We start from the raw sequence: 107,018 nt of genomic DNA, 5'->3' as shown, positions 1-107,018 counted from the left end.
TAGCTTTAATTCTTGGTTTCGAATATGTGACCCCACGTGCCCCCAGATCTGGCTGTTCACACTCTTCACTTTGAGGGCCTCACAGTTCTCTGGTGCTGTATAGAGTTCTAGCGCCTCAGTAAGCACCTTCTCCTGCAAGGGTTTGTTTGAGAGGTGATTGATGCTGGCCGCCATCTTTGGTTCCAGCGGTCTTCCAGCACGTGGGGTTGCTACATAGCGGTCCACCACACCCAGCAGCTCTTCCTGCTCCTGCACCCCTTGCATACTCCCGAACTCGTCCGCCAGCCCCTGTTCCAGACCAGCCCAGCCCTGGTCACCAATGCTAGCCTCCAGTAATGAGGGAGCAGAGGGCAGTGCACAAGACACTGTGGAGGAGGTGCCTGACCTTCCTCCGCGAGAACGCTCTTTCTGCGTGTCCCGCTGGAGCATCTGCTCCAGGAGCTGTTGAATACAGCTCAGGCGGCTGTCTCTCCTCCGTTTGGGTGGAGACATTTCCCCATCCGACGAATCGGAAATGACCGGCCGATTAGTTTTCTTGGTGGATTTTTTCCCTGTCCGCTGTTCAGGCATTAGAGACTGGGCTTGGCTCGGTCTCGGGGATAGCGGAGCGCTCTACGAGCGGTCCTGCCGCCTGTTGCTGCCCCCCCAAGATTGAACGCTCCTCTGGTGGAGTAAAGCGGGGGGCAGTTCTCTTCGAGAGTCTTTTTCTGAGTGTACTCATTTCTGCAAGACACTCCACAAACTCTCCTCTTCCGTTAGATTTTCCACTACTTCAGTATACTTACCTAACGGTCCCGTTTTTAACTGCAGCCGGAGAGCCTAACTCCAGCTGCCGCCGCTGTTGCACTGCTGGCGTAATGCCGCGCCTGCGCACTGAGCGGGTTCTTCACGTAGTCACTCACGTGACTCCGAAGTAAAATTAGGGCCAATATACAATTTTACCGAAGCCAATTAACCTACAAACCTGCACTTCTTTGGAGTGTGGGAGGAAACCGGAGAACCCAGAGAAAACCCACACAGTCACTAGGAAAACGGACAAACTCCATACAGACAGCACCCATGGTCAGGATCGAACCCGGGGCTCTGGCGCTGTGAGGCAGCAACTCTACCTCTGCGCCACCGTGCCGAATGGTGCTCGCTTCTTCACACATGTTACTGTTCCTTAGCTTTCATCTTCCTTAGCTTTCACCATTTGGCCCACTGAGTCCACAATGGCTTTTGATCACCCATTCACACTAGCTTAGTTTAGAAATACATCGTGGAAACAGGCCCCATTGGCCCACCAAGTCCGCACCGACCAGCGAACCCCGCACGTTAACACTATCCTACGCACATTATGGACAATTTTACATTTTATACCAAGCCAATTAACCTACAAACCCGTACGTCTTCAGAGTTGTATTTTTCGGACTGTGTGGTACAGGTCCTTTTACGCGGCACTTCAGTTCTGGGTTGACCAGGTGATGGAGGGGAAAGTGTGACCAGCTCAAATTTACTGATCGTGTAATTTTAGATCCTCTTTCGTCAGAGGTATGTCGAACTTATGGCGCGGGTTCAGTACAAACAATCTAGAGAGTAAAGAATGACTTGGAAAAATAGAGCTATTTTCATTGAAATAAGTGATTCCAATAAGGCGGGGAAGATTTGAAAGTCCAGTGTACAAGTGAGAGAGCGTGACTACAGTATGCGAGGGATTGAGAACAAGAATACAGGGGCAGAAACAAGGAACTGCAGATGTTGGTTAATACACAACACGACACACAAAGTGCTGGAGTAACTCAGCAGGTCAGGCAGTATCTCTGGAGAATGTGGATAGGTGACGTTTTGTGGATAGGTGACGTTTTGGTTTGAGATCCAGAGCGGATGGAGCTGTGGTGGACGCTGCTGCGACCCGACCCCCGGAGATTCGGTGGCTGCAACTGCGGGTTTGGCGGGCGGCACCGGGAGCCCGCGGGTCCCTGGATGGAGACCGCTTTTCGGGGCTTCCGCAACGGCGACTTCTCCCGCCCGAGTTGCGGGGTTGAAGAGCTCCTGGAGCGGGGCCTTACAGCACCGCCCCGCGCGGCTTGGAATGTCCGCGGGATTGCGAGCGCGCGCCGGGGGCTCTAACATCTAGAACCCGGTGCGCGACCTTGCATTAACCGGCGTGGCTTTAATGGCCACGGGACAATTCGCCATCGCCCGCCGGGGGCTTTGACTTTGACTCTGACATCGGGGGGGGGAGAGTGCAGTGGAGAGAAAAGTTTTTTTGGCCTTCCATCACAGCAATGTGATGGATGTTTATGTAAATTATGTTGTGTCTTGGGTCTATTTGTTTGTAATGTATGGCTGCAGAAACGGCATTTCGTTTGGACCTCAAGGGGTCCAAATGACAATAAATTGAATTGAATTGAATTGAATTGAATTGTTGGTGCTCAGACTTTCTTCTGGAGAGTCGAGGAGGGGGGGAATTGCTGGTGACGACGGACGTGAGGAGTGGGCCGATGGGCCAAGTGCTGTTAAGGTCGGCTACTGGGGGCTCCCTTGGGACACAAAGGCGGTTGGGGGGGGTGGGGGGGTGGGACGCAGGTGCACAGGCCGCGCCGGCCGAGGACGATGGAGAAGGCCCTGCGGCAATCTAGGCCTACCTTGATCGGGAGCACTCCAGTACTTCCAGTCTTTGGAATTTGGACTTTATCTTTGTGTCTATGACGCCAAAATATGTCGACTTGTGCATGAGTGAGCTGCTCAAAGCGAACTTCACCGTGCACTGCAGACGTGACAATAAAGAATCGTTGAAGAAGTGTCTCGACCCGAAACATCACCTACCCATGTTCTCCAGAGATGCTGCCTGACCTGCTGAGTTACTCCAGCACTTTGTGCCACTTTAAGAGCGCAGGGGTATCAGATTCAATGTCTGAGCTGAAGATGGACATAAAAACGTTACTACAAAGGGTTTGGAAGTTGTGAAAGGCGGCAATATAATTATTGACAGAAACAAAGTCCGTGACGGACATCAAGAATAGATTAAAAGAAAGGAGGATAAAGGGATAAGGCCCAGAGTAGGTCAATGAGATTAGGACTTTCGTCATGTGCTGGTCATAAGGTCATAAGTGATAGGAGCAGAATTAGGCCATTCAGCCCATCAAGTCTACTCCGCCATTCAATCATGGCTGATCTATCTCTCGCTCCTAACCCTATTCTCCTGCCTTCTCCCCATAACCTGTGACATCTGCACTAATCAAGAATCTATCTATCTCTGCCTTAAAAATGACCACTGACAGCCTCTACAGCCTTGCGTGGCAAATAATTCCACAGATTCACCACCCTCTGACTAAATAAATTTCTCCTCATCTCCTTCCTAAAAGAAGGTCCTTTAATTTTGAGGCTTTGACCTCTCGTTCTAGACTCTCCCACTATTGGAAGCATCCCCTCCACATCCACTCTATCCAAGCTTTTCACTATTGTGTATGTTTCAATGAGGTCCCCCCTCATTCTTCTAAACTCCAGCGAGTGAAGTCCCAGTGCTGACAAACGCTCATCATAGGCTAACCTACCCATTCCTGGTCCTGCGACAACTGTTGTCCATGTATTCTGGTGACTGTAGTCGGCCTAGTGAAATTGTGATTGCTTTATGACCTGACTCTGTATGCGTGGCCTTGCCCCATATCCACGAATGCCACACTGGTTAGCAAAACGCTGCTAATCTCAGTTTTAAACGTAGCAAATTCACCTTGCATCTATTGCAAATTGACCTTGCAAATTGCTCTATCCAGCTCTCTCTTGAAAGCATCCAGAGAACCTGCCTCCACCGCCCTCTGAGGCAGAGAATTCCACAGACTACTGACTCCTGGCTACAGTTCAAGGGGTGATCAATGTGGCTGGAGCTGTAAATCTGCAGAATTCTTCCACTTATCTTGCTTCACTTGATCAGGATTTTTTAGGCCAGACCTGCCTTCAATCCTGACCATGGATGCTGTCTGTACGGAGATTGTACATTCTCCACGTGATCTGCGTGGGTTTTCTCCAGGATCTCCAGTTTCCTCCCACACTCCAAAGACGTACAGGTTTGTAGGCTAATTGGCTTGGTATAAATGTAAATAGTCCCTAATGCGTGTAGGGTAGTGTTAGTGTGCGGGGATCGCTGGTCAGCGCAGACTCGGTGGGCCGAAGGGCCTGTTTCCACACTGAATCTCTAAACTAAACTAAACTAAACACCTGGATATGTTCACTTAATTTGCTCATTCGGGGCTCATAACTACTTTTTTCTGTGAGGTAATTGTTTATGAAATGCCAATCAATCCTTGGCCAGGAAAAGAATGGTAAAAAGGCTAGATGCGTAGGAAGGAACTGCAGATGCTGGTTTAAACAGAAGATAGACACAAAATGCTGGAGTAACTCAGCATCCCTTCCCCAGCCAAGTCGCACCACCTTCTCGTTCTCACCTATCAAACAGCTAACAATGGCCTGTGTCTTTATATCATCCTTACATTTTTGCATATCTTTCATTCATTTGTTCTGTGTCTCTCTCTACACCACCATCTATATCTCTCATTTCCCTCTCCCCCTGAGTCTGAAGAAGGGTCTCGACCCGAAACGTCACCCATTCCTTCTCTCCAGAAATGCTACCTGTCCCGCTGAGTTACTCCAGCATTTTGTGTCTATCTTCGGTGTAAACCAACATCTGCAGTCCCTTCCTACACAGGCCATCAGGTCACTGAGATCTTGGACACATTGAGGAACTTTGAGCGCCTTGAGTGGTTAAAAAAAAGTTTGAGCTGATGATTTCTGGGCGAGATCCTGCCAAATACAGTCAACTGCAATGAGTTTTTCTTTTCCTGCAGTATAATTAAAAAAGAAAGCTGACTTTTTAATCATTTATTTTCCTAGTTTGCAAATTGCCCGCCTTTCCAACTGTAAATATTTCTTGAACTGGTCCATTTTCAAACTAATGAAATGAGGCAGATATATATTAATATAACCTTAATAAAAGCCTCATTTGTAAAGTAATTTTCCTTCCCATATTCATATAATTAAGTTCTTATTTGATGTGAATCAAGTGCTTCCATTTTCGTTGTGTGAGTGTGTGTTTTAGATGCTGTTCACAGTGTGTTTTTACCCTCATTTATTTTTCCCCATGTTATCTTTAACTATTAAATTGCTGATCTTGTTTGCAGCATTTGCTCTGCACTATTCCATTCTTGCTGCCCCTATTTCCACCACTGCCTTTTGTTTCCCTGGTTTTGTGTTTGTTGTGCTTTGCTTTCCATCTTTTGGAGTGGGAAAAAAATGCACTGACTTGTCCTCAATAGCCCCCATTGAAATAGTCCCCATAGAGTCATAAAGCCATGTGCCATAGAGCCATGCACCTTTAGCCCAACTTGCCCTTGCCATCCAACATGCCCCATCTCACCATTCTCACAGAGAGTGGCGAGTCTGTGGAATTCTCGGCCTCAGGCAGGTTCTCTGGATGCTTTCAAGAGAGAGCTGGATAGGGCTCTTAAAAATAGCGGAGTCAGGGGATATGGGGAGAAGGCAGGAGAGGGGTACTGATTGGGGATGATCAGCCATGATCCCAGTGAATGGTGGTGCTGGCTCGAAGGGCCAAATGGCCTACTCCACCTATTGTCTATTGTCTATTGTCGATCTACACTGTTCCCACCTGCCTGCCTTTGGCCAATATCCCTCTAAAACCTTCCTATCCATGTACGATCCAATCCGATCCGATACGATAGAACTCTATTTATCCCAGGACAGACATTGATCTGCCAACAGCCATGAAAACACAAATTACATGAAACATGAAATTAAAGTGACGAGTGCAAAGGTTTGGGGATGTGCAAAGATTGCGGAGTGGTGGGGGGGGGGGGGGGGGGGAGACAGTCTGCCCCATGACAGAAGGGGGAGGAATTGTACAGTTTGATAGCCACAGGGAAGAAGGAACTCTTGTTGCATTCTGTGCTGCATCTTGGTGGAACCTGCCTGTTTCTGAAGGGGCTCCTCAGGTTGACCAGTGTGTCATGGAGGGGGTGAGCTGTATTGTCTAGAATGCTCTGCGGTTTGAGGAGCTTCCTCCCCGCCAAATGCCTTTTCGAAATATTGCTATTGTACCTGCCTCAACTACCTCCTCCGGCAGCTCGTTCAATATACCTACCGCCCACAAAGAAATGTAGATAGGACTTCTTGGACGTCATGTGCAAGTTGGGCCAAAGAACCAGTTTCCGTGCTGTGTGACTCTGTGACTCTATAATCCTCTTGTGTGGCTTTTTAATCACCTCACCTTCCTCTCCTGGGTGGTGTGAAAAAGTTGCCCCTTAGAAGAGGAAAAGCTGATGGAAGCAAACATATAAGCTAAGGAATAGGAGTAAGTCTCCTGGGATGGCCGTCCTTCAGGGCTGTTTTGCCATTTATAAGATCAGGGCTGATCTGATTATAATCTCAACTCTACATTACCACCTATCCTTTCCCAAAGATCCCCCACCCCATATCAGTCTGAAGAAGGGTCTTGACCTGAAACGTCACCTATTTCTTCTCTCCATAGATGCTGTCTCACACGCTGAGTTCCTCCAGCATTTTTGTCTACCTTCGATGTTTCCAGCATCTGCAGTTCTTTCCATCATCGCAATGAATGGCGGTGCTGGTTCGAAGGGCCGAATGGCCTCCTCCTGCACCTATTTAGTGTTTCTATGTTTCTTAAACCCTTTCCCAAGTAACCTTTCAACCCCACCCCCTCCCCCACCCTCCCCTTGCTCATCAAGCGACGTTCTACCAACATTGAACACATTTCAGAGGCTCATGTCAGGAAGAGATAAATATTTGACTTAATTTGTGTTAATTGGGTGTCCCCTTGGTTTTAAACAATGCATAGAGTGGATGTGGAGAGGATGTCTCCACTAGTGATAAAGTCTAAGACCAGAGGGCACAGCCTCAGAATAAAAGGACGTACCTTTACAAAAGAGTTGAGGAGGAATTTCTTGAGCAAGAGGGAGGTGAATCTATGGAATTCATTGCCACAGATGGCTGTGGAGGCCAAGTCATTGGGTTTCTTTAAAGCAGAGATTGATAGATTTCTGATTAGAAAAGTACAAAGGTTAAGGGGAGAAAACAGGAGAATGGGCTTGAAAGGGATGCATAGATCAGCCGTGATTGAATGGTGGAGTAGACTCAATGGGGTGAATGGATTACTTCTGCTCTTATGTCATGGTCTTATGGTTTTATCAGTAGAAGTGAGGGAGATCTTATTGGCCTGTTGTTAAAAGCTTAAGTCCACATCAATATGATTGATTTGATCTCTGACATAGCCTGCCAAGCCTCTGTACTTATAGGCACAAGGTACTGCAGGCGCTGGTTTGGAAAAAAGAACACAAAGTGCTGGAGTAACTGACCAGGTGTGGAGAACATGAATAGGTGATGTATTGGGTTGGGATCCTTCTTCCCTTGCTCAAGAAGGGCCCCATTCCCGAAACGTCACCTACTCGTTTTCTCCAGAGATGCTGCCTGACCTGCTGAATTACTCCAGCACTTTGTGGTCTAGCCCCTGTACTTGCCAGGATTAGTCCTGCTACTTATTAGGCTGAAGACGGGTTCTGATCCGAAACATTGGCGATTAATGTCTTCCAGACATTGCCTGACCCATTGAGTTACTCCAGCACTCAGTGTCTTATTTTGTAAACCAGCATCTGCAGATCCTTGAGTCTAGACTCTGCACTGTAGCATCCTGCTAGCACAATTCAACAAGAAGAATTGTTCAACGGTAGACGTGCAATGGATAGGTGACATCTTGTGTTGGGACTCTATTCATTCCCTCTAACTCCTCTAATCCGTGGTGTCTAACCCGACGCGAATAGTGAAAGGCTTGGACAGCGTGGATGTGGAGAGGATGTTTCCACTAGTGGGAAAGTCTAGGACCAGAAGCCATAGCTTCAGAATAAAAGGAATATCTTTGGAAAGGAAATGAGAAGGAATTGATTTAGTCAGAGGGTGGTGAATCTGTGGAATTCATTGCCACAGAAGGCTGCGGAGGCCAAGTCAATGGATATTTTGAAGGCTGAGATTGACTGATTCCTGATTAGTAAGGGGGTCAGGGGTTATGGGGAGAAGGCAGGAGGATGGGGATGAGAGGGGATCAGCCGTGATTGAATAGCAGATTAGATGGGCCAAATGGCCTAATTCTGCTCCTAGCACTTCTGAATTTATGAACTTTTGAGGTTCCTCCAGTACTTTGTAGTTTTCTCACGATTCCAGCATCTGCTGTTCCTTTTGTCGTCACTTTGATAAATCTCAAGAGTCGTCAAGAGTGTTTTATTGTCGTATGTCCCAGATAGAACAATGAAATTCTTGCTTGCTGCAGCACAACAGAATATGTAAACATAGTACACTGTAAACAATATGTTAAACAAGAGAGAAGTTCAGTGTGTATATAACACATACTCACAAGTACACACACACACACACACATATATATATACTGTACGTATGTACATACACACATATGCACACTTACGTACACACAAAAAACAAACAATAGTAGTGCAATAATGATAATAGTCTATTGTAGTTCAGAGCTTATTTGAGATTGTAGTGTTTAATAGCCTGATGGCTGTACCGAAGATGCTGTTCCTGAACCTGGATGTTACTGCTTTCAGGCTACTTCCTGTACCTTCTTCCCAATGGCAGGAGTGAAATGAGTGTGTGGCCAGGGTAGTAGTGTGGGTCTCTGATGATGTTGGCTGCCTTTTGAGGCAGGGACTCCGATAAATCCCTTCGGTGGAGGGGAGGTCAGAGCTGGTGATGGACTGGGCAGTGTTCACAACTTTTGCAGTCTGTTCTCCTCAGCTCCTTTTCCAATGCTTATCCACTGTGGAGTAGATTCCATGGGGTGAATGGCTTAATTCTCCTCCTATTTCTTATGGTCATGGTTTTATCAGTAGAAGCAAGGGAGTTATTATAGGCCTATTGTTAAAAGCCTAAAGGCCCTGTCCCACTTACGTGTCCTTGGCACACAAATTATGCGACCTCGCCGTCGCGTTGAGGCGCACGGGCATCGTGTGGCCGCGTGGGGCCGGTCTCACTGAGAAGCGCGGAGGGGTATGGAGTTGTGCGCGGTATCGTGCGGCGCTCCGAAATTTTGTAGCGAATGAAATCTTCGTGCGCCTCCGGCCTGTCGCGTAACTGACGGCCAAAGTGGAACAGGCCCATGAGCTCTGACATAGCCTGACAAGCCTCTGTACTTGTAGACGCAAGGAACTGCAAATGCTGGTTTGCAAAAAAGAACACAAAGTGCGGAAGTAACTCGGCGGGTCAGGCAGCATCTCTGGGGAACATGGATAAGTGATGTATTTAGAAACATAGAAACATAGAAAATAGGTGTAGGAGTAGGCCATTCGGCCCTTCGAGCCTGCACCGGCATTCAATATGATCATGGCTGATCATCCAACTCAGTATCCTGTACCTGCCTTCTCTCCATACCCCCTGATCCCTTTAGCCACAAGGGCCATATCAAACTCCCTCCCGACCTGAAATGCTTTTCAATTCTTAAAATTCTGGAACAACGAGTTCCACTGCTTTAAGTATGAATTTGCAACTGATGGGGATCAGTCAGGAATGATGTACATGCAAATACACTGATGGAACTGCAACAAGTGTGTGAAATGATGAGGATTATCCAGCCACCTCCACACTGACAATTCTCTGGTATGATGGAATAAGAGGATACGGTTCAACGCTGCGAGTTTATTCTCTGAAACCCATCGTTTCTTACAAGGGATTTTATGGAATCATATACAATTCTTAAGGGATTGGACAGGCCAGATGCAGGAAAAATGTTCCCGATGTTGGGGGAGTCCAGAACCAGGGGTCACAGATTAAGAAAAAGGAGTCGGCCATTTAGGGCAGAGATGAGGAAACACTTTTTCACCCAGAGCGTTGTGAATCTGTGGAATTCTCTGCCACTGAAGGCAGTGGAGGCCAATTCACTGGGTGTTTTCAAGAGAGTTAGATATAGCTCTTAGGGCTAACATAATCAAGGGATATGGGGAGAAAGCAGGAACAGGGTACTGATTTAGGGTGATCAGCCATGATCATATTGAATGGCGGTGCTGGCTCAAAGGGCTGAATGGCCTACTCCTGCACTTATTTTCTGTGTTTCTAAGTTTCCTTCTGTGAGGCTAGACAACTAATGATGGTTGACTGTCTGGTAAGGGGATGTTTAGTTTAAGATAGACACAAAATGCTGGAGTAACTCAGCGGGACAGGCACCTTCTCTGGAGAGAAGGAATGGGTGGCCTTTCAGGTTGAGACCCTTTTTCGGATGTTTATTGTGAGTAAGATAGTGTAAGTGTGCGGGAATCGCTGGTCAGAGCGGACACGGTGGGCCGAAGGACCTGTTTCTACGCTGTATCTCTAAACTAAACTTTTTTTAAAATAGCCACACTCCACTCATCTGGCACTTGACTGGTGAAAGAAATAACTCTGTCAATAGCCCTGCAATTTCTTCCTTAACTTCCCACCTTATTAACTCCCAGCCACAGTCAATGTACAAAACCATGAGAGGATTAGATTGGATAGATGCACCATGACCCTTGCTCAGAGTAGGAGAATCGAGAACCAGAGGACATAGGTTTAAGGTGAGGGGAAAAAGATTTAATAGGAACCTGGTGGGGTATCTTTTTCACACAAAGGGTGGTGGGTGTATTGAACAAGCTGCCGGAGGAGATAGTTGAGGCAAGGACTATCGCAACGTTGAAGAAACATTTAGACAGGTACATGGATAGGACAGGTTTAGATGGATATGGGCAAACGCAGGGACAAGTGTAGATGGGACATGTTGGCCAGTGTGGGCAAGTTGGGTCGAAGGGCCTGTTTCCACACTTTGTTTCTCTGACTCTATAAATCTATGATTCTATGTCACAGAAAATTGGAGAACAAACTAACAAATACTATTGTCTTGAGTTTGAAACTTGTGTGGCAGGGTTGGGGTTTGAGGGAATGTTGTCGGTTACACAGCTTTATCAATATTTAATTTCCCATTTATGTATCTAAGCTCTTCGAGGGAAGTGGTTTTTGATTTGAGGTGGCTCCAAAAGGTAAACGGAGTGCCAAGTGATGGACAAGGCAATTAGATACCAGAGACAGGCATGTACACCAGGGAATTACAATTAAAACACAAAGTACTTGTTCAATAACATTAGGATAAGTATTCAACCAAGAAAACCAAGCCCAAGGCCTAAGTAGTATCAAAACTGATTATACAATAATGCGACACGGTGGTGCAGCGGTAGAGAATGAATGAATAAGTTTATTGGCCAAGTATTCACATACAAGGAATTTGCCTTGGTGCTCTGCCCGCAAGTGACAACATGACATACAGTGACAGTTAGGAATGACACATAAAACATTAAACATTAATAATAAATGTTATCATTAAATGTTAAATAAAGAGTTACATAAATGTTCAATAAAGAGTTGCTGCCTTACAGCGCCAGAGACCCGGGTTCGATCCCAACCATGGGTGCTGTCTGTATGGAGTTTGTAATTTCTCCTCGTGACCGTGTGGGTTTTCTCCGAGATCTTCGGTTTCCTCACACGCTCCAAAGACGTACAGATTTGTAGGTTAATTGAGTTGGTGTATGTGCAAATTGTCCCTAGTGTGTGTAGGATACTGCCTTCACTGGTGTTTCACTGAATTAGGCCACCGACACTTCGGGAAGCCTCAACAGTTTGTTCATGGCACTAAGCCTGCATGGCTCATCAATAGAATCTGGAACAAAGGCCTATCCAGTGGACTGGGGTTGCCTACATTGGACTCCAGGACACCTTATCGTGCCTCACTTGAGCATATATGGTGAGACCGTTTTTGGCACCAATTGCATTTCAGATTTTAAATGCTTTGGGGTGCAGTTGTGTATTATTACTGTCCGATGCTTTCAGCTTTTGAATGACTCATAAGTGCTGGCATATCAGCAGAGCCAACCCTCCAATCCGACTCGATGCTCTGAGCTCCCTTCAGAGAGACTGACTCATCCCCTATGCTTGGCTTCGCAGGGTATAGACCAGGCACGATTTGTTGATGAGCAGAATGGGTTCAAGGGCTGAAAAACGATTCTCTGTTGCTATCAGGGCAGCAGCAGTCAGGGGTCCAAAGGAGAATTGAAGGTGTCCAGAGCAAGAATTTTAATCTTGAGCGTGTTAGCGGTAATCATCTTGCGGCAAGGCTGCCAGCATAATCAAGGACCAGTCTCACCCCATTCACCCCGTCATTCCCTCTTCTCCCCTCTCTCATCGGGCAAGAGGAACAGAAGTGTGAAAACGCACACCTCCAGATTCAGGGACAGTTTTTTCCCAGCTGTTATCAGGCAACTGAACCATCCTCTCATCAGCTAGTGTGTGGTCCTGACCTCCCATCTACCTCATCTACCTCATTGAATTATCTTTCATCGGACTTTGTCAGGCTTCAGTTATATTTTGCACTAAATGTTGTACCCTTTATCCTTTATCTCAACACTGTGGATGGCTTGATGGTATTTATGTTGTTTTTCTTTTGAATGGATAGCACGTAAACAAAAGTTGTTCACTGTACCTCGTTACATGGGTGAATAATAAACTAAACTAAACTAAAGAATGTATAATATAGAGTGCCACTTCATTACCATGCTGAGGAAATGCTGCATTGTTGTGAAGATTTAATATTTCCTCTAACATAACATGACATGCAGGTTAGTTGCCTGATAACAGCTGGGAAGAAACTGTCCCTGAATCTGAATCATTTTATATTTTTCTCACATTCTCTCCCCAGATTCTACCACTCACCTGCACATTAAGAGCAATGTACAGTGGCTAGTTACCTACGAACCTGCTTGTTTTTATTTCTTGGCTGTGCAAAACCAGGCTGTAACATTTCTCTTCTTTACTAATGATACTTCTCCGTGATAGATACAACACAGAAACAGGATCTTCAGTCCATTGAGTCCACATCAACCATCAACCAGCCATTTCACACTGACTCTACATCAGTCTGAAGAAGGGTTTCGGCCCGAAACGTTGCCTATTTGCCTATGGTGAACCTCTGGAACTCCCTGCCACAGAGGGTAGTCGAGGCAAGTTCATTGGCTATATTTAAGAGGGAGTTAGATGTGGCCCTTGTGGCTAAGGGGATCAGAGGGTATGGAGAGAAGGCAGGTACGGGATACTGAGTTGGATGATCAGCCATGATCATATTGAATGGCGGTGCAGGCTCGAAGGGCCGAATGGCCTACTCCTGCACCTAATTTCTATGTTTCTATGTCTATTTCCTTTGCTCTATAGATGCTGCCTCACCCGCTGAGTTTCTCCAGCATTTTTGTCTACCTACATTAATCCCATTTTGCATTAGTTTTCAAACTTTGAAAAATATCCCAAGTTTGTGAAAAGTAAGGTATAAAGAAACATTAATTCTAGTTTTTTCCCCCCAACAAGTGGTCTGGGAATAGGTTGCCTGCGCCCCATCTCTTTAAATAATACAATGTTTGTAAGAGAGGATGAACACGTGTTCTTGAAACTCTCATTAATTAAAAAAACCCTTAAATTTAGAAAGGAAGACACAAAGTGCCGGAGTAACTCAGCAGGTCAGGAAGCATATTTGCAGGACATAGATAAATTACATTTTAGGTCAAGACCCTCCTTTAGAAAGGATTTTTTGCAACCTCAGAGTGTTTTAAACAGACACTTAAGTACTTTTTGACGTGTAATTAATAACGTTGTGACAAATTTGTGCACAGAAGTTGGAATTTCGAAATAGGGAAGTTTTGTTGGTGATGTCACACCTGATGTTCTGTGCAAAGTTTTGGTCCAATTACCCAAGAAAGGATATAGTGTCATTGGAGGTAGTCCTAACAAGATTCATTAAGCTAATTGCTAGCATGAGAGGATTGTCCTATCAAGAGAGGCTAAATAGGTTAGGTCTGTATTCCTTTGCAGTTAGAAGAATGAGGGTGAACAGGGCCGGCCTTAAGCCAATTGGACCAATTGATCCCAATTGGGCCCCCGCACCTCCTAAGGCCGGCCCTGAGGGTGGATCTTACTGAAAGGTATAGCATCGTAAAGGGGCATGCTAGGATAGATGTTAAAATGTTTTTACTTGTGGGAGAGTTTAAATAAGGGGGACAATATTTCAAGGTAAAGGGCTTGAAACACCAACCTACCTAGGTCATCTGTTGCCAGCCATGACTTGTTCTAGCCTTTTCCCAGTTCCACCCCCCCTCTACTTTCAGTCTGAAGAAGGTTTCCGACCCAAAACATCACCCATCCTTTTTCTCTACAGATGCTGCCTGAGCTGCTGAGTTACTCCAGCACTTTGTGTCTTCCTTCAGGCTTTACACATTGATTGAATGATACAGCATAGAAGCAGGCCTTTTGGCCCACCGAGCCCACACTGACCATCGATCTCCCGTTCACATTAGTTCTATGTTCTTCCACTTTCTCATCCGCTCCTTACACACGAAGGCATTTTTACAGGGGCCAATTAACCTACAAACCTGTACATCTTTGGAATGTGCGAGGGGACCAGAGGCGCCAGAGAAAACCCATGTGGTCACAGGGAGAACGTGCAAATTCCACACAGTCAGAACCCACGTCTCTGGTGCTGTGAGGCACGGCTTAACTGCTGAAAACATCTCCGAGAGGGTTGTGAATGTCCGTGATTGTCTACCCCAGAGAGTTGTGCAGGCTAGCTCATCGCACGTTTTTAAGGTAGACAATTTTGATATAAGATCAAAGGATTAAAGGCACTGGATAACTGGCACAGAAAAGGAGTAGAGGCTTGGAGCAGATCAGATTGAATGACAGGATCGGCTTGATTGGACTGGTGGACTACTCTTGCCCCTTGATCTTCTTGTGTTTCTGTGTTCACAAAAGGCTCCCACTCAGTAGTTTAGTTTAGAGATACAGTGCAAAAACAGGCCCTTCGGCCCACCGAGTCCGCACCGACCAGCGATCCCTGCACATTAACACTATTCTACACACACTAGGGGAAATTTATACTTATACCAAGCCAATTAATCTACAAACCTGTACGTCTTTGGAGTGTGGAGAGAATGTATAAACTCTGTACAGACAGCACCCGTAGTCGGGATCGAACCCAGGTCTCTGGTGCAGCAATTGCTGTAAGGCAGCAGATCTACCGTTGTGCCACCGTGCCACCCTTTTACTGTGAGTATGAGATGGTCCACTTTTTCTTGATGCAGTTGGGGCAGAAATATTGTCCAAGACGGAATTTTCCCCTGCTCTTAAAAAATAATGACAGGGTATCTTCAACATTATGATAGAGAACCTCATTTTATCAACTCCTCCAAAAGATGGCCTGTGGAAATTACTGCATTCCCTCACTGGAATACCCCATTCATTTCCGAGCTATAGGGAGAGGCTGAGTAAGCTGGGACTCTATTCCTTGGAGTGCAGGAGGACGAGGGGTGATCTTATAGAGATGTATAAAATTGTGAGAGGAATAGATCGGGTAGGTGCACAGAGTCCCTTGCCCAGAGTAGATGAATTGAGGACATAGGTTTAAGGCGAAGGGGAAAAGATTTAATAGGAGGTAACTTGTTCACACAGAGGGTGGTGGGTGTATGTAACAATCTGCCAGAGGATGTAGTTGAGGCAGGGACAATCCAAAAATTTAAGAAACAGTTAGGCAGGTACAAGGATGGGACAGGTTTGGAGGGATATGGACCAAATGCGGGCAGGTTGGACGAGTGTAGCTGGGACATGTTGGCCGATGTGGGCAAGTTGGGCCGAAGGGCCAGTTTCCATGCTGTATCACTCTATGACTGTGCTAAGACACCAAAGTGGAATTTAAGCTCCCAATCTTCTAATCGGGAAGCAAGAGTTTCCTGAATTAGATAGGCCATCTGCAGAAGGGTTCTGACCCGAAACATCACCTGTCCATGTTCGCCAGAGATGCAGCCAGGCCCGATGAGTTGCTCCTTTTGCACAAATCAACATCTACAGTTCCTGGCTTCTAACGTTTTTTTCTATTCTGTTTCACTTGCACTCATTTCCTCTTTAAGCACTTTTTTATCCATGAGACATCCCAGCACTGAGCAATTTCCGAATGAATGCTAGACATCTAAATATTCTCCAGGCTTCCATGTTATACATTTCCCTTGCTTGGGCATTACCTTTCAAAACATTTCCCTTAAATCACAGGGACTGCATTTAAAGTTTGTGCAATCTCTCTTTCCAATTTAATCCTAGGAGTCCAAGCGGTATTCTGGTAAATTTATGCTCGTCTCTTCCAAAGCCTGTCTGTCCTTCCTGAGGCATAGTTCTCAGAACTACTCTCATTATTTTAAGCATGGTCTAACCATGGCTATGACATAGAATCTACCCATTTTGTACAAAGGCCAACATTCCATTATGGAAGATAGACACAAAAAGCTGGAGTAACTCAGCGAGACAGGCAGCATCTCTGGAGGGATGGAATGGGTGAGGTTTAGGGTTGAGACCCTTCTCCAGACCTTCATAACGTAAGGGGGTTGGCCTCAACCGTGAACTCTTTCTTTTAGCGCGTCAGATAAGATCTGAGTATGTTATCTGATGCGCTAAATAGCTCCTGCATTTTCCATTTTAGTATAGCATTCCATTAGCTATCTTGAGTATTTTGCAGTACTTAAATATTACATGTGTAAGAACGAACTGCAGATGCTAGTTTAAACCAAAGATAGACTCAAAAAGTTGGAGTAACTAAGTGGGACAGGCAGCATCTCTGGAGAGAAGGCATCTCTGAAGAAGAACTTCAACCCAAAACATCACCCATACCTTCTCTCCAGAGATGCTGCCTGTCCCGCTGAGTTACTCCAGCTTTTTGTGTCTATATCCTGAATATTACATGTTTCTGACATGCACATGGACTCTTGAGTATTTTTAGGTTTTCATTATTTAGGGTACTGTATATATACATTTTAATCTTTTTAATTAAATGCAACTATGGTTAGTTGGTGGCACTATATCTCTGGGTCAGAAGATTGAAGATTGAAGATATAATTCCATTCCGGGTACAAACTCAGGAATGTAAAGTCAAAGAGATATGGTGGAGTACTGAGCACTGGAATGTATATTTTGGATAAAATGATAAATACGCACCTGATGAAATCCACGACACGACTCTGGGGGGGGGGGGGGGGGAAGCAGGATAGAGATCCCTGTCATGGTTTAGTGTAATTTGAGTTGAGTTTGTGTTGAGTTTAGTTCATTGGCACATGTGCCAAGGTACAGTGAAAAGCTTTTGTTGCATGCTAACCAGTCAGCGGAAAGACTATACATGATTACAATTGAGCCATCCAGTGATTTCAGGCATGAGGCTAATGTCCGTAATTCATTTATATCCAGAATTCGCCGTTTTTAAATAGTTGGATGATTATTGTTTGCCGGTGAAAGCACCATGTTTTTTTGCCTGTATCATTGATGGTATTTTAATATAAACTATTTGTTTAACGTACATCACCAGAGCTCTCACTTGGCTAAGTATTATACATGGAGTCCAGGGGTTAATGTTACACCTCATACTGGTTGTGTGACATGCATCCCTGATTTCTGGTCTCTATTTATAACATTTATTTTCCCTTCTGTTGCTATTCCAAACAATTTGGCATAACAAATTCCACCAGCCTGGCTGTGTGGTCATTAAAAGAATAAATCAATCAATCAATACTGCCAGCTGCAAATTGCATAGTGCCCTATACCATAGTCAAATATGATATTAAAATCTTAGCCATAATATCAATCAATAGGATTAGGGAAAGAACTATGAAAAACTGCTGCCCCACAGCTCGACAGATCCAAGTTCAGGTCTGACCTGTGGAGCTGACTGTGGAGTTTGCACATTCTCCTCTGGATGCTCCAGTTTCCTTCCACATCCCAATATGTGAGGGGGATAATGGGCCACTTTAATTGCCTCCTAGTGTGTAGATGAGAGTTAGAATTATTGAGAGGGGAAATTTCAGGGCAGTATTAAATGGGATGGATGTAAATGCATACTTGATAGTCGGTGTGGACCTGATGAGCCAAAGGCTTATTTTCAAACACTATCATTTGTGGGTCAGACAGCATCAGTAAAGGAAATGGGCAGAAACTATTTTGACCCTTCTTCAGAACGAGTGACCAAACCCAAAACATTGTCTGTCCATTTCCTCCACAGATGCTGCCTGACCCATTGAGTTACTCCAGCACTTTGTCTTTTGCTCAAGATTCCAGCATTTGCGATCTCTTGTGTCTCTATTTTGTTGCAATTGCAATGAATGTCTGCAACAATAGTTGATCAAAGTTTCACATGAAAAGAAAAAAAATTATGTTCTCAAAATCAGCTGCACTTGTGTAGTTTGTAATCATTTGCTGATAAAGTCTGCCTACGGCATGATTCTCTGATTTTTGTTGCATAGTATTTGCTTTCCTGCATTTTTTTAAATTAGTGCAAGACCAGTATAAATCCACCAGAAGAAAAATTTGTAGGAAGGAACTACAGATGCTGGTTTACCCCGAAGATAGACACAAAATGCTGGAGTAAATCAGCGGGACAGGCAGCATCTCTGGATATGTAGGGGTGACGTTTCGGGTCGAGACCCTTCTTCTCGACCCGAAACGTCACCCATTCTTTCTATCTAGAGATGCTGCCTGTTCTGCTGAGTTACCCCAGCATTTTGTGTCTACAGAAGAAAAATTAGGCCTAATTTGTGCTCTTAACCCGATTGTTCCCGATGTTGGGGAAGTCCAGAACAAGGGGTCGCAGTTTAAGGATAAGGGGGAAATCGTTTAGGACCGAGATGAGGAAAACATTTTTCACACAGAGAGTGGTGAATCTCTGGAATTCTCTGCCACAGAAGGTAGTTGAGGCCAGTTCATTGGCTATATTTAAGAGGGAGTTAGATGTGGCCCTTGTGGCTAACGGGATCGGGGGGGGTATGGAGAGAAGGCAGGTACAGGATACTGAGTTGGATGATCAGCCATGATCATATTGAATGGCGGTGCAGGCTTGAAGGGCCGGATGGCCTACTCCTGCACCTATTTTCTATGTTTCTATGTTAAGGATTATATTGACATGTCTTAAAGAGAGGCATTTGGATGGAAATTTCCCACTGCACACTCTTTAAGATAAAAATACATTTAGCCTCTTTGCAGGAATGAGCCATATTAAAAGTATGGATGTGAAGGTATTGGAAGGAGAAGGTTTAGGAGGTATGCTGTCACCTGTTTCTAAGATACTGCAAGTTGGAGCTTCAAGTAAAATAAAACAAAGGCTGAGTGGGGGAGGGAGGCCGTCCTCTCCCAGCACGCTTTGCGCTCGAGTGTCCCAGTGTAGCGCCATGTTGTAAAGAAGGAAGATCGAGAGGGGCCGCAATCCGCTGCAATCTCTCCGCTCTGCCTGTGAGTATCCCACCCTGACCCCACCAGTCGACAGCTTAGACACCCAGCCACCCGAGGAGCCCGATATTGTGGGGCGGCGTGGCCGCGGAGGGGGAGAATTTGCGCGATTACTTTTCCTCCAGCGCCCCTTTCTGCCCAGTATTTTGGGCTCGGGGGCCATTGTTGTAGTGTGTGTGTGTTTGTCTGTCTGTCTGTGTCTCTGTCTGTATGTGTGTCTCTGTATGTGTTTATGAGGGGCAGGGGCAGCAGCAGTATAAATACCAAAGGGCATATTTATGTGGGGGCAAAAGGGGGGGGGGGGGGTAAATTTTAAGGCCCCGTCCAAACCCCCTGCACAAAGCCAGATGGTTAAAGTTTGTGAAAATTTGCTCCTTTCAATTATTTCAGGAAACGAAGGTTTTTTTACAATGGGGAAGGAAAGCTGGTTTCATTGTATGAAATATTGGACTTGTTTTCATAATTGTAGTATTTGCAATATTTGTTTACTTTTTAAAAAGGCTGTAATACAGATTTGAATAAAATGGTTGTGAAATGTGTACTGTGTGTTTCAATGTGGAGGTATTGCAGTCGTGCAAAAACAACAAAAAAACCTTTACAGAAATTTTTTTTTGCCATTTAGTACATTCTTCGTACAAATAATCTTTCCTTTGTGGGATGTGGCATTTAGTTACTGGATAATTTGTGGAAAGTCTGGTTCAGCAAGGGAAGAAAATTAAAGAACTGTTTCCGATTCGATATATATTTTAAAGTTGGTAGAAATATTATTAAATCATGAAAGCTTGTTTGTGTTCAGATTCAGCTGGGTTCAGTATTTCATCTTGAAAATATCTGACATTGCCTAAAATTGAAATATTGGGATTTCCCAACATTCTTGCAGTGGGCCTGCAATTAGGAAAGTTGTATGTTTTCTACATATGTCCCAACTGTAGCTTTCCATGAACTAAATTTTGTTTAAAGGCAAATTTAATCTTTCCTATCGTGAATGGTTATATAATTTACATTTTTATTTGATCAGTTTGAAAATGTTTGTTTCAAACCATATGTTGAATTGTGGCTTTTGATTCAGCTGAAGGTAATGGATGTTGTTCACAAACACAAAGTTAAAATGTTTTAAATCTATTGAGTAATATCACTTCATTGTAAGTGTACAAAACAAATATTTACTGCAACTGTGGTTTGTTGAAAGATCTAAGAAGTGCATGTATTTGGTAATTTGGTGATATTTCCATAACCTATTTTTATTTTTTATTTTTAATGTTTTATTCGTGTTCCTCTTTTAATGTTGCATGTGAAAACAACACAGTTGATGAGCATATGAATTAACAGGAATTAGGAGTTGAGGGAGCTTGTACTTGAACTGCTGTCCAACATCTAGCCAATTTTAGAATGTATATTAATATATACTGATATAGGGATATTAAGGTGAAGTTACGAGATCATTTGCCATGCAGTCATTATTTAATATATACATTTTCAATTCTGTAAAAAATAAATACAATTGAGAAGGTTTCGAATTTTTAATGGGGACAAAATATCCCCGCCCAGTGCTTTTAATACACAGTGCATGTTTTCAAAGCTAGGCCTATTTCTTTGTTGATTCCATATTCTGCAGTACCAAAGCACACGAGGGGAGGAGGAGGGAGAGAGAGAGGGGGGGGGGGGGGTGTTGTGTGCTCATTGCTTGTCAAATATCATTGCTGTATCTTGAAATTATGTGTTAGTATCTGGAATTAGCGTTTATACATATTTTTAAAAATCGGAGTATAAATATAACGGATGAAATTATATTTAAGTTGTAGCATTTTTCCTGCCATATTCTCAAGATTTTATCCGTCGCTGATTTTTTCTCTCCATTATTTTGCGTTGTGGAAACACATGGTGTTTTGGGGGGATTCACGTGCTGTTCAAAGCCATGCTGAAGTAGATTCTCCCCGTTTCAGTGCAGCCTTACATTTGTTGATTTACACAAGTTGATTTTTAATATCTCGAAGCTAGTGGGCGTGAACGTGCAACATTCACGTATTATTTTCCAGAAAGGGGAGGGGGAGGCGACGATCCTTTGTATTAAAAAAAAATCAGCATCACCATGTATGTAGCATAAAGCCCATTTTCAGTGAAAGCATTTTTGTGCATCTAAAACTTGAGAGCAAAAGTCAATGCTTTAAATTGAAATTGACTTGAACGCAGAAATGTTGCAGCTTTGCAAATGGTGCACTTTGTGTAAAGTTGTGGTTTACTTTTGTGTTTTTTGCAGGACTAGGTGGGATGGTTCCCTGTGTTTTTAAGGTATGAATGAAGTGCTCTGGCAGGACTCCCTCCCCCAGCAGCCGTATCAGCCGCCGCCACCTCAGGACACTCTCGGCAACAGCGTCGTTCACAATCACAACATGCCCGTGGTGCTAACTGGACCCTCCTCCGCCGGCCCCCAGCAACAGCAGCAGCAGCAGCACGCCGCCTCCCAGGCGCTGGCCGCAGCAGCAGCAGCCGCAGCCGCCTCGGTCTCCACGCAAGGCCCGGGCTCGATGGGGCCTCCCCTGCCGGTGGTGGTGCCAGCCCTGGCGCTGGCCGCGGGCCGCTCGCAGGACGATGCCATGGTGGATTACTTCTTCCAGCGGCAGCCCGGAGAGCACCTGGGAGGAGGCGCAGGCAGTGGAGTAGCAGGGGGTGGTGGCAGTAGCGGAGGAGGTGGAGGAGGAGTCGGCGGCGGTTACAATGGGAAGCATCGCTGGCCTACAGGAGACAGCATCCATGTTGAACATCACCAGGTCAGTGGCTTTACTTGGTGGACGTTTTCCCAATTGACCCACCTTAATAATCTCTTTAGAACTTAAACCTAGACTTGTTTACTGTACTCAATCGCATATACAAAGCAGAGGTTGATAGTTGCATGACATTAAAGATTTTGATCTCTTGTATCAAAGTTCAAACTGCACTCCAGATTTGCAATATTTTCAATACAAAAGTAGACAACATTCAAAAGAACTGCAAATGCTGGAATCTTTGTAAATCATCGGGTCGGGCAGCATCTCTGGAGGACATGAATAGCTGATGTTTTGGGTCTGAAGAAAGGTCCTGACCCGAAACGTTATCTATCCATGTCCTTCAAAAATGCTGCCTGACTGGCTTAGTTACTCCATCGCTTTGTTTCAAACCACATTCAAGTTCTCCTTGCCTCTCCTTATGATCACACTTTATATCTTTATTTTGGATACCGTTGCATAAAATACATCTATACTATTTGTTTTGGCTGCTCCTTATGGTAGTGTTTCAAATCCCTTCAGTTGAAGTAATTGTCAATAATTCTACTGGATCTAATGATTATCTTGTATGCTTCTTTTGAGGGACTCCACAAATGAAACGCATTCCTCCATTGTAATTATAAAGATCTTGTTCAAGTCACTCCTCAATTTTAACTTGAGCCTGTTTTTGCCTTTTCTGCTTTATAGATTTCTGGTGCTTTTCTTGATCTTATAACCATTCATTTCCCCATTTTCCATTTTATATGGTGACCGGAACTTTGCCAGGTCCCAGGCCAGGACTTGCTCAACCGCACTTCCAACAACAGAAACCAAAACTTACACTGTATTTCCAAATGTATAAAAGCATTTCAAGTTGGTTTGATGGAGTGCTAAAGAAATACAGCTGCCTTCTGAACACCATTTTTCCAGGAATTGTGTTAATCAAAGATTCATTTTGATGTTAAGCATCAGCTGAGCATTCGGAAAGTTCGGAATGCAGGCCAAAATATATTCTCAACTATTTTTTTAATATCAAAAGAGAACTTAAATGTGGTCTGAAACAAAGCGCTGGAGTAACTATGCCAGTAATTTCTTCATTTGTCACCTTTTAATTTGACTGTGTGCAAATTGCTGCTGTCTAATTAAGAATCTTGATAAGTAATTCATTGTATTTCAAGTGAACCACACTTGATATATTTACAGAGCACAGGAACAATTGATGTGTGGCACTGGATGTTGGTTATTCTTTAACAAGTCAATTCAGAATTCTCTCTGTGCACAGTATGCAGCAGGATTCACTGTATATTGGACAGAAGTAAAATTATTGCATTCCTCCCATCTCTCTATTTGAAATCTTGCTCCTTGAACATAAAGTCTACATAAAGGCTGAAGAGGCTCAAAACATAAGGCAAACAATACCTCTCCATCGATATTACTGATTGGTAATACATACAGTGCCCTCCATAATGTCTGGGACAAAGATCCATCATTTATTTATTTGCCTCTGTACTCCACAATTTAAGATGTGTAATAGAAAAAAAATCACATGTGGTTAAAGTTCACATTGTCAGATTTTAATAAAGGCCATTTTTATACATTTTGGTTTCACCATGTAGAAATTACAGCAGTGTTTATACATAGGTCCCCCCATTTCAGGGCATCATAATGTTGGGACAGAGCAATGTCATGTAAATGAAAGTAGTTATGTTTAGTATTTTGTTGTGTATCCTTTGCATGCAAGAACTGTTTGAAGTCTGCGATTCATGGACATCACCAGTTGCTGGGTGTCTTCTCTGGTGGTGCTCTCTGCCAGCCCTGTATTGCAGCCAACTTTACCGTATGCTTGTTTTGGGGGCTAGTTCCCCTCAGTTTTCTCTTCAGCATATAAAAGGTTCAGATTGGGCGATGGTCTTGACCACTCAAGAATGGACTATTTTTAGCTTTGAAAAACTCCTTTGTTGCTTTAGCAGTACGTTTGGGATCATTGTCTTGCTGTAGAATAAACTGCCGGCCAATCATTTTTGAGGCATTTGTTTGAACTTGAGCAGATGGGATGTGTCTATACACTTTAGAATTCGTTATGTTACTACCATCAGCAGTTGTATCATCAATGAAGATAAGTGAGCCAGTACTTTCAGCAGCCATTCATGCCCAGCCCATAACACCTCCACCACTGACTCACAGATGAGGTGATATGTTTTGGATCTTGGGCAGTTCCTTCTCTCCTCCATACTGTGTTCTTGCCATCACTCTGATATAAGTTAATCTCTGTCATTCTTGTCTGTCCTCAAATCCCTTTTCCTGAACTGTATTTGCTCTTTTAAGTAATTCTTGGCAGACTGTAACCTGGCCATCTTATTTTTGCAGCTAACCAGTGGTTTGTATCTTGCAGTGTAGCCTCTGTATTTCTGTTCCTGAAGTCTTCTGCAGACAATGGTCATTGACAAATCCACACCTGACTCCCGAAGAGTGTTTCTGATCTGTCGGATAGCTGTTTGGGGATTTTTCTTTATTATAGGGAGAATTCTTCTGTCATCAACTGTGGAGGTCTTCCTTGGCCTGCCAGTCCCTTTGCAATTAGTAAGCTCACCAGTGCTCTTTCTTCTTAATGATGTTACAAACAGTTGATTTTGGTACGCCCAAGGTTTGACTGATGTTTCTAACAGTTTTATTCTTGTTTCTCGGTCTCATAATGGCTTCTTTGACTTTCATTGGCACAACTTTGCTCCTCATGTTGGTAAACAGCAATAAAAGTTTCCAAAGGTGATGGAAAGACTGGAGGAAAGCAAGGACTACCTGCAATTGGACTTGCATTAAGGAGGCAATTAAACACACCTGAACAATTACAAACGCCCGTGAAGCCATGTGTCACAAACATTATGATGCCCTGAATTGTGGGGACTATGTATAAACACAGCTGTAATTTCTACATGGTGAAACTAAAATTATATAAATGGCCTTTATTAAAATCTGACAATGTGTACTTTAACCACATGTGATTAAAAATTTTTTTTAATTACAAATCTCAAATTGTGGTGTACAGAGGCAAATAAATAAATGACGGGTCTTTGTCCCAAACATTATGGAGGGGACTATATTTGTCGTTGCCCTCTGGCCAAGAGCAAATTAAAGACTGCGCACATGAGCTCATTGGGGTTAATTTGGGTTGTCCCTCAAGTGCCACTCTGCTTGAAATCAGCTAATTAAATGTACATAATTTGATCACTAGTAGTTGGTGACATTTTGGTTTGGTTGCCTTTAACTAAACTATCTGCAGGGGGCACTAGTTTTTTCCACAAAAATATTATTTCACATTGGAATAGGTATGTGGCTAATAGTGCTGTGGATAATACTGTTGGGAATGTACAAGATTAATGTCTCATAACAGTATCTGAAAGATAAATTTTTTAAATTTATTTTTGTTCCTCCCAATTAGCGAATGTACCGTTTTGTTCAGTGTCTTTACTGCATGTGTTTCTGTTCATCACAGCCAGTGTCCAGAAACAATGAGTCAAGAACAGATCACTTAATAAGAACATGTCTATTTTAATACCTATTTCAGAAAGGGCTATAAATTGGGCAGGAAACTATCAAATGGAGCAGTAAATATGCATTCTTATGGCTGCCCTGTAAACTGCATTAGGACCATTCTCAAGATTTATTTGAGCTGTGGGAGCACGAAAATAGTTTTAACCATGAAGGTAACCTTTTGTTAGCAGCAATGATTGAACTGGAAGCTTAGAGAGGTACAGCATGGAAACAGGCCTTTGGCCAACTGAGTCCATGCTGACCATCACATCCATTCACACTAGTTCAATTTTATCCACTTTCATATTCACCCTCTACACCAGGGGTTGGCAACCTTGTTCTGCATAGGGGCCAGAATGTGAGCGGATGACAGGCCACATCTATCACCATAGTGTGACACTTAGTGTTTTTCGCATTAGTTTTCACTTGTTTTTCGCATTAGTTTCCAGCAGTTCCCAGGTCCCTCGCGTGGCCCGGGACTGTTTGTAGCGCCCAAGTCGCTTGCGTGTCCCGGGTTGGCTGTAGCGCCCAAGTCGCTTGCGTGTCCCGGGACTGGCTGTAGCACCCAAGTCGCCTGCGTGCCCCAGGACGAGCTGCAGTTCCCAGATCAGCTCTCACTTAGCTTTTTTTCCTCTGTTTCCAACCGAGCAACCTAGGCAGCTTTTTAGATTGCCAAATGACAGTTTAGGTAGTAATTTAGGACTGCTTGCATGACGTGTGCGATATTGTGATCCGACGAAGTGCGTAGTTATCAGTCGGAATCATGCTCAATGAAGCATTCACATATTATTTCTGCTTCAAATAAAGTCACAAACTAAACATATTCACCAATCAAGACATGATATATACCACAATGACATGTAGCAATGAATGCAATTTATTATTTCTACTTCCAAACAAAAATGTGGTTGGATTATTCAGTTTATGATCAACCTCGGTGAGACCAAGCGCAGGCTTGGCGATCGCTTTGCACAACACCTCCATTCATTCCGCAATAACCAACCTGATCTTCTGGTGGCTCAACACTTTAACTCCCCCTCCCATTCCGAATCCGACCTTTCTGTCCTGGGCCTTCTCCTTGGCCAGAGTGAGTGAGGCCCACCGCAAATTGGAGGAACACCACCTCATATTTCGCTTCGGTAGTTTACACCCCAGTGGTATGAACGTTGGCTTCTCCAATTGCAGGTAGCTTTCTCCCTCCTTCCCCTCCCATTCCCAGCTCTCCCACAGTCTACTGTCTCCGCCTCTTCCTTTCTTTTTTCCGCCACCACCCCTGGATATCAGTCTGAAGAAGGGTCTCGACCCGAAACGTCGCCTCTTCCTTCGCTGCGTAGATGTTGCCTCACCCGCTGATTTTATCCAGCTTTTTTGTCTACCACCCATTCACACAAGTTCTGTTATCCCACTTACCTCACCTGCTCCCTACACATAAGGGGCAATTTTACAGAAACAAGTTAACCTACAAGCCAATGCATCTTTGGGATGTGGGAGGAAACCAACACGCTTGGAGGGAGAATGTGCAAATTCAAGCGGACAGTGCCCGAGGACAGAATCGAACACAGATCTCTGGCGTGTGAGGCAGCAAGTCTACCAGCTGTGCCACTATATTTTGTTTTCCAACACACAAAAAATTATACGTTGATAACTTTTGGTTACTAAAAAAAAAAAAAACTATCCATTTTCACTCTTAAATTAAGTCACGCTGTGTCCCTCTTTACAGCTACTGAACGTTTTAATTCAGTTCAAGACTATGGGGCAGTACATTGGCCATAAAGTTGCTGCCTAAAAGTGCCAGAGACCCAGCATTGATCCTGAATATGGGTGCTGTCTGTATGGAGTTTGCTCCTTTTCCCTTTATTCGCATGGGTCCAGGTGCTCTTGTTTCCTTCCATATTCCAAAGGTGTGCAGGAACCTTTTTCAGACCCAACCCAAAACGTAATATTTCCCGTTTGTACACAGATTCTGTCTGACCTGTTGAGTTACTCCAGCTTTTTGTGTCTATCTTTAGTTTAAATCAGCATCTGCACACACACACTTGTTTCCTCGTTTATATCATTGTTTACAGAGTACTATGTTTACATATTCGGTTGTGTTGCTGCAAGTAAGGATTTCATTGTTCTAACTGAGACGCGAGAGAATAAAACACTCTTGAATTGCGTCGCTAATGTGTGGGATAGAGCTAGTGTACGGGTGATTGGTGGTCGGCATGGACTCGGTGGGCTGAAGAGCTTGTTTCCAATGCGGTTTCTTTAAATTAAACTAAAAACACTAAAACCAGAAGATGTCTAAAGAAGGGTCTCTACCCGAAACGTCACCCAACTTCTATCCAGAGATGCTGGCTGCTCCATGGAGTTCCCCCGCACAATTAAAGCATGGAATAGTCTTCACCCTACCATAGTAACCCAACCAGACGCAACTAAATTTAAGGTAGCTCTTTTTTCCATAAGAACCCTTTTTTGCTTAAGTCCAAGTCAAGAGAGTTTTATTGTCATGGGTCCCAGATAAGACAATGACATTCTTGCTTGCTGCAGCACAACAGAATATGTAAACATAATACAGACCAGGAGCTAAAAGTTCAGTGTGTCTATATACCATAGACCATATATATACACACAATAAATAAACAGATAACGTGCAATAGGCTATTATTGTTCAGAGTTTGGTGGTGGACCCTCCAACACCTCCAGTTTAAATTCCATTTGGAATATTTTTGGAGGACCAGGAAACCAAGAATCCAGCTCCAGGGAGTGATTCTGCATAGGTTTTCAGCGGTCGCGGCAAGGCAGCGACGGGACAGCAATGGCGGTCAGATCTCCCACAGTGCAAAAGGAGGGAGAAAGTGCCCGGCGCCGACCAGTCGCCGTGGTTGTGCACATGTGCAGGGCGGCTGATGGTGCAGGCAGCATTGAGGATGAGGAGCGGCCGGAGACCAGCGACCCGGACACGGATGGTGGGTGGAGACGGGGCGTGACACAGAGCTAGAGAGGGGTCCCACTTAGAGTTGAATGGCAGGCGTCCCGGGTGCTTGCCAAGTCGGGCAAAATGGCACAGCTTTTAGGTTGACCGGCGGGACTTTAGATGGCCAATGGCACCCAGGCAACCATTAATTTTGAGCCCTGAGCTCGCATCTCCGCGACTGGCTACAGTTGCCTGGTTGCGAAAACAAATTGAAAAAACGCCTGCAGGCCGGATGACTTTGGGTTACGGGCCGGATCCGCATCTTTGGGATCTGCGAGAAAACCAGAGCACCTGGAGGAAACCCATGTGGTCACAGGGAGAACATGCAAACTTCACACAGACAGAGGTCAGGATTGAATCCGGGTCTCTGGTGCTGTGAGGCAGCAGCTCTACCAGATGTGCCACAGTGCAGCCCATATTTGCTGCAGGAAGGAATACAAGGGCTAATTTGAGCTTTTAAGCAGGTTGTAGATATGCTCTTTACAGTATTACTGAAGGATTGTAATTAGAATTGGTATTTTCAAAGCATACTTGTGATCAGCTGTGATCCTGACGAGCACAGACCTGAAACTAAAATGGAATCCTTTGTTCTATGGTTTGGTGCTATGCCGAATGCTGCCTTTACCAGCCAGTTGTTTAGGAAGTTTTAATTTTCAATTCTATGTCCTTGGACAAAATAAATTGCAACATGAGGAGCTTCAGAGTGAAATCCATGAGTGAAGAATTCTAATGGTAGGCTTTGCCGTGAATTAACCACAGTGTGTAATCGGTCGGGAAGATCCTACATTTGCTTTGATTTGCAGTGGTAAAGCAAGAGATACAACAGCCATTCAAGAGGTGGGATTGGACTTCACTGTCTCTATCTGAGTACGCAGTCTAAATTTATGCATGCTCACTTGTCTGCTGGGTAAGGTATCATGAGGCTTCTGGTCCTCTGGGGACTGTAACGAGCAGGTGTTGATGCTTCCAGAGGGAGGCAGCGGCAGAGTGTCCAAATACAAATTAAATTTGCGGATATGTGTTACTTATGGTTGAATCTGTCCAGATCTTTTCTTGTATGAACTTGGTTTAATTGCATTCAACTTTTTGGAAAGTTAGTGACTATGGGTTTTGATTTAGAGGATTAATGTCACTAAACCGTGCATTTATACACAAAGTATTGCAACATATTTCCAGATAATTGGGCCACTGCAAGTCGACCTTATATAATGTAGATGAAACCTATTATCCATGGCAAGCATTCAAAAAGAATATTGCAAAATATTTTGGATGATCAGCATGTTGGAGATTGTATGTTGAAATAGTGTGCATGATGTACCTTCAATTGCTGATGGAACAATTCTTATTTGAAAGCAGTCATTTATAACTTCACTTTTAGGGCTGATGAATTTTTCTTGGCGTGTTCAAAATTTTTTAATTCTGAGTGGGTACAGAGCAGTGTTATTATCTGTAGCTGTTAAACCAGAATGGTTCTTGGGTCTTGCTTCATCTTAACTATTATTGTAAGGGTTTCAATCTTAAGGTAGCAGTGACCTGTGGCAACATCTCTTTGAAAAGGCTGGAACATCCATTCATCAGAGTAATTCCTGTGCCAGTAGTAATTCATGTAACTTGTATATTGTAATAATATTTAAGAATACTATTTAATCTTGGTGTATGATAAAGAAATGGAAAGGGCTTGGGAGCAGGCAGGAAAATGGGACTGGGTGAGTGCTTTACGCAGCATTCGAACTTGACTGTTCCATGGATGCCCTTCTGTCTATGGTAGTTTGTAAGCTAGCAAAGAAACTCCACTTCCTTTGTCTGGCCCCTCATGCTCTCCTCTATACTTCAAGCCTTGCCAATCTCTGTTGCCTTTGGCTCTTCTGTGCTTCTAACGTAAAATTCTCACCAGATCCTTCTGTCTTCCTCTTGTATCCATCTCTGTAAACTCTTCCAACTTTGTAGTCACAAAGCAGTCTGATGAAGGGTCTCGGCCAGAAACGTCACCCATTCCTTCTATCCAGAGATGCTACCTGTCCCGCTGAGTTACTCCAGCTTTTTGTATCGATCTTTATCATTGTAATTGAGTCTGAAGAAGGGTTCTCGCCCAAAACATCACTTTTTTTCCCAGAGATGTTGCCTGATCCGCTGAGTTACGCCAGCATTTTTTTGTCTTATCTTTGGTATAAACCTGCATCTGCAATTGCATCTCATGCATTGCAGTTGATGTACTTGTGATCTGAAGCTCAGACAAATGATCAAGAGACACCAGTTCACAGTTTCCCCTCTTATCTTTTCCCTCCACTAACACCACAAAATTAAGTTGAGGAATTTTACTCAAAGTTGGTAAATAAGTAAAGATTTACAAAAGCCATGAAAGGGAATCAGGGAAACTACTCGATTGTTGGGAAAAACATTACTTAACCTTTCTGGTACAATAATGTCTTTCAAGGTAAGAAATTTACCATCTTGTCTTTGTGGACTCTAGGGACTGCGGATACTGAGTTACAAAAAAAGGCACAAAGTGCATGAGTATCTCAGCAGATCAGGCAGCATCTTTGGAGAGCACGGGTAGGCAACGTTTCGAGTTGGGACCCTTCTTAACACAGATGGGCGACGTCCTAATCCAAAATGTCTCATATCCGTGTTCTCCTGAGTTTGTTCCAATACTTTTGTCTCTTTTATCTTGTCTTTGTGCCTCAGTTTAGGTGCAAATGGAGTTGGACAATATCAGTGACATCTGCATTGCACATATGAACAAAATACCTTCCCTTTGCTATTTCATATCACTCCTTCTGTCATTGGCAGGCATGTCTTTGAAATTTCCCAATGATATTCTGCGGTCCCATTAAGAACTTTCTTGAAATTTTCCTCATTCTTTTTGGTGGTTCTGTGCCAAATTTTGTTCAATTCGCCGAAAATGAAGCTGCTTAGTTAGTTTCTTATGGCTGTCATTCTTATTAAAGCCAGTTTCTTACAGTACTGAAGCATCTAAGACTGCTTCAATGCTTTACACTTGAATGGAATTCAAGACATTATGATTTAAAATTGTTTCCATGCTGAACTATACCAGTCAACTGCTCACAACTGAATTGCTGGTTGTCACAAGTTTTATTGCTTGGTATTCTGAACTTGAAATTCTTTTCCAAGAGTTTAGCCATGCAGTTAATGGAATTGAAACAGTTGATCAGGTGCTAAAATCTACTGGTTCATTCACTTAAGAAACAGCAGTGGGCTAAATAGTCTCACAAAACTGTTCTACTGTACTTTTCATTGATATCATGACTGATCCTTTAATTTGGTGTCTTTGCCCCGTTATACTTAATTCCCTTAGATTTTAAAGAAAACATTGATTTCCATCTTCAATCTATGTTGTGACCATTACCTGTGAGAGTAAAGAACTCCAAAGATACCATCTTCTGGGTAGGAAGATCTCATCCGACCTCTTATTTTGCGACTTATCTATGGTTCGTGACCTTCCAGTCACTGGTACCATTGTGTATCTATCTTGTCCAACTACACAAGCAACCGTACGAAAATCCACCTGTGTCTGGTTCGTCCTTTCAGTCTTTAAATGTCTTTAATTGCTGGCGAGTTGTAAAGCAATTGCTCTACAGGTGCACAACCTTTTATCCGAAAGCCTTGGGACCAGACACTTCTCGGATTTCGGAATTTTTCGGATTTCGGAATGGAAGATTTTTAGCGTAGATTAGGTAGGTAGCGCAGGCGGCTTGAAAAGTCTGGAGTGGCTGCCTCCTCCCCGGAGACCGGGGAATCATTGTAAATCATTGCTTAAATGTTAGTCAGTTAGTTTGGAGGGATTTTATGTGGTGGGGGGGTGAAGGGGGAAACTTTAATTCTTAGTCCCCTACCTGGTCGGAGAGGCGGGGAGCGGGCAATGCCTTACCGGGTCGCCGTGCAGTAAGCTCCGGAGCGCTGTGGCCGCCGACTCCCAACATCGCGGAGCTGGGGCTGCGGGCGTCCGGCCGTGGGCGGCGCCGGTTGGAGCTCCGACCCCGGCGAACTCTACCCCTGGCTGCGCGGCGCTCCAAATCCAGCGCGGCCCGCGGCCGGACGCCCGCAGCCCCAGCTCTGCGACGTTGGGAGTCGGCGGCCACAGCGCTGGAATACCAGCGGGGAGCGGGCAATGCCTTACCGGGTCGCCGTGCGGTAAGCTCCGGAGCGCTGTGGCCGCCGACTCCCAACATCGCGGTGCTGGGGCTGCGGGCGGCGCTGGATTTGGAGCGCCGCGCAGCCAGGGGTAGAGTTCGCCGGGGTCAGAGCTCCAACCGGCGCCGCCCGCGGCCGGACGCCCGCAGCCCCAGCTCCGCAATGTTGGGAGTCGGCGGCCACAGCGCTCCGGAGCTTACTGCACGGCGACCCGGTAAGGCATTGCCCGCTCCCCGCCTCTCCGACCAGGTAGGGGACTAAGAATTAAAGTTTCCCCCTTCACCCCCCCCCCCCCCCCCCCCCAATTCACATAAAAGCCCTCCAAACTAACTGACTAACATTTAAGCAATGATTTACAGATGTTTAAGTGTCTCCCCGGTCTCCGGGGAGGAGGCAGCCGCTACAGTAGTTCAGACCTGGGTTGACCATGGGTCGTTTCGGGTCAAGTTTGGCGCCAAACGCGAACTTTGATGTGCAGACGACATCCTGGAAAAAATGTCCGGTTTTTGGAGCTTTTCGGTTTCAGGAATTTCGGTTAAAATGTTGTGCACCTGTATTACCTTTGTTAACATTGCGGGAAGAACATCATCATGACTAGGTTAGCGGTGATTTGGGAGTGCTTGTTGCCATCGCTTTGAGAAGAGACATGGACTAAATCAGTTTTATGAGAATAGATTTTATTTCAATAAAAGCCCTTGTTGGGGAGATGTTTGAAATCCAATGACCAACATTAGGGAACAAAAATCAACACTTTTGTTGCCTGCTGTGTAAGCATTGGACCTTGGGAGCTTGAGTTTTATTGTGAATCATTTGGTCTCACATAGCTTAAAAACATAGTTGACCTGTTGTATCGGCCCCTTGCTGGAGGAATCCCACTACTTTGCCTATTCTTCACAGGCTTATTTTTTTCCTCTGCTTTTAATATTTGTATGATCCTCCTGGGAAGATACAACTTTTTCCCCATGCGGCCTCATTTTATTTTTAGATGATTGAAAGTAAATCTTTCTGACATGGCAATGTTTGAGTTCAGTTTGTTGTCGTGTGTACCAAGATACAGCGAAGAGCTTTGTGATGTCCCATAAGCACGTTTGGCGGTCTACAGGTGGAATAATAACATTAGTAAAGTTGACACAGTAGTTGTGGGAGGGTGATATTTAATTTGGATTATTTATCAATTTGGTGACCAATTCATCTGCAAACTTTGCAAAACTTGTAAAAGAGAGGAACTGGAATGAAAGAACCATTACCAAATTTGGCTTTGAGCTGTAAATTGGCTTATTTGGATCGGCTCCATGCAAAGTAGTCTCAATGCATTTCACCTAAATAGGAGTACCTCTTGTGTGACAGTGATTCTGAATCGTTCCTGTTTTTTGGCACTAGGCAGTCGTTTTCTTTCTCATAATGCTTATTACATTTAAAACAGAAAAAGTTGGAAACATTTCAGGAAGCCAGGCAGCATCTGTGGAAAGAGTTAATGTTTTGGGCCTGAGACCCCTGAACAGTTCTCCGATGGGACATGTTGTCTTTGTCTTTCTCCACGTGCTGCCTGGTCAGCTGAGGGATTCTTGTGTTTCCTACCTTTGTTCAGATGACCACCAGATGTTTACATAAGCCATTTGCTCAGCTCATGATCGGTAAAGTTTTGCTTCTAATCTTCTTGGAATCCTAAATTTAGGTTGCCTTGTCTCCATGGAAAATCTTTCTAAATTTGTCCTGGCCTTTACGTTGACTGCTGAATTAATGCTCATTTTCCAGTTGGTTATCTGTTGGGTTTGTGCATGGAAGTCTTTTTAGATCTCAGATTAAGCTACTTGTTGCCAATGTCCCTGGGCCAAATAAATGCTGGGATTCTTGACGTTAATCGTTAACTTGTGATAATACAACAGAAAATTAGATTTGCCCATGAAAGCTTATCTTGTCACTGATTCCCACTTCAGGTCATCCTTTGACTTTCTTTAGTCACTAAACAAAAGCTTGTTCTGAGAACCCTGATTTTTTTTAAATTTTGTATCTAGATGGGTCAGCTGATTTGAAAGAATAGCCTTGTTTCATGATGTTGTGTCTTCTCAATGTTTTAAAGCTAACGAAATGCATTTGAAATGCTGCAGAAGTGGTAAACTACCAATTTGCACAACCAAGCTCTCTCAAGCAGGAGTGTGATGATGGTGGTCAGATAATTTGGTACTTGTGGACCAACGTTCTAGTTGCACACCAATTTAGATAAGTTATTGTGCAAGGCTATTTTTATGCATTTAAGTCGTTATTGCTGACTTAAAGTCTGTATCTGCATACATATTATTGGCTGTGTATTATTGGGAGGGGTTTGAACACTAGGGGTCAGGGACATGGATCGAGCTACAGTGTTGGCAGAGATTGGTTTTGATTGCTTGTACATTCAGCTCATTTTGGAGAGCTGAAATGTAAAAGTTATTTTTAATTGCTGTATTTCATTGCATCCTTGGTGTCATTGCCACCCCACAAGTGGTATTTTTTGTATTATTAGCAGGATGTCCGTGCCTTTGCAAATAAGGAGGATGTCGGTCACTTGTAATGTCAATACTGTCAGTGGCCTTGCAGAAAAAGGAGTTCTCTTCCAATTGAGACATGCAATCCCTCTCCTCAACATGTTTCTATTCTGGAGAACTGGAGCCATGATCTTTGGTCTTTCAGACTTGTGACATACAAGAATATCATTGTGTGCTTGGCTCACTTGCAAATCGTCTGATTTAAAATGGCATACAAAAGCATCAGGTTCAGTCCATGACACGTTGAAGTACCAAATCTAAGCCAACACTTTATAAATCTTTGGTCAGCAGAATCTAGGTCGTGGAATAGGAAAACAGCTTGTTTCTGGACTTAATTGCTAAATGCTGATTGGAATTGACTTTTATGAACAGTTCGATGGGTTCAAGTATGAAGTCATACTACAGTTTCATTAAAAGTCTTATGGGCAGTACAGTGGCCTATGAGCAATACAGAGGCACAGCTAGTGGAGCTGCTTCCTCACAGCGCTGGAGACCTGGGTTTGAACCTGACCTTGGGTGCTGTCTGCGTGGAGTTTGCACGTTCTCCTGACCGGGTGAGTTTCTAACAGGTGCTCTGGTTTCCTCCCACATCCAAAAGACATGCAGGTTTGTAGGTTAATTGGCTCTAGTATGTAGGGGTTGGATGGGAAAGTGTGATAACGTAGAACTAGTGAGAATGGGATGAACTAAACTAAAAACAACCACTTCTAATTTATTGAAAGATACAGCGCAATGTTTAATACAACATTGTAAATCGGTGCCTTCAGATAGGGAGGAGAAATTAGACATAAAATGGGTCAAAATAGGGACCTTTAGTTAAGAAAGACTTGAAGGCACAGGATAGTTGAGAAAAAGTCTCTTTTGCAAAAATATGTTTTTTGTAATTGCAGTTTCTAGAGAGAGTTGTTTTTTTAGCCTGTATATTCCACAGGCTTAGGAATTTGTGGAAGAAAGGACCTTTTTAAGCAGATAAGATGTCTGGGCAATCACCCAGTGTGGACAGGTAAGTTTAATTGTTTCTTTCAATGGAGAGGACTGACTGTGTGGAAGAAAGGCAAGTTCACAAATTTAAATTTTAATAATTCAGTGGAATGTATTTGTTTCTGTTTTTACTTGTTGTAGGTTTTATTTTAGAAAGTCTAAAGTAAACTATAAATTTTAAGGTTTTAATTTTCTATATCTGCAAATCTCAGAAACACTTGCAGGCTTTGTCAATTGTTGGTTCAAATGCAGGTGGATCTGGCACATGGGATATAATAGGAGGAATACTATCGGATCTTCCATGTACACACTAGGATATAATTTTGAGGTGAAAACAGGATTTAACTCGAAACGTTATATATTCCTTTTCTCCGGAGATGCTGTCTAACCCACTGAGTTACTCCAGCATTTTGTCTATCTTCGGTGTAAACTAGCATCTGCAGTTCGGTCCTACACATTTAATTGCTTTTGACTGACTAGCTGAGGTAGTGTGTTTAAACTTTGAGTTTCACATTCATTAGAGTAGCATCAATGTGTAGTGAGGGCATGGTAGAGCGCCAGAATCCAAGCCAGATAAAACCGAACAAATGTTGACAGAAGAAGCTCTTCATGTTTTGAAGGTGTTTAATATTTATTTGATGTTTTTAGCTATGCTGCTTTCCAGTGGGGACGGTTAGGTGCACGCTGCTTACTGGGACTTATTTAGTAGTTAGGTAGAGCACAAATCTGAAGCTTCATCTTAATTGATGTTGTAAAGAGATCAGAGTGTGTAAAGGTAGTTGGCTTGGAGACAGGGAGAGGGGAGTTAAAGAGATGGGCTGGCATGGTTGAGGGGAGAGCTGAGAATGTGATGTCTGAATTGCATGTATAGAACTGGAGCTGTAAAGGCTTGGCAAATCTCTCTGCCTCTCCATATAAAGAAAATGGGGCCTTGTGAAGACCACTTGTGTTGACTGCAGCTGAGGTCAGAGTAGGTCACGAGGCCCAGATTGAATTTGCCGAGTCAGTGTATCTTCACTGTTCTTTGTCAATTAGCCAAATGTTGTCATTAGAGAAATTACAAATTCTAATGCTTTACATTAGAAACAGAAAACAGGAGCAGGAGTAGGCCATTCAGCCCTTTTGAGCCAGCACCGCCATTAAATATGATCATGGCTGATCATCCATAATCAGAACCCGTTCCTGCTTTATCCCCATATCCCTGGATTCCGTTAGCCCCAAGAGCTAAGTTAATCACTAACTTGGATTGGGTTTGTCATGATGCAGGGTCAGATCAGAGTACCTTGCAGAAACTACAGCATTTACTATTGTGCTTTTAAATCTTTATTTAATTTTTGCAAAGGAAAGTAATTTTGTTTGGGATTCTTAGTTCATTTGTTCATCAATCTATTGATCTTTGTTCTTGGGGAGAATTTATCCAGGTATTGTTTTGGTAAAGTCTGCATGTTTTCTGGGGAAAGAAGCTTGGTGAAGTTGACTAAATTACCAGGCTATTTTCTATTTGCACTGCATCTGATGGTCTTTGAAGAAAACAAGGCGAGTGACCTTGGTCTGCTGGTGCTGTGAGTTACTGCGGATAAGATGTCAGTAATGCCATTGAAACCAAAAAATTCAGTTGATTACATTATTGGTCAATTCTGGAGCCTTTGGTTGAAAATGCTTGTCATTTGAGTACATTTCCTATAAATCGAACGATGTGATTTACATTGAGGTTGGTCTTTCAATTTTTCTTCTGTGTTAACATTTAATGTGAGCGCTATAATACTGCTAGATATATTCTCACAGAAGCTGGAAGTAAAAAATTGTCAATAGGTTTTCACAACAAATTGAAAGAGCAATCTGCTATTTACTGACAGAAACGGTAGACTGATTATTTTTTTTTGTTTCCCCGAAGGGTCAAGCATTGACCACTAGGTGCACACCAAGAGTCTGATCTGTGCTGAATTTGCAGTGGTCACAATTGGGTTGAGAAGAGTAAGTGGAAAATGCCAGTCTGCACACAGAATGTAGATTTTCCTCCACCAGAGGCCAGGGGATATGAATAAGTTGATTCTCCCCAACCCCCTTATTACTCCTCCCTGCCCCTGATAAAATGTTGTTTTAGGGCAATGTGGAAAGTAAGATTGCAGAGAGAATGCAGTCAATACGACACCAAGGACAAGTGTTTCATGTGGAAAGGGTTTTTATGTGAAAGGGTGCTTGTTGCCCACTCGCATGGCTAAGAGTGAAGACACTGGTTTCAAACCAATACCCAATAGTGATAAATGATATCTGGGATAATGTGTGAAAGGAAGCCATGTGTGATCAATAATTTTTGCCTAATAAAATTCCACAGCTGGCTAAATTTGCTGTTTTTGAATGATGATAAAATTTTGCATTAATTTATTCAATCCCGCAGAGATTTATAGGTGGAATGTTCCTCCCCACCCCACTTAATTGGAATCAGCTAATTTAACATTTAGAGCACGCCTGTTCAGAAATACTATCAGAGCAATCCATTTCATGAAAGTCGCTCTTGAATCAAATAATTACCATGGTTGTAGAACATACTGATATAAGACCTGATATGAAAATTTAGCAAAGCACATGCTTTTTCTTTGCTCGTGTAAGAGAAGGTATTGGCTGGATGCCGAGTGAGAATTTAATATTGCTACCGATATCTTGCAATAGATGTAGTTTGTAATTTTTGTCCAGCAAATTACAGGACTGATTTTCATGAGCTGGTCTACTTTGATCCACATCTACTGTTTGGAATTGTTCGTTGTTGGTCACTGCAGCCAAAGTAATTCATTATTCTCTACTTTTTCACTGTTTTATGCTCACTGGTAAAATGGTGTTGCTGTTTGTTCGTACCTTAACATAGAACATGAAACAGCACAGTGTAGTTCAGAACATCATACAAACGCGCCATTTGGCCCACTATGTTTGTGCCAGTCATGGTGCCAATCAAGATTAATTTTCTGTGCCTGCATGGAAATGTCCCTCTATTCTCTGCCCTATTCCTGTGTTTGCCTCAACTCTTAAAACGCTGCTATTGACATCTGCTTCCTCTACCACCCTAACAGTGTGTTATAGCACCTACCCCTCACTCTGAACACCTCAAACTTGCACATTTCCTCCTTTAAACTTTCCCCCTCTTACCTTAAAGCTATGCCCTCTAATATAGTTCAATAGTTCTTTATTTGTTACATATATAACTGCACAGTGAAATTAATTGCACATGCGGACACAATACTTGGCATTTCCACCCGAGTGCTAAAGACACCACCTTATCTGTGCCCCTCATTACTTTACATTCTTCCATCAGTTTGCCCCTCAGCCTCTGATGCTCCAGTGAAAACAATTCCAGTTTGTATGACCTCTTGTAGCTAACACGCCCAAATCTAGGCAACGTCCTCTTCTGCATTCTCTCCGAAGACTCCACATCCTCTTTACATTGTGGCAGCCAGAGCTGTACACGCCACTCCAAATGAGGTTTACCTAAGGTTTGTAGACACAAATGCTGGAGAAATTCAGCGGGTGAGGCAGCATCTATGGAGTGAAGGAAATGGGCAAAGTTTCGGGTCGAGACCCTTTACGTAAGGTTTATACAGCTGCAACATCAATAACTGCTATCTAAAGCATATGTGCCATTTGCCTATTTTACCACGTGCTCACTTTCAGGGAGCTGTGGACTTGCACCTCAAGATCGCTCTGAACCTCAATCTCCCAAGGGTCCTGCCATGGTATATCTTTGCATTTGACCTCCCAAAGTGCACCATCTTGCACTTGTTCAGATTAAATACCATGTCTGCCTAAATTTCAAACTGATCTATGTCTTGCTGACAACTTCCCCACTATCTCCCAACTCCACAGATTTGTGCCAGGTGCAAACTTGCTAACCAAACCACCTATATTTTCAGGCGAAACATGAATATATTATGCAATGATCTCAGGAGTGGTGATATTTAAAATGCTCCCCATTGGTAACAATGAAAGCTACCGTTTATGGCACATGTATTTTTTGCATCCACTTTTAATAGTCATTCATAATAATTCATAAGCCATTTAATAAGTCATTCCCCATTTGAGAGAATGCCGAGTAACGGTAGACGGTTATTGGTGGCGTTTCTTCTCTGCTCCGCCATTGTCCCTCTGGTTGAGCTGTAGTTTTCACAGAAGCAAATTGCCATTATTTTCCCCAGTCTGATTTATGTGATTCCAGACGCATGGATGCAGTTGTCCTCTGAAATGGCCCAGCAAGCTCCACTGATAATGTGCCATTCAAAATGGACCATAAATCCCATGGGGGGGGGGGTTTAAAGCATCTCTTAAATATTTTGAGATTGGAATCACTGATTTGGTTCTTGGCTATCTCAGGACCCTGTTGCTTAGACTAATTGTAGTGATTTTCCCCAGACTACTATGATTTGACTATGCTCTGTGAAACTCGAATTCTGCTCCTAAACTATCTTTTGAAGGACTTAAACAGCAGAAATATTGCTCAAGGCTGTCTGCCTTACGGGTGTTTTAACTTTTCTCGTCTGTTGAGAAAAATTAAGACTTTGTCGTAAACACTGCCCGACTTGATGCCCAACAAACTGCTCTAAAGAAAATAGACGTCACAATCTTATATAAAGTATTACATGCCCTGTGCTCCCGGTGACACTTGAACTTTAATAACGTGTATCGGTCACAACAGCAAGTCTTTGTCCAGTAGCAACTCTTTATTGCAGATTTTGTTTCATAATTGCTTTGTTTTTGCAAAGATGACTGAGCCAGTTACGGGGTGAAGCTTGTTTGAAAGATGCGTTGGGAGTAATTCTTTGGAGGCATCTTGATTTAAGTATGCCCACAATAAATCTGCATAGAAGCAGCATTGGACAAGAATGAAGAATAGGAGTATGTGAAGGGAAATGAAAATAAATGAAGTTTACAGCGTACAAAATATAGAAAAATATCGCAAGGTTCCACATTATAGATTCCATAAAGTTGCACACTGCATCATTTCATTATGACTTTACAAACTGTTGCTCCTTTATTCAAGTTCATTCGTACATCAGTGAAAAGAGATCTTGTGATGTAATTATTTCCTGCTCGGTAACTGAGTCTTGAGAATATTCCAGATAATTTTCCCTCTACTGGTGACCTAATTTGTTCGAATTACTCTTCAAGCATTGTGAACCAAGCCGTGGAAGGGAGGAAAATGAACCATAATGGTATAATCAATTCTCTTTTCTTTCAACTTCAGTGTTGTTGTTTGCTCTTCATTCCTGGCATTTTGTATGCTGAGAGAGCATGCTGTTGGACCAAAGTGACTATTACAGAGTGATGCCAATGTTCAGAAGAGTAAAAAGGAAAGGAATATAAATGAGTTAATGACCTTTAATGACTTCCATTCAGGAGATTACAAGCAAAGATTTATACATTTAAAATTGAACAAATGCAAGGAAGTTTTGGTGTGTTTTTCTTATGTAACTTGTGAGTATGCAACCAGAAAGGAATTAACGATGAAAGGAAATTGCCACTTGAAATTGTGAGCATCATTAGCTTAGGTCAGGATAAAATACCTGTTCTGTTCAGTGAAACCTGTGGCGTGCCAGGTGCTGTTTAGCGCTCAGCTTTCAGTTCTGTCACAACATTCCCTGCCTCTCAACTTTCTGCTCTGCTACTGGTGAAAACATCTTGTGGTGGACAGATGATGATTCTTGTGTCCTATACATATTATTGTTTCGTATCTGCACAACTTGTCCCCAAATGCTGGCTCTTTCCTCGCTCGGCACTATGAAACAGCTGAAAATGTTGGAAAATGCACTTAACATGGATGCCGGTGTCCTGAACTTCATGTCGTTTTTCAAAATACATAATCTACACTTTATCCATTCCATTGTAATACAGAACGCTGCCTGCTTTAAAAGGAGCCTAACTGAAGGCAGTTCCTGGTCACGTTGCACTCGGACCTGTTGATGCTGAAGGCAGAGAGTGTGCGCTGTAGCTGATTGATCCCTTCCTTGCTCTTTTACTGAATGCGTACTAGGAGAGCGTAAATGAGGGAGTCGCACAACGTAGAGGTGCTTTGTAGGGTGGTTGAATAAACTGCAGCATCCCCTTAGTTGCGTAGTTGGCAAATTGCGTAGACTTGGACGTGTAAACAATTCACAATTCACCCATTTCCTAAATGACGTGTTATTGCAATGGGAGGTTGGTGAGGCTTCCTGTCCATTTCATAGATATAAAAGACATGCGTGGGCTTGTTGCTCTTCCAGTTTCGGCCACTGTTCTCCACGACAATGGGAAGACGAGTGAGAGTGAGGGAAGTTGTGGCAAGCAACTGGAGAACATGGATAGGTGACTTTTCTGGTCGGGACACTTCAGACTGATTGCTCAGTTACTCCAGCACTTTGTGTCCTTTTGTGTATTAACCTGCACCTGCAATTCTTCGTTTGCGAAGTTTTAAGGTGCTTCCAACTTGTATAAAATCTGACACATCGTACAGAATCAGGGATCTGAAAATTAAAATTTACATTGACTTGTAAAGCTTCCCTGATTTTCTTTTCCCCCCCAACTATGGTATAGATTGGTGCAGAATATGGTGGGAATTATGAGATGCTGAATTGTGCATTGGAACTAATTGTCAATGGGGGGGGGGGTAACAATGGGGAACTAACTAGCTTGTGTCTATAGGGATGCCAGTAAAGCACAACTTTGGTTTCACAATAGCAATACCATGATGAAATGATTTGCCTTTTTGAGATTTGAGCTTTGGAACCTTGAAAAATTGGATGCAAACTTGCAATAAAACTATTTTTGTTTGCAAAGGTAGTTCAACATTGTTTGTGTAGGAAGGAACTGCAGATGCTGGGTTAAACTGAAGATAGACACAAAAAACTGGATTAACAGGCAGCATGTCTGGATAGAAGGAAGTGACGTTTCAGGTTGAGATCTGAAATAACACCCATTCCTTCTCTCCAGAGATGCTGCCAGTCCTGCTGAGCTACTCAAGCCTTTTGTGTCTGAATATTGTGACTGGAAACGTAGAAGGGTAAAACCTACACATGCTGGAAATCAGATTAAAATTAAATGCTAGCTGCACTCATTAGTCAGACAGTTTCTATGAAGTGACCACTGAGAGTTAATGTTTTTGCTTAATTAATTTTCATCCCTAAATTGCTGGCCTGAGGGACATCAATTCTGTCTTTCTCCCTGCTTGACCTGAGTATTTCCAGTATCTCCAGCTTTTTAAGGTATCAACTGTTGGATAGGTGTTGCACAATATTGTTTCTCTTTAACATTTCTGATCAGTCTGCTCCATTTTCTTGATTTCACTTCAGAGGTTTTAAACTTCTGTTGCCTAAATGCTGACTGCAAGGTTGCAGCTAGTATAAACAAAAGTAAAATGTCACAAAGACTGGCAATGAACCTTTGAGAGTTTCCAACAATTATATAATGTAAATCAGAATGTGTTGAAACAAGTTATTTTGTTCCAAATATAGTCGCTACCATGCCATTCGGTCTTGGAGAATTTGAATCGTGAACAAGCTTCTCATGGTATTTGGGGGGGGGGGGGAGGTACAGTTTTTGGAATGTGTTTTTGTGAAACAATTGAACTACTTTTTTCCTCATAAAAACTCAAAAGATGTTTGAGTGTTTAAAAGGTACAATTGGAAATACATTTGCTGTGATTATTGGTGATTCTGGTGATTATTTGATGCTTGCCAAACCATGATAAAGCTGATTTATTAAAAGATGCTGAAAATCCAGCAAATAAGCTTAAAATACAATAATTTGGTATTGAAGTGAAGTTTAAAGCTTGGTTTGCAAATCAATCCAATGATTAAAAAAAAAAAAAAAAGTTTTTGAAAATTCAGCACATTCATTTATTTGCACTTTAGCCATGCGCATAGGAATTTGTGGTTTAATGAGAACCACAAATTCTCATAAAAACCAGACTCGTAGCTCTACATCTGAAAGCCTTCATTAACTCTCATATTTCTTCAGATGCCATTTTGTGGATCTTCTGCTCCTGGCCCAAGGGTGATGCCAGATGGTGTCTATGTTCAGTGTTTTTGAGGTGGGAATAAAAGGGTTTCTGATAGTTGTATGTGACTATAAAATGTCTATACATCCTTTTGTTTACACTAAATGTGAATGATCTTTATTGTGCAAATACATTTCTGTTGTCTTGCTGTAGGAGGCTTTATTTGTTATTGTATTGATGTAAATCCTTTATTACTAGTTACTTTTGCACTGTTATGCAAAACAATATGATAGTGTTTTTAGACCATAGATTGGGGCAGTTGTAGTTTTCAGTAAATCTAGCCTATTATGTGACAATGCAGTAGTTTTTAACTCTGTCCTTATTGAGTCTTGTTATCTGTGTACCCAAGCACTCGAGTAAGACAAGGTTTTAGTGGAAACTGTTGGGTAAAATAGCAACTTCCTCCAGGGCTGACTCCTGTGATGTTTGGTTGAATCTTGTTTGCCATGAGATATATTCCATTTGTTGTCTTCTGCTAGAAAATTGTAAAATACCAGTAGTCTGTACACAGTCATAGTTGGGGTTTGAACTATGGGGTGAATATGCAGATGAAATGGGCTGGGTTGTGGGACAGTGTGCGCAAGCCTGAGCTGTGGAAGAGATGGAGGTGGCAAGCATGTGGGTAGCTTTGTGGCTGGAATTGGAATCCTGGAGTTATGCTCTATCTCTACTAGGGTTGGCTGCTACCTGGCCAACGGCCTTGGTGGTATATTCGCTGTTCATTATTGCTCAGATAATTGTGTCCATCTCTCAATAATAACTAGGACGCAGCTTGGCTCAAGCTGGGTCCTGGTTTATCAAATGGTGTAAAAAGAAACTGCTTGGCATCATAAAATGGACAAAAGCTTTTGTTTTGCTCATCCTGCAATGTGCCTACGAGCTTGTTCTGTGTTCAAATTCTTGGGAAGGATAACCCGCCAAGGCTTTAGTGGGGGAATATGTGCTCAATGATAATTTTGGAAAACTATCCAGCATGTTGTTTTGAGTGATATTGTTAGACTAATATCACGCTCCGATTTGCAGTTTCCTTTCTCAAGGAATTGATTGTGTTTTTGAGGTTTCTTTCAGTTTGAGCTTTGTATATTAAAAATGCACTGTTATGTGAGAAGTGGCCGAGATGTCATCTTTGTTGTGTTTGTGAGGTTTCTTTCAGTTTGAGCTTTGTGTATTAAAAATGCACTGTTATGTGAGAAGTGGCCGAGATGTCGTCTTTGTTTTGATTGGTTGCATCGACATGGATTAGTGGTTTGTGGTTTCTGAGGCAGTTGTTGCCATGTGTCTCGACAATTAGTTTTCAACTTGTTGGCCTTTGTGTATGTTAATTGCTGGTTTCTCTGCAACAGTCTCATAAACACGGCACTAGTTGAGAGTACTAAAAGTGTGCAGATTTTGGAAATGCATGGAGATCGAGGAACCTGTGGGCTTTAAGACTCATTAACTCCTAAGATGATAATGAACAAAGTACTCGTACATTTTAAAGACACAGCGGGCCAGGCAGCTTCTCAGACTCTGAAGAAGGGTCCTGAGCTGAAATGTTGCCCGTGCATATTCTCCAGAGATGCTGCCAGGCCTGCCGAGTTACTCCAGCACTTTAAAGCCAGCATCTACTGTCCCTTGTGTTTACCAGTACATTACTTTAAACACCCAACTATCCTGTTTGTGCTGCCTCAGGCTTGTTTCCTGATTTGGGCAGAGTAGAGCTTGAACCCAGCAGAAATCCGTATGTCAAACTCGAGTGTCATTGTTCTGGAATATATTGGGAGCCTTTCTAATTTGTCAACATGTTATTAGTGGTATAATCGGCCAGCATCCAACCAATTCTGTCTCCTTGAGGTGCTGCAAGGTGATTGCTCTGATGTCACGAGGAAGCTGCAGTGACAGTTCAGTGAGCATTGTGATGTCACAAACGACTGGACTTTTCACTCCAGAATAAGAACAGTGTACATTAGGAAATCCACAAGGATGTTCTTGAGTTTCATATTCACACCTGAAAACAAAGACAGGGCCAGGTTAAAACAAAATATCTGCATATATCCAGCCTGGGCACTTGTTTAAGTGAGCTTGCTTAATATGCAAGCAATTGCACAATATTGACGCTTGGTAAATTCGACAGTGCTAAAGTTAAAAGCGAACTAGGTAAGAAGGCAATTGGGTAACATACAGTCCAAAAGTGAGTAACTGGAAATACTAAATTCCAAGTGTAAAGTTGCATAAGCAAGAATTTGCCTCCTGTAATTATTTAAACTTGAGTAACAGCAATGAAAGGTCCGTTTACAGCGTGCTGCTTGTACAGGGGTAACCTGGATTCTGTGTCAGACTTGTACCTTATTATATGCTTCCAATAGCTCTGGAAAATTTGGTTCTAAATTCTTGTCGGTTGAATGCTTCAAATGTCTAAGTCGTGATGCTTGGTAATTGCTGCCTTTTCCATACAACTACAATACATTATCGTAGCCTCTGCATCGTGGGTGAAAACTGACTGTTTTATAAAAGTGTTATCGTGCTTTTATTGCTTGGAGAATTGTAGAGTAGCATTGGCACTTGGTAAGTATTCTGTTTAGTAAGAGAGGGGTCAGGAGAAAATCCAAGTGATTGTCCATGCAGCATCTTTCCGAATTGCCGAATGGGGAAAATTAGTGTACTGCCCTGAAGCTCATCTAGCAGTTGTTCTGGTAACACTTTTGTTGACATCCAGTTAAAAAGATTCATGCTAAACATGACCAATGTACATCTAATGTTGATCAATTATTCTTCGGATAAATGTTACTTGCATCGTGTTCCAAGTTGATTTATTTTCGCGCAATTATGTGGGCTTATGTTGAATCCAAACTAGCATTTGTCTCTCAGCAGTTGGTAAAGGAACCACTTATGGGCTCAGCAGTTTGTGTTTGACATACTAGTTTCACAAGTTTGATATCTTGACTGGTGCAATATGGCAACTGATGGCTGGCAATGAACTGTCAATCAGTGAAATATTGACAAGGCATAAAGAATAGCGAATGCTTAAAATCTGAGATAATAAGACAAAAAATTTGAGGAGGGACATTATTGCTATTGAGGGACTAGGTTCACCAGGTTAATTCCTGGGATGGCGGGACTGACACATGATGAAAGAATGAGTCGACTGGGCTTGTATTCACTGGAATTTAGATGGATGAGAGGGGATCTTATAGATACTTTTTTAAGGGATTGGACAGGGTAGATGCAGGAAAAACGTTTCCGATGTTGGTGGAGTGCACAACCAGGGGTCACAGTTTAAGAATAAGGGGGAGGCCATTTAGGACTGAGATGAGGTAAAACGTTTTCACCCAGAGAGTTGTGAATCTGTGGAATTCTCTGCCACAGAAGGCAGTAGAGGCTGTTTTCAAGAGAGTTAGATTTCTTCAGGCTAAGGGAATTAAGCGATATGGGGGAAAAGCCGGAATGGGTTACTGATTTTGGATGATTAGCCATGATCATATTGAATGATGCTACTGGCTTGAATGGCCGAATGGTCTCCTGCACCTATTTTCTCTGTTTCTATAAATGCTAGAACCACTCAGCAAATCAAGCAGCATCTGTGGGGAGAGAAACCTGTTTCAAGTTGCTGACCTTTTAATGAGAATTGAAAATCATTCTCTTGAAACATTCGGTTTCTAACTCTCCCACATACCACCTGACATACTCTTTTCTGTTTAATGATAATTCACAGTACAAAATTAATGCCATTAGCAATGGCAAAGCACTGTGATTCACTGCTGTTAATTTCTTGGCAGATATATATGCATAGATCTCTATAATTGTTGAGTGTGATCACAGTGATGTAAGTGTGACTGTAATGCAGTTGGTGATAAAGGCTAAAGTAATGGCTTTCCAATAAAATTACAAGATTCTCAATTTTTGGATCTGTTGCATTTGTCACACAAGTAATATCTGGCAACTGAAGCGGAGTCCCGACCAACTGTCCACATCATTTGAGATTTTTGTATTATCTTTAATCAGTCAGACTTTTATCTTACACAAAATAATGTACCCTTTATTTTGTTTCTATACAGTGGACAGTTTGATTGTCAGCATGCATAGTCTTCTCGTTGACTAGATAGCATGCAACTAAAATGTTTTTCACTGTACCTCTGTACACGTGACAATAATGAACTAAACTACAATGTACAATTTATCATTTAAAACCTTTTTAAAGATTAGGGTGAATTATGAAGTAGTCTCAATTATTGGGTTTATGCAAAAGATGCATGCAGTGATGTCGGTTCGTGTTCCAGGATTTAGATCCAGACCCAGAAGCAATGAAGGATTGGCGATGCATTCATAACGATGTGCGACTTGGAGAGGAACCTCTCGAGTTGTGGAGTTGTCATGCAACTGCTGTCCTTGATGGTAGATGACATGGATTTCAGCTGCAGTTGGAGTAGTTGCATGCAGCTTGCAATCAGTTGCAAGCCTGGACTGCTTAATTTGGTGAGGAGGCAATGGAATTGATTGTCTGATTATCAGTGGACATCCTCGCCCTGGTTTGATGATGAAGCACTGCAGATGGGCTGCAGTTACTAACCTAAAGCACTCGTGCAATGACGTTCTGTGGATAGGATAATTGATCTCCAACAGTCATCTTCCTTTGTGCGAGGTATGACCCAACCACTGAAGTGTTTCCGTTTTGCTTGTTGACTTAGTTATTATGGTACCTTAAACAGTAGTCAAATGCTGTCTTGGTGACACTGACAGTCACGCTCACCTTGAGAATTAAGATGAAAGCTCTGCACCATTTCTTGTTATGTTTTGAACCAGTGTGTGCTTCAAGTAGAGAATATTTTGCACATTTTATATAGTTTCTATTTCTTGTGGAATAGTGATATGGATTGTGAGCAGGTGAGTTGTAAGTATGTCACCATATGATAATAGTCCTAAAGTATATTTCTGAAAGATGAGGTTTTGTCCACTAGGTTGTGGAGAACTTAATTCACAGTGATGAAGACCAATAGTGGAGAGGTCAGAAGGATGGAATTAAATTGTCAAGTGACCACGTTTAGTTAGATTTGCCATTCTAGCCTTGTCTTCACAGAATAAGAAACAACGACTACAGATGTTTAAGGTTTCGCCATTTTGTAATGGGGCTGATATTAGTATGGGTTTTATCTGAGACATCGCGTAGCTGCTTTTACATTATGCACATTATTTTGGAGAGAGAAGCACATTGCCAATTATTGACCTGGAACATTAAACATCCAGCATTTTCTATATTATTCCAAGGACAATGTTAGCTCTTTATAACTCTTCATAAATGAAATGCATGTCCCTTGATTACAATATAAGGAGGAATTATGGTGGATGAATACTTGCTGAGGGATTTAAAAAAAATCTATTTTCAAAGGACACAGTGAGTGGAAGTGAACCAAGAGTATTATGACAGTGAGAAACTTAAGGTAATTAAGAAGGTATTATAGAAGTCAAGGAGACAAAAAACAGACAACTTGGTGAATATGAAGCTTGCTTCCCAGGTGTTTGGTTAGATATATTGGTGATCTTCCAATATTCTATGGTGCTGCCATAAAGGACTGGAAAGTAGCAAATACGATGTTCTAGGAAGAAAAATAATAGGATATTACAGACAAAGTCTGATCTCTGGTTGGCAAAATACTGGTATCCACCATTAATGATGCTGTAAATGCTGCAAGTTGAAATGCACAATATGATTTGGCAGAGTAAACATGTTTTCATGAAGTTTACCATATTTGTGCTTTTTGGAGACGTAGCTAGCAGGTTAGAAAGGCCATTTGATAATGTGCCACACACGTAAGTGCTCTTGGTGTGGAGGTGACATTTGAATGAAAATATTGGCCAAAGGGTTATTTTCAGATTGAGCCTTTCACTTGTTCCTCAATGGTTTACAATTTTCTTTGACGGACAAAGTGCACTATCTTTTTATCAATGTTGATAAAACTGATGGGAAAGGGATCTGTGAGGAAGATGCAAAGAAAAATAAGATGTGAAGGAAGGCTGTAAATTGGTAGGTGGTTGGGGTCCGAGTATTGTCTTTCTGCTGACTGGATAGCAGGCAACAAGAAGCTTTTCACTGTGCCTCGGTACACGTGACAATAAACTGAACTGACTCACTGAGAGATCGCCATCTTGGCCACTAGGAGCGACTTCAATATTCACCGGGACGCCGCCTTCACCGACCTCCACATCGATGCCGCCGCCGACCCTCACCTGCCTACCGATGACGCCCAGCCTCGCAGCTTCTACGGTAACTCGGACTTTCTCCCCCTCGCCGATTCCTCCGACATCGCCGCTGGACCCGACCTACCCGACCTACCCGGCATCGCCGCCGGACCGGGGCTCCCCCAACATGGCCGCCGCAACGCACCCGATTCATCTCGCCGCCGACCTTCCGCCCACCGGGACCACCCACGCATCGCCCGCGGACCCCGACTCAACCACCACTGGACTCCGACCATCGGGTCCGTTGACCCGCGCCACCGGACTCCGACCATTGGGTCCGTTGACCCGCGCCACTGGACTCCGACCATCGGGTCCGGTGACCCGCGCCACTCCACCCCCCTCCAACTACCCACAGCCGTCGCCTTACCTGGAGCCTGGACTCTGCACTGGGCCTGGAGCCTCCACGCTGCTTACTCCCACTCTCCTGGACTTAACTCCACTGGGTCCTAGCGCCCGTCTGCCCAGCCGTGCCAACCTCAGTGGCGGCTCCACTGGCCCTCCCCCATCCCCCCCCAACCATGTCACCCCCGCTCTTCCCCACCCACATTACAGCCCTCTCTCCCCCCCACCCCCTGACCACCCACCACTCCTCCAACACCAACAACCCCCCCCCCCCCCCACACATTGCCCCGTCCCCAGTCCACCCACCTGCCTTCCTCTGGCCCCAACTCCCACCCCTGCCGGGTGTTCACCATCCCCCCGACCTCCCCCTCTCCCACACCCAACGGTCTCTCCTCAGCAGAGGTCTTACCTTTGTCCCCCTCCGTCCCCATCTCAATGAGTTCCGCGCCCACCATGACTTGGAGCGCTTCTACCGTCGTCTCCGCCTCACAGCGCACTTCCATGGGAAGGAGTCCTCGCCCCCCAATGATGATCCTTTTTCCCGTCTCCAACGCACCCCCTCCTCGTGGAACCCCTCTCATAAAGTCCCGGCTCTGGAACTCTTTATCCAGAAATGCCGCTGCGACGTCAACCGCCTCAACTTCTCCACTCCCCTGTCTCACTCTAATCTTTCCCCCTCTGAACGCACTGCCATTGAATCACTCCGAAAAAACCCAGATTGGGTCATCAAACCAGCCGACAAGGGAGGTGCCGTGGTAGTCTGGCGCGTCGATCTCTACAAAGCTGAGGCCACGCGCCAACTCTCGGACACCTCCTCCTACTTACCCTTGGACCATGACCCCACTGACGAGCACCAGGCCACCATTTCTAGCACCATCACCGACTTCATCAATTCCCACGCCCTGCCCGACCAAGCTTCCAACCTCATCGTTCCCCAGCCCCGCACGGCCCGTTTTTACCTTCTCCCCAAAATCCACAAACCCGGCTCTCCTGGCAGACCCATTGTCTCTGCGTGTTCGTGCCCCACCAAACTCATCTCCACATACCTTGACTCCATCCTATCCCCCTTCGTCAAATCCCTCCCCACCTATGTTCTAGACACCTCAGACACTCTCCGACGCCTCCACGCATTCCACTCTCTGGGCCCTCACCCCCTCATCTTCACCATGGATGTCCGGTCACTCTACACCTCCATCCCCCACCAGGATGGCCTCGGAGCCCTCCGGTTCTTCCTCGACCAGAGGAGCAACCTATACCCAGCCACTGACACTCCTCCGCTTAGCGGAGTTGGTCCTCACCCTCAACAACTTTACATTTGACTCCTCCCATTTCCTCCAAACACAAGGCGTAGCTATGGGCACACGCATGGGCCCCAGCTACGCCTGCCTCTTTGTCGGGTACGTTGAACAATCCTTGTTCGAGACGTACCAGGGCCCCATCCCCGACCTCTACCTCCGTTACATTGACGACTGCTTTGGGGCCACCTCCTGCACCTACACACAACTGACTGACTTCATCCACTTCACCACCAACTTCCATCCGGCACTCCAATACACCTGGACCATTTCCGACACTTCCCTACCATTCCTTGACCTCACCATCTCCATCGCAGGGGACAGACTCCTGACTGACATACATTACAAACCCACTGACTCACATGGCTATCTGGACTACACGTCTTCCCACCCTGCCCCCTGTAAAGACTCCATCCCCTACTCCCAATTCCTCCGCCTACGCCGCATCTGTTCCCAGGATGAGACATTCCATACCAGGGCATCGGAAATGTCCTCGTTCTTCAGGGAACGGGGATTCCCCTCCGCCACCATAGATGAAGCTCACACCAGGGTCTCATCCATACCCCGTAACACTGCTCTCTCTCCCCATCCCCGCACTCGCAACAAGGGCAGAGTCCCTCTGGTCCTCACCTTTCACCCCACCAGTCGGCAAATACAACACATAATCCTCCGCCATTTCCGCCACCTCCAACGTGACCCCACCACTCGCCACATCTTCCCATCTCCCCCCATGTCTGCCTTCTGCAAAGACCGCTCCCTCCGCAACTCCCTCGTCAATTCTTCCCTTCCCTCCCGCACCACCCCCTCCCCGGGCACTTTCCGTTGCAACCGCAAGAAATGCAACACCTGCCCCTTCACCTCCCCCCTCGACTCCATTCAAGGACCCAAGCAGTCGTTCCAGGTGCGACAAAGGTTCACCTGTATCTCCTCCAACCTCATCTACTGCATCCGCTGCTCTAGATGTCAGCTGATTTACATCGGGGAGACTATGCGGAGGTTGGGCGATCGTTTCGCCGAACACCTCCGCTCAGTCCGCAATAACCAACCTGACCTCCCGGTGGCTCAGCACTTCAACTCCCCCTCCCATTCCCAATCCGACACCTCTGTCCTGGGTCTCCTCCATTGCCAGAGTGAGCAACAGCGGAAATTGGAGGAACAGCACCTCATATTCCGTCTGGGGACCTGGCGTCCGGATGGCATTAACATTGAATTCTCCCAATTTTGCTAGTCCTTGCTGTCTCCTCCCCTTCCTCAACCCTCTAGCTGTCTCCTCCCATCCGCCTGCCCTCGGGCTCCTCCTCCCCTTTTCCTTCCTTCTCCCCCCCACCCCCCCATCAGTCTGAAGAAGGGTTTTGGCCCGAAACGTCGCCTATTTCCTTCGCTCCATAGATGCTGCTGCACCCGCTGAGTTTCACCAGCAATTTTGTGTACCACTGAGAGATCTCATTTGTAGTAGACACTGGCAAGTTAGATTTCACCCTTGGGGTTAGGGGCTGTCTTTTGAGGAAAGATTACCCTTGGACTTTTAAGTACAAATTTCATTCTGTTTCAGGACGTATGACAATAAAAATCACTCTTTACCCACTGGAATTTCAAAGAATGAGAGATGATCTCATTGAGACAAATGAATCATTGCATTCACAGTGTTTGTCTCCTATAACGTGAGAAACATCCAATGGGAGCAGGTCGCATAGCTCCCTATTTGGTATGCCATTGAGTAACATAGCTGATCTCATTCATCTTACTCTTGATTCCACTTCCCTTCCTTTAGAACCCTTAAAAAAAACTAACGGTATGAACATTTGATTTCACCACTTTTACATAACTAACCAACATCCAATCCCCCTTCTCTCCCCCCCCCCCCCCCCCCCCCCCCCCACCTGTATCCACCTAGCACTCGCCATGCTTTGTCCTGCCCCCACTTCTCTTCTGGTTTTCTCACCACTCCTGCCCCCTCTTCAACCACAATCAGTCTGAAAAGTCCAGATCAGAACTGTCACCTGTCCATGTTTACAAAAGAGGCTGACCCGCTGAGTTACTCCAGCACTTTCTTTTTTTAAGTCAGCATCTACAGTTCCCAGTTCCCAGATCAACCATCTGTATATCAGAGTTGCTGCCATACAGGGACCTGGGTTCAATCCTGACCAAGGGTGCTGTCTGTACGAAGTTTGTACCTTCTCCCTGTGATCATGTGGGTTTTTTCCGTGAGTTCCGGTTTCTGCCCGCATCCCACACGTGTAGGCGTAAGCTAATTGTCTTCGGTAAATTGTCTCTAGTGTGTAGTGTAAGTTTGTGGCCTTGTGTCATGTGGAATCTTCACTGGCTGTTGATCAACACTGAAACAACCTTTTTCTCAGTTACTGTTACTTTTAGTGACACTGAAGTGTATACAAGGAATCTGACCTGTGTGCCAGACTGGCCAATTGTATTACACAGAATTGTTACTTTTAACCGAAGGTGGCAGTTTTTTTTTTAAGTTGGCACATTATAGAGTTTCATGCATTAAGTCTATATTCTGACAGACTCTGATTCGTTTCCCCCTTCTTCAGGTACGGTCCATGGATGAACTGAACCATGACTTTCAAGCACTGGCATTAGAAGGACGGAGCATGGGAGAGGTGAGTTTGTTAAAATGGACAATGTAAAGGTTGAAAATAATGATGCATGTTGACACATTAACTTTTGCTCTCCTCTGTGGAATGCATATTGGTCAGTTCTCAGTCTCGAAACAATATCATCCTATACAATAATCATTGAGAACAGTTGTTATTACTCCTGAATTCCTTATATCAACTGAAATTGCAGTTGGATTGCTGTTAGTGACGCGGACTATCTTGTAATTTGTGACTTGTAAGTTTGACTTTCTGCTGTGCCACACTGGCTGTTTTGTTATCTTTAGTATTTTATGTTTGTGGAAACAAAAATAAACATTGTTATTGAAAGGATTTTTTTTGAAAGTCCAGGGGGGTGGGGGAAGTATTGTTATTGAGATTCTGAAACTCAACCCCTTCCACTGCCCCTCATTTACGCAGTTATTATAATATGATTTTCCATAACACAAGGTTTCTTAGTAATGCAGCAATTGCTTTATTGCAGAACTGCGTGTATTGGAGCATTCCTTTAACTCATTTGATTTGTATGCTGCCTGCTGTGAAAGTGAAGTGTATACAAGGAATCTGATCTGTGTGCCATACTGGCCAATTGTATTGTAGAAACAAGGAACAGTAGATGCTGGTTTACAAAAGGAAACAGACACAAATTGCTGGAGAACTTGGATAAGTAATGTTTGGGGTTAGCATCTGTTATACGCACCACTTCTGACATCCAGGTTTAGATGAGCAGTAATTTAGTTCATTGGCATGTTGGACAGGACAAAATTGTTTTCTGTTATTGTTCCCATAAGTGTTGTTTTATGGTCACTGATGCCATTATCTTTTCAACTACCTGGAGCAGTTCCATGGTATTTGCAGTTATATGCACCATTCTGTTTGCTTTCAAGCTGAAATTCACACACTATTTTCTGCATAGGCATCTACTTCTCCATATAATAACCTTTCGTTGCCTTGATACATTTTGTTGTAATGGTCTCCTGACTGCCTTTTCAGCTGAATCTGGTGCCATTTAAAGCCTTGGGACCTTTCTAATTGGACTAGGGTCCAGTTGGCTCTGTTCTTGTTCTTGTTTGCCCCACTTTTGATATGTACAACCCTCATATCTCCACATTTCTCTAATTCTGTCGCAGCCCAGTGTCTGCTTTTGTCTTAAAACCTTTTTCCTGACTTTCCCAGTTATCCAGCTATCTTTCTTCTTTTTTGCCGGTCTATAATAACTATCTCCCATTTCTGACCAAGTCTTCAACCCAAAACATTAAGCATTTCTCCCTTTCCATTGATGCTGATATTTCCAGTGACTTTATTATAGATTTCTAATATCTGCGATTTTTTTCATTTTCACTTTCCATATCTTTGGCTATTTACTGTTCAACTCTGTACTATTATGTCAGGTTATGTTTGATAATGCTACTTCGGATATTTTATTTACATGATCTTGTGTAAAAACTTTGACCCCTCCCACCTGTCGAGTTACAGTTACGGGGGAAAAAAATGTTTAAACCTGTCTAAAAAGGATCCCCGTCTCACATGCCGTGTACATTCATTCTTCATACAAAGATCAAGAAAGGTTGTTTTTGGATGCATTTGTAATGTTCTACAGGCTTCTTCCTGCATAGAAGCAAAGCTGACTTGACGTGCCGAATGGCCTAATTCTTTTCCTGCGACTTGTGGTCTAAAAGATTACTTTCACTGGAATGTCGATGACTGTGAAGGGGTAGGGGTTTCCCAAACATAGAAAATTGCATGGATTCTGGTATTTAGGTTCCTTGCCTTTTTTCAGATATTTGAATTTATTCGCTGCAGTTTTGTCGATGCGGTTTTGAGTAACTCATCTTGTTTCCCTTTATCTGTGCCGGTTTGTTGAATGCAAATTTAATAACCAGTATTTTCAATAATGACAAACCTCCGGGAGCTATTCACCTGATGATAGAATTTACCATGAGTAGCAATGCTCACAGTGCAAGCTAGCTAATGAGGGAACACATTTTTCTTAACAATCTGTGCACTTGCCCCAGTCATTTGTCACTATCTAGTTCAGGGATCCAACTGTGCCCTAATGCAGTCCTGGTTTGAGTTAGTTTAATTCTTTAATGAAGCTTCAGATGGGAGCAGTTTAAGTTTTTAATAGGATATTTGAATAAAGAAAATGCTCTCCTTCATTATATTAACTTGCATCTGCTCTCTGCTCTGTTTGGGTATTGCAAGTGCATGTAAGCTGATGAGCCCAAATGGCTAAAACTTTCAAATGTTTATCTTTAGTGTAACCAAAAGTGATTTGGCTAATGACAATGCACTAGAGGTGGTTTTGGTCATTTCTAATGGTGATGTAGTTATGAATGTCCTGCTTGCTTTAGTTGTGGTGATGAAAAGTTTTTTTTTGACTGGAACGCTAACATAAATTTCCTGTTTTTCGATGCTAATGTGCTGAGGTTTAATGCTTTCCAGCCACCACATTCCATTTTCTGAGAAATATGTCTCATATATCTGACACAACAGGAAGGGAGATGAAAGGATATAAAATGTCACTTTTAAAACCTGTGCCCCAACCCCCCAGTGCAGCCTAGTTGTCTGATTTCTAAGACTATTAGATAATTTCGCACCTCTAAATTGCTTTATGTGCAAATTATGTTGCATTATTTGATCAAAACAGTTGCAAAATGCCTTAATTATTATTTCAAATATGTATAATGCGATAGTTAGGATTCTGGGGACATTTTCAATGGGGGAAGTGTTTTAAAGGAATCCTGTCTTTGTTGGGTTCTGGAAAATGTATTTATCAATAATTTTTATGACCAATTTTATCCAAATCTGCACTGACTTAAGATTCATAGAACCTCAGAAATGCAGGTGGTGTTTGGTTAGTTCTTAGAATTCAGATTAATATGCTTACTGTCCCAGTGGGGTGCCTGTCTCATACCAGACTTAAACATAGGCTTATACTTTAGGCAATGCAGCTGTCTTTCAAATGAATAGTTAAACTAGTACTTAATCTTGTTATTCTGGTGATGGTGCAAGAGGGGAGAGTTGGTGTAGGGGTTTGTTTATTGTCCTGATCAACATTCATTCCTTAACCAATGCCTGCAAAATTGATTATTGAAAATCACAATTTTTCTCATTAATTTTTGTGCAACCATTCTATGGGGATTTGCCAAAATAATTATCTCCTTCCGAAATAAACTAATCAGCTGTGTAATGGTTTGGTGGGTCCAAGGACATGGGTTCTTCTGGAGATGCAACAATATAAAAGCATCCCTAAATATTTCAATGGTGTGGGTGTTAGTTTCCCATCCATAGACATTGAATCAAGTTGATTGGAGATGTTTAAAAAGTGAACCTGGAACATTTTATTTGATTGAAGCCCTGCTAAACTGTGGACCTCAGATACAGTGAGTCTTGTTAAACTGCTCTCCAATAAAGTGTCTCTTAAAATTGTAAGATTGTAAAAGCACGGTGCTTTGATTTGAATACTGTATTGAACAGATGCTCCATTTTGCTTTATATTTTCTCTACAGGCCAGTCAGTAGGATATTTTTATTTGCTGGTCTGTGGTGCTATTATAACTTGTGATAAACTGAGCTGGCATACTTGAATATTATGACATCCAGTTAGATTAGCTTAGTTTATCATTATATACGTCAGGATGCGATGAAATTGTAACAAGGAGTCTGTGTAAAGCAGGGGTTGGCAACCTTGTTCTGCATAGGGGCCAGGACGCATGTCTGAGCTGATGACGGGCCGCATCTATCACGACACCACTCATACTCACTCATCCCCGGACTATTGCCAACCCCGATCCCGACCAAAGAACATAGAGAGGATCTTTGATCCCGACAATGAAGCCCAGATACAGACACCGTGCCTGGGTGCCGCAGCCTCGGGCCCGGGAGGTACCGGAGATGATGGAAGTCGGCGGGCCGGATAAATATGGGGGGGGGGGGGGAAAATACGCCTGCGGGCCGGATGATTTTGTGTTACGGGCCGCATTCGGCCCGGGGGCCGTTGGTTGCCGACCCCTGGTGTAATGTATTCAAAATGCAACAGGAGGAATGAAAAGATGAGAAGATCTGTGCATTGTGCTATGGAAAGAGGGAAAATCTATCAGATTTGGGCTGTCGGATACCTGCACTGTAACTTTGCTACACTCATCTGAAGTTTGTCATATTTTGCAATTTTGGCTCTTCAGAAATCTCATCTAACCATTGATTATTTGGCTGTTCCCAAACACACTAGTGATCAATAGAACACTTCTATCTATATATCACTAAAACTCTGATCTTGTTATCTTCCGGTTTTCGCGGTCTTCCTATTTGCGCAAAAACGGTACGCGATAGCGTTCCAATTTTTCGCCAGCTTTCTCACCGTTCTCTGCTGTGATTGCACCAAGTTTCGTTCCAATCGGTGGCCTAATGTAAAAGTTAGCGAGGTTTAAAAATCGCGCGTGTGCAGATCGATCTACTCTCCTGCCAGTCGGACCCGCGTGAATTGCTCTTTTCTCCTGTCACTCTGCGGGATGGTCCGCCCCTTCCCAGTGCCATCGCGTCTTTACTGGAGCTGAGGGGGGCTCTGGATGGCCGGCGGAGGTCTCCAACCAGACACAATTTTCAGAGGGACCAGAAGCGGCCCAACCTGGCCCGGCGCGGAGTTGGAGATGTTGCCAAACGGAAAAGGGGGACTCTGATCCCGACGGGGCAGAACGTCCAGCGACCAGCGCCCGCTGTGAGTCCACATCACCCGCTGTGAGTCCTCCCACCCCCTTCCACTCTGGCCCCCCTCGCTGGCTCCTGCCCCCCACCCCTATGATTCCTTTCCACCCCCCCTCCCCCCCCCCCCACAACCCCTGTTAGTCTAGTATGTTGAAGATCTGGTGCTTTAGTACAAAACCTGCTCCTTTTAAATTTGGACTGTTTTGCTGTAAACATTGCAGTTTAGTCCATCCTGGTGCAGGGTTTCGACATTACCTACTCCTTTTAACCCTTAATGTTGTTAAGAGTTCCTCCAGCAGTATTGAAAGCCTATTTGCAGTATTGACCTAAAACCATTAAGATACCACTGCTTTTGAAGGTTTTTGGAAAGATTTCATTAAGTTGTGTTTATTCTAGACTTGTGTGTTTTGGGGTTGCATTGGGAAACATTGGGAAGTGCTGATCCTTAAACATGCCTTGTACTTTTACTTCCTGGAAAATTGCCTAAAATTGGCAAAAACATTGGGGATTTCCAATTTTCATTCATTATGGTTTCTCCTTATGCTATGTTCAGTCAGTTTGTTTGTGTCTTATTTCCACGACCCAGCCAAGTTTCCTGCTGTTGCATTTGGCAGGCACCTTAGGGAACATTGCAGATCAAGGTCCAAGTTCCTTTAAAGACTCTATAGGATGTTTGTTTCTCTCAGTCTTTATGTCAAAAAATCTTGTTCTGAGGGCTCTGGTCTGCCTTGAACAAGGAAGGCTAAATGTGTTGTTTTCGCAACTTTCTCTCTTGTGCCTGTTTGATAGCTGTTGAATGGTTGTGTTGGCATCTCCTCAAATGCCCATCTGCTACATGCGAGTCTGAAAAATGATAGATCATGTCCTCTTTGGACACAACTGATACCAGGCGGAATCTAAAATGTGGAAAGAAATCAAAATTATAGTGTTTTTCATGGTTGGCATCAAGCAACGCCAATTGAATCTGGAGTCCTTTTGACTGCGTACGCTGGTTACTGGTCTGGCTTGTAATTAGTAATGTATTTGCTGCTCCTTCAAGATCATTGACGCTGGTCCTGTGGGGGTAATTAGAGCTATTCATTTCAATATGGATGTGTGTACACCAGCCAGTTTATAAATTGGAACTTGTTACCAGCTCGAGTTCAATTGGACTTGGTCCCAGCTGTGACACCAGCTCAATGTTGTGTATTTATCAGATGGGGATGTAACTTTTGCACTGCATTGAGCTTTCTTGATATTGGAATAGCCGTCATAGCTTGCAGTGTGCGACAATGTGTGTCATCACAGGACCAAATTGGAGATCTGTGTCAGTAGGCAAATCTGGAAGATTGAAGTGTGTGGCTAAACGAAGGAAAAGTATCGTTTAACAATAAATGGCTGACATGGCCTTCAATTTATGTATACGATTCGGGTGTGCAATCTTTTTGTGTTAGGTGATCAGTGTTTTGATCGACACTTGGTCCTGGCTGGATCATAAATGCTTTGTTTTTTAACATGCTGTTCCTCTTTTTTAGCTTCTGCCTGGAAAGAAATTCTGGGAGTCTGACGATACAAACAAGGATGGGCCGAAAGGGATATTTCTTGGAGATCAATGGCGAGACAGTGCATGGGGACCTTCAGGTAAGAGCATTTAGTCAAGGGTAAACATCGGAAAATTACACATTTTTTAAATTGCCAATTAAGTTAACATTTTCAAACCAGAGGGCAGATTAATACTTTTTAGCTGAATGCCTTTTTTAAACTTTGATGATGCATTGACATTGAATATAGAGGATTTAATCTGCCCTAAGCAATTGGAAACTCCGCACTATCTGGTCTGTCCAATTGTAGATAAACACACATTGCTGGAGTAACTCAGTGGGACAGGTCGTATTTCTGGAGAGAAGGAATGGGCGACATTTTGGGTCGAGACCATTCTTCAGACTTCTGCCGTGTCAATTGGATGTTAATTTCTAATTGGAGCAAGGGTGCTCTCTATCCTATATTGAGAATGCAGATTTGCAACAGATGATGGCGTATCTTCCTTGGCTGTCAGCTTCTTGACCGACGTTAAGTTTTATTACACTTGTGCCATATGAACGGATATTGTCGAAATTATAAGGAGTTGAAGGTAATGCTGATCATTGGCAGAAATGGGTGTTTTTTCTCATTTGCTCCTTGTAGCAGCAGCAGATGGTAGTAGTGTTGTGGCCTGGAACTTTTCTCAATTTAAACAGTAATTTGGTTGAATGCAACAAAAGGGTAGATGTTAAAATTTATTGAAAACACAAAGGAGGGATAGTTGTGAGCGGTTGAGGTTACATGGGAACACGGATGAGTTAGCTGAGTGGGCAGTGATTTGGCAAATAGATCAGCGTGGGAAAAGGTCACACTGTCCACTTTTGGCAAGTAAAATAAAGTATTATCTAACTGGGGGGAAGTTGCAGAGGGATCTGGATATCCCAGTATATATGCAAAGTGCTAGTAAGCAGGTACAGGTCCACCACAGATTTTCCAGCACAAGAGCGCACTTGTAATTTGCACCCCTACCCCCCCCCCGGAAAATGTGACGCCTAGACCAAATGAGGCAGCCGATCTCTACCTCATGGGGACTTCCGTGGCCGCACGACGAGTCGAATCTCCAGCCTGGCTGACTCTGCCCCATATCTTCTGATATTTAAACAACTCGTCACAGAGATCAGTTTGTCAGAATTTGGAAACCCCCAAGAATGTGGGCACGACCTCATTAATAACACTGTTTCAATAAAATGAGTTTAATCGAATACATTCTGATTGCCCATTATGACCAATGTACTATTTACTGTTGTTGAGGTATAGAACAAAACAATTTATCCTTCATAGATTTCAATATGATGTAATTATATGCAAGAAGGAACTGCAGATGCTGGTTTAAACTGAAGATGGACACAAAAAGCTGGGCGGGACAGGCAGCATCTCATAGAAACATAGAAAATGGGTGCAGGAGTAGGTCATTCGGCCCTTCGGGCCTGCACCGCCATTCAATATGATCATGGCTGATCATCCAACTCAGTATCCTGTACCTGCCTTCTCTCCATACCTCCTGATCCCTTTAGCCACTAGGGCCAATATAGCCAATGAACTGGCCTCAACTACCTTCTGTGGCAGAGAATTCCACAGATTCACCACTCTCTGTGTGAAAAGTGTTTTTCTCATCTCGGTCCTAAAAGACTTCCCCCTTATCCTTAAACTGTGACTCCTTGTTCTGGACTTCCCCAACATCGGGAATAATCTTCCTGCATCTAGCCTGTCCAACCACTTAAGAATTTTGTACGTTTCTATAAGATTCCCCCTCAATCTTCTAAATTCTAGTGAGTACAAGCCGAGTCTATCCAGTCTTTCTTCATATGAAAGTCCTGCCATCCCAGGAATCAGTCTGGTGAACCTTCTCTGTACTCCCTCTATGGCAAGAATCTCTGGAGAGAAGGAATGAGTGACGTTTCGGGTTGAGAATTATATCATCTGTACTTGCAGATACTTCAACTATTTGTCTTGAGGGACAGTTTTCCAACTTTACAGAGAGAGATGCCCTGCTCCATTTTGAGATTTTTAGGGGTGTACAAGACTTGACTGACCATTGACTTCTGTTGCATACAGGTATAAAATATAAAGACTTAGCTTTAAGGTGTGTGGGGTAAAGTTTAAGGAAACATGCAGGGTATTATTATTTACAAAGTGGTGAGTGCTTGGAACACACTGTCTAGGGGCTGTGGTTGAAACAGATATATTAGGGACATTTAAAAGACTTTTGGATAGGCCTATGGATATGCAGGAAATGTAGAGATGAGTTATGTGCAGGTAGATTAGTTATGGTCCTGGGATGTTCGGCACGGACATTGGGCGGAAGGGCACTTGTGTTGCACTGTTCTACGTTCTATAAGTTAGGACTAGATTTGGTCTCTGGTTTTGTATGGGAAAAATTTAAGAACTATTTATAATGTCTCTTTTGGTTCCACTTTGGCCTTTCCATTTGAAGATAGTTGTTGGGGCTACCGTAATTTAGTATTTTAACTTACTATTTAAAGATAAGCACTTACATATTGACAAGTGTGATTTATTTCACTTGAAAAGCCATCTGTGCAACTACTTTCTAGTAAACATTAATACGAGCAATAGAACTGGAGCAGGCTTGGACTCTATTCCTTGGAGAGCAGGAGGATGAAGGGTGATCTTATAGAGATGTATATGATCATAAGAGGCATAGTTAAAAAACAGAATCTCTTGTCCAGAGTAGGGGAATCAGAGGTTTAGGGTGAATGGGGAAATTTAATAGGAAACTGAGGGGTAACTATTTTCATACAAAGGGTGGTGGTTGTATGGAACAAGCTCCGGAGGAGATAGTTGAGGCAATATTATTGCACCATTTAAGAAACATTTAGACAGGTACATGGATATGACTGGTTTAGAAGGATATGGGCCAAATGCAGGCAGGTGGTACTAGTGTAGATGGGACATGTTGGCTGGTGTGGGCAAGTTGGGGCGAAGGGCCTGTTTCCATGCTGTAGAACTCTATGACTAAATATTAATATGATGACTCCAAAATGCTCACTTCTATGACGGCCTATCTTGGTATAGCACGCGTTAGTAATGGGAACGTTTTTAATCCCTTGCTCAGATCACTCTGTGTCACAGCCAATCATGGTGCAAAGACGTCCCGGTCAAGGATTCCACGGCAGCAATGAAGTCAACTCTGTCCTATCTCCACGCTCTGAAAGTGGCGGTCTGGGTGTCAGCATGGTGGAGTATGTGCTCAGCTCTTCTCCTGGGGAAAAACTGGAATCCTGCCTCCGAAAAGGGCCATTCGTAAGTATTGGAAGCGTTTGATTTTCAACTATACTGACTAACTACACGAGATGGTTAAATGTGTTGAAATTTGAACAATATGGTTTTGTTATCAGTTCTGTGTCTCTGGTTTGTCTCAATGGCATCATCCCTTCCTCGGCATGTTGGGCAATATAAAATGGTAGGTAGACAAAAATGCTGGAGAAACTCAGAGGGTGCGGCAGCATCTATGGAGCAAAGGAAATAGGCAACGTTTCGGGCCGAAACGTTGCCTATTTCCTTCGCTCCATAGATGCTGCCGCACCCGCTGAGTTTCGCCAGCATTTTTGTCTACCTTCGATTTTCCAGCATCTGCAGTTCCTTCTTGAACAATATAAAATGGTATCCGTGGTACTAGCTCAAAGAGCCATCATTCATTAGCAAGCTGATTACCAGAGCATTTTCACAAACTGATAAATTAGATTTCCAGTTAGTGCGATAGGAATGCAAGCCATCCTATTATTTATTATTATAAATAATAAATTTACCTCCTCGCCCCCCCCATCCCCCATAGCCGAGGATGGAATACAAAGCCTCATCTACTAACCTGGCTAAACTTAATTGCCCAGGTTGGTGAGATATCTACAGGAAGGTCTGGCCTAGATCAACTTTTGATCCATTTAGGCTGATCTGTTGATCTTTCATTACACGTTTTAATCTAATGTGCAATTGGTAGGCCTCTTCACGCAGTAGCTAAGGCTATTAAAACACTTGATCTAAGCTGTGTAGGAAAGAACTGATGTTGGTTTAAATCGAAGGTAGACAAAATGCTGGAGCAAGTCAGCGGGACAGGCAGCATCTCTGGAGAGAAGGAATGGGTGACGTTCCTGGTCGAGACCCTTCTTCGGTCAAAACTGTGACTGGGCAACACCACTATTGTTCAATTTTTGGTTTCACCAATGCATCTACCTGCTTCTGCTGCTGATGTCAAAAGTTGATTGCAATTCTTTGTAATGTTCTGGTACTTATGCAATTTTACTTTCTGGGCTTCAGAGCAACAGCAGTAATCTATGACCAGTTTACCCTTCAGTGCTTAAAATCAAAGCATAGCAATGTAATGTGCTGACGTGGTAGAGTAGCCAGTCAAACATGCTTTTAGTCTTTTCCCCACACCCCTTTCTCTGCTTTTTTTTTAGGGTTCTGGAGATGCTGAGGCTCATAACGAAAAAGGAGACAAGAAAGGAAAATCATTTGATGGGGATAAGATGGGGGACCTGAAAGAGGTAGAAGACGATGGAATTGATAAAACAAACGGCTTGGTGGTGCAAAATGGCATAGATTCTGATAAAGACTTCAGGTAAATAGTAAAAGCTACATTTATTCTTGTTTCGTGATTATATTTTTGACCATTCAGTCCACGGCTTATGATAAGTTTCATTTTGAGGCAATATTCATACTTTCATCAATCGGTAGAGAAAACCAAATATTCAGAAAAATATTGGATCATCTTAAGCTTGATTTAAATTACTTACATTTCCTAATGAAGCCATATCTCTGCACATGATCCCACAGTCTAGTAGCAAATAGCAAAATTTCCTCATTGATATTAAAATGTGAATGAAGGTTCTTCTTGCCGACCCATGCAACACCACCTTACACACTGGTCCTGTCGACATGATAATCTGACTTCCAGAAATGGAAGATTAACTTTGTAGAATAGAGTTTTTAAGAAGTTGAGTAATTAAAAAAAAAATTTGACAATGCAGTAACGACAGGAAGAGAATACTTAAAATAAGCATTGTCAGTGAGAAGAATAAAGGATGGAGAATTGTTTGCAGTGCTAGCAATCATGTGGTCTACTTTGTCCACTTTTGTCGTGCTGGATAGGTTTCAGTTTATTGGTATCACATGCTCCGAGGTACAAGGAAAAGCTTTGTTTTGCATACTTTCAAATCAGATAATATTAGACATGAACACAATCAGGTCAAATTCAAGTGCAATAGGTAGAGAGAGCAAAGGGAACGACAGAGTAGAGAATAGATCACAGCATTGTAGTGCACAAGTTCCATAAAACAAAGTTCAATGCCCACAATAGGGTAGAGGTGAATTAGACGAGGGAATTGAATGCAACATCTCCAAGTTTGCGGATGACACGAAGCTGAGGGGCAGTGTTAGCTGTGAGGAGGATGCTCGGAGGCTGCAAGGTGACTTGGATAGGCTGGGTGAGTGGGCAAATGCATGGCAGATGCAGTATAATGTGGGTAAATGTGAGGTTATCCACTTTGGTGGCAAAAACAGGAAAGTACACTATTATCTGAATGGTGGCCGATTAGGAAAAGGGGAGATGCAACGAGACCTGGGTGTCATGGTACATCAGTCATTAAAAGTAGGCAGGTACACAAAAATGCTGGAGAAACTCAGCGGGTGCAGCAGCATCTATGGAGCGAAGGAAATAGGCGACGTTTCGGGCCGAAACCCTTCTTCGGACATGCAGGTGCAGCAGGCAGTGAAGAAGGCGAATGGTATGTTAGCATTCATAGCAAAAGGATTTGAGTATAGGAGCAGGAAGGTTCTACTGCAGTTGTACAGGGTCTTGGTGAGACCACACCTGGAGTATTGCGTACAGTTTTGGTCTCCTAATCTGAGGAAATACATTCTTGCCATAGAGGGAGTACAGAGAAGGTTCACCAGACTGATCCCTGGGATGTCAGGACTTTCATATGAAGAAAGACTGGATAGACTCGGTTTGTACTCGCTAGAATTTAGAAGATTGAGGGGGGATCTTATAGAAACTTACAAAATTCTTAAGCGGTTGGACAGGCTAGATGCAGGAAGATTGTTCCCGATGTTGGGGAAGTCCAGAACAAGGGGTCACAGTTTAAGGATAAGGGGGAAATCTTTTAGGACCGAGATGAGGAAAACATTTTTCACACAGAGAGTGGTGAATCTGTAGAATTCTCTGCCACAGAAGGTAGTTGAGGCCAGTTCATTGGCTATATTTAAGAGGGAGTTAGATGTGGCCCTTGTGGCTAAAGGGATCAGGGGGTATGGAGAGAAGGCATGTACAGGATACTGAGTTGGATGATCAGCCATGATCATATTGAATGGCGGTGCAGGCTCGAAGGGCCGAATGGCCTACTCCTGCACATATTTTCTATGTTTCTAGACAGTACCCTAGCATATAGGACAGTTCAGAAGCCTGATCACAGAGTGGAAGATGCCGTCTCACACAGATGGTCATTTCTTATTGTACTCTTCAAACATTGGATTCATCCAGAGCCCATTTTTTTTTTTTTCCTGCTAAATTATTTTAGATCATATTAAATTAAATGTCCTGTAATTCTATCTTTTCTTCGACCTCGTGAGTTGTGTTTTCAGTAATTTTGTTCCACTTAAGCAATGGAGTTTTCTTGTTGATAACTGTTATGGATTATAAATTAAATGTCAATTGAAGGAATCTAATTGCAGTCCAGGGGTGGCACTCATTTATAGGATCAAATGTACAAAGTGTACTGGGGTACAGCTAGAAGCTTTTTTGTTTTGCACTCTATCCAAACAGATACCAAATATAAATACAATAGAATTAAAATAGAGCTAAGGGGAATATGCATAGTGTACAGAATATGGTTCTCAGTATTGTGGCGCATCCATAGACAAAGAACAATGTCCACAATGGTGTAGAGGTGAATTGGACAGTATCCTAGCTTGTGGAAGGACCATTCAGACACCTGATAACTGAGGGTGCGTACTTTCAAGCCGAATGGTACCAGGGGGAAGAATCTGGTCGAAATCAACATTTAATACTTTAAATCTCAAATCAACATTCATATTGCATGTTCACCTTTAATTTTCTATAGCCAACATATGTTATGTGGTTGCTGTTAAATATGCCTGTCTTGAGCATGGACAACATCAGTGCGAGATGTCACGTGTGTGTGTGTGTGTGTGCACAAATAAAATGGTCACAAGGAACTTTGTTTGTCTAGCCGTACCCCTGGCAGCTGTCAGACCTCCCCAAGTGAAGTGGTGGACCTGCTCGGACCTAATCAGAACAATTCAGAAGGCCTGGGTCAGATGGCCAACAACAACAATGTAAAGCCCACAGAAGACTTTAATAACGTTGAGTCACAGAATGTGCCCTTGGATTCTATGGAACCTGTAGGACTGGATTCTCTTCAATTTGATTATTCCAGCAGTCAGGTGCAAATGGATTCTGGAACAGCTGCTGTGAGCTTGTTTGATTACACCTCACAACAACAGGTCAGTTTGTCTTCCGCACAACTCGGTGTGTTTGAGAATTAAAGAAACTCGTCAAATCATTTCAGTTCACTAATTGCAGTGGAAGAATTAAGACGTTATCCTTTTAATACAAACTGAAGCATCTGGCTTCCTTTTTACCCAACACATCTTTTTGTACCCGTATGAAGTGGTGTCCTCCAGGAATGCAGTTCCAAAGATCCAGGCACATGGAACGCTGTCAAGGAATTGAGTTTTTAAATTAAAATATCCTTGCTATTTTTTTTTTTTTTTAATGGTCTGAAGTTACAGAACTTGAGATTATTGAACATTTTCTTTAAAATAGTTTTTTTAATTGCGACGGTGTTTTTTGTTTCGCTGGTAGGTAGAAACTGAGGTTTTCTGCTGTATTGGGTTTAGGCTGGTGTGTGGAGAAATATTTTAACATTGAAATCGAAGCCAAGAAGTAAAGTCATAAACTTATACAATAAGGAAACAAGTCTGTCAGTCCAACACGTCCATGTCGACCAAGTTACCGAACTGAGCGGGTCCCACTTAACCGAGCGGGTCCCACTTGATTACACCTGGTCCATATCCCTCCAAACCTCTCCTGTCCAACTCGACCACTGCCTCTGGCAGCTCGCTCCGTGTTAGCCTTTGGAAAAAGCTACTCCTTCAGTCCCCCTTAAATCTTTCTCCTCCAATGTTCAACCCCTTGCTTTTTAGTTTTAGACAATCCTACCCTGAGGAAAAGTCTATAGTTATTCATCTTATCTATGTCCCTCATGATTTTATAAATCTTAAGGCAATATGTTTGGGATGCAGTGAGGAACTGGTGGAGAGGTTGTGTGCCAGCCTGAAGATGTGGGCCATCCATGGTACCATTGTATGTCGAATTCCTTGCACTGTCCAAACAGTCTGTTTGTTCAAGCAGGCATGTGAGCTTGTTCTTCTGCTGTGGTTTGTATTGTCGCCAAGCCTGATGGCCTTTTCCCAATGTTGGCATTCAGACATGTCAGGAGGATAGAAATAGTGAGTGCATACCAGCTGCTGTTAGCCACCACCTCGTAATTAGTTATAGGCTCTCAAGTGATGTCTGCTTTAGTCAGATGAATATAGTGCAGAGGCAGACCCTTTGACCCACTGAGTGCCTTGGCTATCAACCACCCATTAAAGATTAGTTACTCAATTCAAAACTAGAGTTTAATTCATCACCATCCAAACTAAGGCTTTATATTCAGTTGGCTATTGGCGCATGGTAAAGAGTGATATCCCACATCTTTTCTTTAGAAATTGTAACTTTTATATTCTAACCTGCTTTACAATTTTTTTAAGTCTGCAAAGCAATAAACTTCATGAATCCAGATTCATCCGCTTAAGGCAAGGCAGGCAGCCTCATGTCCCCACAGTTTAAAAACCTCCTGCAACACCTTAAATACAAACACTGAATTAACCAAATAGATGGATGTATTCTCAATTACTCAGAGACATGCAGGTTTGTAGGTTAATTGGCTTCTGTAAACATTTCCCTTGTCTAGGCTAGAACTAGTGTGCAGGTAATCGCTGGTTGGCATGGATTTCATGGGCCGAAGGGGCCTCTTTCCATGCTGTATCTGTAAACTAAACTTAAAAATCAAAATTTCCATGCTGAATTTTCCAGAAACCTAAGGAAGGATTACTGATTGCAGCGTTGGTAAAACTTAAATATTTGAGAATTATAATATATTAATATTTTAAATGTGTTCTAATGATGCATTCATCTGTATCCACCAAGGAGAAGGCTATGGAGGATGGTGAGAGCAGGGAGGGGTGTGTTGTTCTAGATCATCTCACTAAGAAGATGGCGTATTGGATGCATTGTAACATGCGGTGGATAAATCTTCGAAGCTAGATTAGATCTATCCCAGGATTATTGTGGGAAGCAAGCGAGCGGAATACTGGAGATTTGTCGGCTATCTCTATTTGCTACAAGTGAGGTATCGGAAGGCTGGATAAGCCAAATTCGGTTTAGGCCAGTGAACTGTATATCAGTGATAGGGAAATTATTGGCGAAGATTAGTTTAGAAAAACTGTGACGGGATAGTTTCCTTTGCCTGGAGGAAATCTATACATTTTGCCTCACTAGGTTGAAACTAAGGAAAATAACTAAGAAAATTGACATGGGCATACATTGCCCTCCATAATGTTTGGGACAAAGACCCATCATTTATTTATTTGCCTCTGAACTCCACAATATGAGATTGTAATGGGGGAAAAAAATCACATGTGGTTAAAGTGCACATTGTCAGATTTTATTAAAGGCCATTTTTATACATTTTGGATTCACCATGTAGAAATTACAGCTGTGTTTATACATAGTCTCCCCCCCCCCCCCATTTCAGGGCACCATAATGTTTGGGACACATGGCTTCATGGGCGTTTGTAATTACACGGGTGTGTTTAATTGCCTCCTTAATGCAGGTATAAGAGAGCTCTCAGCACCTCGTCTTTCCTCCAGTCTTACCATCACATTTGGAAACTTTTATTGCTGTTTATGAACACGAGGACCAAAGTTGTGCCAATGAAAGTCATAGAAGCCATTATGAGACTGAGAAACAAGAATAAAACTGTTAGAGACATCAGCCAAACCTTAGGCTTATCCAGAATCAACTGTTTGGAACATCATTAAGAAGAAAGACAGCACTGGTGAGCTTACTAATCGCAAAGGGACCGGCAGGCCAAGGAAAACCTCCACAGCTGATGACAGAAGAATTCTCTCTATAATAAAGAAAAATCCCCAAACACTTGTCCGACAGATCAGAAACACTATTCAGGAGTGTGGATTTGTCGATGACCACTGTCTGCAGAAGACTTCATGAACACAAATACAAGAAATTGCAAGAAGCAAACCACTGGTTAGCCACAAAAATAGGATGGGCAGGTTATAATTTGCCAAGAAGTTCTTAAAAGAGCAATCAGAGTTCTGGAAAAAGTTCTTGTGGACAGATGAGACGAAGATCAACTTATGTCAGAATGATGGCCAGACCAAAGTATGGAGGAGAGAAGGAACTGCCCTAGATCCAAAGCATACCACCTCATCTGTGAAACACGGTGGTGGGGGTATTATGGCCTGGGCATGTTTGGCTGCTGAAGGTACTGGCTCACTTATCTTCATTGATGATACAACTGCTGACGGTAGTAGCATAATGAATTCTGATGTGTATCGACACATCCTATTTGTTCAAGTTCAAACAAATGCCTTAAAACCCATTGGCCGGCAGTTCATTCTACAGCAAGACAATGATCCCAATCATACTGCTAAAGCAGCAAAGGAGTTTTTCCAAAGCTAAAAAATGGTAAATTCTTGAGTGGCCAAGTCAATCACCCGATCTGAAACCAATTGAGCATGCCTTTTATATGCTGAAGAGAAAACTGAAGGGGACTAGCCCCCAAAGCAAGCACATGCTAAAGATGGCTGCAATACAGTCCTGGCAGAGCATCACCAGAGAAGACTCCCAGCAACTGGTGATGTCCATGAATCGCAGACTTCAAGTAGCCATTGCATGCAAAGGATATGCAACAAAATACTAACATAACTACTTTAATTTACATGACATTGCTGTGTCCCAAATGTTATGGCGCCCTGAAATGGGGTTGACTATAAACTGCTGTAATTTCTACATGGTGAAACCAAAATGTATAAAAATGGCCTTTATTAAAATCTGACAATGTGCACTTTAACCACATGTGATATTTTCTATTACAATCTCAAATTGTGGAGTACACGGGCAAATAAATAAAATGATGGGTCTTTGTCCCAAACATTATGAAGAGCACTGTAGTTGCCCACCTGTAGTTAGACTTGACAAGATCCCACATTGTTGGTTGGTCCAGAAAGCACATGAGTTGCCTAACTGGATCCAAAAATTAGCTTGATGAAAGGAGGCAGAGGTTTGTGGTGGAAGTTTGCTTTTTCTGATTGAAAGACTGCGACCAGTGGTGTACAAAAGGAATGAATGGGGTTAAATGTGTTTTGATTAGTAACTTTGTGGATGCCACAAAAATTGGTGTCTTGGATAGCGAGGAGTATTGTCTGATCCCACAGTGGGATGTAGTTCAGATGGAAAGTTGGCTGGTGCATCTGAGGGTGGAATTTAACACTGAGAATTGTAAGGCGATGCATTTTGGAAAGCCCCCTAATGAAGGGACACTTAGTAAATGTCGATGTACAGGGACGCTTTGGGTTTATGCATAGTTTTAATATAGTACATAGTGGCAACATGGGTAGATAAGCTGGCGAAGAAGATGTGCAACTCCCTTGAATATGTTAGTTGGAACAAAGAATATCAAAGTAGGGAATTAATTTTGTGACTTTGCAAAACGCTGGATAGGTGCGTGAGGAGTATTGTGTGCAGTTCTGGTCACCGCATGATAGGAAGAACGTTGCTTGGATTGGAGAACTTCAATTATGGGGAGAGATTGGATAACCGGATTAGTGTAGATGAGCAAAACTGGTGGCATGGAGGTGGTAGACCAAAGGGTCAGCTTCTGTATTAAATGGCTCTGGCTCAAAATCATAGTTACTGTGAACCTTAAAACTGTGGATCTGAAAGTAATTAATGAGGCTAAGTACATGTTAACCAAAGTTAAAGGGTTTCAAGTGAATTTGATGAATGCACTTTGTTGACTAAATTAATTCCCAGTAAACATTTGGAGGACCTATTGTTACTATGGTAGTTTAATTTAAAAAAAATAAAGCCAAAAGAAGCAGTAAAACTCCTCAAACGGGAATATAAAGGGAGATTGATCAGTGAAAATCCTTGTTGCTTCAGTCCCTGGGGTTGGGGTGGATAACATATGGCATCGAGAAACCGCCTGAGGATAATTTCAAGTTTACTCTCTCCATGGACTTGGGTGATCTTGTGTCATTGTGACTGGGGAACAGGGTTATTGCTCCGAAGGTAGACACAAATTGCTGGAGTAACTCAGCAGGATAGGCAGCATCTCTGGAGAGAAGGAATGGGTGATGTTTCGGGTCGAAACCCTTCTTCAGACTGATTTTTGTTCCCATGCATAACAAGACTTACCAGATTCCCATTACTCTTGTACCCCTGGTGAAAAGTTGCTATTTTAACAGTACGTTTTGTGGCAAACCTTTCAGAAGAGGGCATCTTCAAGCTGACTACCCTGCTTTTGGAACCCATTTAGGTTTCCCCAGTTTCTTATCGAGGGTTAGTTTTTCACGTGTTTAGGATGGCACGGTGCTGTAGCGGTAGAGCTACTGCCTTACATCGCCAGAGACCCGGGTTCAATCCTGACTACGGGAGCTTGTCTGTACGGAGTTTGTACGTTCTCCGTGTGATCTGCGTGGGTTTTCTCTGAGATCTTCGGTTTCCCCCCCACATTCCAAAGACGTACGGGTTTGTAGCCTAATTGGCTTGGTATAAATGTAAAATTGTCCCTGGTGTGTTTGTAGGGTAATGCTAATAATGGGTGAGGATCGCTGGTCCGTGCAGACTTGGTGGGCCAAAGGGCCTCTTTTCGCGCTGTATCTCTAAACTAAACTAAATCAGCAACATAGAAAATTAGTGGACAAAGCAGCAGCTAAACTGGTATTGGCATAAAAGTCTTGCATCGGAGTAAAATTCGTTCATTCTGTTTAGCTTTTCCAGAGACAGAACGCGTTGACGGTTCAGCAGCTGACAGCTGCACAACAGCAACAGTATGCACTTGCAGCCGCTCAACAACCTCACATAGGTAAGTCCTGTGCTAGGGAGGCTTGTTATTGAAACCGCCTCTGTATGTATTGTGCACCTCGCTGAAAATCACAGATTTTTCTTCTCATAATTCTCACGACTGCTAAATGTGAAGCACTTAACCTGAAGATATGATGGCAGACGGAATAAATTTCCAACTTTTTAAAGGAGTGCTTAACCTTGTTGGTAATTGTATGTAATTGGCAATTTAATGTATGGGCTTGAGAAGGGTTGACAGTAAACTGGAGGAAGTGTTTATTGGCTCAGATGACATGTAATGTTTCTTGGTAACCAAATTTAATTGGGATCTAGACTTCATTAATGTTACTTCATTGGCTTCTGGGTCCACTGGGTATCCATAGAGATTTTGGCATATTAAATTTGAGCAATGATGCTCAAGGCAGTGACGAATGCAATGCATTTGGTTGGCTGGGTAAGTGAATTGTTGAATTTAAAATCTGCCTGTAACGTTTTGCTAGATACATGTTGAAACCGATACATTCACTATATTCCAACTATGATTACTATGTTTAATTAGTCTGGTAAATGGTTTGAGAGGAAAATGGCTCCAGATACATAATTGTTGCCTCACTGTCAAGGTTGGCCTCTGAAACATAACTGTTGCCTCGCTCAGTTGCGGTTGCAGCTTTTCCTTTTGAAGAATTTTCAGAATTAGATCATGTCGCCACTGTCAATTAGTTGTGTTACAGTCCTTGAAAATGTGATTTAATCTCCCCGCTGTAGTACTGGGCAGTGGGAGGGAACTGGTGATGTAGTGCTGTGGTGCTTTATTAAATAGTTTTATACAACTTAAATGATTTAAAAAAAAACCAGGGTCAGTGGGAGAAACCTTGAGTGTCTTGTCCAGTATTTTATGTGCACAAGAAGCAATAGAATGCATTTTGTGAATTTTGAGAGTATGCTTCAAAAAAGACAAGCGTGATACCACTTAACCTCTGCACTAAGATTATAAAGTCCTTTATGTTGTCAGTGAAGCATTGCAATCAATGTAAGCAATGGGAAGTGGTGACACGCTTGGATCTCTACTATAAAGCATTCTGCTTCAAGGACATTTTGTACAGTTATGTGAGCTGGTTGGGTTGGGGTTGTTAAGGGCTTATCAGTGTTTGCAAGCTCACTGCAAAGAGTGGCTCTTCAGACTGACTTGCAGCACTTCATGCATTTATCAACTAAAGCAGCAGAAACTGAATTATCCTGTTACATTTTTGTCATTATTGGTTGTAATACACTTTGTATCTAATAAGAATCGTGGAATTATAGCTGATTGCACATGCCATCACAGCTGCTGTTAAGCAAATGAAAAACAACGTAATTGCCATTAGAAGTAATACATTTAAGTAATACTCAACCATGAATAACTTGTGTTGGGTGGGTATGTACCATGTTGGTAATTTTAACCAGTTTTCTTTTTGCTACATTTTATGTATTTGCTAAAATTTGACCCTGAGTTTTTATGCAACTGTTTTTTAATGTAACATTTTTTTATGCTTGTGAATATAAACCTTCAACAGAATACTATCATTTACTGAAGAAGTCTTTGTTGTATCGTTACTTAACACTGGTGTCGTCTAATTCTTTGCATTCTAAAGGCCATTGATTTGTGGTTGAAGTTCATCAGTATTAACTTGTATTAAAAGTCCATGTAATTTACTGAATAATCACAAATCAGAAATGATGGTATTAATGAATAGGCACAATTGATGTTTTAAACTAGATTGAGATGTGATTCCACGTGGTTTATGTGTTTCGTTCCGATGTTTCACAGGTATGTTTTCAGCCGGCCTTGCTCCAGCGACCTTTGTTCCCAATCCATACATCATTAGTGCTGCCCCACCAGGTACAGACCCCTACACTGCAGGGCTTGCTGCGGCTGCAACTCTGGCAGGTAAACCTCACTCATTTCAGTGATCGGAATGAAGAGAATTAATAGCACTGCTTGAATATTTGTTCCCCTACCATAGAAGGTAAGGGCAAGGAATTAGTGCATGAGGAAGAAAGGAATTCCATCTTAAAATCATTCTTCTGGGTGGAGAAAGCAAGCTGTGTGAATGGCCTTATCTCATTTGGGAACAAGTTATCTTGTTTACAGTTAGTTTTTTCTTGACATTTGATTCCTATCCATTTAAAAGTCCAAGCCACACATTGTAGGGTGTTTAGGGTAGGGGGTCATTTTGTAATCATTCTGCAAATGGAATAGTTGGTGATTGAGCAGTGAATTCATAGCAAATGATGGGAGGGAGGAGAGAACATTCAAACACATGTAGTTTTGACAACAAAGCAAGTCGTTTGAGACCTGCCATAAGAAGCATTCATGCCTGGAATAATAATTTTGACCCATATCGTGGATTTATTTTCCATGTTTGGGTTTATGTTTTCAATGGGGTTGCTCTTATGATTCCTCAATAGTTCCTCGATCAAATCCTTCATTAAGGATCAAGATGATTGAAGGAGAATTAGTTCAACTTGCCTTTTCTCAGCAAGCAATTGCTTTAATCTGGTTTATGACAGGTTATGAAAGGAAAAAAAAGCACATTTAGAGAAATCCAGCATTAGATTAGTTGCATGATCTAGGAATTGTAACCCAGTAATTCTTAAAAGAAGAGAGAAATGTTCAGCGACTTGTCAGCAGTGTTCTTGAGTCTTTCTTTTTATTTCATATCTATTCGTTATGTTAATATATCAACTGTATTTAAAAGTTGGTTTTCGGGCTCTTTTTTTGAATAGGGGCACCAAAGAAATGTTGCATCCCCAACTCTGAGCACATTGAATGCTTTTGTTTGTGGTAAACGTTAAAATTGTTCTTTCTGTCTCCAGCTCAGAAAATATTAGAATTGTGGTCATTTAACTGCTCTGTACCTTTCAAAAGATGCATTGAACAGAAGAGTTGATTTCACAGAAGCATAGTTAATACTGTTTAAAAAATAAACCCCCAAAAAACGACTAATTCAATTACGTTTTTGGATTGTTCGATTTACTGCCTCGTTTATTGTGTGTGGCTTTTGGATCTGAAAAATTCCCTTCGGCAGGAAGGATGCTTCCCAAAAGTGATTTAACCCGAGGCCTTCAGGGATGATGTACAACCACTGTGTATTTTAACACAATGACATGATGTGCCCCTATTCTGTTTGTTGTATTTGTGACAAACTTGAACTACTGATGTCCTTTTCAACAGGTTTTGTGGTATGAATTTCTAAGGCCTCATCCAGCCAAAACACCCAAGTTTCAAATGTAGCAAAACCAGATTCACAGGCACAAAATTTGTTCCAAGTAAATCAACCAGAGAAGGGTCTCGACCCGAAACGTCACCCATTCCTTCTCTCCAGAGATGCTGCCTGTCCCGCTGAGTTACCCCAGAATTTTGTGTATCTTTGAAAACAACCAGAGCATTTGGTTTTCCCCCCAAAAAAGTGTAAGGGTGTTAGTCTGGCGATGATGACAAACTTGCCCTCACTGAGAACAGTGTTCAATAATGAAAACTCTGTACTCGAACCTGAGCCAGACTAACTATCTTGCTGATAAAGCCTTGAATCCATTATTATTGCCCTTGTTAACACTTCATTAGAACTTTTCTCTTTGTTGGAGATGAGGTAGAAGTGGATGGTAGTTAACAGAGGGAGGGGGAGATAGAATCGATCGGCATTTCAAAAATTTGGGAAAGAAAAATGCTTTATTTAGACACTAAACTTGTTAGTTTATTTAATTTAAATTTATGTAACTTGACCCTATTCAAGGATTTCCTACTTCAATTTCAGTCCTCTTTAAAAAGCCTGTAAATGCCTCGAATTCTGTAATTTAACTGCAAAATACTCAGTGGTTAACAAAGACACGAGAGATGACATGTACTAGAATCCTGGGCAAACAATGCTGGAGGAATCCAGCAGAGCCGGCAGCATCTGGGGAGGAAATAGACGGGTGGCATTTTGGGCAGAGACCCTTCCAACTGATTTCAGACCAGTCTGAAGAAGGATGTCGATCTGTTGCCTGTCCATTACCTCCCCTACTTTCAATGGTTAATGTAGGTTAACAGCATGTAGCAGGGCTAGTAGCGTTTGGTTTCGCACCATGGGATGAAAAGGCGCAACATGATTGTCAAAGCAAGGTTGCTTTCTTCAGTAAGTAATTAACTAGAAGGCTTTTTCACATTACACAACGGATCACCTTAAAGAGAATTTAATTCATACTTGTGAATTGTGTCTATGATAACTTTGCTGGTGTAAATTATGATGCAGTATTGACTTTTATAAACATGTCCTAATGTACAAAGTTCACCTGATGTAATCCTATATCTGGCTTCAGCAAGAGGCTGCAACTCAAACTAAACGTATTTGTGGTTTGAGTAAAACTTTGGCACAGATGCTATGTTTTGAGGGGGGTGGGGGGTGGGGAGGAGAAAGAATATACAGACATGAAAGCTAACTCTGAGCGTACAATTTCTAGCAAGCCTATTGTATAAATGCATTGGCTGAAATGTTTAAAGCGGGCTTGTGATATTTTTCACTCAATTTAATGCAAATGTAAATGTTCAACTTGGTCATTGAGTGCCTGTTTATTGTATTAGGCCCTGCAGTGGTTCCACCTCAGTACTACGGTGTTCCATGGGGTGTTTACCCAGCGAATCTCTTCCAGCAGCAAGCTGCAGCAGCTGCTGCTAACAACTCAGCAAACCAACAGGCTGCATCACAGGCACAGCAGGGGCAGCAACAGGCAAGTCACTCATTTACTTCCTAGCTTGTTGTAAGAAAACATGAACAGCAAACTGGGGACATAGAGCAGCTTTTGTCCAGCTTTAGAATCTCTCACAATAATACCCCCTTCAAGTTGTGTTATTTTGCTTTCAAATGACATTGATCAGATGCAAGGGAAAAACAGCTATGCAGTTACTGGAGAGCAATTGCTGAGATCTTTAAAACTAATGTACAACTTCTGTCTGATCAGAAAAGTATCTAAACACTGGAGCTGCAGTGCTAGTTTATAAACGTCAGTCTGACAATGGTGCACGAGAAGCAAGTATTAATTTATAAGAATTTTGGTTCCTTATTCAAAGACCTGACCCTGACTTTAATACATCAGTGCTGCAAAGGAATCTACTGGGTGGTGACCCTGGAATTATTTTGGATGTCTATTTGTTTCCCCATGGCGTTCTTCCTTCATCCAGAATAGCTGCGGCTTCGGAACAAACTCACCAGTTTGGTCATTATCCTTAAGTGAACGGCTGTGTTTCACCGTGCAAGCTCTAGTCAATGAAAGCCAAACTTGTCCTAGTTCCAGTGCATCAGTTCGTGCCAGGCATGTGGGAATGCAAGAAATAGCAGTACGAGCAAGACATTTAACTTGTTGCACCTCCTTCACCTTTCACTAAGCTCATGGCTGACATTTTGCTTCATTGCCACTCCTGCGTTAATGCTAATAGCCTAAAATCCCTTAATACCCAATAAAACCTGTTTTTCTTGGAACATGCTCAAATCTGAACCTCCACATACCTCTTGGGTAGTCATTCATCAACACCTGTGTAAAGGGATTTCTTCTCACCTGAATTGCCAACCTCTTTGAGACTCCCAATCCCAGGTTCTAGATATGCCAGCCAAGGTAAACTTGATTTCTACATCTACCCTGACAAACCTTTTCTAAGTAATACAAGTTTCAATGAGGGTGCCTTCCATTCTTGTAAACTTGAAGTTTTGCCTGATCTGCATGTCCTTTCCCAAATCTGATTTAAACTTTCACGTGCAACCTCCAAGTTTCGGATCTAGAAATGAAGGACCTACAAGTCAGGGTGGGCTATGATTTAAAGGGGGATGTAAAGGTTTAGTCATCGCCATATGCTCTTCCTCCCCACTGGCAGATTTAGAGATGCTGTTGAAATAGGCTGGATGAATAATTGCATTGCACTTTGTAGATGGTACATAATGTGTGCAGGTGGTTGAGAGAATTAATGTTCAGTCTGAGGTGCAAATCATGCAGTTAATTTTCCTAAGTTGTTGGATTCAGGCAGGTAGGCAACATTCCAAAACAATCCCGACATATGCTTGTAGATTATATAAAGACCCTTGTGTGTCAGGAATGTGGCCCATTGCTGGATATTCAGAAGTACACCTGCTTCCATAGCCACAATATTTAAGTTTCTAACCAGTGGTGACCCCAAAATGTTATGGGTCGAGAACTTGGCAATGTCAATGAATGTCCAGGGTTATGGTGAGCAATCCACAGTGTACAGATACATGATAAAGGCAATAACGTTTATTGCGAGGTGTAATGGCAACTTTCCAATTCTTCCAGTGTCCACGTTCCTTTGCCATTACTACACGGGTCAGTAGGAGTCATCTTACGCAAACCAAAAAGAATAGAGCTTCCCGTCGTTATTTCCAGCTCTTTATTGGTTCTTTATTGAAGTAGATGTACAAACAAAGAGATGAATGTACCAGGTTCTCCTTATTGTGCATACAAGTTGTAGCTTTCTGTTCTCCCCGATCTGGTGAGAGCTGTATACTCTCCACCCCTGTGGCTGGTCTGATCACTCCCTGTCCACTAAACCCATACGTATACGGCCCTCTGCGCATCTAATCACCGCCCTCAAGTGTCCAAAACAATACTGCAAGATATATCTAGACAAAATAATATAATATGCCAACAGTAGCTTGCCTAAACATAAATGGCTCCTATTTAAAGATAGTCCATATGTCTCCAGTGCAATAGATAGGTCTTCAATGAGGAAGATAGTAGCTTAGAGCCGCCCTCTAGTCCTGAGAATGGTTCAGTTGCCCAATGCATACTGCCCATGCTTGAATATTTTTGCTGTCTGCAGACACTATGCTTTATTTAGTGAATTGTGAATGGATTGAATACTTCTGCAATCCTCAGAGATCATCGCCAATTTCATTTTATGATGTTCTACATCCTATTTTCAGATTTGTATTCAATAAAAATTGAAAATAACAATTTTCATTTGATGATCCAATGATTCCCATCTGTTTTATCCAGGTTCTGCGTGCTGGAGCCAATCAGCGGCCCCTGACCCCGAATCAGAGTCAACAAGGCCAACAAGCAGATAGCCTGGCAGCAGCTGCTGCTGTCAACTCAGCTTTAGCTTTTAGCCAAGGACTGGCTACCGGAATGCCAGGTAAATCTACAGTTCATTCTGTGCAGCAGAGACGCGCTTTATTTGGGGGCGGTGGTAAAAATGGTTTACAAAGAGAGACGCTGGGGAATAAGTAAACTATTGGCAGTTTCAGTGTGCCAGGCAAAGTTGAATTAACAGGCAAATTATCGGCTATGAATTTCTGACGGATACAAAGCAAATTTTGCTACGTGATTAAGTTGCAACTAGTCATTAGTAGTTTAAAGCAATTTTAAGCGAGGGAAATCTATATGTCTATACTTTGATGAATCCTGCAATTTTTGCTCAACTTGCATAGACCGGTTGGGATTGAGTTCCACGTGCAATGTGTCTGGTTACTGATGGATATGTTATCACAGCTGCAGTGCAGAATCGGAAAGGAAGCGCGGTTCTAATTTATACTCTTCAGTCTACTGAAATCCTCGATCATTACACTGTAAGCTGGAGTCTAGCTCCAGTTGCAAGGCTCAATGTTGTTTAATAAATTTTAAAGACAAGCTTTTCTTTCTAATCGGAATGTTGAAATGCTTATTGGAAGTGCCTTTTATTTTTTGTTTTCAAAACATGTCTGGCAATGATGACACACTTGCCCTCACTGAGAATATTATTCAGTGATGAGAGCTTTTTTTGTACTCGACCTGAGCCAGCCATTGTTTACATTGTTACGGACCTAAGCTGTAACTTGCTTAGAACACAGCCAGTTTTTTAATGTTATAATAGTTGTCCGTGTTTTAGTTCGTATTGCACTAATAATGTGTTTTAAGGGAGAGGTGGTTTCCAGATGAGTTGAAAACACAAATTCATTTTGCAATTACCAAACGTAGCCAAATATAACAAAGTACTTTGTAGACTTAATGTTGTAGGTAGGAACTGCAGATACTGGTTTAAACCGAAGATAGATACAAAATGCTGGAGTAACTCAGCGGGACAGGCAGCATCTCTGGATAGATGGAATGGGTGACGTTTTGGCTCGAGACCCTTCTTCAGTCTGAAAAGGGGTCTCAACCCGAAACGTCACCTGTTCTTCCTATCCAAAGATGTTGCCTGTCATGCTGGGTTACTCCAGCATTTTGTGCCTATCTTACTTTGTAGACTTAATCAAAATAGGAGCAGTGTGTGAGAGATGTTAGAAGCGAGTGGCCAGTAATGTTATATTTTACAGCAGTGTTATATCCTGGGGTAGCTGTGGAGCTTCAAAGTAAGTTAAACGCCGAAAGAAATGAATGCCGGCCGGTCTGGAGGGAAGGATTGCACTACAGACTAGAATTCATGAATTGCGACACTGGGACAACACCGGATACGGTGTGAGCGATGGGAGGGGTAATGCGAAGAGAGAATTTGTACACTATTTAAAGATGCCTGCAGCTCCATGCACTTCGGTAAACACTTGGTTGCGTTTTTACTCCCTGCTTACAAGTAAAAACTGAAGTGGGAGGATCGGCTCCTCCCCGCGTCCTCGGGACTAATGGCAGAGGTATTCACAGACATATTCATCACTCCATTCCGAAGTCCCCACGACCACTATCATCCCAATATCAAAGAAAAGTAAGACCACTTAGCTTAATGACTACCTTTCACACTGCCTCAGGAAAGCAGCCGACTTAATTAAAGATTTTTCCCACCCTGGCCATTCCTGATCCCTGCTCCTGTCTGACAGATATACAGAAGCTTGAAAGCATGTACCTCCAGACTCGAACAGCTTCTCTATCAAACTTCCAAACTGTCCTCCTGTAAACTAGTATACAGTGCTGATTCTCCAACCTACCTCATTGGACATTGAACCTTTTCTCTGGAACTGGTTTGCTACAATGTTGAGAGCTACCTCCTGCACTCCAATACCTTTCTCTGTTCTACCTTTTGGCTTGATTGTGTTTATGTAGAGTATTTTCTGATTTGATTGCTTAGCACACAAACAGAAGCATGACACTCTACCTAGGTAATCAACTTGAATCTAAATGTCAGAACTGGGAGCTCGTCTTATGAAGAAGCATTGTCAGAGAACTGGTTAACAAGTGAGTGGATTTGGTGGACCTTGGACAAGGACCACAAAGTTTTGACGGAATTAACATACACTGAGGTTGGAAGGTGGAAGAAGCTTTGACCGGACAATATTGGGATAATGGAAACAATGATAATTTAGATTAGGACCAGCTAATTCTAGGAATAAGTACAGATGAGAAATGTTTGCAATTTAAAAAACTGGTTAGCACCCAACAAAAGCTTTTCACTGTACCTCTCTCTGTACATGTGACACTAAACTAAACATATTCCTAGATAAGTACATGCATAGGGATGGAAGTTGAGCTTGGAGTTGAATAGAATTTTTTTAATAATCCTTCTGTTGCTCTTCAATCCCCACGCCTAGTCTGTGTTCATTTGAGATTATTGATTTTCAGTGTGTGGTGCTGCATTCTATAATAATCATACCTTATTTCAGGTTATCAAGTCCTTGCTCCAGCAGCTTACTACGACCAGACTGGTGCTCTTGTGGTGAATGCTGGGGCTCGGAATGGCCTGGGAGCTCCTGTTCGCCTGGTTGCTCCAGCGCCTGTAATTATAAGTCCATCCGCCGCGCAGGCAGGTAAGGTTGGCTGTATGTGAAGAAGCTGAAAACGTGAATATAACCTGTTAATAAACCTACAATTGTTTGTAAACCTACAATTTTCACTGCCTCGTTAAGTTGAACTGTTGGATCATTTCAGATGTTACAATGTTTTTGTTGTCTGAACCATGAATTTGAAGATCCTGCAGTATACAAAAAATAATGACCATGTTGGGTATTTCTACGGAAGTACTTGCAGTGCCCTCCATAATGTTTGGGACAAAGACCCATCATTTATTTATTTGCCTCTGTACTACACAATTTGAAAAAAAATGAATAGAAAAAAAAAAATCACACGTGGTTAAAGTGCACATTGTCAGATTTTAATAAAGACCATTTTTATACATTTTGGTTTCACCATGTAGAAATTACAGCAGCGTTTATACATGGTCCCCCCCATTTCAGGGCGCCATAACGTTTGGGACACAGCAAAGTCATGTAAATGAAAGTAGTTATGATTAGTATTTTGTTGTCTTTTGCTGGGTGTCTTCTCTGGTGATGCTCTGCCAGGCCTGTATTACAGCCATCTTCAGCTTATGCTTGTTTTGGGGGCCAGTCCCCTTCAATTTTCTCTTCAACATACAAAAGGCATGCTCAATTGAGTTCAGATCGGGTGGTTGACTTGGCCACTCAAGAATTGATCATTTTTTTAGCTTTGAAAAACTCCTTTGTTGCTTTAGCAGTATGTTTGTGATCATTGTCTTGCTGTACAATGAACCGCCGGCCAATGAGTTTTGAGGCATTTGTTTGAACTTGAGCAGATAGGATGTGTCTATACACTTCAGAATTCATTATGCTACTACCATCAGCAGTTGTATCATCAATGAATATAAGTGAGCCAGTAGCTTCAGCAGCCATACATGCCCAGGCTATAACACCCCCCCACCACTGTGTTTCACAGATGAGGCAGTATGCTTTGGATCTTGGGCAGTTCCTACTCTCCTCCATACTATGCTCTTGCCATCACTGATTTAAGTTAATCTTTGTCTCATCTGTCCACAAGACCTTTTCCCAGAACTGTGGTTGCTCTTTTAAGTACTTGGCAAACTGTAACCTGACCATCCTATTTTTGCAGCTAACCAGTGGTTTGCATCATGCAGTGTAGCCTCGGTATTTTTGTTCATGAAGTCTTATGAAGATAGTGGTCATTGACAAATCCACACCCAACTCCTGAAGAGTGTTTCTGATCTGTCGGACAGGTGTTTGGAGATTTTTCTTTATTATAGAGAGAATTCTTCTGTCATCAGCTGTGGAGGTCTTCCTTGGCCTGCCAGTCCCTTTGCGATTAGTAAGCTCACCAGTGCTCTCTTTCTTCTTAATGATGTTCCAAACAGTTGATTTTGGTTAACCTGTCTCTATCAGTTTTATTCTTGTTTATCAGTCTCATAATGGCTTCTATGACTTTCATTGGCACAACTTTTGGTCCTCATGTTGATAAACAGCAATAAAAGTTTCCAATGGTGATGGGAAGACTGGAGGAAAGACTAGGTGCTGAGATCTCTCTCATACCTGCATTAAGGAGGCATTTAAACACACCTGAGCAATTACAAACATCTGTGAAGCCACGTGTCCCAAACATTATGGTGCCCTGAAATGGGGGGGGGGGGGGGGCGATGTATAATGAGCCTTTGTCACAAGCCTTATGGAGGGCTTGGTGCTGATTTTTGCTCTGGTTTAATTCAGTGCAATCATTTCACACAACTTCTGAAGCACTATTAAAACTTCTTTCCATTATTCCCCTTCCACCCAAGTGCCTGTGCATCTTCTAACACTTGAGATCTATAGTTCTTGAATTAGCTTGGGATAATTTTCCAAATTGGGGTTTCTGGTAATGTTTTCACTATCTCAGTGCCTATGCCAATTCATGGTTGACTGCCATCTGAAATATTAGGAAGGAAACTAGTCATTGCACCCATCTGGCCAATGTGCCATTTAAACAAAGTTGTGTTCTAAGCTCGAAATGGCCTCCGTGATGGCAGGCCTCTGTAGTGGCAGGGGATCTAGTATGTGTAGGCTGTCCAGAATATCTTGTAACTAAAATACTTATTAAATATTGTGGGAATTTAATCAATGTTAGTTTGCAATACAAATTATATTTTTTATAAATGCGACATATTACTGTATTTGAGAGGTTAATTTAAATTATGAATAATATAATTGTTCATGTCCTTTTGTCTAAAATGTTCAGTTAGAAGTTGGCTTAGTTTAGAGAGTGCTCTGTAAGACATAATTGTAAAAATGCAACGCTAAACATGCTGACAAAGATTAGTTTATTTTACAGAGCAGATTTTATAATTTTTAGGGCTGCACAGCAGCTGGTTGGGCTCGCGCCTCTGCGCCGCAGACCCAGGTTCGATCCTGATCTCGGGCGCTGTCATGCCTGTGTGGATGCTGCACCGTCTCCCTGTGACTGGGTTTCCTGTCATATCGTAAAGATGTGTGGGGTTGGAAGTTAATTGGCCTGTGTAAAATTTCCCCTAGTGTATAGGGAGTGGATGAGAAAGTGAGGTAACTTGGAACTAGAATGAACGGGTGATCGACTGGGAAAGATGTTGACAATTGGACAAAAGTTGGTGATCTTTCTCTTTCGTTGCAATCTCATTGTGCATTTTGTCTTTGTCACCTGGGTAAACGATGTGTGTTCCAACAGTTGCCGCCGCAGCAGCCTCAGCAAATGGTACAGCGAGTGGTTTAGCGGGAACATCCAATGGCTCCTTTCGCCCAATGAGCAACCAGCAGCCACAACAGCAACCACAGCAGCAACCCACCAACAGTTTGGCCTCAAACTCATTCTACGGTAACAATTCCCTGTCTAGCACTTCACAGAGCAACTCACTGTTCTCTCAGGGGTCTGGCCAGCCTGGCGGCACTTCCCTGGGCTTTGGAAGCACTAGTTCACTTGGGGCGACACTCGGATCTGCACTTGGAGGATTTGGATCAGCAGGTACATTTAAATTGCAACAATACAATGCTTAAGTGCACAACTTCAGTGTAAAGATTTGTGCAAGCTGAGTTATCATGTTTCCCTGTCAGGCATGTGTCTTGCCTTTGAGTATTTAAGAATAAATGGTGGTCCACTTCATACCTATTTGGAAACCAGGGTTTTTTGTTTTTTTTAATCTGTCCAAAAGGTTCCACACTATAATTTTGTTCTTCAATAGCGTATTTGATCTGAGGCAATCGCACATGCCTAACAGGTAACAATATGTTACATCACTCTTGTATTGAGGTATCTTTAGCTTAATATCAATGCACTTTCACATCTAAGCTCCTCTACAATATTATGCTATTGCATTCCTCGTGAACTACACAATTGCAATAGCCAGAATTTCCCACTCCCTCAATGAATCTTCTGGGTATAATGTGTTTGCTGTGATATTACCTGGTAATTGCACTGCTGGGTGTTTTCAACTGTTTTAAGTGGGAATTTTGGCATGTCTACCTTTGTGAATTGCTAAAATCATAGTCAAAGTATTGGCTTTGCAAAATGTTAGCAGAATTGCTGAGAATCTGACCGATTGTTTTCCAAAAAAGCCCACTGTACCGCTCCAGTGTCTGTTGGACCATAATCGGTATGTATTGAGAGGGAAACCATGACGTTGGACGTGACTTTTGGCTTCATCTGCTAAATTGCCCATTTAATTATTATGAGATTCGTACATTACAAGTTGTGTTTTGTGAATCCAGGTAAAATACTGTTTCTTTAAATTTTTTTTAAAGCATTAAGGTACATCAAAATGTAATTGTAAATGTAATATTTGTAAATGTAATTAGAAAAGTCTGTAATTTTTACTGTGCACAGGTTGATAATGTGAACCACTAAAATGAGCCTCTTTATTTCTGTTCAGTTGGCAGTTCCAACAACAGCAGTGGTTCAAGAAGAGATTCACTAACTGGTAGCTCTGATCTGTACAAGCGAACAACCAGCAGTCTTGCTCCCATCGGCCACAACTTTTACAATGGATTGGGTTTCTCGTCTTCCCCAGGACCAGTAGGCATGCCTCTTCCAAACCAAGGCCCCAGCCACTCGCTAACACCACCACCGTCTCTATCATCCCACGGATCATCATCGAGCCTTAACCTGGGTAAGAGGGGTGGGTAATTCTCAGTTAATTTTTCTTTCTCGTTATTCGTTTCTCATTCTGCTTTTATTTTTGAGCGACCTCTTGCAGGACTATTTTGGCGTGCGCCTTTTTTTCACGATTTAGTACAAAAGGCACAACTTTTGCCAAGAAATCCTTTGGCAATAATTGGAGTTACATCGACAGTGGTTAGAGAGAAAAAAAGTTTAGCTATTAAAGTTTTAAGAATAAGGGGTAGGCCATTTAAATTTAGGGCTGAGATGAGGAAAAACGTTTTCACCCAGAGAGTTGTGAATCTGGAATTCTCTGCCACAGAAAGCAGTGGAGGCCATTTTACTGGATGTTTTCAAGAGAGAGTTAGATATAGCTCTTGGGACTAATGGAATCAATGGGTATGGGGAGAAAGCAGGAACAGGGTACTGATTTTGGATGATTAGCCATGATCATATTGAATGGCGGTGCTGGCTCGCAGGGTCGAATGGCCTCCTCCTGCACCTATTTTCTATGTTGCTATTAATGTCTTCTATCCAATGGCTATAATGTACTTCCTCTAGCACTTTGGAATTGTTTAATGTACTCATTGTGGGCTGGGTAGTTTAAGGATAGTACTTCAATTAGCATATAAATTAATATGTAGTAATTGTTTAAATATTGCTTGTCGTACAAGGTTACAGAGGTCCAGCTAAAATACATTTGCAAAGCCTACCTTGCACATCATGCATAATTATGTGAGGCTTGAATGGTCTGTCCCACTTACGCAACATGTTGCAGGGGTGAGGCCTGTATGGTCATGAGTAGTTGCCTAAAGAGTCGTACCCTTTTCTGGTCGCCGCTGGATTTTCAACATGTTGATAATTTTCGGCGACCTGCTGCAACCGCGGCGGGTGCCGGCAGTCGCCAAAAAAATAGCGTAAGTGGGACAGGCATTCGACACTCCCTAGGTCACCTCACTGAAGACAAAAGTTGGAGCTTCACATTGAAAGCTTCCGTCATAATAATCAAGCGATTGCCATCTCTGAATTTTTTTTATGTTTTCTCTAACAAAGCTAATGCATGGTACAGGCACCTCGCGTATTATGCGTTTGATTTATGTCTTTTTGAAATAATGTGCTTTGTTCCTTTAATACCAAAGCTTGTTTTGCGTGCTAGTATTTTTGGAACAACACGCACGGATTTACTGCTGACAGCATAGTCATGTATATGTTTAGTTTGCACACTTTTTCAAGCACGTAACCCCCGCGTAAACGCATGAGGTGCCTAAACTAGTTACCTCATTGGGTGCTGGATAAATTCCAATCTTGACGCATTTCTATGACAGGTGGGCTTACAAATGGCAGTGGAAGATTTATCTCTGCCGCCCCAGGAGCTGAGGCCAAGTACCGCAGCGTCAACAGTGCCTCGAGTCTGTTCAGCTCCAGCAGCCAGTTGTTCCCACCGTCACGCCTGCGATACAGCATGTCGGATGTGATGCCGTCAGGCCGCAGCAGGCTACTGGAGGACTTCCGTAACAATCGCTATCCAAACCTTCAACTGCGCGAAATAGCCGGCCACATCATGGAATTCTCTCAGGATCAACATGGTTCAAGGTGTGGAATACTGTTGTTTGAAATGTTAATGTTATTTTTAAATTTAAACTGGTAATTTAGATGGTGGGGGGATGGGGAGGGGGGGACATTTGTACTTTCCACATGTATCAAATAAGTATTTGTGTTATTTTAACTTGACCAAAGCCCAGATAACTAAGCCCACCTCCATAACAATATTGAATCACTGGAAAAGATGGTCACTGCCAGATTTAATGGTGTGTTATGTACAGTGCATTGTGGAATAAATAATAGTTGTTTTGAAGCAGTTCTTCAAGCTTGGTAATATTGCTGTGCAAATGAAAGTGGGCAAAAAGGGAATACAGTTCCAAAGGCTTGGATGTGCAATTGCTTTTTATCAAAGGCGTGTTGACGGCAACTCTAACATGGTTGAGGTTGTACACAATGTTGTGGGAAAGTAGATGCTGTAACAGTTAGACTGCCATATCGCAGCTGGTGTTGAAGAAAAGCAAATGGGAGGTGTATCATGATAGACAATAAATGTATATTGTTACGAAATATTCGGGCAGCGTAAAATGGGTTCTGATGTTGGGAGCCAAGGAAGGCAATGTTAATAGGAATGGTGCAATAAGAAATAGATTATGAAGACCATGTTTGGACAGAAGATTTTCCTCTGCAAAATATTTGTCTACTATTTAGTCAACATTTCCAAGACCCATATTCAGTCTGGAATGGGTGCATTGAAATGTTGCTGCTTTATAAACTTTTTTGCATTTGTAGATCGTTTATTCAATAAACCACAATGGGTGCATCTCTAGAGAATAGACATGGGTGTAAGTGCCTCCATGTTCCCCGCTGCTGCTTTGAGCTGATAAATCATACCAGCCTCGGATGCCCTTTAATGGAAAGTCACTGATTTCTGATTTGGTCCTCTTGGGATTGATAGGGCAATTGCTGGAAAATTGTAGGGATGATTTGCAGTTGGCTGCTATTGTGGGTGAGGGGCTTTTTCTCCCGTTCATGAAGGCTGATTTGTTCACCAGCTTCAGAAACGGTTCAAAGTCAGCAATGCACTCGGTGTAAGTGATGTAAAACCTTCACTCCACTACTTGAACGATTCTGATGCCTTAAAATATTTTGTGACCATCAGGTTCATTCAGCTTAAATTGGAGCGAGCTACCCCTGCTGAGAGACAGCTGGTCTTTAATGAAATTCTGCAGGCAGCCTATCAATTGATGGTGGATGTTTTTGGAAATTATGTAATTCAGAAATTTTTTGAGGTAAGTGAAAATATGGTTTTGTCGACACCTGTAGAATGGCGACATGGCAAAATAGGATAATGGCTTAAATTTCAATTTGCTTTGCAGTTTGAGTTTTTTTTTTATTAATCAAGATAAATTTAATGAACAGACTTGTGATTTCAACTGTCCATATCTAATCTTCAAAATGAGAAATAAGCACTTTTAACTTAATTCCTGTTGGCATACCCCACTCATTGGACAACGTTGTAGGGTGCCCCTTGTTTCTTGTGCTCCTTGGAACATCCACGTAGGAATATTTTTTCCAGTGGCAAAGATGCCAAGTACTCAAATCAATTTTTCCTTTCTCAAGTTGGGGTGGGGAGGTTAAATTTGTGGTATGGCTGGTAAGACTTAGTCACCAGAACTTAGAACTTTCCTGATTCAATAATCAATTTATAATTTTGCAGGTAAACTTTATTTAATGTAACGCATCATTAGTGCTACTCATGATAAAACTAATCTGGATTAATTTCATTTTCTGAGAATATCTTTAAAAATTATGGAACAGATCTCACTGGGCAGAGAATGTTACCACAATTTACTTCACTGGGGGGGATTAAAGAAGCATATCAGATTGGATGAAGTATATCTAGAAGGAAGATTGGTTTGTATCTGTGTAATTTTACATAGCTGATGGGTGCATCCCAGTAAAGCATCTCTGCTCCCCGTTCTCTAGTTTGGAAGCCTGGATCAGAAGCTGGCGCTGGCTCAACGTATCCGCGGACATGTTCTCTCTTTAGCGCTGCAGATGTATGGCTGCCGTGTGATACAGAAGGCTCTGGAATCCATTCCCCCAGACCAGCAGATCATTGTAAGATTGAATTTTAGCATTTAGTTCATGTATTTATTTCTGGGATGTTACACATGGACTTCAACAATAGAACATGCTGGAAACGTTGCGTTACTGTCAGTTAATTATAATGGGTGGAAAATTATTAATGGGGAGCGCTTTCATAGAGGTGCATAACTGGAAAATCTTTTCAGTGTTTCATTTTCTGTGCGGATTAGAATTTTTCCCCTTTGTTTTTACACTGCACCCTGTGAAGTTGTTTTAGCAATTATGATTTGTATATAATAGCAATTATCCAAATGCTGTTAATTCTGCAAAATTGGCCATTTCAAACTTAGTCAAATTGCAGATGAGAACACCGGGTACTAGTTTCCAGGAATATTTAAAATGCAGAATCTGCAGAACCTTCCTCTTGGGTGGCCTGTATCGACATCACTTCCATACATCCAACCCGATTTTGTTTCAGTTTGTTATTTTTCTCTCGTGCACTAATCTCATGTTTCTTTAATTATGGAGCAGTTTGGCACAAAGGCAAGTATTTGGCCATCCAACCCAGCATCACACTTTGAAAATCATGTCCTGTTATGCTCCCCTTTTCCTTGCATTCGGGGAAAAAAAAGTATCCAGACTCTAGAAAGTTGCCATGAATCTTTAACCACAGCTCTGTTGGAAAATGCTTAAGAAACCCTTGAACGAATCCTTGGTTTAAATGAACCTGATTGGCAAAGAAGTCCCTGATTATGTTGGTTTTTGGATGAGATGGAAGGAAAGTGAGTTGATAATGCAAGTTGATGAAACACACTAGTGGAAGGGACAACTTGTTACAAGAATCTTTTTAAAAAAAAAGCCAATCACAGACAAAACAATGTAAGGTGCATTCATTGCCGCAGACAGCTGTGGAGGCCAAGTCAGTGGATATTTTAAAGGCGGAGATTGACAGACTTGATTAGTAAGGGTGTTGGGGTTTTGGGGAGAATGTGGGAGAATGGGATTGAGAGAGAAAGATGGATCAGCCGTGATTGAATGGCAGAGTAGACTTGATGGACCGAACGGCCTAATTCTGCTCCTATAACTTATAAACTCATGTCTACAGTCTGATGGAAAGTGCAAATGTAAATTTGGCCAGTGTGTCTGCAATCATGGGAATTTCAATAACCGTAAGATTAATTGGAGTACCGTCAGTGTGAAGTCTTGAATGCAGAAATCCCAAATTGTGTTTGTCGTTTTGTAACAGTGTTATGATACGGGAACTTTGCAGTGTATGTGTGCACAAATTATTCAAGAGACTAAGTCAAGTCAGTAAGTTGAGTTCAACAAGGCTTTTTGGATGCTTTGTGTGGGAATGAACTGCAGATGCTGGTTTACACCAAAGATAGACACAAAATGTTAGAGTACCTCAGTGGGACAGGCAGCATCTCTGGATGCTCAGAAAAGGGAAATTTGGAAGTAATTTGTGTATGAGGGAGTTATTTGAGTCATTGATAATGTTTCAGGCTTGGCTATATAACTTTTATTCTCTCTCCTGCATTGTGCCATACAGAACGAAATGGTGAAGGAGCTCGATGGGCATGTCCTGAAATGTGTCAAAGATCAGAATGGAAACCATGTTGTACAGAAGTGCATTGAATGTGTACAGCCACAGTCTCTGCAATTCATCATTGATGCTTTCCAAGGACAGGTATGACCTGAAGAATTTTGACCCTTCACCCCCTTTTAATTACATCAATTTCTCTTTGTGCCTGAGTCAAGTAAAAATTCTGTGTTTTCTATACTGGGTGGCTTAAATGTTAGCTGTCAAGTCAAGTCAAGTTTATTTGTCACATACGAGATGTGCAGTGATATGAAAAGTGGCAATGCTCGTGAACTGTGGGGTCGTATTGCCGATCATTGTCCATGCGGGCAATTGGGAATGAATGCTGTGAGTTGATAACGTTGGTTGCGGGAATAAGAATGGCTCCTCTGCTTGCTTCCGGCTACTGGTCAATCCCATGTTCATTCTGCAGCATTGGATTTCAATATGTCCATGTAGTTCTGTTTCCATTTTCAAACTTGAGAGGGCACAAAAAGTTCAAGAAAAGATGCTTCAAAGTTAGAAGGAGTTGGTGGTTTTATATAGGTATGGGCAAAGACTGGTTAAATTTGGGTATTCTATTCATGAAAGAGAAGATGATTTCAATTTTACTTTAATGTACAGTAAGAGAATTGGAAAATGAAAGTAAATAGGGAATGGCCAAACACTGAGCTAGCTTGAACTAATGGCAGTGGATGCAGACTGATCTACTCACTGAGTTAGTAGTGTACCAGACTGCTAAATGTCCATCTCAATTTGGACCTCCCGTGCTACTTTATAATACTATACCCTTTTGTGACCTGTTACTAAGCTGTTTTATTTTCGCTACAGGTTTTTGCTCTCTCAACTCATCCATATGGCTGTCGTGTAATTCAGCGGATTTTAGAGCATTGCATGCCTGAGCAGACCCTGCCTATCCTAGAGGAACTGCATCAACACACAGAGCAGTTGGTTCAGGTATGTATCCTTGTATGCCAAGTCAGCTGTCTTTGTGATTTGGAGGCATAGAATATGAAGCAAGCTTCAGCACTTAAGGGGCTGTCCCACTGTACGAGTTCTCCCGAGTTTCCCCTGATTTGAACTCGGAGAATTACGGTAATAGCCGCTCGTAGGTACTCAGGGCTCTCATGGACATTTTTCAACAAGTTGAAAAATCTTCACGAGTCTTCACGAGCTTACCGCGTTTCCTGAGTACCTGCCGTTAGCGTTACGGGCTGCTAAGAGATGATCCGAGCTCCAACGTACCCGCTACGTACATTCTACATGTTTACCACGAGTTTGATTTTTTTTTTAAACTCGGGAGAACTCTTGAATTAGCTCGTACAATGGGACAGCCCCTTTATAAGTCTAGAATGGACCAGGTGTATGAGTTTGTCTTCTGACCTTCAACATGTGCCCCAGCCATAGTTTATATTTAATCTGTGACTTTCCGATACTCTGTGCAGTCTTCACATATAGCTAGAAGATGTGTGGATTGGTTTCCTGTTTAGGGCATTATTATTCAACCTAGTGCTGTCTTCACTTAACAACAGTGAGTGTACTTTCACTGGACCATGTCAGGAACTGGAAGCCTTTCTGTTTACTTTGAGTACCAAGTCCAACAACTTGGGTGTGACCCCATTTTCTGCCATGCTTGAGAACGCTCAGTCAGAGTTGGCCGGAAATCAATCCTTTGGGACTTGGGTGGTTTTATATTGAATCACTTGGTGTGTCAGTATTTCAAGAAACCAGCAATGCTTTCTCAATCACATTGATCTTTTGTGAAACCCTTTTCAGGATTCTAGAGGTCCCAATCAGTTTTATAACCAATCAAATATTTAAATTGTAGTCATTGCTTGTTGGCAAGTTCCCACCATTAGCAGTGATGGCTGGGTTCTTAGGATTCTGGAATGTTCCTTTTCCCATTTGAATTGTGCCAGGGGTGGTTAAGCATCTACTGGAAGTGGAGGCCTGGATAGAATGAATGTGGAGAGGATGTTTCCACGAATGGGAGAGTCTAGGACCAGAGGCCATAACCTAAGAATAAAAAAAGGATGTACCTTTAGAAAGGAGATGAGAAGGAACCTGGAATTGCCACAGACGACTGTACAGGCCAAATCAATGTATATTTTTCGGGCGGAGATTGACAGATTCTTGATTAGTAAGGGTGTCGGGTTGTGGAGCGAAGTCAGGAGAATGGGGTTGAGAGGGAAAGATCGATTGGCCATGATTGAATGGCGGTGTAGACTTGATGTGCCAAATGGCCTAATTCTGCACCTAGAACTTATGAGGCGGTCCTTTGGTTGTAAGCTTTCAGTCACTGGAGCAGACTGAACCGTCGTGAACATGGTAAAAGACAGTGAAGTGGAAATTGAGAGCAAAAGATATTTTTGTCTAACTGTTAAGGGCAGGTTGAAATCTTGTCTTGTTTTCCAGAAACGTTCTTGCTTATCACCTTTGTAAGCAAATTTTTTGTCTGGGATTATAAGAATCATAGAATAAGTAAAAAACATTTATGTAAATCAAAGATAAATGGAGGTCTGGCTTTGCCAAATTTCTTATTTTATTTTTGGGCAGTCCATATTAAAAACATGAATTTTTGGCTGGAAGAGATGGACCAACAACCAGATTGGCTAATGATGGAAAAGGAAGACTGTCTACCTTTTGAAATTGGACCGATCATATTTGCCCCCACAAAACTGCACAAAAAAACCTACAAAGAAAACCCCATAATACATAGTGGAATACGAATTTGGAAACAAATAAAAAAAGATTTAAAATTTAAAATTGAATAATATACCACTCTGCCTTCCCATTGTAAATAATCCTTTATTCAAATCATCCTTTATGGACAAAGGTTTCACACAATGGAAAAATCATGGAATCAAAAATATAGGACATCTTTATGGGAAAGGTACTTTTCTTTCATTCCAAGAGTTACAACTGAATTATGGACTGCACTCAAATAATTTCTTCAGATATCTACAAATTAGAGATTATGTTAAATCTAATACACAAGTTTACAGGAATAGGGAATCAGAAATTCTTGATGAATGTCTGAACAAGCATCCTAATACTGAAAAGCTAATAGCTTATATTTATAACACCTTACTAAATAACGAGGTACCACCGACCGAACCATATAGATACAAATGGGAAAATGAAATAGGTCATCCTATCACGAAAGATATGTGGGACGAAAGTTTACAACAAATACATCAATGTTCATTAAATGCCAGACATACTTTAATACAATTCAAGGTCTTACATAGACTACACTTCTCTAAAATAAAACTAAATAGAATCTTCCCACAAATCTCTCCTATTTGTGATAAATGTCTACATTTAGAGGCTAATTTAACACATACGTTTGCAAACTGTATAAAACTTAAACATTTCTGGACAGATATTTTTGAAATAACTTCAGAAGTTATTAATACAAAACTGGACCCAGACACAAAATTAATAATACTTGGAATATCAGAACAAAGCTTAACACTCACAACAAACCAAAGAAACTTCCTCAATTACAGTATAATAACCGGAAAAAAATTAATATTAAAATTTTGGAAAGGCCCTACAACCCCCACAATTAAAATGTGGATTATGGAAATGTCGGAGACCCTATACTTAGAAAGAATTAGACTTGTCTTAATGGACAAACAAGATCTTTTCCATAAAATTTGGGCTCCATTCATTAACTATCTGAAGGGATAGATTGGCACAGCACGAGGACCCAGCTGAAACTTGAACTCAGGAACAGATGAAAAACTATACTCTATACTTTATAACCTACGAACCTATCTCCATTGATGTATTACAGGTAACCCATTCCACCTCCCTTGTTTTTCTGTTGTGTTGTTTCTTGTTTTTTTTTTTTTTTTTTTTTCTTTCTTTCTTATTTGTAACTTTCTACCCTCTCTTTTTCTCGCTTTCTATAAAAAATAAAAATACTAGAAGCAGAAGTAATTGATAATGGAAAATTTTAATAATGTATGACTGATGTATATGAAAAGTTTTTTTTTAAACTATAATATGTAACTACATTTTATAATATGTCTACTTCTAATAAATAAAGAAATAAATAAATAAAAAAAGAGGGGAAAAAAAGATATTTTTGTCTAACTGTTAAGGGCAGGTTGAAATCTTGTCTTGTTTTCCAGAAACGTTCTTGCTTATCACCTTTGTAAGCAAATTTTTAGAATTAAGCTACTTGGGGATAAATAGTAGAGAAAAACAGGGATTTAAGATGAATCCTCTACATTCACACAATTTGTGTTAATAATTCTATCCCTGCACTGTATTTGAACCTGTGATGCACTGATCTGTAGTGTCATAGGCCAAGCAACTGTGCTACAGTAAACCCTTGTGATAACTGGAACTCCTCAGCATTGATCACTGAGATGTTCTTTTAACGACAAGTGACACACATTGTGTTTCAATGCCACTTGGTGCTGCGGTTTCAAATAAAAGATTAAGGATCGTTGACCTTATAAGGTGCAGGAAGGTTCAGGAGTGAAGTATTCCGGAAACAAGAATAGAAATCTATTCTACACTAAGATAGCAGCCTCGGGAGAAGATTTAAACCATGTCAGTTTCCAAAGCAAACCTCTTGGGTGGCTAGCCGCTACAATATTTTCCAGACCGAAGATGCCTGATTTCTGCTGTGAAGTTGCAGAAATGTTTGGACATGCAAGCAGATGCAGTAAATGGTCAAAAGAGCAAAAAAAAAACCAACCCAAAATGATGGTGTATAGGTGAAGGTGATAGGCAGAGAAAGTTAAGGAGAGGTAAAAATGGGGCCGAGTATGGGGGCAGTCAGTTGTGTCTCCACCTATCGTCATCCAACTTCCGTCTCTACACCCACTTTAAAATACCTCAAAAAATGTGTTTTCTGTCATATTTTGTAATTTTCTTTTTGTCCACAAATTCTGTTAAGAACAAATTTGATTCCATGCTGCAAATATTTGGTTCGTGATAATGCGGGTTCTGTAAGGGTGAAGTTCCGTAATCAGACTGGCTGAAACATGGGAGTTGCTGCTACAAAGGGGAACGAACGCAGGTCTTGGTGAAATTTGGTTCACAATCATTCTAAATTGTTATTCGAGATTTTATGGCAGTGTTTTGCCACTGAACTGATATTGGTGTTCTTGTTGGTAATAATGTTTTGCAATTAACTCGCAGGTAATTTTTATGCATTTTGTAATTGCTTGACTGCAACTGTTTAAACAGTATGGATGGGGGGGGGGGGGGGGTTATTGGTTATTCTGAGTGCATGAGAATTCTAGTCAGTTTCATTCAATCAGCGTATTGGAAGCATAAACATTTTATTTATCCACCAGTACTTTTGTACCAGTGCTGGCTGGTGCTGCAAATAATTCTCCACCTGAGCAGAAGCTATTCTATGAAATACTAGATAAGGCTTTTAGAATAGAGGTTGACTGGTAGTTAGTGTTTCTGATGTTCATGATTGGGGGAACTTCCTTCCTGCTCTTTTGAACTTTTACTGTCGGTAATTTTTTTATTTATTTTATGGCCATTTATTTGTAAACCTGCTAGTAAACATTGGAAGTGGCAAATATTCCCCAACTACTTTCAATAGTTTAAAACAGACCTCTAATTTACCGCGAAGATAGATGCAAAATGCTGGTGCAACTCAGGCAGCATCTCTGGAGTGAAGGAGCGAGTGACTTCCCTCCAGAGATGCTGCCTGTCCCACTGAGTTGCTCCAGTATTTTGTGTGTGTCTTTGGTTGAAACCAGCATCTGCAGTTCCTTCCTACGCATTTTGTCTAATTGCCGCATTGGCCTGAACTCCAGTGCTTGGACTTGTGCTTGCTGTTTCCTTTCAGCGTGCAACATGCTGAAATACTGAGCTTTGGTAATCTTTGAGGCAGCTGTGTTTTAGATGTGCAGCAGTGAGCGTTTGAATGTGAATACTGCTTTTCCGACTTGGTTCAGATCAGGTTGGGGGGAGTTCCCCCCGCCATGGGTAACATGTAATCCCGTGCTACTTGCTCCATGGCCGGATAGTCGGCGACTAAACCATCTCCCTCATCTGGTTTGCAAGGTGAGGAGGGGGCTGTGGACCCCCAGCAGGACCAAAAACTGGACCGGTCAAATGGCGGATGAGCTTCTAGTGAGCCAACGGCCATCCACACTTCAGTAGAAGCTGCGATCACTGTCGTACATAACATTGTAAGGAACGATGATAAAGCGCACACACACCAAAATCCTATACTTCCAGCGGCGGAAGTCTGCAGGAACTGGAGGACAGAGATGTGTGGTGCGTCCATCACCGTTCCCGTTGGAAACCAGCACCACTGTGTCGCTAATGTTTTCAATAATAATGAATGAATAATTTAGTTCAACGCCCAAAACATTTCTTTTTTTTGCTTTCTATTCCAATTCCAGAACTGATTGTGGAAGATATTAGAAAACCTCTGATCAACAATGTTAAGTAGTTGTTTTGGTGATTATATAATTAGCATGGGGTGATGCTTGTTCAATCTTTATGATGAACTTGGTACGTCACAATTGTTGAATAAGTACATTTTAAAGAAATAGCTTTGCAATCATCATTGTACTGTCCTATTTAGTAAGCCTATAAATATACAAGTGCTGATATGATAGTGATTATATACCTGACCCGAAAGGTTGCCCCTCCACAGATGCAGCCTGACCCATTAAGCACTTTGTTTTGGACTCACTGACAACAGTTCCATTGATATTTGAACCCATTCATGTACTTGCAGGATCAGTACGGGAATTACGTCATTCAGCACGTCCTGGAGCATGGCCGTCCTGAGGATAAGAGCAAAATCGTGTCTGAAATCAGAGGAAATGTCCTGGCTTTGAGCCAGCACAAGTTTGCCAGGTACATCTAGTGACATTTGGTTGGTTCCTCCCAATATAGGATTAGTTGAACTTGAACCGGTCTCTGACTAGGTCATGTAACAACTTGTGCATTGGAGCTTGCATTTATTTGTGCGGCACGGTGGAGCAGTGGATGATTTGCTGCTTTACCGTGCCAGAGGCCTGCACTCTCTGGGTGCTCCGGTTTCCTCCCAAATCCCAAAGACATGCTAGTTTGTAGATTGCTTGGCCTCTAAACTGATGTGTAAGAGTAGGCGAGTACCTGGGATAACGTTGAACGTGGGAATAGGATCGTGTGGACTCGGTAGGCCAAAGGGCTTCCTTCCATGTTGTATCTTTTTTAAATTCCCAGTTAACATCCTATGGCGAGGGCAGCTGATTAGACAAGTTTTTTACCTGACTACTTTCTCTTTGCGAGCTTACTGACTAATTATTATTATTATCAATATTATTAAAGTCTTGCACATTCTGTCCAGTCTTTGTCGTGCCCATTACTGATAGGGCAAGGATCCATTGCTTTGAGATCTCTTGCTAGTAATTTTAGATCTGACCTCTGGATGATTGCAGATGGAATGTTTTTGTTTCCCCTGCCTGCTATATTAAAACTCTACATAATTCACCACTGGCTATATTTAATGGTCCACAACAGTCAGTTGTCACCAGCATGGATATCTTTGTTTTGCAGCAATGTTGTTGAGAAATGTGTGACCCATGCCTCCCGTGCTGAGCGAGCTCTGCTGATTGATGAAGTGTGCAGTATTAATGATGGTCCTCACAGTGCCTTATACACTATGATGAAGGATCAGTACGCAAACTATGTGGTACAGAAGATGATTGATGTGGCAGAGCCAGCCCAGCGCAAGATTGTGATGCATAAGGTAGGTCTACTATGGGTTTTAATGTATATTCAGTTTTTCAAAATAGCCCCCTCATTACCAGAGGTTTGACAAGAACTTCATCTAAACTTGTCCTAAAGCAGGGCCCTGACCTGAAACGCCACCAGTCCGTTACCACCTCAGCTGCCTAAGTTCCTCCAGCACTTTGCGTTTTGCTTAAGATTCCAGTATCTGCCCGTGTCCTCATCTGAATGTGATTTTCAATTCAATGTCTTTTTTTATTTTGGCTTTTGTTGAAATACGTTTTAAAACTCAGTCGCAAAACTGGTGGAGCCACTGGCCTCGCAGCGCCAGAGATCTGGGATTGATCCTGATCTTGGCTGCTATCTGTGAGGAGTTTGCACGTTCTCCCATGGACTGCGTGGGTTTCCGCTGTGTGCTCCAGCTTATCCACACGTCCCAAAGACGTGCCGGTTTGTAGGTTTGGCTTCTGTAAATTGTCCCCAATGCGCAAGGAGTGGATGAGAAAGTTGGATAGCTTAGAACTTGTACGAACGGGTGATTGGCATTAACCCCGATGGGACGAAGGACCTGTTTCCAGACTGTATCTATAAACTAAACCAAATTGCACATTTTTAGCCATAGTTGCCACAGCAGGCAAGGTAGAATGATAGATTTTGGCTGGACGACCTTATTTAACGAGGGGGTTGTTTGGTAGCCTGGAATTCTGAAGATTCTGAATTCTGTTGTCCAAATTCTGCGTTCTGCATTGTGAAGGTCCTGGACCAATGTACTCGATTATTCCTTCACTGCACTGTATCACACTGATTCCCATTACTTGATCTCGCCTAGCGTCAGTGACAAGATTATTTATTTGAACGATGAGCTAGGGAATGACGACAATGAAATGATCGCAGTCGCCGAACACACAAATGTGTGTCCATTACATGCCGTTTTAGATGAAAGTTGGCATTTATTCACCCCTGGGATGTTCCTGGGGCACAATCATTTAGATCAATTCGCTTAGATCAGTAAATGGATGTTTTGTAACATAGCTTGAGCTGTCTCTCATCTGATACTGCAGTTTCCCTTCATTCCATCAGACCAAATCTCTGCTGGTTTTCCCCTCCGCCCCTCACCTGAACTGATAACCTTTCACAAGATTCGGCCCAACTTTCCTTTTGATCTTACACCTGAGCTCCAACCTCTACATGCTCAAGCTCCTGACCACCTATTCCTGGCACATATATATTTTTTCCCCTATTCTCCCTCAAGAACAGTCTGTTCTCCAAGTACATTGTCAACACGGCTTCTCGCCACAACCCTGCAAAATGCATGTTGAAAAAAATCTAATTTTCCAATTACTGCCAGCCGCCAATCTACTCTTCCGTTCCAAAGTCTCTGAGCATCATGTTACCCCGAAACCACATCTATCTTGATTAGTTTTTTAGTTTATTGTCACGTGTACCGAGGTACAGTGAAAAACCCTTTGTTGCTTGCTATCCAGTCAGTGAAAAAACAATACATGATTACAATTGAGCCATCTGCAGTGAATGGATACAGGATAAAGGGAACAATGTCTTAACGCAAGATAAAATCCAGTAAAGTTTGCTTAAAGATAGTCCAAGCGTCTCCAATGTGGTAGATGGTAGCTCAGGAACGCTATCTAGTTGGTGATAGGATGGTCAGTTGCCTGAGAGCAGCTGGGAATAAACTCCCTCAATTTGGATGTAGTATAGTATTTGTCACGTGTATCGAGATACAGTAAGAAGCTTTTTGTAAGTGTTTTCACACCTTTTGCCTAATGGGAGAGATTTGCCTAGGGGGGAGTCTTTTAAGACCGATAATTTTTGATTATGAGAAAATAATTTTTGATAATGAGAAAATAATTTTTTACACAGTGGTGAATCTGTGGAATTCTCTGCCACAGAAGGTAGTTGAGACCAGTTCATTGGCTATATTTAAGAGGGAGTTAGATGTGGCACTTGTGGCTAAAGGGATCAGGGGGTATGGAGAGAAGGCAGGTACAGGATACTGAGCCATGATCATATTGAATGGCGGTGCAGGCTCGAAGGGCCGAATGGCCTACTCCTGCACCTATTTTCTATGTTTCTAACTGATTCTGAGATATTTAGCCATCGTCATATGGAACAGAAACAGGCCCTTTGGCCACCTTGCTCATGCTGACCAAGCTGTCCATCTAAGCTTGCCCCATTTGCCAGCATTTAGCCCACATCCTTCTAACCTTTTCCTATCCATGTACCTGAACAAGTATCTTAAATATTGTTATAGTTCCTGGCTCATCTACCTCTTTTAAACATTTTAAAAAAAAAACACTTTATCGAGGGGTAGCCACCTGTGTTGATGTTTCGCCAAAGTTCAGCGAGGCAGGAATGTGACGTTGGCAGGTGCTCTGCCCTAAACAATGTTCCTTGGTCAGTGTATTTTACAGGCAGTAGCTCGGAGAGGAATACAGAGGCAGGTTCTCTGGATGCTTTCAAGAGAACCTGCCTCTGTTCTCTGGATGCTTTCAAGAGAGAGCTAGATAGGGCTCTTAAAAATAGCTCCGCTATTTTTAAGAGCCCTATCTAGCTCTCTTGAAATATGGGGAGAAGGGGATATGTGGAGGAGGCAGGAACGGGGTGCTGATTGGGGATGATCAGCCATGATCACATTGGCTCGAAGGGCCGACTGGCCTACTCCTGCATCAGCCATGATCACATTGAATGGCGGTGCTGGCTCGAAGGGCCGACTGGCCTCCTCCTGCATCAGCCATGAACACATTGAATGGCGGTGCTGGCTCGAAGGGCCGAATGGCCTACTCCTGCACCAGCAATGATCACATTGAATGGCGGTGCTGGCTCGAAGGGCCGACTGGCCTCCTCCTGCATCAGCCATGATTGCATTGAATGGCGGTGCTGGCTCGAAGGGCCGAATGGCCTACTCCTGCATCAGCCATGATCACATTGAATGGCGGTGCTGGCTCGAAGGGCCGACTGGCCTACTCCTGCATCAGCCATGATCGCATTGAATGGCGGTGCTGGCTCGAAGGGCCGACTGGCCTACTCCTGCGCCTATTGTCCATTGTCCACCTACCCTTGTGACTTGATGTTCCACATCTCTCTTTGCAGATCAGGCCTCACATTGCAACCCTTCGCAAATACACGTACGGAAAGCACATCTTGGCCAAACTTGAAAAATATTACATGAAGAACGGTGTGGACCTGGGCCCTATCGGCGGGCCACCGAACGGAATGCTGTAAATGTGAAATTTTTAAAAGCGGAATAACTCCTCTTCCCAAAACCCTTTCCTGGGGGACTAAAACGTGATTGACTGATGTGATAACCAGCAACCTAATTTTCCACCCCCGCAGGCTCATAAAACAAAAAAACACCTTGATTTTAGGTTGCCATACCATGCTAGCAACAAGCAAACCAATTTAGTTTCTTCAGTGAAAGCATTTATAAATTTTATTTTAATGTTATGTATATATTATACGTGATGCTTAGCAATTCCCAAAGTCCTAATTTTTTTCCAGGAGATGTTCACACTTTTTTTGGTTAATTTTTTTAGAAATGATCACTGCCCTGCTTTTCTACCTTGTCTCAGTGATGTATAGAAATAGTTGTACATAAGGTTTAAGATAAAAAAGAAAAGAAAAATACATCCAAATTGTGATATTTTAGTCATCCCGTTACATGTACAAAAAGTAGAAAAGTTCAGGGTGCTTTTTGGTGAAATTGGGCTTGCGTCACAGGCAGATTTGGTTCAATATACTCCTGCTGTGACAGTAAGATGTGCAGGAAATTGAAATCTACTTGTAATTATCTTTTTTCATTATGGACATGAGCTTTTCAGCAATTATTTGGCAAATTTATATTTAAATCAGTTACAGGTTTTCAAAACAAATGACAATTAACTTTAAAATGAAAGTTATTGTGTGTGTAAAAATAAAATTAAATGGGTGCTGTGAGCGCCACTTTTCATAATTTCCCCCAACCTGTGGGTGTTTTTAAACCTGAATACCTGGTGTTTTTATGATTTTTTTTGCATTGACTGCCCCTTGCCCCTGCTTTCTGGCATTCTCAGATTCCAGGTATGCTGTTTGGTTCTCTTTCATGTTGAATTCAACAATGGAACACAATTTCTGTTGTCCGCACCCTCTTAATAGGCGTGTGGCTTGCCTCCTATTCCTTCAACAGGTAGGTGTGTACAATAAAATATAGAACCAAGAGGACTGAATATTTTTCAAACTTCAGCCTGAGGAAGACAAAATGAAATCCAACCAAATGTTTGGTCTTGCTTATAAATATGTAGTGTATAATTGTTGTAGACTTTGCATATATATTTGTAGTTTTTTTCCTTTTTTGGCAATTTGATGTCTATCTGTATCTAAAATGTACCCTAGTAGTGGAGCATAATTTGACTGTACAATTGTACATTTGTAAACCTCTATAATGTAAATGTGGAAAGTTTGAACCAACTTTAACCCTTTGAAAACAAAATAAGACTGTGCATTTCAGTGTATATTCACATTTTTTTCCTTTTGTCGTTAGCATATAGTATTGTACAATGTAAATTCTCAATCAGAAGTAAATTTTTGAAGGAAAATGTTCTATCTTTATACAGCTTAGGGAATGTAAAACACTTGCTTTCTTTTTAATCTGTCACTCGATGGAACGGTAGTCTTTATAAATGTTGTGGAAAATTAATAATCTGTTCACATAGAACTTTTACAAATATTGTAATGTTTTTTTTGTTGTGACAGTAAAAACAAATTGTGCATAGCAACAGAACCCCATAGTTACCATAAATGAAACTTCTTGTTCATCTTGTAAAGTGTGGACCTACCCCTTTTGTACAGAAGATACCTGTATTTTGCATTTTTGTCTACTTGTAAGTGAATGTATGATACTGTCAATTTTCTTGGTTTGAATATAGAAATGTAACACTACATTCATGATGTACATTTACAGAAAGCCTTGTGTATATTTCCAGAAGAACTTTTGCAAGTACACTTGTAACCATATGTGTATAATTAACAAACCTGTGTATGCTTGGCCTCTGCAAATATTTTTTGTAACTTTTTTCTTGTGTAGATTGTCTCTTAAAAACAATGCGTGCTCTTTATTTTGAAAAGAAAAGTACTTTAAAATCTGTACTTGTGTTTTAAAAAAAAAACTCTGGGTGGTTTGGTTAGACATTTTTGGAAAACATCATTAAAAGAGCTAGTAATTCGATCGTTTCTATGGTAGCTATTTTGTAAGTAATTTTACTTGTGGCATTTCAGCGTGGGATTTTCTGCGTTTTAAAAAAAAATATATATGATAAAGGGCTTTTTCCTGAAATCATGTAGTGATAATGTCACCCATATGCTTTGCCTCCCTATATCCGTGAGGGTCGAACCATTGACAGAGAGCATTAGATCGTGGGTGTGCGGCAGATGCATTCATGCCTGATGCTTGCATTCTGTACCTGGCCTCCAGTAGTCATTGAGAAAGCAACAGCAGTCCTGGCCATTGTAGAACGGGCTTCACTTGGAAAACAAGAGTCCAGATACACTGCTCCATCCCATGCCCAGTCAACTGCAGAGATCAAACATGTAGCCTGAGGCTTTGTCTGTATGGGTTGCAGTGGAATTCTGCCTGGGTGGTTTTGTTGGGGGGGAGGGGGAGGATTGGGGTAAGAGACATTAAGCTCCAATTGGTAACTTGTACAAATCCTCGTGTCCATACCTATTTCAGACGTTAGAACTTTGTATCAAAATCTTGAATGTAAAGTGTTGTATATCTTATACATTTGTAGTCGGCAGTGAAATTATTTAATGTTTTACAATTAAGTCGTGTCTTTCAATTTTGTGATAAATTTGTTGACATTTTTCAAAAAAAAAAATTAGATCAAAACAATTGAACTTTCTCAAATGAGCATTTTTTTTCTCCTTTGCAAAAGTCCTGGAGGTTATGTTACCTCTTTGGAATACTGTTAGCCTCTAGTTGTTTCCCCACCAGCATCAGGCCTCCCAATAAAAGTGAGGTGCTTTGGTTTGTGGCACGTGTTTTTAAAGCCAATGAGGTCTTCGGTAACTGAGATCGATCAAAACTACAAAACAAAAATGTG

General features: G+C 42.3%; 1 protein-coding gene and 3 non-coding genes across 11 annotated transcripts; all 4 read left to right on the top strand.

The window, feature by feature from the left end:
* Window positions 1-19,285: 19,285 nt before the first annotated feature.
* Window positions 19,286-106,146, top strand: pum1 (pumilio RNA binding family member 1). 8 transcript variants are annotated; one of them, XM_033044984.1, is made up of 22 exons: window positions 19,286-19,371; window positions 21,626-22,136; window positions 54,671-54,739; window positions 60,951-61,056; window positions 64,070-64,257; window positions 65,412-65,572; window positions 68,202-68,475; window positions 74,094-74,187; window positions 75,973-76,092; window positions 78,766-78,911; window positions 81,186-81,324; window positions 83,759-83,902; window positions 86,574-86,720; window positions 87,772-88,017; window positions 89,324-89,591; window positions 90,700-90,829; window positions 91,527-91,661; window positions 93,166-93,318; window positions 94,042-94,167; window positions 99,944-100,065; window positions 100,750-100,942; window positions 104,032-106,146. In XM_033044984.1, exons 2-22 carry the CDS (start codon window positions 21,660-21,662, stop codon window positions 104,161-104,163), a joined length of 3,570 nt encoding a protein of 1,189 aa, XP_032900875.1. In that variant the 5' UTR covers window positions 19,286-19,371; window positions 21,626-21,659; the 3' UTR covers window positions 104,164-106,146. The 8 variants fall into 8 exon arrangements, with proteins under 8 accessions (XP_032900875.1, XP_032900872.1, XP_032900873.1 ...); XM_033044981.1 differs by having other exon boundaries at window positions 86,574-86,867; window positions 87,772-88,008; XM_033044982.1 differs by having other exon boundaries at window positions 86,574-86,867; window positions 93,181-93,318.
* On the top strand, window positions 77,630-77,707 carry LOC116988678. Its single transcript, XR_004416029.1, has one exon. It is a non-coding gene; the product is annotated as a small nucleolar RNA SNORD103/SNORD85 (small nucleolar RNA).
* Window positions 81,889-81,969, top strand: LOC116988677. The gene has a single exon (XR_004416028.1). It is a non-coding gene; the product is annotated as a small nucleolar RNA SNORD103/SNORD85 (small nucleolar RNA).
* On the top strand, window positions 97,483-97,619 carry LOC116988681. Its single transcript, XR_004416032.1, has one exon. It is a non-coding gene; the product is annotated as a small nucleolar RNA SNORA50 (small nucleolar RNA).
* Window positions 106,147-107,018: the final 872 nt, after the last annotated feature.

This window comes from Amblyraja radiata, chromosome 27 (assembly GCF_010909765.2).
Source record: "Amblyraja radiata isolate CabotCenter1 chromosome 27, sAmbRad1.1.pri, whole genome shotgun sequence".
Lineage (NCBI taxonomy): Eukaryota > Metazoa > Chordata > Chondrichthyes > Rajiformes > Rajidae > Amblyraja > Amblyraja radiata.
Note: the sequence above shows the minus strand (reverse complement) of the source record. Positions and strands in the feature narration are given on the sequence as shown.

Coding starts and splice junctions, on each gene's coding strand:
- pum1 (XM_033044980.1), top strand. CDS start 21,660: ATGAATGAAGTGCTCTGGCAGGACTCCCTCCCCCAGCAGCCGTATCAG. Junction 78,912..81,185: donor CACAGCAGGGGCAGCAACAG/GCAAGTCACTCA, acceptor TGTTTTATCCAG/GTTCTGCGTGCTGGAGCCAA. Junction 86,868..87,771: donor TGGAGGATTTGGATCAGCAG/GTACATTTAAAT, acceptor ATTTCTGTTCAG/TTGGCAGTTCCAACAACAGC.